The following is a 144,179-nucleotide window of genomic DNA, read 5'->3' on the forward strand; positions in this document are numbered from 1 at the left end:
AAGAGGCAACGCCTTTTCACCGAGACGAGAGATGAATCGACTTAAAGCGGCCAAGCAACCTGTAAGTTTCTGGACATCATGCACGCGTATAGGACGCTTCATCCGGAGTATAGTTCCAACCTTTTCCGGGTTGGCGTCGATTCCCCGTTCGGAAACGAGAAAACCGAGTAACTTTCCACCTGGAACTCCGAATGTGCATTTTGATGGATTGAGCTTGATATCATACCTCCTGAGGTTGGCAAAGGTTTCAGCAAGGTCAGTCAGCAGGTCGAAACCCTTTCGTGACTTGACCACAATATCATCCATGTATGCTTCCACGTTCCGACTGATTTGAGTGAGCAAACACTTCTGAATCATCCTCATGAACGTGGCTCCGACATTCTTGAGGCCGAATGGCATGGTGACATAACAGAAGCACCCGAATGGAGTGATGAAAGCCGTTTTGATCTCGTCGGGCCCGTACAAACGGATCTGATGGTACCCGGAATAGGCGTCTAGAAAAGACAAACGCTCACATCCCGAAGTCGAGTCGACTATCTGGTCGATGCGGGGGAGAGGAAAATGATCTTTCGGGCAGGCCCGATTGATATGCTTGAAGTCAATGCACATGCGAAGTGACTTGTCCTTCTTGGGGACCATGACAACATTGGCGAGCCACTCGGAGTGGTAAATTCTCGGATGAACTCTGCTGCTAAGAGCCGAGCCACCTCCTCACCAATGGCCTTCCTCTTCTGGACGGCGGACCGTCGAAGATGTTCTTTCACAGGTTTAACTTTTGGGTCGACTCGTAGGCGGTGCTCAGCCAGTCCCCTGGGAACTCCAGGCATGTCAGAAGGCTTCCATGCAAAGATGTCCCAGTTCTCACGAAGGAACTGGATGAGCGCTTCTTCCTATTTGGGGTCGAGCGTCATTGAGATGTGAGTCGGGGCAGCATTTGGATCGGTCGGGTGAATCTGAACTGGCTTCATTTCACGAGACGATTGAAAAGCTGATTCAGAAGCAGGCTTCTTGGCTCGCAGCAACTCACTCGGACCTGCAGTCTTCTGATAATCTTGTAACTCGACCATTGCCATCTGAGCATCAGCGATCTTTGAGCCTTTCTGAAAACATTCTTCTGCTTTCTTCCGATTGCCTGTAACAGTGATCACACCTTTGGGACCAGGCATCTTCAACTTGAGATACACATAACATGGTCGAGCCATGAAGCGTGCATAGGCTGGCCTGCCCAAAATACCATGATACACACTCTGGAAATCCACAACCTCAAATGTCAACTTTTCCTTGCGGTAATTCTTGGAGTCACCGAAAACCACATCGAGAGCAATTTGGCCGAGTGACTCGGCTTTCTTCCCGGGAATGACTCCGTGGAAACTCATGTTACTGGTACTGAGCCTGGACATCGGAATGCCCATCCTTTTCAAAGTTTCTGCATACAGTATGTTCAAACCACTGCCACCATCCATCAAGACTTTGGTCAGTCGAGTGCCTTCGACAACTGGGTCGACCACCAAAGCTTGCCTCCCAGGGGTGGCAATGTGCGTAGGATGATCAGACTGGTCGAATGTAATGGCAGTTTGAGACCACTTCAGATAACTGGGTGTTGCCGGAGCAACCATATTCACCTCTCGGTTAATAACTTTCAGTCAACTTTTGCTTTCAACATCAGCAAAAATCATCAGGGTGGAATTGACCAAGGGGTACCCATCGTCACTATCTTCTTTGTCCTCAACCTTGTCCGACTCCTTTTCCTTATCTTTGGACTGCTTGCCCTGAAATTGCTGGATTAGGAGTCGACACTGTCGAGTGGTATGCTTTGGGAAAATAAGTTTGCCTTCTTCGTCTTTCTTGGTATGAATATGACATGGCAGATCCAAAAAATCATTCCCATCTTGATCCTTAACTTTCTTGGGATTCCAAGGTCCCTTAGGTTTACCTTTAAATTTTCCCTGGGTTACGGCCAGGGCCTCCCCAGGAGCGGCTGCTCAGCCTTCCGCTTCTGTTTCCGACTGGAATTTCCTCCGGTTTCCTGGGTGACTGCCTTATGCTTGCCACTCCGGAGTCACTCCTCATCTTCACCATTAGCGTATTTGGTGGCGATCTCCATCATCCGATTCAGAGCATTTCTCCAGTTCGACCGAACTTCATATTCAATTCTATGTTCTTCACGCCTTCTTTAAAGGCACAAACTGCTTGATGATCCGGCACATTTTCAACGGTGTGATGCAATGTGATCCACCTCTGGATGTAATCCCTCAGAGTTTCACTCGGTTTCTGCACGCAAGACCGCAATTCTGTAAGACCTGCAGGTCGCTTGCATGTTCCTTCAAAGGTTGTGACAAACACTCGGTAAAGGTCTTCCCAAGTGTAAATGCTGCTGGGTGCTAACTGATTTAGCCATGCTCTCGGAGAGCCCTCTAACATGAGAGGCAAATGCTTCATAGCTACTTCATCGTTGCCACCGCCAATCATGATAGCCACTCGGTAGTCTTCGAGCCAAGTGTCAGGCTTAGACTCACCCGTGAACTTACTAACTCCAGTCGCCAACCTGAAGTTGGGAGGAATCACAGCGGCTCTGATGGCTCGACTGAAACATTCTGGCCCTGAAACGTGTGCTTTGCTACTGGTAGGCGCATCTCTGTCATGGCCTTCTCGGTGAGCTCTGTTCCTGTCGACCAAACCTTGAACGAGAATGGATCTCGCATCAAAGCCTGGCTCCCTGGGGTCGACTGGAATTCTCCGCCCGACACTATGAGGGCGCCTGTCATCTTGCTGTCGAGGCGCGTATGACCCACTCCTCGGGGGAGGGGTTGGCACTCGACGCCGATCATCACGATCGAACCGGTGATCATATTGCTCATTCCTTCTGTACTGATCATGCCGGTCTCCACGTCCCTCACGCCTTGGGGGCGATCTCGGGCTGTGAGCTGACTGGACTATATCCGCTGCAATGGATCGACTATGAATCCTATTCCGCGACTGAGAAACAGCGGAATTCTGGTTCCCTGCTGCCCGGAGCAACGCTCTGATTTGCAACAAGCCTCTGCCAGCCTCCGACTGGGAGGGTTGAATCGATTCTGCTATACGGGCCGCAGCTTCCAAATTTTGAACTGGAGTTCGGTATACCTGCGTAGGCGGGAAGAGTTGACGTCGACTGGACTTTGGAGCCCGTTGACGCGCTCGCTCGTCGAGTGCTCTTTGGAGATTCTCCAGTCGAGTGCGCTCGGCCAAGTTTGCCAAGCGCGCGTCCTCCAAGGCCCGGGCCTCGGGAGTTTCTCCAACGATAGGAGTGTGGAGGGCATCCATGTTCTGGCGACGAAGCTCCTCCCGCTGCAGAGACGTGAGAGGCTCGAGGAGATACTCTTCGTGGGGACGTGAAGGGTCACCCCCAGCTGCGCCTCCGTCACCGCAGGGGAAACCGGGGGGACTGCGCGACCCATCGATCGCCAGAACCTCCGCCGCCAGGTCGCTGCTGTCGCACTCGGATGCGGTCTCTACGGAGCCAGTCGACAGATCGAACAAGCCGTAGAGGGACTCGTCGGGCTCGATCGCCGCGACTTGCGGGATGGCCGATTGGCGGGCCACCGCATGTCTCACCCACCTCTGAAGGCTCGACCGACCGGAGTGCTTGCGCTGGCGAGAGACAGAGCGGGGAGGTGCCATAGGAGCCGATCGATACTGGGTTGACGGCTGCCGTAGGAGGACACCACAGACGCATGCGCGAAAGTGCGTCGCCCCGCGGACGGGGAGCGCGTCGATGTCGAGTGGGGCCTCCTGAAGCCAAGCGGAATCATCGGCGATGAACGTGAGCGCGTCGAGACGGATCTCGCGGCCCTCCGCCAAACCTCTGCCTGAAACCATGATCAAAGGGATCGGGAAAATCGAACTTCTCCAACTAGGCGCTAAGACTCCTAGCCCCACGGTGGGCGCCAACTGTTGTGGTTCTAACTCTGACAGTGATGTAGGGGGGTGTGTATGGAGAGGCTAGATCTTAGCTATGGAGAAGCTGTAAGCACAGGAGGATTACGAGTTCAGGCCCTTCTCTGTGGAAGTAACAGCCCTACGTCTCGGTGCCCGGAGGCGGTCGACTGGATTATGTGTGTATGAATAACAGGGGTGCGAACCCCTGATACTGAGGAGGGGGTGGCTTATATAGAGTTCGCCAGACCCCTCCCGCCCTCAGTAATGCAGGGGTTTAAAGTACATTAAGACTGGGAGTTACTGGTAACGCCCCTAATAAAGTTCTATGATGACCATAAAAGCTACTTAGTGACCGACCGTTTGCGTGCGGAGTGCCTTTAGGTCTCCTGGCAGTCGAGTGGTTGGCTTCGTGGTCGAGTGATAGCTCCATGGTCGAGTGTCTTGAATCCGCCGAGTGGGATACCTCCAAGTCAATTGAAAGGTGACTTCTTCTTGGGATGTCCTTGGGTAAGGCACTTAGGACAGGTCCATGCCCCTACCCTAGGTACATAGCTTCATCAGGTACACCTTCTATCACAGATCCGAAGGCAATATATTTGTTGCTAAGAATGGATCCTTTATAGAGAAGGAGTTTCTCTCGAAAGAAGTGAGTGGGAGGATAGTAGAACTTGATGAGGTAATTGTACCTTCTCTCGAATTGGAAAGTAGTTCATCACAAAAATCAATTCCAGTAATGCCTATACCAATTAGTGAGGAAGCTAATGATGATGATAATGAAATTTCAGATCAAGTTACTACTGAACCTCGTAGGTCAACCTGAAGGAAATATGCCCCAGAGGCAATAATAAAGTTATTGTTTATTTACTTATATCATGATAAATGTTTATTATTCATGCTAGAATTGTATTAACCGAAAACTTAGTACATGTGTGAATACATACACAAAACAGAGTGTCCCTAGTATGCCTCTACTAGACTAGCTTGTTTATCAAAGATGGTTATGTTTCCAAACCATAGACGTGTTGACATTTTTTGAATGGGATCACATCATTAGGAGAATGATGTGATGGACAAGACCTATCGGGGATATAGCCAGCAGTGTAACCCGCCGGACGTATGACTCGGCTGGAGCTTGGCGACCCGCCCGGACCTGGCGGTTTACGGGCAACCCGCCTGAACATTACGACTCACTGGTGACCTGGCAGACGGGTCAGATGGACGACAAGGCCCAAGGCCTAGTAGGCTGGCTCATATGATGGTGGTCCGGCTTAAGAGGAAAGGCATAAGGATTATTCTCCTACAAAGGAAGCAAGACTAGGACTCCACTTGTAATAGAGTAATCCTAATCCTATTAGGACTAGTCATGTAACCCACCCATTCAACATATATAAGGAGGGGCAGGGCACCCCAAGAGGGGGAAGTAATCTCTAAGGTTAGACACAATTAGGAGAGCCGGTTTATGCGGCGACTCACTCACGAGCATAATGATACCTAGCCATAAACAGCATGTAGGGTTATTACCGGATGATGTTTCCCGGGCCTGAAGCTGTCTAAACCCTTGTCTTGTGTGTTAATCTGCCTCGCGTTTCTCATCATGATCAACCCCTCTCAAGGCCTCACGACTAAGTTCTCACACTAGGACATCTGCCGTGACAAATCCACGACAGTTGGCGCCCACCGTGGGGCCTGTGCACGGTGATGATGAGTTCTTGGAGGGATCGAGAAGTTCACAATTTACGGATGAAGATCTGGCACGGAGCAACGATCTTGAGCAGAGCCGTGACCGGGTTAATTAAAATTCGCCAGGCAACTTTGATTCTGGCAGTGCAATATTTAAATTCAAGATGAGTTCGCCGACGGTTCGTCTGAGCGAGCGATCGAATCACAAGTCGCCGAGGATGGCGCTTTTCGCAGCAACCTATTTCGTCGGCACGTCAGCGTCAACAGAAACGATGAAGTCAAAAACGGTCCGGATTGGGCTGACAAGGGAAGAGAAGGTTAGACTACCCACAGCAGGGGTAACATAGGTAGTAACATCACACATATCTACATAAAATAGATGATGTGGTAAGCAATAAATGAAGAAAGAGAGGCATGTGGTAACATAGCTAGTTAATACTAGTATGAGTAACATCACACTTATCAAGGCAAGATGAGTCTATAGCCCAATAAATGAAGTGTTGCATGTTACCACACATATGTTACTCCCCACTATAGAGGTAGTAACATAGAGTAGTAACATGGGCAATGTCACTACTCTATGTTACTACCCATCGTGGCTAGTCTTAGCAACGTAACGTCAAGGAGAAAAGACAAAAATAATAAGGACGAGTCTAGCGAGCAGCCGTCGGCTCCTTAGCGCTTCATAGCGGCGAGTTATTAATGGAAATTGTTTGTCCCCTTGTCCTGATTAGGAAAGATTCCTCTGGTCCCAATTAGTTAAACAGAAAATATCCAACAAACATGCGTATTAAATGGTCCACATGCATCGGATGCACTTTTTTTACTGCATGGACGTGGATGGCTTTTTACCATTTAATTCATGATTTACAAATTTTAAAAAGCATAACTTTTAAACCGTGAATCAAAATTAAGATCCGTTTTCACCGTTGGAACCCTCATGCTGTGCTCTTCGAAACTAGATCCAGCATGGGTATGTTTCAATGAATTTGTTTGTGCAACTTAATCCCTCGTTTTGTGCAACTACTAGTAGTCGATGTGCAACTGGCTGACCATGGATGTGCAACTTTTCGCCTACCCCGTGGATGTGCAGTTTTCACTGATGTCTCCTCCACCCTCTCAAACTACCCCTTCTAGTGAGATGTGCAACTTCGTCTGTTGCTCAGGCCAATTGCCTAGTAATTGATGTGCAACTTTTTCCTTTCCCGTGGATGTGCTTTCACTATTTGTTCCATTTGCCAACTTCCTACTATTGGATGTACAACTTCGGATACTGCAACGGCCAACTATCTAGCAGTGATGTGCGACTTTTCATCGTACCCCCCATGCATGTGTAATTTTCCCTTCTAGCAACCGGTTCGAACCACCCTTGCTAGTAAGATTTGCAACTTTAGTGCCCTGTCTATATGCAACTTTTCACTATCCTCGTGAATGTGAAATTTTCACCATCCAACTATCCCCTGCCTGTGAGATGGCAACTTCGTAGGTTTACCTGGCCAACTGCCTAGAAGACTATGTGCAATTCCGTTTGTTGCCCCCCGCCAACCAAAACTGCATATCCACAAGTAGAGAGGGGAAGGAGTTGCACATCGACTAATAGATAGTTGGCTTGAATAACATACTAAGTTGCGCATATCGCTGGTAGGGAAGGTGGGGCAGGGTGTGCCAACAGTAGGCATCCATAAGTAGGTAGGAGGGTTGCACATCTACTACTAGACTAGTTGCACATCACAAAAGTCGGTTGTTAGTTGCTATGTTATAGCCTCATCAGTGTTTGGATCATGCAACTCTAAAATTGATTTTGAAAAAAGTTGCACCATACAGTACTAAGCTTGCACCATCAATACTAAAAGTTGCACAATATAGCCCCCAAAGTTGGCATCAAAAAAATTCGTCAAAACATAGTCATGTGGGATCTAGTTTCAAAGATCTCCTCGTGAGGATTCCGACGGTGAAAACAAATTTGAATTCCGACGCGCGGTTGGAAAGATATGCTTTTTTGAATTTTTGAAAACCCAAAATGAATGTAGGTGAATCTTTCTGTTTCCATACTAAAGAAGCAGTGTGAACGCATTTAATGTCACGATCACATGCACTAGCAGACAAAAGAAATTAAGCGCATGCATGCATGTGCTGTGAGCCAGGCCACTCGTTTTGTCTAAAAAGTGCGTGTGCACTTTAAAGAATTTGGGAAATAATCATTCCAAAGCTGGCCACGACCGGTGGCTGGGAATAATCCTACACCTACGAAAACACTACGTACGTTTACGAAAGGGAAAATTTTGTTTTTGCCACTCTAGTTTTTGCCCACTTTGCTTATGCCACTCTAGAATTTGACATTTCACTTTTACCACTCTTAGCTTTTGACAATATATCACTTTTTCCATTCAGTGGCAAAAGCAAAAAAATTAAAGTGACAATTGTGATACATTGTCAAAAGTTAAGAGTGGCAAAAGTGAAATGAAAAATTATCGGTTTTGCCACGAAATGGCATTTGTGATGTATTGTCAAAAGCAAAGAGTGGCAAAAATGAGATGTTAGATTCTAAAGTGGCATAACCAAAATTGGCAAAAGTTTGAATGGCAAAAACAAAGTTTTTCCTTTACGAAACCTTTCAACTAAACTAAACATGACCCCCCCCCACCCCCGATTTTCAGGGGGATGGGGCCCCTCACTCCCCTAAACACCAATACCGCTACTCCACGTTGGTTCTTACATAAGCTACTAGAAAATTTTACGTAAGTCTAGCATTGCCCCGTGGCTGGTCTGGACTCTGCCTCGGCCTCCAATGCTGAGACGCCGTCTCCGTCGGGTCTGAGCCGCCCCAACCGCCATCGCTTCGATCTAGTTCCTCCTTGGCCGTGTTTGAGCCGTTGTCGCGCCACCTCTGTCCTGAGTCGCCTGTTGGTTTTTGAACTGGCTAGATCAAAACCACCCAGGAACTGTGCACGTGTAGTGCAAAGCTAGCTAGACAAGCAGGCAGCTTGATTGATTCTCAAGCACCTCACACACGTACGTAGACGTATACGTGAACTTGTCCTGGCCGGCGGCCTCGGCGGAACGTCTCGACGTAACTTTAGCGAACGGAAAAACTGATCGATGGCCAAAGGCTCTTGTCGAGCCTTGTACACTTTATTGCTTTCCTGATTTTCGTTGTTTTGGTTGATCAGATTACACGGGGTGGTCATGTATATATACTACCAGGCTAGACCTAAACCAAACCGACTAGGACTAGATATCCTAATACTACTTGGACTACTAATCTCAGTCGGACACAAGGTGTGCTTATGTCTAACATTCACCCCCTAAGCACAACTTCCTTCTTACCACCTGGATCCCAAACGCGACTATTGCTACTCGTATGCTTCACTCTTGGCATTTCTTTTGCCGTCCCTCGTAGCATTTCAGGGACCGTCTTTGCTGTCGTCAGCTCGTCCGTAGCTTGAGGCCAGCGCTTCTCCTTGGTCGCGTCTTCAACCTTCATCTGTTTTTCGGTGCTTGGTAGACTGTCTTTCGGATCCTCGAAGGGACATCTATTGGACCCGAGCGAGACCAAACTTCGTTCTAACTTTGAATTCCAAGCTCTTGGCGCTTGCTTCAGCCTGTAAAGTGCCTTCTTGAGCTTGTAAACTTTCTCTTCTTCTCCTTTCTTCTCGTAGCCGAGGGGTTGTTTCACGTACACTTCTTCTATGAGGTCACCGTTGAGGAAAGCGGTTTTAACATCCATATGATGAACCTTCCAATCCTCTTGTGCTGTCAAAGCTAGGAGCACTTTCACCGTCTCGATTCGAGCAACCGGTGCAAACACCTCCTCATAGTCAACTCCTTGACGTTGTACGTAGCCCTTTGCGACGAGTCTTGCCTTGTGCTTTACAATGGCACCCTTCGTGTCCTTCTTCAACTTGTAAACCCACTTCAAACCTATGGCCTTTTGGTTCGGAGGTCGGGTTACCAAAGTCCACGTGCCATTGCTCTCGATCGCCTTCATTTCCTCATCCATGGCGTGCATCCAACTTAAACTTTTGCTCGCCTCTACGAAGTTCGCCGGCTCCTCAACTCCGAGTAAACACAAATCGGAGTACTCGAGTGTAACTGGCTTTGCGTACTTGTAGACTTTCTAGAGGGTCTTGTAGCGACGAGGCCCGGAAGAATCCGTTGTGGCTTGCGAAGGAGGCGACACAAATTGTGTCGGCGTCGATGCACTTGAGGAAGATGGTTGAGTCTCGGGCGTGGTAGATGTCAGGTCGTTGGCATCCGCGTCTTCGGCGTACTCGTCGTGATCGTGACCATCATCTTGATTGTCATCATCACTATGCGCCTCGTTGTCGATGTCGTTGCCGAGATCTCCACCCGTGTCTTGCGCGTCGTTGTCGCTATCACCTTGCGACCCATGCGTGTCGTCGTTGGTGTCGGCACCATGATGATCACTACCATTGTGGTCACCTTGGTTGTGCGTCTTGCCAACCACCTGGACATCCTCCCCTGCATCATCGTCAGTTGGAAATTCAACTGTGAATATGTTACCGTTTGGAGCATCGTCGGCTGCTGTGCTCCAATTCCACGTTTGGTTTTCTTCAAACACGACGTCACGTGAAATCCGTAGACGCTTGGTTCGTGGATCGTAGAAGCGGTATGCCTTGGTGCCGGAACTCCTCTCGTATCCGATGAACACCATCTTGGTGCTACGATCGGCAAGCTTTGAGAGATGCGGCTCCGCCGTCTTCACATGCGCCACGCACCCAAATGTCCGTAGATGAGACACATTCGGCTTCCGTCCGTAAATTGCTTCATACGGAGTCTTGCCGATCACCGCCTTCATTGGAGCCCGGTTGAGAAGATAGACCGCTGTCGAGACAGCTTCTCCCCAAAAAGACCCCGGCAAGTTCTTGCTCTTGAGTAAACTTCTCGCCATGTCAACAATGGTTCGATTGCGCCTTTCAACAACCCCGTTCTGCTGCGGCGTATAAGGTGCCGTGAGGAACCTCTTTATGCCAATCTTCTCGCAGTAGTCGTTGAACTCGTTCGACGTAAACTCTCCGTCGCGATCTGTCCGTAGAGCGCGAACCTTCAGCTTGTGTTCCATCTCCGTTGCAGCCTTCAGCTTCTTGAATGCTTCAAACGCCTCATCTTTAGATCGTATGAGAACGACCCACATATATCTCGAGTAGTCATATATCACAAGGAAGAAGTACTTCTTTCCTCCATGAGTTGCTGGGGTGATAGGGCCACATAGATCACCATGGAGCAGCTCGAGTGCATCACTTGCACGATAGGTAGACTGAGCAGGGAATGGCCTGCGGTGCTGTTTTCCAACCAAGCACCCATCACATACTCGATCAACATGGTCGATAAACGGCATCCCAGATACCATCTCCATCTTCGACATCTTCTTCAAGGCGTAGAAGTTAACATGTCCAAATCTAGCATGCCATAACCATGAATCATCATTACTCTTGGCGAGCCAACGCTCTGGTTGAGATTGATCAAGGTTGAGGATATAGAGCCTGTTCCGCGTGCGATTCACACGCGCTAGCACGTTTCGGAGGTTGTCGAAGATCGTCATCACTCCGTTCTCAATATCCACCTTGCATCCATTCTCGTCAAGTTTCCCGACAGAGATGATGTTGTTGCGAAGCCGTGGGATGTAGTACACTCCGGTGAGTATGCGATGTTCTCCTGTGAGACCCTCGAAGAGGACAGAACCTTGCCCGCAAATCTCTACATTTGAACCATCACCGAACTTGACCGAGCCTTGAACATCATATTCTAACTCGAGGAACTTCTCCTTGCACCCCGTCATGTGGTTACTGGCACATGTGTCTAGATACCACGACACGTTCTGATTTCCGGCTAACTTTGGTGTTACATTTTTCTCATGAAGTAGCACCTTCCGGTTCGGTTTCACAACCGATGTTTGGACGAGATCACAAACTTCGGCCATGAGAAGACCTGGACGTTCGTCTTCCTGCTTCGCCAAATTTGCCTTGATCTCCCGCTTGTTAGGCTCCGGACAATCCTTCGCAAAGTGACCCATCTCGTTGTAGTTATAGCACTTGACCTCGGACATATCCAAGTTCCGTGGCTTCCGCTCTTTAGATCGGTCCGCCTTACCACGACTTTGTGGCTTGCCTTTTCCTTTGCCTTTTCCGGTTTGTCCGCCGCGCTTCGCGTTGCTTGAGCCTTCACCACCGTCACGCCTTCCTTTGCTACTTGGGGCCTCCCAATCTGCGCGCGAGTACATGAGTTGGTCGCTATCTCCTCCTTTGCCTTTCCGACAGCCACGAGCATTCTCTTCCCATGTCCGCAAGCGTCCGATCGCCTCCGTTATGGTCATGTCGTCGATGTCGTAAAGCTGCTCGAGCATGCCGATGATGTACGTGAATTTATCAGTCACCGAACTGAAAAACTTCTCCACAATCTCGGTCTCCTCGAGCTTTGCACCAAGTGCGCGGATCTCTCCCACCAAAGTAGTCAGACGCATGGCATAGTCGTTCACCGATTCAGATTCCTCCATCTGCAACTTGTGAAATTGGCGCTTCAGCACTTGTGCCCGAGCCTTCGTGACGCGATCTTCTCCGATCCTCATCTCTTTGAGTGCGTTCCACGCCTCTCTTGCTGTCTCGAACTCCGCCAATGTCATCAGCACGGAATCTGGCACAGACTGGGCTATGGCGGCCATGGCACCTTCGTCGCACTCCTCGTCGACGTCGTCGTCCGTGATGGCCTCCCACACTCGAAGGGTTCGGAGAATGATCTTCATCTTCACTGCCCACACGCCGTAGTTAGCGTCGGTGAGCATCGGGTACTGGATGGGGATGTTGCGATGCGCCTGCACGTTGGCGCCGCCCGTTCCACCACCACTGGTTACTGACTTGCCGCCCTTCTTCACCTTGTCGCTGTTCTTGTTCGCCTTGGAACCGCCGTTGCCGGACTTGACCGACTCTGCGTCGCTGTCCGTCATCGTTGATCGTAGATCGTCGAGGCTCTAGATACCAATTATTGGTTTTTGAACTGGCTAGATCAAAACCACCCAGGAACTGTGCACGTGTAGTGCAAAGCTAGCTAGACAAGCAGGCAGCTTGATTGATTCTCAAGCACCTCACACACGTACGTAGACGTATACGTGAACTTGTCCTGGCCGGCGGCCTCGGCGGAACGTCTCGACGTAACTTTAGCGAACGGAAAAACTGATCGATGGCCAAAGGCTCTTGTCGAGCCTTGTACACTTTATTGCTTTCCTGATTTTCGTTGTTTTGGTTGATCAGATTACACGGGGTGGTCATGTATATATACTACCAGGCTAGACCTAAACCAAACCGACTAGGACTAGATATCCTAATACTACTTGGACTACTAATCTCAGTCGGACACAAGGTGTGCTTATGTCTAACATCGCCGCCGAGGCCTGCCGTTGCGTCTGCATCCGTGGCCTGCCGCAGTTGCCGTTGTCTGAGCTCCTGTGACGAACCGCCACCACTGTGGCCTAGAGACGCCCGACCGATTCTGCTGCCGCGCCATGGCCCGGTCTGTTCAACTGGTTACAACTTGGGGGATGCCACATCAGCCTCGAGGCTGCACTGGTTTCCGCCTCAGCTTCACCGGCCATGACCCGTCTCCGGGCTTTTTTTGTTGCATCTGCCTGCTTTAGAGTCGCTGCCGTCTGCTGCTGAGCCGCCGCTCACCTTCATCACCACGGCTGTAAGCCGCCACTTGGCCTCCGCGCGCTGAAGTCTCAAGTCGTCGCATCGGGCCGCCCCGCACGTCTCGCGCCTCTGCCTACGGCCGAGTCCCGCCGTCGCCCTCCTCTTCGAAGGCGCTTGATCGAGCCGCCATGGAATCGTCGCGATCTCGACCGCCTCGCGTGCGTCCTCACGCTCGCCTGTGGGCGCCTCCTCCGCGACGCTGTTTTCTCCCTCTCGCTCTCCGCCGGTTGACCACACGGCCTCCTTCTCCAGCCGCCGACCGCCCGCCTTGCCGCGGCCAAAGCCGCTGCTGTGAGCGGCCACCTACCTCGCTCCGCTGGGATGTTGCTTGCTCCGCTCCCCCGCTCCGCTGGGATGTTGCCTGCTCCGCTCCCCCGCTTGCCTATGGACTCTGACCCGCCACCGACCTGCTGCGCCTGCGTGCCCGTCTCCTGAGCCGCCCACTGGTGGTGACTGGGCCTGCTCCGCCTCCGCCTTGACCCGTCGCGGCTCCGTCTAGTTGACTCGCCATTCCAAATCGCTGATGCCGTGACTTGCCAAGTTGCCTGAATCCGGCCGCGGGACACCGAACTCCGCCACGGCGTGAGCTGCCTCGCCGGTCTGCCTCTGCCGCGGACCGTTTTCCTCCGCAACCGAGCAGCCGTTTTGCCTCCGCCAGAGTTTCAAATTGCCGCGACTCCGAGTCGCCTCCACCAGAGCTTCGAGTCGCCCGTCTCGCGCTGAACCGCCCCGCGCTAAAAGGGTGTTTGTTTCCAGACTTATTGGCTTACGAATTTAAAAAAGTCCCTATAAGTCCCATCTAAACTAAACATGAGGAACTTATAGGAACTTAAAATAAGCATTTGGGACTTATAAAATAAGATTCTTAAGAAAGGACGTATAGAGACTTATAGTTATAATATGATTTTATAGGGACTTATAAGTCCTAGGAACCAAACAGATAAGATAGAGACTTTTTAGCCGTCACCTCGAATCGCCCGCCGCTATGGCCTTGAGCCGCCCTCGCTCGCCTCGGCAACAAGCCGCCTCCACCGTGGCTGGGCTCCGCCGGCGCGCCCTACCGCAGCTCGTCTGCGCCCTCGCCCCTGCACACACGCAGCCGCACCGCCTCGCCCAAACTGATTGTGCTGCACCGGCTCCCTGGTCCTCTGCGCATCCGCGGACCCCGCGTCCAAGGCCTTAGAAACCCAAGGGAAAGAAGGGTGTGTGTCTGGGTGGGCTGCAAGGGAGAAGCTGGACGAGAGCAAGTTCAAGCAGCAGCTGCAGCCCTGGGCGCTCGGCGTCCCCCGCGAGCTTGCCTACCTCTGTTTAGCTACGTCTCCGCTATCTCTCGTTTCGCCAAGACACCAAGAATTCCTGCCAGGAGAAGATCCATCTGTCCTATTGTCACTGCTTCAGAAGCTGGCTAGCTTTGCAAGTATGTGGAGCTCCTGGATGATTTGATTTAAGGAGATCAACATGGAACTGACAATCAGAGCCCCATTTTTCCAATTGAGGAGAGGAATCTGCCACGAGCAGGCAAATCTAATGAAGGAAGCAATGGACCGGCCGACCGGTGATACTCAACAAGAATTTCTTCTCGGCCGGTTCACTATACTTAACAACTCATCTTTTGGTTGCCTTGTTATGACGACTGGCTCGACATCACATAAAAATACCAGGTGATATCCATCTAAGTCTTGCTTTTTTTATTTTTTTTGATCCAAAGGGGTTTCCCCCTCCCCATTTTATTAGAAAAACGGGGCACCGCACCCAGGTAGCAGTTAAGCGTTCTCGAGCCTAACCAGAGTAGCAGGCCAGATAACTACACTACTAAGAGCAGATAAAGTAAGGCAAAGCCACACATGGCAGCCATCAGCAGCTGGTCTATGAAGAAAAGAACTAGCCTATTACATGAATCGCCGGCCCTCTCACAGGGGTATCACCCTGAGTGAGCTCTCAGCATGAAGCCAACTAGTTCCTTGTTCACGCCAGCCTTGGTTCTTCCCTCCACGCAATGCGTAGCAGCTCTCCTCTTCGCCGGTCAAGCAACCGGAGACAACGTCGCAATAGCACTGATTGATCCCCCACGAATAGGATCTTCCATTGATGTAATAGTGCACAAGCTCTCCCCAAGATCACCCGAGTACTTATCCACGGCACGCTCTGAAAACAAAGATCGTTACGCATGGTCCAGATGCTCCAAATGGCAGCAACGCAAGCAATGTTAACAACAGTCTTTTTATTGTTAGCACTCCACAGATCAGACAACTCCCGCATACATCGTGGATAATCAAACTCAAAGGGATGTGCTATATCCGACCATACTTCTTTCGCAACCACACATTCAAACAACAAATGGTGTACTGACACATCTTCACAACAGAAAAGGCATGTCTTATCGCTCACAGGACGTCTTTTATCTAGATTATCTCTAGTTAGAATCTTGTTATGAAAAGCTAGCCAGAGGAACACTAGGTATCTGTGTGGGACTAAGATTTTCCAAAAGTTCTTCCACATAGGGGTAGAAACCCCGCCCCAATTAATCATGTTATAGTATGACTTTACAGAATAAACCCCAGACGCCTCTAGCAACAATACAGGCTGGTCTTCCTTGCTACTAGGCACACTAGTCACCAGTGTCTGGAGCAAATCCTGCCACCTGGCAAAGACTCTACCATCCACACATCTAGTGAAGGAAAGTTTAAGCTTCTCCCCATCCCAGACCTGCGCCACACTACATTCTTGTTGTTGACAAATGGTGAAAATCTCCCAGAATTGGGTTTTGAGAGAAGAATCTCCAATCCAAACATCATGCCAGAAACTGATCTTACGCCCATTTCCTAATTTCCATCTGTAGAAAGGTCTAATCCCAGCTAGCGCCCAAGTAACCCCTTTCCAGAAGGGGGATCCCACACCAGGTAGCCCAGAGTAGGTTAGGCTTGTCAGTTCTGTACTTATGATCAAGTAGTTTTTGCCAGTCTTTGTTGTCACTCAGAAATATCGTTTAGACCATGAGGCCAGCAAGGCCATGTTAAATTCTCTCAAGTTAACAACACCCAAACCTCCAAAAGCTTTCTTTTGGTAGATGAGACCCCAGTTGGCTAAGTGATATTTATGGTTCTCTCCCAAATTCCCCTAGAAAAAGTGTGCCATTTGAGATGTAATTGCCTTAATGGCCCATTTAGGAAATTTGATAACTGACATCAAGTACATGGGGATGCTGGCAATGCAGGTCTGCAGGAGAATTAGTTTAGCCTCATATCTGAGTAGTCTCCCCCGCCACCCACAGATTCTTTTAATAATTTTGTCAATAATGAGTTGGAGGTCCTCTCTCCTCAATCACATGTAATGTAAAGGTACCCCAAGATATTAAAGAGGAAAAGTCCTAGTTTTACAGCAAAAAATCTGTGATAAAACTTTTGCAGTTGCCTCATCTAAATTTATAGAAACCAGCTCACATATGTCATAATTAATCCGTAATCCAGATAGGTTTGCAAAACAGGTCAGCAACCATTTAAGGTTTTTGGCCTTGTTTGTATCAGAGTCCAAGAACAGGATTGTGTCATCGACGTACTGTAGACTGATCAAACTATTAGGTATGATGTGGGGAACAATCCCATGTAATGTAAAGGTACCCCAAGATAATTAAGAGGAAAAGTCCTAGTTTTACAGCAAAAAATCTGTGATAAAACTTTTGCAGTTGCCTCATCTAAATTTATAGAAACCAGCTCACATATGTCATAATTAATCCGTAATCCAGATAGGTTTGCAAAACAGGCCAGTAACCATTTAAGGTTTTTGGCCTTGTTTGTATCAGAGTCCAAGAACAGGATTGTGTCATCGACGTACTGTAGACTGATCAAACTATTAGGTATGATGTGGGGAACAATCCCAAAAATGATCTCCCCCCTAACTGCCTTAGCTAACATTCGAGAAAAAACATCATTACAAAGAACAATTACTTTGGTCTGTGATATTTTTTCGCATGACTATTATTCATTACAAAGGGGTCGCATAAGTGGCGCGCGACAACATCATTTTTTTCATTAGCGCTTGTTCGTGATGTGCTGCTAGACGGATACGTGAGCAAACCGCCGCCCCCGCTACATCAACACACGCGACTGACTCATTGTCCACGCCCGCGGCCGACTCGCCCGCGTCCTTGCCGTTTCCAATGCCTCGGCTGATTCTCCCATCTACACCGGCTTACAATGCCGCGGTCGACTCATCTATCTGTGCTCGTGGCCAACTCACCCGTGTCCGTGATGTCTCTGATGCTACGGTCGCCTTTATTGTCCGCCCCATGGTTTGGTCTATTCCAACATTTCTGGAGCAAATCATGTTATATTATCAGCCTCCGCTTGCACCGGATGGCTCAATGGACATGTGTACAAGTCGCCTCCACTGTGGTTTGTTTAAACTTCAAACAGTCAGCTGGGATGAACCATTGGCCGAGTTATTGACACGGCTCATACGGGATCATTTATAAACCCGCCGCAGTTGACTTCAACCTTCTGTGGATTCATACCGGGTTATCAACGCCACGGATATACATCTTATACTATGGTCAAAATGAAGAATCTCAAGCCAACTCTTCGAGTTGTCTTAAGACTAGGGGGCTACGATGACATGACTTAGAAAATTGTGCCAAATTCAAGAACCCCGGGTCATTGGAGGGAAAATAACCCGGTCCCGGAGGCTACTGCCATGTTGATGAAAATTTAAAGGCCGTCAGAAAGTTTCCAGCGTAAAAGGTGTCTGGCAATTAAAAAATTCTGGTTCAAGGGAAATCTGTCTCTCTCAAAGCTTTTGAGCTCTCAATATCCGGTTCAACATCTGGTTAAAAAAATCCATTTCTTGCAAGTTTGAGTTCTCAGGAAAAATTAAAGGTTGCCAAAGAGAACTTGCTGCCATGATGCGCGGTTCAAACATGGGTATCCCGCCTTAGGGGCTTATCATATTATTGATCACTTGGGGGCTTCCTACTCATTGAGCATAGCTATGACTACCCTCTTGATATAGCTTGTACGCCTTGATTACAAAATACTTGGGGGCTTCCTTCTCGTTGAGCATAGCTATGACTACCCTATTGATCCGCCTTGAACACCGTTGTTATAACCTACTTGGAGGCTTGACGCACGGATTAAAGGGACTAAAGAGAGTCTGTAGCACAGCACAACTCAAACATAGGTAACCGCCCTGCACACTTGGGGCCTCCCTGTTCACAAAACATAGCTTTGATAAGCCCTTCTTGGCTTGAAACGCCATGTGTATAACACCAAAGAATTTCAGTTGATCCTGCCTTGTACGTCTGCCACTCCGCCCAGGTAATCCTGGAATGACCCGCCGAACTCTTAACAGTCAATCATATTAAAGACCCTGAACTTGTCAAGGTTAAAACGGTGGTTGATCATGTGAGGTCCGGCTTATAAGGTTTGAAGGATTAGCTCGTGGCTGTGCAAGCCCATGAAAAGCACTTGGGTTTTAGGCCTGATCGCCTATGAAATCCTTTTTTTTTTTGATTTTTATTTGATTTGAAGATTCTTTTTTGAGGATTGCCTCTTGTGACATGTTGATACATGATTGGAAATTGTTGATGTCTATTATGCCTTATGGTTCATATTGTGAACCTCTCTGGGCTTTTATTTCACCCAACCTAGTTTTGGACTATACGTCACCAGGATATGCTTGGAGAGTTGTGCTGTAGGTTATGGGATAATGTCCCTTGCTGCATATGGCATTATGAGCTGGCAGTATGAACTGATTTCATAGGCCACGTAGCCTTGATTATATGGCTCATCATTGAGCATCTTTGGGTTTGATAACCCACCCTGATAGCAGACTATTGAGTCGGCATGATATTTTCCCTTGAGCAATCAAAATGATGATATTTCATGACTCTGGGTTGATACTGGCCCCAGATTATAATTATTAAGGCATCACAATGGTATTAATCTACAGGTATGTCTTTCCATAATGGTATGAATATTTTGGTTTGATAAACCGCCCTAGCTTTGGACGTTAAGTCGCTAGTATATTTTGGATTGCGCCATTGGAATTCATGCGCTTATAAATCATTGGATTATTACCCTCACTGGGCATGGCAATGTAAGCCAACAGTATAAATCAATCCTACATGTATGTTTTCCTGGTTATATGAATATGCGAGGTTTGATAACCCGCCCTAGCTTTTGACTTTAAGTCGCCAGTATGTTTAGGCTTGAATGGCCTTAATGCTAGTCTTTCCCATAATTGCATAAAGACTATATTATATTTGGGTTGTTACCCGCCCTGGCTTTTGACGTTAAGTCGCCAGGGCATATGTTGTTTAAACTCTGTGCAGGATTCGCAGAGCTATGAATTACACAAATGATTAAGTTCAAGCCCATCATGAAAAATTGAAATTGGTGTTTCAAAAGGGTTATCAATTATTGATTTTCACAAAGGCTATAAGCCGCCGGGTTACAAAAATCCCGGATTACAAGGATGCGCATTAAGTTTCCATCGGCCAAGAGCCACTGAGTATTTAAACTCCGGATTTACTTTTCAACCAAAAAGGAATTCAAATCTTTAATAGCCAAACTTGGCTGGATTGTCATGATCATATTGAATATGATTGAGGTAAATTTCATACCGGATTATATTATTCAAATCTTAAATAGCCAACATGGCTGGATTTTTATTATGGTTATTAATAACGAGTATTATGATTAAGGTTTTCAATGTTGCTTCATCACAATGACTATTATTTTATCAATGGATATGATTTATTCTACAATGGAAGGAATAGTCCCGAGTCGTTGCAGGCTTACGACCCGACACTTGGGGGCTACATTATTCAAGTTGAGATTATATCAAATATTCAAGTCACATGTCACTGCCAGCATGCACCATGGCACTTGGGGGCTAATGCAAGGTCATTTTTAACCTGCCTTATTGAAGACCCGACTCATCACATCGTAATGAGCCGTCCCTTGGGGGCTACCAATTGCTCCTATCAAAAATTCAAAGTACACAAGCCTTAATCCATTATATTGAAGGGTCCATTGCTCAGTTGGTAGAGCACAAGGCTATTAAACTTGTGGATGTGGGTTCAAGCCCCATGGTGGGGGTTACATCATATGATGTTATTTTCAATGAAGTTCCAGCTTAGTATTGTCTTGCTGAGCCGGCCAGCTTAGTATTGTCTTGCTGAGCCGGCCCTTGGGGGCTACACGTTATTGTTCAAGTCTACATGATCATATCTACAAAGTCCCTACTCATTATTGCATAATGACCCGGCCCTTGGGGCTACACTGGTTGAAGTTTTTATGAGCATAAGGAAATTATAAGTCCCAGGTTGCTGCAAGCATGAAAACTCGACACTTGGGGGCTACATATGTGTAATATTCAGTTTTGACTAGTGACTGAGATGAACAACTTGGATTTCTTCAAGGTTGCAACATTTATATTGAAGCAAGTCTTAAGCTGTTACTATGCTCCCTTCTTAAGACTTGGGGGCTACAAGTGATAATAAGAGAGGTACATTTTCAAGACATTTTCAAGCTTGGTGTTAGCAACAACTATGACCCGGTGCGGTGAATATTTACAAGCCGGCGGTTTTGGCAAATATAACTCGTCAACCTCTACATCCTCAAGCCGGCAGATCACGAGATGAATGTCTTGAGTCCAATATTTTTTAAGCTGGAGCTTTGGAAACCGACTCTAATGGATTATTTCTTATAATATTTCTCTACAAGATACCAATGTCAGCAAATTGATTATGAAGCTGGCCTATTGACCCGGATTTTTCAGAAGAAGTGCTTGGATTTTTTGCATTGGCAAATTTTGAACATATTTTCTAAAGGAGGTTTTCTATGAGATCATTGACACGTATCAAGAAGGAAATGACAAGGACTTAAGGATGATTAGGTGCCGGTTCAGAAAAACTTTTAACCCGGAGCACAACCTGTAAATTTATTCTTGTGTTTATTTTGCAGCATAAGTTTACCATGAATAAATCCAAACTAAACTGGGGGCTAATGTCGGGGATATACCCCGTGGTGTAACCCGCCGGATGTATGACCCGGCTGGAGCTTGGCGACCCGCCCGGACCTGGCGGTTTACGGGCAACCGCGTGAACATTATGACTCACTGTTGACCCGGCAGGCGGGTCAGACGGACGACAAGGCCCAAGGCCCAGTAGGCCGGTTCATATGATGGTGGGCTGGCTTCAGAGGAAAGGCATAAGGAACATTCTCCTACAAAGGAAGCAAGACTAGGACGCCACTTGTAATAGAGTAATCCTAATCCTATTAGGACTAGTCATGTAACCCGCCCCTTCAACATATATAAGGAGGGGCAGGGCACCCCAAGAGGGGGGAAGTAATCTCTAAGGTTAGACATGTTGGGGAACGTAGTAATTTCAAAAAAATTCCTACGCACACACAAGATCATGGTGATGCATAGCAACGAGAGGGGAGAGTGTTGTCTACGTACCCTCGTAGACTGTAAGCGGAAGTGTTATGACAACGCGGTTGATGTAGTCGTACGTCTACACGATCGACCAATCCTAGCACCAAAGGTACGACACCTCCGCGATCTGCACTCGTTCAGCTCGGTGACGTCCCACGAACTCACGATCCAGCAGAGTGTCAAGGGATAGCTTCGTCAGCACGACAGCGTGATAACGGTGATGATGAAGCTACCGTCGTAGGGCTTCACCTAAGCACTACGACGATATGACCGAGGTGGATTATGGTGGAGGGGGGCACCACACACAGCTAAGAGATCACTGATCAACTTGTGTGTCTATGGGGTGCCCCCTACCCCGTATATAAAGGAGTGGAGGAGGGGGAGGGCCGGCTCTCCCATGGCGCGCCCCATGGGGAGTCCTACTCCCACCGGGAGTAGGATTCCCCCCTTCCCTAGTTGGACTAGGAGTGGAAGGAAGGGGGAGGAAGGAGGAACGAAAGGGGGCCCGGCTGAAGGAAATATGCCCTAGAGGCAATAATAAAGTTATTATTTATTTCCTTAACCATAGACAAAGGAGTTGTCATTTGATTAACAAGGTCACATCATTAGTTGAATGACCTGATTGACATGACCCATTCCATTAGCTTAGCACCCGATCGTTTAGTATGTTGCTATTGCTTTCTCCATGACTTATACATGTTCCTATGACTATGAGATTATGCAACTCCCGTTTACCGTAGGAACACTTTGTGTGCTACCAAACGTCACAACGTAACTGGGTGATTATAAAGGTGCTCTACAGGTGTCTCCGAAAGTATTTGTTGGGTTGGCGTATCTCAAGATTAGGATTTGTCACTCCGAATGTCGGAGAGGTATCTCAGGGCCTTCTCGGTAATGCACATCACATAAGCCTTGCAAGCATTGCAACCAATAAGTTAGTTGCGAGATGATGTATTACGAAACGAGTAAAGAGACTTGCCGGTAACGAGATTGAACTAGGTATTGGACACCAACGATCGAATCTCGGGCTAGTAACATACCGATGACAAAGGGAACAACGTATGTTGTTATGCGGTCGGACCGATAAAGATCTTCGTAGAATGTGTAGGAACCAATATGGGCATCCAGGTCCCGCTATTGGTTATTGACCAGAGATTTGTCTCAGTCATGTCTACACTGTTTTCGAACCGTAGGGTGCGCACGCTTAAGGTTACGATGACATTTATTATGAGTTTATGTATTTTGATGTACCGAAGTTAGTTCGGAGTCCCGGATGGGATCACGGACATGACAAGGAGTCTCGGAATGGTCGAGACGTAAAGATTGATATATTGGACGACTATATTCGGACATCGGAATGGTTCCGAGTGGTTTCGGATAAACCCGGAGTGCCGGAGGGGTTACCGGAACCCCCCGGGGAAGTAATGGGCCTTATTGGGCCTGAGTGGAGAGAGAGGGCAGCAGCCCAGGAGGTGGCGCGCCCCCCTCATGGGGAGTCCAAATAGGACTAGGAGGGGGGGGGCACGGCCCCCCTTTCCCTCTCGCTCTCCCTCTCTTTCCTTCCCCCTCTCTCTTCCTAGTTGGACTAGGAAAGGGGAGTCCTACTCCCACTAGGAGGAGGACCCCCCCTCCCTTTGGCGCGCCCCATAGGGCCGGCTGGCCTCCCCCTTGCTCCTTTATATACGGGGGCACGGGGGCACCCCAAGACACACAAGTTGATCTTCGTGATCGTTCCTCAGCCGTGTGTGGTGCCCCCCCTCCACCATATTCCACCTCGGTCATATTGTCGCGGTGCTTAGGTGAAGCCCTGCGTCGGTAGTACATCAAGATCGTCACCACGCCGTCGTGCTGACGGAACTCGTCCCCGAAGTTTTGCTGGAGCGAAACCCGGGGAACGTCATCGAGCTGTACGTGTGTTAAGAACTCGGAGGCGCCGGAGTAACGGCGCTTGGATCGGTCGGATCAGGAAGACGTACGACTACCTCCTCTACGTTGCGTCAACGCTTCCACTTCGGTCTACAAGGGTACGTAGACAACACTCTCCCCTCTCGTTGCTATGCATCACCATGATCTTGCGTGTGCGTAGGAAAATTTTGAAATTACTACGTTCCCCAATACCGGCCCCCTCCCAATTAGGATTGGGCTTGGGGAGGGGGGCTCCCCCTCCTTTGCTGCCTTCTCCTCTCTCCCACTATGGCCCAATAAGGCCCATATACCTCCCGGGGGGTTCCAGTAACCTCTCAGTGCTCCGGTATATGCCCGAACACACTCGGAACCATTCCGACATCCAAATATAGTCGTCCAATATATCGATCTTTATGTCTCGACCATTTCGAGACTCGTCGTCATGTCCGTGATCATATCCGGGACTCCGAACTACCTTCGGTACATCAAAACACATAAACTCATAATACCGATCGTCACCGAACGTTAAGAGTGCGGACCATACGGGTTCGAGAACTATGTAGACATGACCGAGACACGTCTCCGATCAAAACGAATAGCGGAACCTAGATGCTCATTTGGCTCCTACATATTCTACGAAGATGTTTATCAGTTAAACCGCATAACAACATACGTTGTTCCATTTGTCATCGGTATGTTACTTGCCCGAGATTCCATCGCCGGTATCTCAATACCTAGTTCAATATCATTACCGGCAAGTCTCTTTAATCGTTCCGTAATGCATCATCCCGCAACTAACTCATTAGTTACATTGCTTGCAAGGCTTATAGTGATGTGCATTACCGAGAGGGCCCAGAGATACCTCTCCGACAATCGGAGTGACAAATCCTAATCTCGATCTACGCCAACTCAACAAACACCATCGAAGACACCTGTAGAGCACCTTTATAATCACCCAATTATGTTGTGACGTTTGGTATCACACAATGTGTTCCTCCGGTATTCGGGAGTTTCATAATCTCATAGTCATAGGAACATGTATAAGTCATGAAGAAAGCAATAGCAACATAATAAACGATCAAGTGCTAAGCTAACGGAATGGGTCAAGTCATTCACATCATTCTCTAATGATGTGATCCCATTAATCAAATGACAACTCATGTCTATGGCTAGGAAACTTAACCATCTTTCATAACGAGCTAGTCAAGTAGAGGCATACTAGTGACACTCTGTTTTTCTATGTATTCACACATGTACTAAGTTTATAATTTATACAATTCTAGCATGAATAATAAACATTTATCATGATATAAGGAAATATAAATAACAACTTTATTATTGCCTCTAGGGCATATTTCCTTCATGACATAATTAGGAGAGCCGGTTTATGCGGCGACTCCCTCATGAGCATAATGAGACCTAGCCATAAACAGCATGTAGGACTCTTACCGGATGATGTTTCTCGGGGCCCGAAGCTGTCTAAACCCTTGTCTTGTGTGTTAATCCGTCTCGCGTCTCTCATCCTGATCAACCCCCCTCAAGCTACCACATAGATGCTTGGCCTCACCACTAAGTCCTCACACTAGGACATCTGTCGTGACAACTCCACGACAAGACCCATCTGTTAGCTTAGCATAATGATCGTTTAGTTTTATTGCTACTGCTTTCTTCATGACTTATACATGTTCCTCTAACTATGAGATTATGTAACTCTCGAATACCGGAGGACACTTAGTGTGCTATCAAACGTCACAACGTAACTGGGTGATTATAAAGATGCTCTATAGGTGTCTCCGAAGGTGTTTGTTGAGTTGGCATAGATTGAGAATAGGATTTGTCACTCCGAGTATCGGAGATGTATCTCTGGGCCCTCTCGGTAATGCACATCACTATAAGCCTTGAAAGCAATGTGACTAATGAGTTAGTTGCGGGATGATGCATTATAGAATGAGTAAAGAGACTTGCAGGTAACGAGATTGAACTAGGTATGATGATACCGACGATCGAATCACGGGCAAGTAACATACCGATGACAAAGGGAACAACGTATGTTATGCGGTTTGACCGATAAACATCTTCGTAGAATATGTAGGAGCCAATATGAGCATCCAGGTTCCACTATTGGTTATTGACCGGAGATGTGTCTCGGTCATGTCTACATAGTTCTCGATCCCGTAGGGTCCGCACTCTTAACGTTCGATGACGATTTGTATTATGAGTTATGTGATTTGATGACTGAAGTTTGTTCGGAGTCCCGGATGAGATCACAGAGATGACGAGGAGTCTCGAAATGGTCGAGACATAAATAATGATATATTAGACGATGTTATTCGGACACTAGAAGAGTTCCGAGAGGTATCGGGTAAAACCGGAGTGCCGAGGGGGTTACCGGAACCCCCCGGGGAAGTAATGGGCCAACATGGGCCTTAGGGGAGAGAGAGGGCAGTCCACGAGGAGGTGGAGCCTGCCCCCCCCATGGGGAGTCCGAATAGGACTAGGGGATGGGGCGCGGCCCCCCTTTCCCTCCCTCTCTCCCTCTCCCTTCCTTTTCCCCCTTCCACCAAGTGGAATCCTACTAGGACTTGGAGTCATAGTAGGACTCCTCTCTCTTGGTGCGCCCTACAGGGGCCGGCCGGCCTCCCCCTCTCCTCCTTTATATACGGAGGCAGGGGGCACCCTAGAACACACAACAGACAATTGTCTTAGCCGTGTGCGGTGCCCCCCTCCACAGATACACAGCTCGGTCATATTGTCGTAGTGCTTAGGCGAAGCCCTGCGCCGGCAACTTCATCATCACCGTCGCCACGCCATCGTGCTGACGAAACTCTCCCTCATCCTCAACTGGACCAAGAGCTCGAGGGACGTCATCATGCTGAACGTGTGCTGAACACGGAGGTGCCGTACGTTCGGTACTTGAATCGGTTGGATCGTGAAGACATTCGACTACATCAACCGCGTTACTAAACGCTTCCGCTTTCGCTCTACGAGGGTACGTGGACACACTCTCCCCGCTCATTGCTATGCTTCTCCTAGATAGATTTTGCGTGATCGTAGGAAAATTTTCGAATTACTACGTTCCCCAACAGTGGCATACGAGCCAGGTTTATGCGTAGATGTTATATGCATGAGTAGAACACAAAGAGTTGTGGACGATAATAGCCATGCTGCTTACCACCAACGTCTTACTTTGATTCGGCGGTATTGTTGGATGTAGCTGCCCGGGCCGACATTACATGACCGCATTCATGAGATTGGTTCTACCGACGTGCTTCGCACAAAGGTGGCTAGCGGGTGTTTGTTTCTCCAACTTTAGTTGAATCGAGTTTGACTACGGCCGGTCCTTGTTGAAGGTTAAAACAACACACTTGACGAAAAATCATTGTGGTTTTGATGCGTAGGTAAGAACGGTTCTTGCTAGAAGCCCGTACCAGCCACGTAAAACATGCAACAACAAAGTAGAGGATGTCTAACTTGTTTTTGCAGCCATGTTGTGATGTGATATGGTCAAGACATGATGCGATATAATTTATTGTATGAGATGATCATGTTTTGTAAAAGTTATTGGCAACGTGCAGGAGCCTTATGATTGTCGCTTTATTGTATGAAATGCAATCGCCATGTAATTTCTTTACTTTATCACTATGCAGTAGCGATAGTCGTAGAAGCAATAGTTGGCGTGACGACAACGATGCTACGATGGAGATAAAGGTGTCAAGCCGGTGATAATGGAGATCATGACGGTACTTTGGAGATGGAGATCAAAGGCACAAGATGATGATGGCCATATCATGTCACATATTTTGATTACATGTGATGTTTGTCCTTTATGCATCTTATTTTTCTTAGTATGGTGGTCGCATTATAAGATGATCCCTCACTAAATTTCAAGGTATAAGTGTTCTCCCTGAGTATGCACCGTTGCTACAGTTCGTCGTGCCGAGACACCACGTGATGATCGGGTGTGATAAGCTCTACGTTCACATACAACGGGTGCAAGCCAGTTTTGCACACGCAGAATACTCGGGTTAAACTTGACGAGCCTAGCATATGCAGATATGGCCTCGGAACACTGAGACCGAAAGGTCGAACGTGAATCCTATAGTAGATATGATCAACATAGTGATGTTCACCATTGAAAACTACTCCATCTCACGTGATGATCGAATATGGTTTAGTTGATGTGGATCGCGTGATCATTTAGATGACTAGAGGGATGTCTATCCAGGTGGGAGTTCTCTAATAATATGATTAATTTAACTTTAATTTATCATGAACTTAGTACCTGATAGTTTTTGCATGTCTATGTTGTTGTAGATCAATGGCCCGTGCTACCGTTCCTTTGAATTTTAATGCGTTCCTAGAGAAAGCTTAGTTGAAACATGACAGTGGCAACTACACAGACTGGGTCCTTAACTTGATGATTATCCTCATTGCTGCGCAGAAGAATTACGTGCTGGAAGCACCGCTAGGTGCAAGACCCGCTGCAGGAGCTGCTTCTGACGTTATGAACGTCTAGCAGAGCAAAGCTGATGACTACTCGATAGTTAAGTGTGCCATGCTTTACGGCTTAGAATCGGGACTTCAAAGACGTTTTGAATGTCATGGAGCATATGAGATGTTCCATGAGTTTAAGTTAATATTTCAAGCAAATGCCCGAATTGCGAGATATGAAGTCTCCAATAAGTTCTATAGCTGCAAGATGGAGGAGAATAGTTCTGTCAGTGCACATATACTCAGAATGTCTAGGTACGACAACCACTTGACTCAACTGGGAGTTAATCTTCCTGATGATAGTGTCATTGACAGCGTTCTTCAATCACTGCCACCAAGCTATAAAAGATTCATGATGAACTATAATATGCAAGGGATGGATAAGACAATTCCTGAGCTCTCCGCGATGCTAATGGCTGCGGAGGTAGAAATCAAGAAGGAGCATCAAGTGTTGATGGTTAACAAGACCACTAGTTTCAAGAAAAAGGGCAAAGGGAAGAAGGGGAACTTCAAGAAGAACAGCAAGCAAGTTGCTACTCAAGTGAAGAAGCCCAAGTCTGGACCTAAGCCTGAGACTGAGTGCTTCTACTGCAAAGGGACTGCTCACTGGAAGCAGAACTGCCCCAAGTATTTGGCGGATAAGAAGGATGGCAAAGTGAAAGGTATACATGTTAATGATGTGTACCTTACTAATGCTCGTAGTAGCACCTGGGTATTTGATACTGGTTCTGTTGCTCATATTTGCAACTCAAAACAGGGGCTATAGATTAAGCGAAGATTGGCTAAGGACGAGGAGACGATGCACGTGGGAAATGGTTCCAAAGTTGATGTGATCGCCGTCGGCACGCTACCTCTACATCTACCTTCGGGATTAGTTTTGGACTCGAATAATTGTTATTTGGGGCCAGCGTTGAGCACGAACATTATATCTGGGTCATGTTTGATGTGAGACGGTTATTAATTTAAATCAAAGAATAATGGTTGTTCTAGTTACATGAGTAATATATTTTATGGTCATGCACCCTTGATGAGTGGTCTATTTTTACTGAATCTCGATCGTAGTGATACACATGTTCATAATATTGAAGCCAAAAGATGCAAAGTTAGTAACGATAGTGCAACTTATTTGTGGCACTGCCGTTTAGGTCATATTGGTGTAAAGCGCATGAAGAAACTCCATGCTGATGGGATTTTGGAATCACTTGATTATGAATCACTTGGTGCTTGTGTACCATGCCTCATGGGCAAGATGACTAAGACTCCGTTCTTCGGAACAATGGAGCGCACAACTGACTTATTGGAAATAATACATACTAATGTATGCGGTATGATGAGTGTTGAGGCTCGCAGTGGGTATCATTATTTTCTGACCTTCAAAGATGATTTGAGCAGATATGGGTATATCTACTTAATGAAACATAAGTCTGAAAGATTTGAAAAGTTCAAAGAATTTCAGAGTGAAGTGGAAAATCATCGTAACAAGAAAATAAAATTTCTACGATCTGATCATGGAGGTGAATATTTGAGTTATGAGTTTGGTCTTCATTTGAAAGAGTGTGGAAGAGTTTCGCAACTCACGCCACCTGGAACACCACGGCGTAATGGTGTGTCCGAACGTCGTAATCGTACTTTATTAGATATGGTGCGTTCTACGATGTCTCTTACCGATTTACCACTATCGTTTTGGGGTTATGCTTTAGAGATGGCTGCATTCACGTTAAATAGGGCAACATCTAAATCTGTTGAGACGACATCATATGAACTGTGGTTTGGCAAGAATCCTAAGCTATCGTTTCTCAAAGTTTGGGGCTGTGATGCTTATGTGAAAAAGCTTCAACCTGATAAGCTTGAACCCAAATCGGAGAAATGTGTCTTCATAGGATACCCAAAGGAGACTGTTGGGTACACCTTCTATCACAGATCTGAAGGCAAGATATTCGTTGCCAACAATGGATCCTTTCTACAGAAGGAGTTTCTCTCGAAAGAAGTGAGTTGGAGGAAAGTAGAACTTGATGAGGTAATTGTACCTTCTCCCGAATTGGAAAGTAGTTCATCATAGAAATCAGTACCAGTGATACCTACACCAATCAGTGAGGAAGCAAATGATGATGATCATGAAACTTTGGATCAAGTTACAGCTGAACCTCATGGGTCAACCAGAGTAGAGTCCGCACTAGAGTGGTATGGTAATCCTATTCTGGAGGTCATGTTACTAGACCATGATGAACCTACGAACTATGAGGAAGCGATGATAAGCCCAGATTCTATGAAATGGCTTGAGTCCACGAAATCTGAGATGAGATCCATGTATGAGAACCAAGTGTGGACTTTGGTTGACTTGTCCGATGATCGGCAAGCCATAGAGAATAAATGGATCTTCAAGAAGAAGACTGCTGCTGATGGTAATGTTACTGTCTACAATGCTCGACGTGTTGCGAAAGGTTTTTGACAAGTTCAAGGAGTTGACTACGATGAGACCTTCTCACCCGTAGTGATGCTTAAGTTTGTCTGAATCATGTTAGCAATTGCCGCATCTTATGATTATGAAATTTGGCAAATGGATGTCAAAACTGCATTCCTTAATGGATTTCTTAAAGAAGAGTTGTATATGATGCAACCAGAAGGTTTTGTCGACCCAAAAGGTGCTAACAAAGTGTGCAAGCTCCAGCGATCCATTTATGGACTGGTGCAAGCCTCTCGGAGTTGGAATATACGCTTTGATAGTGTGATTAAAGCATATGGTCTTATACAGACTTTTGGAGAAGCCTGTATTTACAAGAAAGTGAGTGGGAGCTCTGTAGCATTTCCAATATTATATGTAGGTGACATATTGTTGATTGGAAATGATACAGAATTTCTGGATAGCATAAAAGGATACTTGAATAAGAATCTTTCAATGAAAGACCTCGGTGAAGCTGTTTATATATTGGACATCATGAGTTATAGAGATAGATCAAGATGCTTAATTGGACTTTGCAAAAGCACATACCTTAATAAAGTTTTGAAGAAGTTCAAAGTGGACCAGTCAAAGAAAGGGTTCTTGCCTGTGTTACAAGGTGTGAAGTTGAGTCAGACTCAATGCCTGACCACCACAGAAGATAGAGAGAAAATGAAAGTCATTCCCTATGCCTCAGCCGTAGGTTCTATCATGTATGCAATGTTGTGTACCAGACCTGGCGTATGCCTTGTTATAAGTTTAGCAGGGAGGTACCAAAGTAATCCGGGAGTGGATCACTGGACAGCGGTCAAGAACATCCTGAAATACCTGAAAAGGACTAAGGATATGTATCTCGTTTATGGAGGTGACAAAGAGCTCGTCATAAATGTTTACATTGATGCAAGCTTTGACACTGATCCAGATGACTCTAAGTCACAAACCGGATACACATTTATATTGAATGGTGGAGCTGTCAGTTGGTGCGGTTCCAAGCAGAGCATCGTTGCAGGATCTACGTGTGCAGCGGAGTACATAGCTGCTTCAGAAGCAGCTAATGAAGGAGTCTGGATGAAGGAGTTCGTATCTGATCTAGGTGTAATACCTAGTGCATCGGGTCCAATGAAAATCTTTTGTGACAATACTGGAGCAATTGCCTTGGCGATTTAATCCAGATTTCACAAGAGAACCAAGCACATCAAGAGACGCTTCAATTCCATCCGCGATCTGGTCAAGGAAGGAGACATAGAAGTTTGCAAAATACATATACATATCTAAATGTTGCAGACCTGCTAACTAAGCCTCTTCCACGAGCAAAACATGATCAACACCAAGACTCCATGGGTGTTAGAATCATTACTGTGTAATCTAGATTATTGACTCTAGTGCAACTGGGAGACTGAAGTAAATATGCCCTAGAGGCAATAATAAATTTATTATTTATTTCCTTATATCATGATAAATGTTTATTATTCATCCTAGAATTGTATTAACCGGAAACTTAGTACATGTGTGAATACATAGACAAAACAGAGTGTCCCTAGTATGCCTCTACTAGACTAGTTTGTTTATCAAAGATGGTTATGTTTCCTAACCATAGACATGTTTTGTCATTTTATGAACGGGATCACCTCATTAGGAGAATGATGTTATGGACAAGACCAATCCGTTAGCTTAGCATAATGATCGTTTAGTTTTATTGCTACTGCTTTCTTCATGACTTATACATGTTCCTCTGACTATGAGATTATGCAACTCCCGAATACCGGAGGAACACTTAGTGTGCTATCAAGCGCACAACATAACTGGGTGATTGTAAAGATGCTCTATAGGTGTCTCCTATGGTGTTTGTTGAGTTCGCATAGATCGAGATTAGGATTTGTCACTCCGAGTATCAGAGAGGTATCTCTGGGCCCTCTCAGTAATGCACATCACTATAAGCCTCGCAAGCAATGTAACTAGTGAGTTGGTTGCGGGATGATGCATTACAGAACGAGTAAAGAGACTTGCCGGTAACGAGATTGAACTAGGTATGATGATACCGACGATCGAATCTCGGGCAAGTAACATACGGATGACAAAGGGAACAACGAATGTTGTTATGTGGTTTAACCGATAAAGATCTTTGTAGAATATGTAGGAGCCAATATGAGCATCCAGGTTCCGCTATTGGTTATTGACCGGAGATGTGTCTCGGTCATGTCTACATAGTTCTCGAACCCATAGGGTCCGCACGCTTAACGTTCGATGATGATTTGTATTATGGGTTATGTGATTTGATGACTGAAGTTTGTTCGAAGTCCCAGATGAGATCACGTATATTACGAGGAGTCTTGAAATGGTCGAGACATAAAGAATGATATATTGGACGATGTTATTCGGACATCGGAAGAGTTCCAAGATGTACCGGGTAAAAACGGAGTGCCAGAGGGGTTACCGAAACCCCCCGAGGAAGTAATGGGACAACATGGGCCTTAGGGGAGAGAGAGGGCAGGCCACAAGGAGGTGGCGCACGCCCCCCCTGGGTAGTCCGAATAGGACTAGGGGAGGGGGCGCGACCCCCCTTTCCCTCTCCCTGCCTTCTTCCCCTTTCCACCAAGTGGAATCCTATTAGGACTTGGAGTCCCAGTAGGACTCCTCTCTCTTGGCACGCCCTACAGGGGCCGGCCGGCCTCCCCCTCTCCTCCTTTATATACGGAGGCAGGGGCACCCTAGAACACACAACATACAATTGTCTTAGCCGTGTGCGGTGCCCCCCTCCACAGTTACACACCTCGGTCGTATCGTCGTAGTGCTTAGGCGAAGCCCTGCACTGGTAACTTCATCATCACCGTCGCCATGCCGTCTTGCTGATGAAACTCTCCCTCGTCCTCAACTACATCAAGAGCTCGAGGGACGTCATCATGCTGAACGTGTGCTGAACACGGAGGTGTCATAAGTTCGGTACTTGAATCAGTTGGATCGTGAAGACGTTCGACTACATCAACCGCGTTACTAAATGCTTCCGCTTTCGGTCTACGGGGGTACGTGGACACACTCTCCCCGCTTGTTGCTATGATTCTCCTAGATAGATCTTGTGTGATCCTAGGAAGTTTTTTGAATTACTATGTTCCCCAACACAACCAGAGTACGTTCCACACCAGAGTTGTATGGTAATCATGTTCTGGAAGTCTTGTTACTAGACCATGACGAACCTACGAACTATGAGGAAGCGATGACGAGCCCACACTCCGCGAAATGGCTTGAGGCCATGAAATCTGAGATGGGATCCATTTATGAGAACAAAGTATGGAATTCGGTTGACTTGCCCGATGATCGGCAAGCCATAGAAAATAAATGTATCTTCAAGAGGAAGACGGATGTTGATGGTAGTGTTACTATCTACAAAGCTTGAATTGTCGTAATAGGTTTTTGACAAGTTCAATGTGTTGAATACGGTGAGATTTTTGATACGTCCATTTTGCATCATGTTTTCCTACTGTTATTTACAATGTTTTTATCCATAATAATGCTTTTTGGAGTAATTCTAATGCGTTTTTTCTCATAATTTGCAAGGTGCACACCAAGTGGGACAATTTCGGCAGCTGGAAATCTGGACCTGAAAAAACTACGTCCGGCCACCTATTCCGCACAACTCCAAATGAGCTGAAACTTCACGGAGATTTTTTATGGATTATTTAAGAAATATTGGTGCCAATAACCACCAGAGGGGGGCTACCAGGTGGGCACAACCCACCTGGGCGTGCCAGGCCCCTCCCAGGCGCGCCCTGGTGGGTTGTGGCCTCCTCGGCCCACCTCCGGTGCCCATATTCTAGTATATAAGACATTTTGACCTAGAAAAAATAAGGGGAGGACTTTCGGGACGAAGCGCCGCCGCCTTGAGGCGGAACCTGGCCAGGAGCACTTTTGCCCTCCGGCGGAGCGAGTCCCCGGAGGAACTCCCCCCTCCCCTCCTGGAGGGGGAAATCATCGTCATCATCATGACCAACAACTCTCCCATATTGGGGAGGGCAATCTCTATCAACATCTTCAATAGCACCAACTCCTCTCAAACCCTAGTTCATCTCTTGTGTTAAATCTTGTTACCGGAACTATGGATTGGTGCTTGTGGGTGACTAGTAGTGTTGATTACATCTTGTAGTTGATCACTAGATGGTTTATTTGGTGGAAGATTATATGTTCAGATATATTATGCTATTTAATACCCTTCTGATCATGAGCATGTTTATCACTTGTGAGTAGTTACCTTTGTTCTTGAGGTCACGGGAGAAATCATGTTGCAAGTAATCATGTGATGAACTTGATATGTGTTCGATATTTTGATAGTATGTATGTTGTTATTCCCTTAGTGGTGTCATGTGAACGTCGACTACATGACACTTCACCATATTTGGGCCTAAGGGAATGCATTGTGGATTAGCAATTAGATGGTGGGTTTCAAGAGTGACAGAAGCTTAAACCCCAGTTTATGCGCTATTTTGTAAGGGACCGATTGGATCCCAAAGTTTAATGCTATGGTTAGAATTTATTCTTAATACTTTTCTTGTAGTTGCGGATGATTGCGGGAGGGTTAATCATAAGTAGGAGGTTTGTTCAAGTAAGAAAAACACCTAAGCACCGGTCCACCCACATATCAAATTATCAAAGTAGCGAACACAAATCAAACCAACATGATGAAAGTGACGAGATGGAATTCCCGTGTACCCTCAAGAAAACTTTGCTTATCATAAGAGATTGTTTTGGCCTTTCCTTTGCTTAAAAAGGATTGGGCTACCTTGGTGCACTTTTGTTACCGTTACCTTTACTTGCTCGTTACAAATTACCTTGCAACCAAACTACTCGCTACTTACAATTTCAGCACTTGCATACATCACCTTATTGAAAACTACTTGTCATTTCCTTCTGCTCCTCGTTGGGTTCGACACTCTTACTTTTTGAAAAGAGCTACAATTGACCCCCTATACTTGTGGGTTATCAAGGCTATTTTCTGGCGTCGTTGCCGGGGAGTGAAGCGCCTTTGGTAAGTGGGATTTGGTAAGGAAACATTTATATAGTGTGCTGAAATTTATTGTCACTTGCTACTATGGAAAACAATCCTTTGAGGGGTTTATTCGGGGTATCTTCACCTCGACCAGAACCACAATTAGTTACCCCTCAACCTACTGCACCTACTAAAAATATTGAATACGAAATTCCTTCGGGTATGATAGAACAACTGCTAGCTAATCCTGATGCAGGAGATGGAACCAAACATCCTGATATGCACTTGATATATGTAGAAAAAAATTTGTGGATTGTTCAAGCTTGCAGGTTTACCCGGAGATGAAGTTATGAAAAAGTTTTTCCCTTTATCTTTGAAGGGAAAAGCATTGGCATGGTATAGGCTATGCGATGATATTGGATCATGGAATTGGAATCGTTTGAAATTGGAGTTCCACCAAAAAAATTATCCTATGCATCTAGTTCATCATGATCGGAATTATATATATAATTTTTGGCCTCGTGAAGGAGAAAGTATCACTCTAGCTTGGGGGAGGCTTAATTCAATGTTATACTCATGCCCCAATCATGAGCTCTCAAGAGAAATTAGTATCCATAACTTTTATGCTTGGCTTTCTCGTAATGATCAAACCATGCTTGATACCTCTTGTGCTGGTTATTTTATGAAGAAGACTATTGAATTCCGGTGGGATCTTTTGGAAAGAATTAAACGAAACTCTAAATATTGGGAACTTGATGAAGGTAAAGAGTTAGGTATTAAACTTAAGTATGATTGTGTTAAATCTTTTATGGATATCGATGCTTTTCAAAAGTTTAGCACTAAATATGGACTTGACTCTGACATAGTAGCCTCCTTTTGTGAATCATTTGCTACTCATGTTAAATTCCCTAAAGAGAAGTGGTTTAAATATCACCCACCTATTACAGAAGAAATTAAAGAACCAGTACCAGCCAAGGAAGAAACTATACTTTATAATGTTGATCCAGTTGTTCCTACTGCTTATATTGAGAAACCCCTTTTTCCTGTTAGGATAAAGGAACATCCTAAAGTTTCAACTATGGTCAACAGAAGTTACGTTAGAACACCTAAACTAGATGAAAAAATTAGAGTGGAACCTAATGTTGCTATGGTTAGAGATCTCTTGGAAGAAGATATATATGGGCATGTTATTTACTTCTGTAGAGAAGCTGCAAGAATTGCTAAACCTGATAAAAGAGATAAACATAGACCTGTTGTTGGCATGCATGTTATCTCAGTTAAAATAGAAGATCATTGTTATCATGGTTTATGTGACATGGGTGCTAGTGTGAGTGCTATTCCTCACTCCTTATATCAAGAAATTATGAAGTACATAGCACCTGCTGAGATAGAAGACATAGATGTTACTATTAAACTTGCCAATAGAGATACCATATCACCAATTGAGATTGTTAGAGATGTTGAAGTCTTGTGTGGCACTAAAAAAAAGACACATTCGTGACATTTTGGGCCGAACGATATTTTTTCTATCATGCTTATGACACTTCTATAACGATAATTGTGACAAAACCCAGTATCATCATAGATGTGGTGAGCTCCTACTTCTACGACAAAAAAACATGACAGAAAATTGGATTTTCATTCTAGGCGGGCCGGAGACGCAGCTGCATGACATTCTTTGGGCCGTCTATGACAAAAAAAACCATGGTAGAAGCAAGGGCGATGAAAATATCGGGGAGTTCCCGGTTACGGTGGGTGGTCAGGGCCGAGCGATGCGCGTTTCTCTCGTACACGTACGCGCGTGGGTGCGAGGCATTGGGCTCTAACTGAACCCAAGCGAGGCGTTCGCCTATTGAACCCGAGCGATTGCACTGTAGGCTACGCGTTACTGAACCCGAGCGATCGCTCGATGGCTGTTAACTGAACCCGATCGAGCGATTTCTTTGCTACTGCTGCTAACTGAAGCCGATCGAACACTGCTGCCTCCTTCCCTTGATGAATAGTGAGTGTTGTTGGGGGGGTTTGGATGAACAGTTCCCGATGGGGGGTTGGATGAACAGGACCCCGTGGTAGTAGAGGCCGTTGTGGCTGGATGAACAGTACCCCGATCGATCGAGCCAGTGGAGGGCTGGATGAACAGGACCCCGTGGAGGGCTGGATGAACAGGACCCCGTTGAGGGCTGGTTGAACAGTAGCCGGTGGAGGGATGGATGAGCAGTAGCCCATGGAGGGGTGGTTGAACAGGACCCCATGGAGAGGGTCTGTTGAATAGTAGCCGGTGGAGGAGCGCGCGGTGGATGCTGGATGCACAGGAGCCCGTTGATGAACAGTCGCAGGTGGAGGCTGGAGGAGGTCGACGATGGATGAACAGTAGCCCGTGGAGGCTGGAGGAGCTCGACGGTGGAGATGAACAATATCCTGTGGAGTCCCGTTTTCCGGAACGCCACACCCCTCTTGATGAACAGGACCCCCATTTCGATCGTAGCGCTCCAACACAAGTCTGTTTCCTCCGTTTCGCGGTACGCCACACCCATCTCGATCAACAGGACCCCGTTTCGACCAAGAGAAGTCTGTTTCCTCCGTTTTGCGGTACACCAGACCCCTCCCGATGAACATGATCCCGTTTTGACCATGGCCGGTCGAACACAAGGCCATTTCCTCTGTTCTGCGGTACACCAGGCCTGGTTTCCATCGGTTCTTCCGTCCAAGCCGGTTAGCTCCCGATGTACAGCACATGTTCCGTTGCCTCCCAATGAACACGACGCATTCCGTTTCCTTCCCATGAACACGACGACAATGCAGTTTCTCCGTTGCGACCCAGCCATGTACACGAGCCCTGGCCGTACGTATGCGCGAGTAGGCATTCAAGACCCTGTCCATATGTACGTACATGGCCGTATTTACTTTCTTGCACCCTGGCCGTTGTACATACGTGTACATGCTACGTGCGCGCCTCTACTATGACACGTGTCCTTCCTTACTCGGCCATGGTTCATCGCCGCACTCTGTGGACAAACCGATCGTATGTACGTACATGTTCGCGACCAGAATGACCAAGCTACGTACGCTTCGACCAGATGGGTCCCGACTGTCAGGCACTTCCTTGCGTGCGAAGATGTAGCTAGTGGGTCCCAACAGTCAGGGGGCGAATCATTTTTTTTGCCCATAATATGGACACACTTCCTTGCGTGTGAAGATGTAGGTGGTGGGTCCCAGCAATCAGGGGTAAACGTTTTTTCATAAAATACGTGGCCCATCCGGTGGGTCCCCGCTGTCAAGTGGAGGAATCATTATTTTCCGCGTAATAAGGAGGCACTTCCTTGCTGCAGTCGTGGACCCAGCTGTCAGCCTCTCCACGTACAATACTCTTCTGATGGAAGTCGTTCCTTGACCATGCTGACCACGCCGTGCCGAGATCACCAGGGCGGTGGACGACAACGAGGCCTAGGAAGGGGACGACGCAGAGCCGGGGAAGACGGGGTAGTGGATGCCCACGCGGAGAGGAGTACGAGGGTTCACTGGTTCGGCTGCGGTGTGAGGATACCATTGCCGCAGGGCCTGGTTAGCAGTGGGAGTAGTAGGGGGCGGTGAGGCCTCAACGGCAGCACAGCCGGCCACTGGAGCCAGGAGCAGGCAGTCTCGCCGGCGCTGGTTTGGTCGGTTGGTGCAAGAAGAGCAGTGATTGAAGAAGTAGTAGGACCGTTCGATTCAAATCCAACGGTCACTGCTGCTAGAATCGTTTGTTGTCTAAGTTGACAAGCCATGCGTACGCGTCAACTTAGTAGGCCCATAGGTTAGCCTCCCAACCGGTGCACCCCAGATGTCAGTGGGAGGAATCATTTTTTTCGTGTAATAAGGAGGCAGTTGATTGCGTGCGGCCAGGCCAGCAGAGGGAGTAGGGTGGGCCGATGAAGCCTGCGCGGCTTCACAACGGGCCACAAGATGAGGGAGGAGGCACTCCCGCTGGCGCTAGTTTAGGCGGCTGGAGCAGGAAGATCAGAGATTGAAGAAGCACATCGGCCATTGGATGGACATCCAACAGTCACTGCTGCTAGAATCATGTGTTGACTGACAAAGCCTTGCGTAAAAAAGCCAGCCTCGAAATATGTGGCGTGTACAGCCCATTTGCTATTATTTTTATAATTTTTACTCATTTTCTAATTCATATGGAATTTATTGCAGCCCATTTTCCAGTTTTAGAATTGCTGCCAATTTTCTGGTCAGTACCAGGGTTAAAGATTGAACTAAATATGTGTGAAATTTTGAAAATTCACAAATTTTTGCTGGGGAATGTCGGTGTCAAAACCGGCAGATCTCGGGTAGGGGGTCCCAACTGTGCGTCAAGGCTGGATGGTAACATGAGACAAGGGACACGATGTTTTTACCCAGGTTCGGGCCCTCTCGATGGAGGTAATACACTACTCCTGCTTGATTAATATTGATGATATGGGTAGTACAAGAGTAGATCTACCATGAGATCAAGGAGGCTAAACCCTAGAAGCTAGCTTATGGTATGATTGTTGTATATGAGGTTGTCCTACGGACTAGAACCCTCCGGTTTATATAGACACCGGATAGGGTTAGGGTTACACAGAGTCGGTTACAATGGTAGGAGATCTTGAATATCCGCATCGCCAAGCTTGCCTTCCACGCCATGGAAAGTCCCATCCGGACACGGGACGAAGTCTTCAATCTTGTATCTTCATAGTCCTGGAGTCCGGCTGAAGGCATAGTCCGGCTATCCGAACACCCCCTAATCCAGGACTCCCTTAGTAGCCCCCGAACCAGGCTTCAATGACGACGAGTCCGGCGTGCAGTTTGTCTTCGGCATTGCAAGGCGGGTTCTTCTCCACATTCTGTGTACCTGTAGGAATAATGTTCGATTTTTTGATGTAGCGCTCCTTGGCTTCCACGCCCAATAACGGCCGTCTTCCACGTGTCAAACGAATGCGAAAAGCCGGGGCATTTTTACATCCAGACCCCTAGCCGTATGAACGAGCCACCTATTTAACAAGATGGGGATTCAGATCCAAACCACACCTTCCCCCTTCTGCGAGAAATCATCAGAGCGCCTCCAGCAAAGGTCCATTCCAACATGGCCAGCCGCCGCAGCTCCTCCCCTTGCCCTTCCAGTCCTATCCCTGGAGACTGGGAGAGTTGCTCCATCTCGCATAGCGAGTTAGTTTCGCTTCAGACCAAGGGATTTCTCCCCCAAGCTTACATGGTCTCGGTCCGAGACGGACTCGCCACCTATGATGGCGGAAAACAGGCGGAGAGCACACCTAGTCCCTCTAAAGGAGAGCGGGTGTGCCTCGTCCCTTAACTGCTAAGGGGACTGGGATTTCCAATTCATCCATTTCTCCACGGGCTTCTGGAGTTCTACGGCCTCCAGCTGCACAATCTTACGCCCGCTTCCATACTGCATATCGCGGGTTTCGTCGCCCTTTGCGAGCTATTTTGGGTGTTGAGGCTCATTTCGCGCTGTGGAAGAGGTTATTCTGTCTGGTGCCCCGTTCTCAAGAGGGGTCCATATATCAAGTGGGCGGAGCCGAAGTGTGGCACATCGCAGGGACCGGATACCCATCCGGAACCCCAAAGAAGGCGTCCGAGGACTGGCCTTCAGAATGGTTTTATATAGACGACGTCCCGCTACCGGATCCTGTCCGGGTTGGTCTCCCCGAGTTCAATAAGGCTCCATTAAAGAAACGCTTGAGCTGGCGTCCGCGGAGCTCTCAGAGAGAAAGCGACAGAGACGTCCTTTACTTGATGGGCCGGATAAGACTGTTGGCTCATTCCGGACTAACCATGATTAGAGTCATGGCCGTATGCATTATGCGGGGGGTGCAGCCGCTTCAATATAGAGGCCACCCATGTGGGATTTTAACGGGGAGGATGACGCCACCCATTACGGTCGAAAGGGGCCTGCCTCAGCGGCCGCCTTGGCAAAGATCTTATCCTCTTTGTACAAGGGAGAAGAGGAGGAATTCCTTCGTGTCAACCCGCAGGGCGGATTTGCAATGTACAACCCTCCGAATTGGTTAAGCGAACAATTGTGCTTTCCCGTTTGTTTTATATTCCCATGATTAAATATGTAGTCTAACGACTTCAACGCAGGAACTGTGCCAGGAGGTAAAAGATATAAGCAGCCGTCCTCCACAGCCCGAGGACCCAGAACGTTCTCTCGATCCAGACTCCGAAGAGGATCCGGACATATCGGTGGAGCTTATTGACGGAGTGTTTCATCACCTGAGCAAGGATAATACCTTGGTGGCCATTACGGATGATTACCCAGGGTTAATCCCGACCTCCCAGGTGACAAACACCGAAGCCTCGTTCCCTTGAGAAGGGTTCCATTCTCACGTATTTCGATTGTCCTAACGGCAACCGTGTTTTGCAGGGGAGATTTCCGAGGCGGGAGGCCGATCCTGCGGCTGCTAGCGAACGAGGGGCCGCAGGGCCCCATGGGGTAAAAAGGAATGTGGTCCGGACTGAGATGCCGGCGCAAAGGCATAGCGCGCCCTCTTTTTCCCTGGTTTTACTCCTTCAAGGTATATTAACGTTCGTGCTATCTTCAGGACGAAGAGACCTCGCCGGACTACATCCAGAGAGGTTGCCAATCGCGCCTCCACCAGCCAGGCTCCAACGCCCGGCCCGGAAGCGGAGACAAGCACAAGGTGCGCACCGGACGCTCCTCCAACAGAGGATGTGGACAGGCTGTCTACCACCAATTCCGAGGTGGAGAGTGCCATGAACCACAGGCGTCGCCGGACAGTCCTTCGCGACGCTTGTTTCTCCCAAGAGGCATTAGAGGCCTTCAATTCGGGAGATGCGTACCTTCTTGTTGCTCAAGATGGTTTGGCCAGAGCCACGGAGCAGTATGTAAAAGACATACGGGTAAGAAATTTTTGGTAAATATAGACATACCAGTAGCCCCCAAGACTTGAAGTAGTGAGAAGAACTGATTTAAGGATCATTTTTATGTAGTTTATTACAGAGAAGAATACCGTACTTTCACGGGAGCTGGGAGAGTGCAAAGCCCAACTGGAGGCCGCACTAGCCACAGCAGGGGTGCCAAAAGAGACCCCCTCAGGTAAAAATACACTTTTAAAAGATTAGTATTTTGCGACGTGTATGCCAATCTTACAAATCATATTGCAGATGGCACCGGACTAGATCCGGAGAAGGAACAACTCTTGCGCTAGGTAAAGGCCGGTGAGATTATGCTGACAAGGGTGAGGCGAGAGAAGAATGATCTTCAGGATGCCAACACCAAGCTGGATGTTGAACTGAAAGATGTTTGTGGCCAGCTATCGGATTCTACTAAGGAGAATCAACGACTTCGACACGACATTTTTACTAAGTGCTTAAACAAACTCTTGAAAAAGGAGTTCGGCGAGGAAGGCGACTAACAGAGTTATGCCTGTAGGTATGCTAACAGGTCGTCCTGCAGAGGAGATGCCCAGTTCAACGGGTGACCTTCTGCCCGAGCTCTCGCAACTGCACGAGCGAGATCGGCAGGCGATGTAGGGTGTAGCCCAATCCTTATGGCCATCCCTTCTCAGGCTCAAAGGCCTTGGGGAGCTTGCGGAGAAGCTGAAGGGAGCGCGGAGGCGCTTCCGATTGTGGAAGATTTCGGCCTGCCGCCAAGGCGCAAGGGAGGCCTGGGCCATGGTGAAGACGCGGTACACCAAGGCTGACCCAAATCACATGGCCGAGGTCGGACCTGTGGGGCCTGACGGGAAGGAGATCCCTGTAAGCTTAGTATACGGCCAAGTAGAATTGGCTACAAAGTATTCCCAACAGGACTGTAAATTAGACAGCCTGTTAGAAGGTATAGAAGAGGAATACCAACAGTAAGAATGACTATGTAATTTTTAATTGACATGTAGAATGCCTTCTAGCCGGATTGTAGATCGTTTGTCGTTGCCGACCTTTTCGCTTCGACCTCGGGACCTGACGGTCCGGAGTGTGTCCGAATACCATATCGGTTTAAGTATGAACCGGGGTATGCATGGAGACCAGGTGTAGGGGTCATTAGTGCTTTATCAGACAAGTGCCCAACTAGTTATGTTATATTACATGGTTAGTAAGAAACATCTTCCAGAGAGAATAGTTCCGTTAGGGGTTCCTTTCTCTGGGAGGCATGCCCTAAAGTGCATGTCCGGACTGCAAATGCAGGAAAATCATCTGGGGGCATGTATATAAATAAGTAAAAAAAGGTCATCTTTTAGTTCACCGACCGAATATTCCCTTAAGAATGCTAGCTTTCGGCTTCACCCAGTCTGAGGTACACATCCGGCTAATCCGACAGTAACAATCGTAGAGGTGCTCCCTTTACCGCCTATCCAAACAATTGGGAACGTAGGGGTTAGCACAGGAGCCAGGCAACCCAGCTTGGCTAAAACTTAAGTATTACCAACGTAGGGGTACATGCGGAAGTTTGACGCATGTGTTGGGCATGAAACCCATATAAATAAGCTTCTATTAAAGAAGCCCCCAGGTTTAAGGAGCGCAGGTAGTGCATCACTTGATGAGCCTTTAAGGGCTATAAGAAAAAAGAGTGGAAGGAGAGAAATGAAGACAAAAAAATATAAAAAATGGACGGAGGGAGGAGACAAACACAAGGTCCGGCGCTAGGCATAGAATCTTCGGAGACGTGCGGTGTTACATGGGTTCGGCTCGAGTTGGTTATCCGACGCATCTCGTAGGCGGTACGCTCCACCAGTCAGGACTTGGTCGATTATGAAGGGACCTTCCCACTTGGGCTTGAGTTTGTCCTTTTTCTTATCCGGCAGGCGTAGAACTAGTTTGCCAACGTTGTAATTTTTGGCCCATACTTCTCTGCTTTGATATCTTCGAGCCTGCTGTTGATAAAATGCGGAATGGGCTTTTGCCACATCACGCGACTCCTCTAAGGCGTCCAAGTTGTCCTGCCGATCAAGCTCGACTTCTCTTTCTTCGTACATGCGCACTCGAGGCGAGTCATGAATTATGTCGCAGGGCAGAACTGCCTCTGCGCCGTACACCATAAAGACTGGTGTGTATCCGGTGGTGCGATTCGGCGTGGTACGCAACCCCCAGAGTATGGAGTCGAGGTCCTCCACAAAGTGTGTATTAGACTCCTTGAGGGACTGCACTAGTCTGGGTTTAATGCCGCTCATGATAAGACCATTTGCACGTTCGACCTGGCTGTTGGTTTGTGGGTGATAGACGGAAGCATAGTCGAGCTTGATGCCCATGTTTTTGCACCAAAGCTTTACCTCGTCGGAGGTCAAGTTTGTGCCGATATCAGTGATGATGCTGTGGGGGACGCCGTAATGGTGTACAACCCCGGATATGAAGTCTATCACGGGTCTGGATTCGGCCGTCTTAATAGGCTTGGCTTCTATCCATTTGGTGAATTTATCCACCATGACCAGTAAGTATTTTTTCTTGTGGGTTCCACCTTTAAGGGGTCCCACCATGTCAAGCCCCCAGACCGCGAAAGGCCAAGTGATGGGGATAGTTCGGAGGGCGGTGGGTGGCATGTGGATTTGGTTTGCAAAGAGTTGGCAGCCGACTCATCGTTGGACCAAGTCCTGAGCGTCTGCTCAAGCCGTCGGCCAGTAAAAGCCTGTACGGAAAGCCTTGCTTACCAGGGACCGGGCTACAGCGTGATGGCCACCGAGTCCGGCATGAATTTCAGCCAGCAGATTCCACCCTTCCTCTTCAGAGATACATGTTTGAAGGACTCCGGTAGTGCTTTTCTTATAAAGCTCTCCCTCATGGACTTTATATGCTTTAGATCGCCGCACTATGCAGCGTGCCTAATTTTGGTCCTCTGGGAGTTCCTGCCTAATAAGGTATGCTAGGAACGGTTCTGTCCACGGGGCGATGACCGCCATTATTACGTGGGCTAAAGGTGTAATTTCGGTGGCAGAGCCACCAATTATGTCAGTTTGTTCGGCGTCGGGTGGTGCGGTTGTGTCCGGGCTCTTATTTATGGGTTCCCCCTCCCATGCTACGGATGGTTTAAACAATCTTTCTAAAAAGATGTTGGGGGGGACTGCATCGTGTTTTGCCCCAATACACGCCAGGACATCCACTGCTTGATTGTTTTCTCGGGCTATATGATGAAACTCCAACCCTTCGAACCGAGATGACATTTTTAGGACGGCATTGCGGTAAGCTGCCATTTTTCGATCCTTGGCGTCGAAGTCTCTGTTTATTTGGGATATCACAAGGTTTGAGTCCCCACATACCTCTAGGCGTTGAATGCCCATGGATACTGCCATCCGGAGACCATGTAGGAGGGCCTCATATTTGGCTGCATTGTTGGAATCTGTGTACATGATTTGGAGCACATATTGAACTGTGTCTCCTGTGGGGGACGTTAAGACGACGCCAGCCCCTAGTCCGGCCAACATTTTGGAGCCATCAAAATGCATGATCTAGTTTGAATATGTGCCGTACTCTTTAGGGAGCTCGGCCTCCGTCCATTCTGCGACGAAGTCGGCCAGGACTTGCGATTTAATAGCTCGCTGTGGCTTGTAAGTTATGTCAAATGGGAGGAGCTTGATGGCCCATTTTGCTATTCGGCCCGTTGCATCGCGGTTATTGATAATATCATTGAGTGGCACTTCCGAGGCTACTGTTATGGAACACTCTTGGAAGTAGTGTCGTAGCTTCCGGGATGCCATGAATACCGCGTATGCAATCTTTTGATAGTGCGGGTACCGTGATTTGCATGGAGTGAGGACAGTGGACACGTAGAAGACCGGCCTTTGAAGGGCGAGTTTGTGTCCGTCCGTTTCCCGATCGACGACGAGCACTGCGCCGACAACTTGGTGAGTTGCTGCGATGTACAATAGCATTGGTTCGCCGGTGTTTGGGGCGGCCAAGACTGGGTTTGTTGCCAATATGGCCTTTATTTCGTCAAGTCCGGCCGTGGCAACATCCGTCCACTCGAAGTGTTCGGTGCGCTGAAGGAGGCAATAAAGGGGCAGTGCCTTTTCTCCCAAGCGGGAGATAAAGCGGCTTAGAGCCGCCACACATCCGGTTAATTTTTGTATTTGTTTGAGGTCCTTTGGGATGTCCAGTTGCGACAAAGCTCGGATCTTGGCCGGATTTTCTTCAATTCCTCTACCGAATACAATGAAGCCCAGAAGCTTTCCGGCTGGAACGCCGAAGACGCATTTTTCCGGATTGAGCTTGATGTCGTATTTTCGGAGGTTGTCAAATGTTTGCCTCAAGTCATCTACTAGAGTTTCGACGTGCCTTGTTTTGACGACCACATCATCCACTTATGCCTCTACTGTCTTGCCGATCTGGTTTGCCAGACATGTCTGAATCATGCGCTGATATGTTGCGCCGGCATTTGTCAGCCCGAAGGGCATTGTGTTGAAGCAGAATGGGCCGTATGGTGTGATGAATGCTGTTGCGGCTTGGTCTGATTCTGCCATCTTGATTTGATGGTAACCGGAGTATGTGTCAAGGAAACACAATGAATCGTGTCCTGCGGTGGCATCGATAATTTGATCGATACGAGGGAGGGGGAAGGGATCCTTTGGGCAAGCCTTGTTAAGGTCTTTAAAATCGACACACAGGCGCCAGGATTTGTCCTTCTTTGGTACCATCACCAGGTTTGCTAGCCAGTCCGGATGTTTTATGTCTCTGATGAATCCGGCCTCCAATAGCTTGGCTAGCTCCTCTCCCATAGCCTGTCTCTTGGGTTCGGAAAAGCGCCGAAGAGCTTGTTTGACAGGTTTGAATCCTTTTAGGATATTTAAGCTGTGTTCGGCCAGCCTGCGTGGGATTCCCGGCATGTCTGAAGGGTGCCAGGCGAAGATGTCCCAATTTTCTCGTAGAAATTCTCGTAGTGCGGCGTCTGTATTGGGGTTTAATCGTGCCTCGATGGAAGATGTTTTATTGGGGTCCGTTGGATGGACCTGGAATTTGACTATTTCGTTTGCTGGCTTAAAGGATGTAGACTTGGATCTTTTATCGAGTATCACATCATCCCTGTTAACCGTGGAGCGCAGCGCAGTCAGTTCCTCAACTGCTAAGGCTTAGGATAGTGCCTCTAGGGCTAGTGCGACTGTCTTATTTTCGGCGCGTAGTGCTGTGTCCGGATCACTAGCAAGAGTGATAATCCCGCTCGGCCTGGGCATCTTGAGCTTCATGTACCCGTAATGGGGTATTGCTTGGAAGATCGTAAATGCTTCCCGCCCTAGTAGGGCGTGATATCCACTGCTGAACGGGGCCACTTGAAAGGTGACCTCCTCGGATCTATAATTATCCGGCGTGCCAAACACCACATCTAGTGTGATTTTTCCTGTACAGTGCGCTTCTCGACTGGGGATTATTCCTCTAAAGGTTGTGCTGCTTCGCTCAACGCGGCTCCAGTCTAATCCCTTTTTTTTGAAGGGTTTCCTCATAAACGAGGTTCAATCCACTGCCTCCATCCATGAGTACCTTGGTGAGGTGAAAGTCGTCCACTATTGGACTGAGGACCAATGCAGCTGGTGCTCGGGCTGTTCGGAATTTAGGTTCATCGCTTGCGTTGAAGGTAATAGCCATGTCGCTCCATGGGTTTATTGTTGCTACTTGGTAGACTTCGGCAAGGCCGCGGAGTGTTCTTTTTCGCATGTTATTCGATGCGAAGGTCTCGAAGACTGTGCGAATGGTACTGGCGTCCCCGGGGTGGTTTTCTGTGGCCTCCCAATTTAAGAGGTCCTCGCAAATTTTGGCCACCTGCCGGAGTATCCAACGTGCTCTAAGGCTGTGAGTTGGTGTGGCTATTGGGGAACGTAGCAGAAATTCAAATTTTTTCCTACGTATCATCAAGATCTATCTATGGAGAGACCAGCAACGAGGGGAAGGAGAGTGCATCTACATACCCTTGTAGATCGCTAAGCGGAAGCGTTCAAGTGAACGGGGTTGATGGAGTCGTACTCGTCGTGATTCAGATCACCGATGATCCTAGTGCCGAACGGACGGCACCTCCGCGTTCAACACACGTACAGCCCGGTGACGTCTCCCATGCCTTGATCCAGCAAGGAGAGAGGGAGAGGTTGAGTAAGACTCCATCCAGCAGCAGCACAACGGTGTGGTGGTGATGGAGGAGCGTGGCAATCATGCAGGGCTTCGCCAAGCACCGCAGAAGAGGAGAAGAACTTGGGAGAGAGGGAGGGGCTGCACCAAAGGCAAAAGGTGTGTTTCAAGAGGCCCTCTACCCCCACTATATATAGGGATCCCAAGGGGGGGGGTGCGCCAGCCCTAGGAGATCCAATCTCCTAGGGGGCGGCGGCCAGGGGAGGTTTCCCTCCCCCCAAGGCACCTAGGAGGTGCCTTCCCCTTCTGGGACTCTTCCTCTAGGGTTTCCCCAGGCGCATGGGCCTCTTGGGGCTGGTCTCCTTGGCCCATGTAGGCCAAGGCTCACCCCCTACAGCCCATGTGGCCCCCGGGGCAGGTGGCCCCACCCGGTGGGCCCCCGGGACCCTTCCGGTGGTCCCGGTACAATACCGATGACCCCGAAACTTGTCCCGATGGCCGAAATAGGACTTCCTATATATAAATCTTTACCTCCGGACCATTCCGGAACTCCTCGTGACGTCCGGGATCTCATCCGGGACTTCGAACAACATTCGGTAACCACATACAAACTTCCTTTATAACCCTAGCGTCATCGAACCTTAAGTGTGTAGACCCTACGGGTTCGGGAACCATGCAGACATGACCGAGACGTTCTCCGGTCAATAACCAACATGATCCCATATACAATTCCGCAACGGGTTCCACGATGATCTCATCGGATGTACCACGACGTCAAGGACTTAATCAATCCCGTATACAATTCCCTTTGTCTCACGGTATTGTACTTGCCCGAGATTCCATCGTCGGTATATCGATACCTTGTTCAATCTCGTTACCGGCAAGTCTCTTTACTCGTTCCGTAACACATCATCCCGTGATCAACCCCTTGGTCACATTGTGCACATTATGATGATGTCCTACCGAGTGGACCCAGAGATATATCTCCGTTTACACGGAGTGACAAATCCCAGTCTCGATTCGTGCCAACCCAACAGACACTTTCGGAGATACCTGTAGTGCACCTTTATAGCCACCCAGTTACGTTGTGACGTTTGGTACACCCAAAGCATTCCTACGGTATCCGGGAGTTGCACAATCTCATGGTCTAAGGAAAAGATACTTGGCATTAGAAAGGCTTTAGCATACGAACTACACGATCTAGTGCTATGCTTAGGATTGGGTCTTGTCCATCACATCATTATTCTAATGATGTGAACCCGTTATCAATGACATCCAATGTCCATGGTTAGGAAACCGTAACCATCTATTGATTAACGAGCTAGTCAACTAGAGGCTTACTAGGGACATGGTGTTGTCTATGTATCCACAAATGTATCTGAGTTTCCTATCAATACAATTATAGCATGGATAATAAACGATTATCATGAACAAGGAAATATAATAATAATCAATTTATTATTGCCTCTAGGGCATATTTCCAACAATCTCCCACTTGCACTAGAGTCAATAATCTAGTTCACATCGACATGTGATTAACACTCACAGGTCACATAGCCATGTGACTAACACCCAAGAGTTTACTAGAGTCAGTAGTCTAGTTCACATCACTATGTGATTAACACTCAATGAGTTCTAGGTTTGATCATGTTGCTTGTGAGAGAGGTTTTAGTCAACGGGTCTGAACCTTTCAGATCCGTGTGTGCTTTACAAATCTCTATGTCATCTCCTAGATGTAGCTACCATGTTGTATTTGGAGCTATTCCAAATAACTGTTCTACTTGGAGCTATTCGGATAGGTGTTAAGCTTGCATCGACGTAACCCTTTACGACGAACTCTTTTACCACCTCCATAATCGAGAAAAATTCCTTAGTCCACTAGTTACTAAGGATAACTTTGACCGCTGTCCTGTGATCCATTCTTGGATCACTCTTGTACCCCTTGACTGACTCATGGCAAGGCACACTTCAGGTGCGGTACACAGCATAGCATACTGTAGACCCTATGTATTAAGCATAGGGGACGACCTTCGTTCTTTCTCTCTATTCTGCCGTGGTCGAGCTTCAAGTCTTAACTTCATACCTAATAACTCAGTCAAGAACTCCTTCTATGACTGATCCATCTTGAACACCTTCAAGATCATAAGGTATGTGCTCATTTTTGAAAGTACCATTAAGCGTTTTGATCTATCCTTATAGATCTTGATGCTTAATGTTCAAGTAGCTTAATCCAGGCTTTCCATTGAAAAACACTTTCCAAATAACCTTATATGCTTTCTAGAAATTCTACGTCATTTCTGATCCTTAATATGTCAACAACATATACTCATCAGAAATTCTATAGTGCTCCCACTCAGTTCTTTGGAAATACAAGTTTCTCATAAACTTTGTATAAACCCAAAATCTTTGATCATCTTATCAAAGCATACATTCCAACTCCGAGATGCTTACTCCAATCCTCAGAAGGATTGCTGGTGCTTTGCATACTTATTAGCATCTTTCAGGATTGACAAAACCTTCCGGTTGTATCACATACAACCTTTCCTCAAGAAAATCGTCGAGGAAACAATGTTTTGACATCCTATCTGCAAGATTTCATAAATAATGCAGTAATCGCTAATATAATTCGAACAGACTCTCAGCATCACTACGAGTGAGAAAGTCTCACCGTAGTCAACTCCTTGAACTTGTCGGGAAACACTTTAACGACAAGTCGAGATTTCTCAATGGTGACACTTACCATCATTGTCTGTCTTCCTTTTAAAATCCATATATACCTAACAGCCTTACAACCATCAAGTAGTTCTTCCAAAGTCTACACTTTGTTTTCATATATGGATCCTCTCTCGGATTTTATGGCCTCGAGCCATTTATCGGAATCCGGGCCCACCATTGCTTCTCCATAGCTTGTAGGTTCATTGTTGTCTAACAACATAACTTCCAAGACAAGATTACGTACCACTCTGAAGTAGCACACATCCTTGTCATCCTACGAGGTTTGGGAGTGACTTGATCTGAAGTTTCATGATCACTATCATAAGCTTCCACTTCAAATGGTGTACGTGTCACAGGAACAACTTCCTGCGCCCTGCCACACACTAGTTGAAGAGACGGTTCAATAACCTCATCAAGTCTCCACCATCCTCCCACTCAATTATTTCGAGAGAAACTTTTCCTCGAGAAAGGACCTGATTCTAGAAACAATCCTTTATTGCTTTCAGATCTGAGACAGGAGGTATACCCAACTGTTTTGGGCGTCCTATGAAGATACATTTATCCGCTTTGGGTTCGAGCTTATCAACCTGAAGCTTTTCCACATAAGCGTCACAGCCCCAAACTTTTAAGAAATGACAGCTTAGGTTTCTCTAAACCATAGTTCATACGGTGTCATCTCATCGGAATTACGTGGTGCCCTATTTAAAAAATTAATGTGGTTGTCTCTAATGCCTAACCCATAAAATATCGTGGTAATTTGATAAGAGGCATCATGTTATGCATCATATCCAATAGGGTGCAGTTATGATGTTCGGACACACCATCACACTATGGTGTTCCAGGCTGTATCAGCTGTGAAACAATTTCCACAATGTCTTAATTATGTGCCAAACTCGTAATTCAGATATTCATCTCTATGATCATATCATAGATCTTTTATCCTCTTGTCATGATGATCTTTCAACTTCACCCCAAAATTACTTGAACCTTTCAATAATTCAGACTCGTGATTCATCAAGTAAATATACTCAACATCTACTCAAATCATCTGTGAAGTAAGAACATAACGATATCCACTACATGCCTCAGCATTCATTGGACTGCACACATCAAAGTGTCACTACAAGAAATATGTCAACTTATGACCTTCTGTCAGTGACCCTGGAAGAATTGGTCATAGATTTATGACCATTTGAGACCAATTGGTCGAAAGATGTTCGAGGGGCTCCAAACCCTAAACCATTGCGACCATTTTGGTTAGAAAGGTCATAATTTCCTTACACGAAATGGTCATAAAGCAAACAGCGCTAGTCCGCTGCCTTATTTCTAGTTGTTAACGACCAATATAGATGGTCATAGCCTTGTAAATTGTGGTGGGTTGCGATGACTGGGCGCCACCTCATCAGTTTTGCCTATGTGTCATGTCCATGTGGCAGTTTTTGCCCTAGGTTGTGAAGCAACCTATATTTCTGTCATTTCCAAAATTCCCGAAAAAATCTCATAAATTCTTTGGGTCATATCTTCGTCAAATATGTAAAAACCTTCCTTGCCTAGTTCAAAAATAATTCAAAAATATTCATTTTCCTATTCTGTTCAAAGTAACAGTTTGTGAAGGAAGTACAACTTTGGCATCTCCAAATAGCATCCATTTTCTATAGTGCTTTCCTGTGCCCAAATAACCATCCTCCACCAAATGCCAGCTCAATCCGTTCATTATTATGAGCCGATCTTCAACATTCGTATTTATGTCTAGTGTGGTGGTTTGCAAAGCAAGTACCACCTAGGCTCCTCCTTTTGAGCTGAAATTTTGTGAAGACGGTCTTCTTAGTAACTGATCATCCTCAGCCAAAACTCACGCCCATTATCCATGTACATTTCCCATATCGCTAATCAAACACTTGGCTGCTTATTCATGTTTGAGCATCGATCGGTCTCCTCGTGAGAATCTTATGTTGTGATTTTCTTCCTAGCACCTACCTGGGAAGTGCCCAACCCACTAGACATGCCTAGGCCGCCCAGAACACATGGCAACGCCACGGTCACGCGGTGACCACGCGGCGGGCATGCGAGCTTACGCGCTCTAGAGTTGGGGCCCTCGGCCACCGTCCAAACCTCGATGTCTCTCCATCAAGCCATGTATTTCTGATTAAATAGATACTTATTTACCTAGAAATGATTTTTGAAAAAAATAAAGAGCAAACTATGACGCAGCTGCAGTTCGAATTTGACCCGCTTCCAGCTGAATCGGCGGAAATTTGTCTTTTTCACGAGAGGTGGATCAAAAATTTTTACACCCAACCATTTTGTCAATTGTGCATTAAATATGTCCTAGTATTTTATAAAAATGATTTGGTCCAATTTTGCAACAATTATTTGGTAGTTCCTTCACAAAAAAACCTCCTTTCGGGCACTCGAAAAATGGAAAATGGTTTTTTCGTCCAACGAAAATGAAAACTTCCTTAGGCAACATTGTTTGCCATTCCAATATGCACCCTTGTGCACAATATGATATCATTTGAACAAACTATGCCATGAATGTGGCCATAAGATTGATCATTTGGCTTGAAAAGCCAATGATCTCCACACATGATAGCTCGTTTCTGAGAACACTTTTTTAAAATAATTTCCGTATTACAAGTTTATTATTTTTCCTGGAAACTTTGTCATATATAATGACACAATGCGAAGGTTTTCAATTTTTTCAATTTTTTTGAATTTTTTGTGCCCGTTTCAAATTGCGGTCAAAACGGCGGGAATGACCGTTCCTAGCTAGTGGTTGAATCCTGGAATTTTTTTTGTGTTTCTCTGATTAAATAGATACTTATGTACCTAGAAATGATTTTTGGAAAAAATAAATAGCAAACTATGAGGCAGCTGCAGTTCAAATTTGACCTGCTTCCACCTGAATCGGCGGAAATTTGTCTTTTTCACGAGAGGTGGATCAAATTTTTTTACACCCAACCATTTTGTCAATTATGCATTAAATATGTCCTAGTATTTTATAAAAATGATTTGGTCCAATTTTGCAACAATTATTTGGTAGTTCCTTCACAAAAAAACCTCCATTCGGGCACTCGAAAAATGGAAAATGGTTTTTTCGTCCAACGAAAATGAAAACTTCCTTAGGCAACATTGTTTGCCATTCCAATATGCACCCTTGTGCACAATATGAGATCATTTGAACAAATTATGCCATGAATGTGGCCATAAGATTGATCATTTGGCTTGAAAGCCATTGATCTCGACACATGATAGCTCGTTTCTGAGAACACTTTTTAAAAATAATTGTCGTATTACAAGTTTATTATTTTTCCTAGAAACTTGGTCACATATAATGACACAACACGAAGGTTTCCCAATTTTTTGATTTTTTTTTGAATTTTTTATGCCCGTTTGAAATTGCGGTCAAAACGGCGGGCTTGACCGTTCCTAGCTAGTGGTTGAATCTTGGAATTTTTATGGTGTTTCTATAATTAAATAGGTACTTATGTACCTAGAAATGATTTTTGGAAAAAATAAATAGCAAACTATGAGGCAGACACAGTTCAAATTTGACCCGTTTCCAACTAAATCGGCGGCAATTTGTCTTTTTCATCAGAGGTGGATCAAAACTTTTTTCAACCAACCATTTGTTCAATTGTGCATTATATATGTCCTAGTATTTTATAAAATTGATTTGGTCCAATTTTGCAACAAATATATTATAGGTCCTTCACAAAAAAACTTATTTTGGCCACTCGAAGAATGGAAAATTAATTTTTCATGCAAAGGAAATAAAAACTCCCTTTGTCAATATTGTTTGCAAATCCATCATGTAAACTTGTGCAAAATATGATATCATTTGAACAAATTTTGATAGGACTTTCACAAAAATACTCATTTTGAGCTCTGAAAAATGGAATGAAAATTTTTATCTTGAATCGATCATGACCAATTTATATGGTCATAAGGTCATCAAATTGTTTGCTGCGCTCTGATTGGACCATGGGCATATCACGCGGATCACGCATCAACCACCGTCGGATGCTTTCAGATCCAACGGCCCAAACCCACCCGAGCAGAAACCCTAGGTTTGTCCTCATGGACATTTTCCACCCACCCCCGCCTCCATTCTTTCTCTCATTCCTCCCTCCCCCGCCTCCATTCTTTCGCTCCAGATCGACGACGACGGCCCCCCGTCGCTGCCCCCTCCTTCCCCATCCCGCCGCGGCGAGGAGATCCATTCCCGCCGCCGCCGTCGGCCCCGCCCCCTTCTCCCCGATTCAGACCACATCCCCCCACCATAGCTCTCCGCCGGGCCTCCCCCCACTCCTCGCAGATCCAGAGCTGCGAGATCCGTCTCTCTCCGACATCGAGGTTGACTGGGAGGGGCGCAATCAAGGACCAGCGGGCTACACGCTGGCGAAGAGCAAAGCAGAGCACCGCCTCGCCTCTTCCACCACCGTCCCTTCCCCGCGGCTCCGCACGTCGTCCCTTCCCCGCCCGCCCGCCTCGCCTACTGCGCCGACCTCGACCTCGTCGCGGGGAGGCCTCCGCCTACTCCCGCGCCGCCGCCGCCTCCACTAGCGCTTGGGTCTTCGACGTCGACGAGACGCTGCTCTACAACCTCCCCTACTACGCGCAACACGGATACGGGTGGGCGACCCACGCTTATCACATTCCGAGATCGCGGGTCTGCTATTAACACGCGCGGTTAATTTGCTGTTCGATTACAGGCTGGAGATGTTCGACCACCAGGAGTTCGACCGGTGGGTGGAGACGGGGGAAGCGCCGGCGATCCCCTCCAGCCTCTGACTTTACAGGGAGGTACGCGACCTCGGCTTCAAGACCTTCCTACTCACCGGCCGCAGCGAAAGAGCTGCCGTGGACCTACTATGTACGTACGCCTCCTCTCCTAACCCCCACACTGCGTTCAGGTTTAGTCAGGAAGTGTCAAGACCATTTAGGTTCGGGTTCAGTTAGGGGCTGTCGGACATTAAATTCTCAACATCCGCATCATGAGTAACACAATAGCGAGACCACTTTGTCAGTTTGGCTGCAGCTTGTTAGTCTCAGCAGGTTTCAGTCGACATCTAGCCGATTTGATATCTGGGTTTCTGTTGTACCTCAACTTGGACCATTAAACTGGAGCTATACTACCCTATCTCTGCTATGTTCCATCCACTGTATCTGTTTAACCAACCTGATCCTCCAAACATAAAAGCTCAAGTGTTTACTGATTTAATTTAATTTAGTACACAGGCAGTATAACTGTTAGTCGAAACCATGAATTACCCTACTGTTAGTCTAGTTACCTTGACCATAAATGCTAGTTAGAGCAGCAGCTAGCCAGCATTAGGAACACTGAATCTTATGTTCACTTGCTTCCTAATCCAACACATCAAATCTCTGAAAGGCTCTTATGTTTTCTGCATTACAAAAGATTGCCAGGCTGACTTCACAAATACTGCCTTTGGCTGACATGTGATGTGGTTTCCTGCCATGCATGAGCAGCTACAACCGATGGATGTAGGACGCCCAGCCATGGACGAGCAGCAGCAGCCGGATGGATGTGGTTTCCCTTGCCATGGTTGGTTGGTTTTGCGCTTCGCAGGCGGACGCGTCCATGGACAAGGTGTACGCGCAGCTCTCACTGCTCCCCGAGAACAAGGTGCGTGCGTGCCGGCATGCCCGTGCTCTGAGTCTTGATGCTGACAATGGCGGCTCTGTTCAATTTATTTCACTTTCTATGGTGGCGTTTTGCTGAGCCTCGGTCTGATCTGCTGCAGGAGGTGGTCCGGCGGATGCGCGAGTCCACTGAGGACGGGAGCGGCGGCGAGGACGGCGAGACCGTCAAGCAGCGCTTCGCGAGGATGTCGCACATGTTCTGCAAGATGCTCACCGCCTCCAACACCAGCACCCACGGCGGTTTCACTGTGCCGCGCCGTGCCGCCGAAGACTGCTTCCCCCCTTTGGTGCGCTCATTGGCCTGCCAGGCCCCTCTCTCCATTGATTCTGCCATTGGTTCCTGCTATGTTTTCAGTCCACTGGCTTGCTGAAACTCTCTAGTTTGGTTCTGGGAACACAGGATTACAGCCAGCAGCGGCCGTCTCAGGAGCTGGTCGCCAATGATTTTGGTTCTGTGTAGCAGAATGTGTATAAATTTTTGCTCTAGTCTGAATCTATTGAAGTCTGAAACTGTTACTCCCTCCGTTCCAAATTACTCGTCATGGTTTTAGTTCAAATTTGAACCAAAACAACAACGAGTAATTTGGAACGGAGGGAGTAGATGTTAATCTACTTGTCTTACTGAAATTGCTCTAGTCTGAATCTGTTGAAGTCTGAAACTTTTAGGTGTTAAAACAGTTCACTGAAATTGTTGTAGTCTGAAAAATAGTTAAACTGAATCTGCTGAAGTCTGAAACTGCTAGGTGTTGGGAATTGTCTGCAACTGTTGTAATCTTCTTTTTAGAATAGTATTCCAGCACCTCATATCGTACACAATTATAGCCTAAAGTGATTATGCTTGACCTTCATCAGACACTACCTCATAACAGTGCCTCAAAGTTCTGTGCCCCATCTCCCCTCTTTCTAAATTACTGAAATAAAAACATTGTAAATACTAGTAGTTCCAAATGCAGTTAAAATATAAGAAACATTGTGCATAAATATGTCCTGTGCCCCATCTCCCCTGTCGTGCTAATCTCACAGTTAGTATACTTTGAAGGTTACTGGATTGATATTTTGTTTGACAACTACTGCAACTGAAGTTTCAGAAATTTCTTGCAGTACCATCTACTGAATGTCTTGGTGTTATTCTGAACTGTTTGCATTTGCTGTATCTCATTACCAGTGTTCATTCTTCATTGGTCCATGTCCAGGTCCGCCGCCACGGCCGCCACGCTACAGCCAGGCCACCCAACACACATCGAACTATTTCAGTTGATTGAGTTGTTCTGAACTATTTCAGTGCTGTGAAGGTGATTGAGTTGGTGTTCTATACCAGTTCCTTATTTAATTTGATGGTTCTTGATACGTGAACTGTTTCATAGGGCATAGTTATCCATGTTGCATTGTAATTTCTTATTTGAGTAGATGCTTCCTGATTATCCATGTTGCATGTGAATGGGTTGAGTAGATAGAATTGGAGTGAGCAGATCACTATAGGACTAAGGTAAAATCAAAAAGTATGTGTAGGAAAATATCATCATTCTTGCTCACTTTGCAAAAATGACGAGTACTAGAAATTGTCCCCTTTCACTAATATTTGCTGTTTGGTGATGGTTATACGTCTTTTGCTTGATCTATTATGATTCATGCACACAGGTTGGCTAGAAATAGCCCTGGTTATAGATATTTTTATTATTTTATACATTAATGTATGCTGTTATTATTTGTATGTGTGATTCTTTCAGCCTGTTTTACTGTTTCCTCCTCGATTAATCTATTCATGTAATGTTATGTTCTTGTAGGAAGGCAAGTTGTCGCACCTGGAGAACTTGCCCATCAGAGGAAGCAATGAAGACATTGTTAGGACAGTACCAGATGTGCTCCTACGTGTTGAACAATGTTATGTAGTAGTGAGATAAGGCAAACTATGTAGACATTGTTAGGACAGTACCAGATGTACCAAATCTACGTGTTGAACAATTCCTGTGTAATGAAATTTTGTATTCCCTGTGTACATGTTGCTTTAATGCCAGATTGTGAAAATTACTCAATTGCCATGATAGTGCTGGGCCTGAATAGGCCATGACCCAGAAATAAATGTGGCATAAACGTGGTCTGGGGTGAAAAGGCCATGGCCCAAACAATATTTTTCTGGAAGGACAAAAACTAATAAGAAATGCATTATAAGAGGCCATGGCCCAGAAATAAAAAGGCTAAAATGTGGGCTTGGCCCATGTAGTCAACCAAATTAATAGGGAAAAAATATACAGTAAAAAGGCTGAATTAATGGGCTAGGCCCATGTAGAAAATCGAATTGGACCGGGCTGAATCTTGTGCCACATCAGCTTGCCACGCTGGATGCCTACGTGGCCTGGGGGAGGTTGCTAGTGACCAAAACGCCACAATAGGAATATTTTGGTCGTAAACGTCTTTGACCATTCCAGAAGAAAGGTCGCTATAGTCAGTTTACGACCGCCAGCTTTTGACCTTCTGTTTTTGGTCACAAAAAGGTCGTAAATGGAAATTTGTGACCTTTCAGTGACCAATAGTGGTGGTCACAAGTTGACATATTTCTTGTAGTGTGTATTACTTCCAACAAGTTGCTTTCTAGTTCCATTTTACTGAAAACGAGGCTTTCAGACATCTTGCCCATGTGGTATGATTTGCATGTCTCAAGTGATTCAAAAATCAAGTGAGTTCAAACGGTCCACTTGCATGGAGTTTCTTCATGCATATACACCAATAGACATAGTTCGCATGTCTCAAACTTTTCAAAAACGAGTGAGCCCAAAGATCCATCAACATGGAGCTTCTTCATGCGTTTTATACCGATATGACTTACATGGCAGTGCCACAAGTAGGTGGTACTATCATTACTACCTTTTGGCATGAACATGTGTATCACTACGATCAAGATTCAATAAACCATTCATTTTAGGTGTAAGACCATTGAAGGTATTATTCAAATAAACAGGGTAACCATTATTCTCCTTAAATGAATAAACGTATTGCGATAGACATAATCCAATCATGTCTATGCTCAACACAAAAACCAATCTTGATGGTAGAAGGAGCGTACGATATTTGATCATATCCACATTGGAAATACTTCCAACACATATCATCAGCTCACCTTTAGCTAGTCTCCGTTCATTCCGTAGCTTTTATTTTGAGTTAATAACACTTAGCAACCGAACCGGTATCTAATACCCTGGTGCTACTAGGAGTACTAGTAAAGTACACATCAACACAATTTATATCCAATATACTTCTATCAACCTTGCCAGCCTTCTCATCTACCAAGTATCTAGGGTAATCCTGTTCTAGTGGCTGTTCCCCTTATTACAGAAGCACTTAGTCTCGGGTTTGGGTTAAACCTTGGGTTTCTTCACTAGAGCAGCAGCTGAATTGCCGTTTCATGAAGTACCCCTTCTTGCCCTTGCCCTTCTTTAAACTAGCAGTTTCTCCAACCATCAACAATTGATGCTCCTTCTTGATTTCTACTTTTGTGTCAAACATCGCGAATATCTCAAGGATCATCATATATGTCCCTGATATATCATAGTTCATCATGAAGCTCTAGCAGCTTGGTGGAAATGACTTTGGAGAAACATCACTATCTCATCTGGAAGATCAAATCCCACTTGATTTAAGTGATTGTTGCACTCAGACAATTTGAGCACAAGCTCAACGATTGAGGTTTTCTCCCTTAGTTTGCAGGTTAAGAAAATCGTCGGAGGTCTCATACCTCTTGACGTGGGCACGAGCCTGAAATTCCAATTTCAGCCCTCGAAACATCTCATATGTTTCGCGACGTTTCAAAACACGTCTTTGGTGCCTCAACTCTAAACCATTTAATATTACCGAACTATCATGTAGTCATCAAAACGTGTATGTCAGATGTTCGCAACATCCACAGACCACGTTCGAGGTTCAGCACACTGAGCGGTGCATTAAGGACATAAGCCTTTTACTGTCTGCATAATTGCTACTATCAACTTTCACCTAATTTTTCTCTAGGAACATATCTAAACAGTAGAACTATAACGTGAGCTACGACATAATTTGTAAAATCCTTTTGACTATGTTCAGGATAATTAAGTTCATCTTATGAACTCCCACTCAGATAGACATCCCTCTAGTCATCTAAGTGATTACATGATCCGAGTCAACTAGGCCGTGTCCGATCATCACGTGAGACGGACTAGTCATCATCGGTGAACATCTTCATGTTGATCGTATCTACTATACGACTCATGCTCGACCTTTCGGTCTCTGTGTTCCGAGGCCATGTCTGCACATGCTAGGCTCGTCAAGTTAACCCTAAGTGTTTCGTGTGTGTAAATCTATCTTACACCTGTTGTATGTGAACGTAAGAAGCCATCACACCCGATCATCACGTGGTGCTTAGAAGCGACGAACTTTAGCAACGGTGCACAGTTAGGGGAGAACACTTCTTGAAATTGTTGTAAGGGATCATCTTATTTACTACCGTCGTTCTAAGCAAATAAGATGTATAAACATGATAAACATCACATGCAATCAAAAAGTGACATGATATGGCCAATATCATTTTTGCTCCTTTTGATCTCCATCTTCGGGGCTCCATGATCATCATCGTCACCGGCATGACACCATGATCTCCATCGTCATGATCTTCATCATCGTGTCTTCATGAAGTTGTCACGCCAACTTATTACTTCTACTACTATGGCTAACGGTTAGCAATAAAGTAAAGTAATTACATGGCATTGTTCAATGACACGCAGGTCATACAATAAATAAAGACAACTCCTATGGCTCCTCCCGGTTGTCATACTCATCGACATGCAAGTCGTGAATCCTATTACAAGAACATGATCAATCTCATACATCACATATCATTCATCACATTCTTTTGGCCATGTCACATCACATAGCATACCCTGCAAAAACAAGTTAGACGTCCTCTAATTGTTGTTTGCATGTTTTACGTGGCTGCTATGGGTTTCTAGCAAGAACGTTTCTTACCTACGCAAAACCACAACGTGATATGCCAATTGCTATTTACCCTTCATAAGGACCCTTTTCATCGAATCCGTTCCGACTAAAGTGGGAGAGACTGGCACCCGCTAGCCACCTTATGCATCAAGTGCATGTCAGTCGGTGGAACCTGTCTCACGTAAGAGTACGTGTAAGGTCGGTCCGGGCCGCTTCATCCCACAATACCGCCGAAACAAGATTGAGTAGTAGCGGTAAGCATATTGAACAAAATCAACGCCCACAACTACTTTGTGTTCTACTCGTGCAGAAATTCAAAATTTTTCCTACGTATCATCAAGATCTATCTATGGAGAGGCCAGCAACGAGGGGAAGGCGACTGCATCTACATACCCTTGTAGATCGCTAAGAGGAAGCGTTCAAGTGAAAGGGGTTGATGGAGTCGTACTCGTCGTGATTCAGATCACTGATGATCCTAGTGCCGAACGGACGGCACCTCCGCGTTCAACACACGTACAGCCCGGTGACGTCTCCCATGCCTTGATCCAGCAAGGAGAGAGGGAGAGGTTGAGGAAGACTCCATCCAGCAGCAGCACAACGGCGTGGTGGTGATGGAGGAGCGTGGCAATCATGTAGAGCTTCGCCAAGCACTGCAGAAGAGGAGAAGAACTTGGGAGAGAGGGAGGGGCTGCACCAAAGGCAAAAGGTGTGTTTCAAGAGGCCCTCTACCCCCACTATATATAGGGATCCCAAGGGGGGGTGCGCCAGCCCTAGGAGATCCAATCTCCTAGGGGGCGGCGGCCAGGGGAGGTTTCCCTCCCCCCCAAGGCACCTAGGAGGTGCCTTCCCCTTCTGGGACTCTTCCTCTAGGGTTTCCCCAGGCGCATGGGCCTCTTGGGGCTGGTGCCCTTGGCCCATGTAGGCCAAGGCGCACCCCCTACAGCCCATGTGGCCCCCAGGGCAGGTGGCCCCACCCGGTGGGCCCCCGGGACCCTTCCGGTGGTCCCGGTACAATACCGATGACCCCGAAACTTGTCCTGATGGCCGAAATAGGACTTCCTATATATAAATCTTTACCTCCGGACCATTCCGGAACTCCTCGTGACGTCCGGGATCTCATCCGGGACTTCGAACAACATTCATTAACCACATACAAACTTCCTTTATAACCCTAGCATCATCGAACCTTAAGTGTGTAGACCCTACGGGTTCGAGAACCATGCAGACATGACCGAGACGTTCTCCGGTCAATAACCAACAGCGGGATCTGGATACCCATGTTGGCTCCCACATGTTCCACGATGATCTCATCGGATGAACCACGATGTCAAGGACTTAATCAATCCCGTATACAATTCCCTTTGTCTCACAGTATTGTACTTGCCCGAGATTCGATCGTTGGTATATCGATACCTTGTTCAATCTCGTTACCGGCAAGTCTCTTTACTCGTTCCGTAACACATCATCCCGTGATCAACCCCTTGGTCACATTGTGCACATTATGATGATGTCCTACCGAGTGGGCCCAGAGATACCTCTCCGTTTACACGGAGTGACAAATCCCAGTCTCGATTCGTGCCAACCCAACAGACACTTTCGGAGATACCTGTAGTGCACCTTTATAGCCACCCAGTTACGTTGTGACGTTTGGTACACCCAAAGCATTCCTACGATATCCGGGAGTTGCACAATCTCATGGTCTAAGGAAAAGATACTTGACATTAGAAAGGCTTTAGCATACGAACTACACGATCTAGTGCTATGCTTAGGATTGGGTCTTGTCCATCACATCATTATCCTAATGATGTGATCCCGTTATCAATGACATCCAATGTCCATGGTTAGGAAACCGTAACCATCTACTGATTAACGAGCTAGTCAACTAGAGGCTTACTAGGGACATGGTGTTGTCTATGTATCCACACATGTATCTGAGTTTCCTATCAATACAATTATAGCATGGATAATAAACGATTATCATGAACAAGGAAATATAATAATAATCAATTTATTATTGCCTCTAGGGCATATTTCCAACAGTGGCGTCCCCTGTGCTATGAATTTTATAGGGTCCATCAAGCCATGTTTCCAGTACCGTTCCATGCCCTGTAGAGGGTTTTGGTTTTTTGGTGTTTAACCCGGGTGCCTTACGATGATGCACCCTCTTAGTTCGGACGGGATTGCTATTCAGAGCCGGATTATCCCAAAATTTTACTTCGCTTTTCCAAGCGCTTTCCATCACGACGACTTATGGCGTTAAGGATTCCCTTGTCCATGCAGTTACTGCAGAAGATTGATATTGCGTCTCCCTCGCGGCAATCCTTTATCCTGTTCAAAACCAGGAGGAATCTGGCCCAGTAATGATGTACTGTTTCTTTGGCCTGTTGCTGGATTTTGGAAAGATCGCTTATGTTCGGGTGGGCGGGTGGCGTTGAATCTGAAGCCTCGCCCAATCTAAGATTCAGAGGCCGAAGAGCTTCAGAACTCTGTGGTTCGGATTCTTGGATGTTGTCCAATGAATCTAGCCCATTGCCTGATTCTAAGCTCAGGTCTCGAGTTGCATCCTTTCCTCCGCGGGTATCCGGCTTGGAGGGGTCGGGAATTCGGACGTAACTAGTCCTTAAAATAGATGAAGGGTCGCCGCACTGTGCCTCTACTACAGCGACGTGGTGAGTGGCCTGGGGAGAGTTAATTTCTCTTAGATCGGGTTTAAGCCCAACCTGGTCATAATCCGTAGCGACACCCAGGGCGGCGATGCAATCCAAGAGCTCGTTTACGGAAGAGAGCTCCATTGGATATAGCTGCTCGACAAGTTCCGAGCTGACGTGAAGGTTGCTTTTGATGACCTGAGAGGTCACCGTCGGCGCAACGGCCGAACAAGCAGTCATGAGAAAACCACCTAGCCGGAGGGTTTGGCCGATAGCCAAGGCTCCCTTAGCGACGACGCCGTCTTTAAAGACGGGAGGGGGCATCCTTCCTGATAGCGACGACACAGAGGAACTCTCAATGAAAGCACCAATGTCGGTGTCAAAACCAGCGGATCTCGGGTAGGGGGTCCCGAACTATGCGTCAAGGCTGGATGGTAACAGGAGACAAGGGACACGATGTTTTTACCCAGGTTCGGGCCCTCTCGATGGAGGTAATACCCTACTCCTGCTTGATTAATATTGATGATATGGGTAGTACAAGAGTAGATCTACCATGAGATCAAGGAGGCTAAACCGTAGAAGCTAGCCTATGGTATGATTGTTGTATATGAGGTTGTCCTACGGACTAGAACCCTCCAGTTTATATAGACACCAGATAGTGTTAGGGTTACACAGAGTTGGTTACAATGGTAGGAGATCTTGAATATCCGCATCGCCAAGCTTGCCTTCCACGCGACGAAGTCTTCAATCTTGTATCTTCATAGTCCTGGAGTCCGGCTGAAGGCATAGTCCGGCTATCCGAACACCCCCTAATCTAGGACTCCCCCAGGGAACAAAATATTCTTAATCCAAAAATTAGTAGCCATACTAAAACAAATTGAAAAATAAATTAGTACTATGTCATGTTAAATCCAATGAAATACAAAATATCAGTGAAGAACAAAAACAAAAAAAGAAACTAATTTCCCATTTGCTATAATTTTTTTGGAATTTTCAACCCCTTTGATATTAATTTTAACAGACACTAACCATACTCTTTGGCCAGGCCGGATTGCATCCCTCCTCGTCTTGAAAGATTTGCAGCCCAGTAAGTCGCAGAAAACAAATAGGCCTAGCTTGGGTATTCTTCAAAAAGAAATAGTGGGCTACCTATTTTCCCAAAGAAAAAATAGTTGGGCTAGTCATGTTGTTAGACGGGCCACAGAGACCGCACAACCCAGTTTATGGCCTGGTCCTCCGAATTACTACTCAAAAAAAGTTGTGCAATTCTATCGTTAATTGACTATATGTTGAAAATGATGTGGGTCCCAGATATCAGCAAGGTTGATTAGAGTAAAAACGAGGGGTGCATCTGAGTAGTAAAAGAGGCGCTTGCTTGTGTTCGAAGTGGACCTGGTGGGTCCATACTGTCATACTCAAAACTACAGTTCTCTCCCAATTCACTATGTTGACAGGGACAGACGGCAGTGCCGCGGCAAGTGCACCAAGGCAGAGGATAAAGTGTTGTCGCCAATGTGCTGGGCTGGGTTGGAAATTCTTATTGAAGAATAAAAATGGTCGGAACTATTTACGACGTTGACTACGATTTGCATGGGTCCGCTGGTTGCAGGAAGAAAATGGTGGGAGAAAGAAGACTGGTCGCTATCTTTGCCGAAGAATAATATCGACTGAATGAAATGAGACTATCATAGGAAATAATATCCTCCTGTTAAATTGTGAATTTAAAGAACTGGTGCATGAGCATTTAGCTTTATTTATTTATTTATTTACTTACTTATTTATGTTTAGGGGACCATGAGCATGTACCTGGGCCGGATTCATGTGAGAGCCTCCCTTCTAGTTAATTATGGGCTCCTCTATTGGGCCTTCATCAGTGGGCTTCATGCTATCAACAAGTGGAAAATGTGTTCCGTACCAAAAATAGTATGCTCTACGTACAGTACGGGGCACTAAAGTATCGGACCGTGCAACGAATTCCAAAACATTGTGTTTGTCATTCTAACAACACATTTATTCAACGAACAGACGAAATATACTACTTATTGTACATTGAAAACTGCAGTAGCAGCAACCAGGGCTGGGAGTGCAACAGAAGCAGTAAGCAGGCCAGAAGAGTAAAGACACAACTCTCTCTTCCAAACCAAACATTAGCCATCATTACAAAAGGGCTACCAAAAAAGAACAAGTGTATGCATCAAACTAAATAAAGATCCTACTACACCAAGTGTATGCATCTAACTAACTGGCTCAGTTAGACGTTACTATTTATTAAGCTGTGGAGATTGGTTGACGGCTTGAACCAGATGGGTGCCTGACGGGGGAAACTCCAGCCAGCAGGTCAAAGTCTGATACTTGCGACCATCTCTCCTACTTTGGGCTGCAGAGCGTGGCGGCACATATCAGGGTATGGTGCATGCAGACACGCATGGTACGCGGTGTACACACAGTTTTGCCTAATGAACGAAACCATGCTGCCATCATGATCCTTGCCATCGGTTATCTCCTGGTTAATCGGATAATTCAATCCGAGAAAAAGAGAGCGTCTACCAAGGCTACTTACCAGCCTCCAGTCAAAAATTCCTATAGGCCCAGAGAAGCTGGGATCCTGCTCGAAGACCTTGCAGGGACTGTGATTGTATTCCGCGAAACAACATGTCTGGTACGTGCGAACGATCATCAATCGTTCGCCGTCGTCTGATCAAGCCAGGAAGCACCAGCAACTGCCATGCCGCTTTTATTTGAAAGGTTCTGGGATTAGGAAGGGTAGGGACACCAGGCGGCCTACAACATCATATCAAGTTGGAGTCATATAAAAAAGGGCTCTTAATGTAGTCAATCTTAAGAACAGCATGTTATGAGCATGAATATTTTTCAGTAAATGTTGATAGTAATATAAGCAAGCCATCATGATATCATAGGAAAGTAACACACTGCTGTAACAGCCGTTTGTAGCGATGACTGGAGTAGGCCAGCAATACGTCCAGCCATAGAAGGAGTCAACAGCGTAAATGAAGCCCTTGTGTTCCATGGAATCAAAGAACCATGGAGGATGTATGATCCTGCGATGGACATGCAGATTTATCCACTTACCGCAGTGACCTGTCAGATAGGCGAGACCGCGGTTGAAGAACGAAATTAGCCTGAAGTCTTTATAATTCGTAGATCTTGTGGGCACTTTGCAGATTACAACCTTGAGCAAATCAAACTTTGTATCATGTTGGCTACTGTAAGATTCTGAGTATTCTGGGCCACGGTGCCAAAGCAGTGCGGTGTTAATCGAAGGAAGGGGGATCAATCGCTGGGTGTAGACCTCCATGAGCATCCAGCTGTCGCGACCGTCGACGAGCACCATCCAAGACGTGTTCATGCCGACCCGGTACATACCGTTAATGTAGTTGAGGGTGACCGGGATCGTATCGCAGTCAAGGGGGTTGATGCTCGCCACCCTACGATCGTTATGCTGCATGACATGTCGTTTCTGAAGATCTGGCGACATCAGCAAGCAAGGAGCTGGCTTAAAAATCTCCGGCCTGAGGGCTTTGAGTAAACGGTACAGCCCCAACGAGCACGCGGCGAGCGGCATGGTACTGAGATTGTCCACACGCGAAACAATGAGCTTGATTACCTCTGTGGGGAGCGAATTCCAGCTACTCTTTTGGCGGACGCTGCTCGGTTCTGCCATTGTTAGTTCTTGGGTTTCAGACGAGGGGGGAGGCACCTTAGCGGGGATGGAAGATTGGACGAGATTAAGTGCGGACAAAGATGGAGAAGCGAATATGTGCCGCGGGAAGTGGACAGGTGATGATGACTACAACACGCCGCTTGACTTACGAGACACATACCAGCAGCGTAGGGTCATATCGATGCCAGACAACTTGCTTGAGTGATCACCGTACTGGTACTCCCTATAGTACCTACTACTATGCGCTAACTTGCTTGAGTAGAGTAGTAGTGGAGTAGGACTCTGCTTTACTACTAGCACCGGACGAGTAGTATATTCTAATCTAAAATAGTTACAAGCTTCAATGCCTAAGCGTGGAACGACTACGAACCACCATCGGTGCTAACTCCAATCCCGAGCAAACGTTCGCTGGGAGACATGGCAGTTGCCAATGCCCACGACGTAGTTACAGTACGTGTGTAAGGGAGGTGGTTTTGTCAAATACTATGGCTTAAAAACAGGCCACCGTCGGATGGAAATCTGACGGTTACATGGGATTCGCCAGGATTGAGCTCGTGGTGAACAATTGCCAGATATCATTACTAAAAAAAAGGTTAAAGCACCCGGGGCTATAACTTGCACCGGCTGACCAGTAACAATGATACTAACATAGTTGTAAAATGGTCGAAGACTGTGTCTACGTGGTGTTTGGAATTATATGCAAAAAAATTAGCAAGATGCCCGTGCATTGCACGGAACATCAAGATGCATTTTTTTAGAAAACACCTGTTTTGATTGACCAATGCAGGAGTAATCCCATGTGTAAAAACTAATGATATCTCGAGAATTTTATCGGAAAATGGTATCTTGATGGTTTCATCAAAAAAATGATATCTTGACAAAGATGATAGATATGGTGAGGAGGAGTGGGGCGTGGTGGTGACTGGTGGTCGGACTGGGCGGAGGCATGGGGATGGACGGCGCCGGCAACGGCCACCATGCTAGATTGTTCCAGAGACTTCCTTTTTTAATTGCTATGCAATGAGGTTGTGGGAGATAAGGATGAACGAGGCAAGGCCTTATCTGTAAATGTGGAGAGAGGTGTGGGTATCTTTTGTAAAATTGTCATAGTTTGCTTTCTATCTGTCAGATATAGATCGCACAGTCTATATTATAAGATGGCAGGCACACCATCATCACCAACTCAGTTTTTTATCTACACCTACTCCTATAAAAGACTTGGTTGGTGATGATGGTGTGTCTGCCATCTGCCATTTCTGACCATTAGATCTGCATCTAATGGTTGTGATGTAAGTTGTGGCCTTTTGCAACAATTCCCACTTCTCTGCTCTAGTTTACACAAAACCCCTTAGTATCTTGAAACCAACCACATTCCTCCCTTACTTCATCAAAATAGCCCAAAGAATATATTTGGAGTGAAACATAAGATATTTTTAGTGATATGTATATCAAAACTAAACTATTTTCTTTCAAATTTGTGAATATGCATTATTCTACTTTGGATCCGTTGCAACGGACGGGCTCATTGTTAGAAAGGTTTATCTCTTGCATCGTCCGCGCCGAACACCTGGTGTACTAGTCCGGGCCGGATGCTAGCAGCGCGATGACCTGAGTTCGAATTCTGTCCTAAACTTTAGCTTTTTATATTATTTTTAATATATACTTCTTTTGCTACTGTACTAGCAGTGGAACCCATCGAGTACTTACAATACAAGATTAAGGATGGATTTGTTTCTTTTTAACTCTCTGTAGCCAGCCTACAAGTCATGTACATTGTACTGACAGTGGAACCACAAAGTACTTAGAATACAAGATTAAGGATGCAATTAACTTTTGTTAGAGGGAGAATCATACACGCAATTAACTAAAATGGATTGGACGTGACTCTATTATTCTCCAATGGCAACCGGTAAATTTCCTCCCGCGGGCCAGAGTAGGTTTCTCGGTTTGCATGCGGGTTTAACGGAGGCGTTTGATGGAGGCGAGGAGGCGTCTTCAGCCGGGCGTGCAGCGGACGGCGCATTACTATTCGATTTGTTATAAAAAACAAACAAGAGTAGTAGATATAGAGATAAGAGTAGAGATAGAGACTAGGGAGGAGCACCATCTACTTCTTCATGTGTTACTCTTGCGCTCCATTCGGCGGCCGCAACGTCCCCTACAGCCACTCCCTCCTGCACTCCATTCGGCGGGCGCTCTTGAAATTTGGGGAGCGCACTCTCACGACTGCTGGCTGCGACGACTTGATCGACGATGACTTCTTCCCCGACCTCAGTAACCTCTTCCTCAACGACATGGGCGACAACATCAACGCCAACGGTGCTGCTCCCGTTGCACAGTATGTGTTTCTGTCCTTCTTGTTTGAAATCGTGGTATAATTCATGTTTCTAGTCTGTGTCCTAGAATCTATCTGTTCATCTACTATGCTAGTCCACATGATTAGTTTAATCTCTGTTATAGCCGTCATGATTTATTTTGTGCTTATTCGGACTAAATCTCGTAGTAACTTGCTCATATATTCAACTGGCGCAATGTTCCCTACAACCACTCCCGTTTCATGGACGGCCTGGTCAATGCCTCCAAGGAGCCCTTCGTCTACTGCTATGAGTGCCTGATGCCATTTTGGGGCTCGCCGGCGGACATCATGCATCACCTCACGCAGGCGTGCGACGATCATTACTGGCCCTTGGCGGAGAACATAAAGTACGAGACATGCTACCCGTTCACCGTGCCGTAGTCGCTGGAGGATCACCGCCGCCTGCTAGTCTCGGACAAGGACGGCAACGTCTTCCTCTTGATCGTGGGCACTGGCGAGGCTTGCGCAGGCCGCCGCCCCATCTCTGTAGTGTGCGTCAAGGGTGACGCTGTTGACGCTGACACTGACACGAGGCTGATGTACGGGTGCGTGCTCACTATTACTACCCCTCAGAGGTACGTGGGCGGCGACACTGGCTACATGAGGCTGACTAGGACTGTGCCGAGCTGGGACCCTCCTCCCGATGAGCACATGGAAGACGCATGGTATGATTCCCCCCCCCAACGTGGTGCACGGGGACTCCAAGGAGGTTCACCTGGACATATGCATTACCAAGTTAAATGTTGATCATTAGTCTTCGCTCAATGTAATCCGCTGTCTAAGCATGTGGAGACTTCCATGCATGATCTTGCTCTATGGGAGTATCGCGCATGAATGAAAGTGTATCCATTTATGGTTTAGTCTAGAATCTTCCATGTATGAATTTTTACTACAGTACTGGTGAAAGACTTACGATGAACCATTTCTTACATCTCCTCTGCCCCCTTCCAAGTCATCCTAATTTAATTCCTCCGTCTAGGTGTATAAGGGCATGGTTAATACTTAATAGTATAGCCAACTATTGACTATAAGAAAGTGCCATGTCATCTGTAGCCAACATGTATAACAATCGATACTCAAAAACTAATTCTTAAAGATCATTTCTTGCAAAGCACAATAAGTGTTATTTCTTCACAAGTTTTGGATGCAGGTTGAACAGTTGAACACTTTTGTTTGCAAAAGATATTTTTTTATCTATTTCACCCGGATGTTTGTGAGCTCTAGAGATGAAATAATATCCAAAGAAACCTATCGATACCCGTTACACATGAGATGACCCCCACATCCTATGTTAAAATAAACAACTCCCCATTCAGTGTATTTCACTCTTCCGTGCAACGCACGGGCACCTTACTATAGATTAGTACTACCAATAATTGAACTAACATTATATATAGTACGATAAATGCTAATGCATCTCACCTAAAATTATATCATTGAAAACTATGTTCAAATATGAATCCAACGATATAGTTTTCGTTGACATGCACTAACATTTTGTCAGTTAAATCTTCAGTCAAATTCAATGGGGGACTAATAAACCATGACCGATGTAGTACTAGTGTATAGGGCGGCACTGCACGGGAGTCTCACCCCGCTCGTGGCGCTGCAGTAAAGTCGTCATATCACAAAACCCAACCACTCCCAGTAATAAGTGGCCTGGTAAAATAAACGGACTAGCAACCATCACACCCCTCTATCTTTTTTGCATTTCATCTCTCTGCATTTACTTTCTCCGGTTCATCTCGCACACTCGATCCCTGGCTACTACTCCTAGTATCTCTAGCTAATACTCCTAGGGCTAGTACTTTTGGCGGCTTAAAACATAAGACGTCTCTTCCCCAGCTTTTCCCATAAGACTAGTCACAGTGGACAGTAACATTAAGGCACCTCACTCATTTATTTGGGCTTCTAAACTACTACTAGTACCTCCGTCTTGGTTTATTCGTCACAATTGTAATTTGTGCTAAATTTTGACCAAAGATTTAACTGATAAAATGTTAGTGCATGTGACATGCACAAATATTTCATTAGTTAAATTTATGATCACAATTTGACACAGATTACAATGGGGACCAATAAACCAGGACGGAGGTAGTAGTTATGGGATTAATAATCTAGAAGCCTGATACGTCCATTTTGCATCATGCTTTGATATTGATATTTATCGCATTATGGGCTGTTATTACACTTTATGTCACAATACTTATGCCTTTTCTCTCTTATTTTACAAGGTTTACATGAAGAAGGAGAATGCCGACAGCTGGAATTCTGGGCTGGAAAAGGAGCAAATATTAGAGACCTATTCTGCGCAACTCCAAAAGTCCTAAAACTGCACGGAAGTTACTTTTGGAAAATATAAAAAATACTGGATGAAGAAAGTACCAGAGGGGGCCCACACCCTGGCCACGAGGGTGGGAGGCGCGCCCCCTGCCTCGTGGGCCCCCTGTTGGCCCTCCGGTGCCCATCTTCCGCCATATGAAGTCTTTCGTCCGAGAAAAAAATCATAAGCAAGCTTTCGGGACGAGACTCCACCGCCACGAGGCGGAACCTGGGCGGAACCAATCTAGGGCTCCGGCAGAGCTGTTCTGCTGGGGAAACTTCCCTCCGGGAGGGGGAAATCATCGCCATCATCATCACCAATGCTCCTCTCATCGGGAGAGGGCAATCTCCATCAACATCTTCACTAGCACCATCTCCTCTCAAAACCCTAGTTCATCTCTTGTATCCAGTTCTTGTCTCCAAGTCCGGAATTGGTACTAGTAGGTTGCTAGTAGTGTTGATTACTCCTTGTAGTTGATGCTAGTTGGTTTACTTGGTGGAAGATTATATGTTCAGATCCTATATGCATATTAATACCCCTCTGATTATGAACATGAATATGTTTTGGGAGTAGTTACGTTTGTTCCTGAGGACATGGGAGAAGTCTTGCTATTAGTAGTCATGTGAATTCGCTATTTGTTCGATATTTTGATGAGATGTATGTTGTCTATCCTCTAATGGTGTTATGTGAACGTCGAATACATAACACTTCACCATTATTTGGGCCTAGAGGAAGGCATTGGGAAGTAATAAGTAGATGATGGGTTGCTAGAGTGACAGAAGCTTAAACCCTAGTTTATGCGTTGCTTCGTAAGGGGCTGATTTGGATCCACAAGTTTCACGCTATGGTTAGGTTTACCTTAAGACTTTTGTTGTAATTGCGGATGCTTGCAATAGAGGTTAATCATAAGTGGGATGCTTGTTCAAGTAAGAACAGCACCCAAGCACCGGTCCACCCACATATCAAATTATCAAAGTACCGAACGCGAATCATATGAACGTGATGAAAACTAGCTTGACGATATTCCCATGTGTCCTCGGAAGCGCTTTTCTCTATATAAGATTTTGTCCAGGCTTGTCCTTTGCTACAAAAGGGATTGGGCCACCTTGCTGCACTTTATTTACTTTTGTTACTTGTTGCTCGTTACAAATTATCCTATCACAAAACTATCTGTTACCACTTATTTCAGTACTTGCAGAGAATACCTTGCTGAAAACCGCTTATCATTTCCTTCTACTCCTCGTTGGGTTCGACACTCTTACTTATCGAAAGGACTACGATCAATCCCCTATACTTGTGGGTCATCAAGACTCTTTTCTGGCGCCGTTGCCGGGGAGTGAAGCGCCTTTGGTGAGTGGAACTTGGTAAGGAAAAATTTATATAGTGTGCTGAAATTTACTATCACTTGTTACTATGGAAAGTAATCCTTTGAGGGGCTTGTTCGGGGTATCTTCACCCTGTCCAGAAGAGAAAAGAGTTGCTCCTCAACCTAATGAACCTGCTGAAAATGTTTGCTTCGAAATTCCTTCGGGTATGATAGAGAAACTGTTAGCTAATCCTTTTGCAGGAGATGGAACAAAGCATCCTGATTTACAGTTAATCTATGTGGATGAAGTTTGTGGATTATTTAAGCTTGCAGGTATACCCGGTGATGTTATTAAGAAGAAGGTTTTCCATTTATCTTTGGAGGGAGACGCATTGACATGGTATAGGCTATGTGATGATACTGGATCTTGGGATTATAAGCGATTGAAATTGGAATTTCACCAGAAGTTTTATCCTATGCATCTTGTTCATCGTGATCACAATTATATATATAATTTTTGGCCTCGCGAAGGAGAAAGCATCACTCAAGATTGGGGGAGGCTTAAATCAATGTTATATTCATGCCCCAATCACGAGCTCTCAAGAGAAATAATTATTCAAAAAGTTTATTCTCGGCTTTCTGAAAATAATCGCACCATGCTCGATACTTCTTGTTCTGGCTCTTATATCATGAAGACTATTGAATTCAGATGGGATTTATTGGAAAGAATTAAACTCAACTCTTAAGATTGGGATCTCGACGAAGGTAAGGAGTCAGGTATAACACCTAAGTTTGATTGTGTTAAATCTTTTATGGATACCGATGTTTTCCTTAAGTTTAGCACTAAATATGGACTTGACTCTGAGATAGTAGCTTGTTTTTGTGAATCATTTGCTACTCATGTTGATCTCCCTAAAGAGAAATGGTTTAAATATCATCCTCCCATAGAAGTAAAAGTCGTGGAACCTATTAAAGTTGAAGAAAAGACTATCACTTATAACGATCCTATTGTTCCTACTACTTATGTTGAGAAACCACCTTTCCCTGTTAGAATAAAGGATCATGCTAAAGCTTCAACTGTGGTTCGTAAAAGCAATATTAGAAGTTATACACCGCCTGAGCAAGTTAAAGTTGAAACTAATATTGCTATTGTTAAAGATCTCTTGGCTGATAATATTGATGGGCATGTTATTTACTTCTGCAATGAAACTGCTAGAATTGCTAAACCTTGCGCTAAAGATAAACATAGACCTGTTGTAGGCATGCCGGTTATTTCTGTTAAAATAGGAGATCATTGTTATCATGGCTTATGTGACATGGGTGCTAGTGCTAGTGCTATACCTATTGGCTTATACAACGAAATTAAGCATGATATTGCACCTACTGAGTTAGAAGATATTGATGTCACGATTAAACTTGCCAATAGAGATACTATTTCACCAATGGGGATTGTTAGAGATGTTGAAGTCTTGTGTGGGAAAACTAAATATCCTGCTGATTTTCTTGTTCTTGGCTCCACACAAGATAGCTTTTGTCCCATTATATTTGGTAGACCCTTCTTGAACACTGTTAATGCTCAAATAGACTGCAATAGGAATGTTGTTACTATCGGTCTGGATGATATGTCTCATGAGTTTAATTTCTCTAAATTTAGTAAACAACATCGTGAAGAGGAATTGCCTAGTAAGGATGAAATTATTGGTCTTGCTTCTATTGCTGTGCCTCCTAATGATCGTTTAGAACAATATTTGCTTGACCATGAAAACGATATGTTTATGAATGAAAGAAGGGAAATAGATGAAGTATTCTTTAAACAAGAACCTATTCTGAAACACAACTTGCTTGTTGAAATCCTAGGGGATCCTCCTCCACCCAAGGGCGATCCCGTGTTTGAGCTCAAACCATTACCTGATACTCTTAAATATGCTTATCTTGATGAAAAGAAGATATATCCTGTTATTATTAGTGCTAACCTTTCAGAGCATGAAGAAGAGAGATTATTGAAAACTCTGAAGAAGCACCATGCTGCTATTGGATATACTCTTGATGATCTTAAGGGCATTAGTCCCACTCTATGCCAACATAAAATAAATTTGGAGAAAGATGCCAAACCAGTTCGTGATCACCAATGAAGGCTGAATCCTAAGATGAAGGAAGTGGTAAGAAAGGAAATACTAAAGCTTCTCGAGGCAGGTATTATTTATCCCGTTGCTGATAGTGAATGGGTAAGTCCTGCCCATTGTGTCCCTAAGAAGGGAGGTATTACTGTTGTTCCTAATGATAAAGATGAATTGATCCCGCAAAGAATTATTACAGGTTATAGGATGGTAATTGATTTCCGCAAATTAAATAAGGCTACTAAAAAGGATCATTACCCCTTACCTTTATTGATGAAATGCTAGAAAGATTATCCAAACATACACACTTTTGCTTTCTAGATGGTTATTCTGGTTTCTCTCAAATACCTGTGTCAGCTGATGATCAATCTAAGACCACTTTTACTTGCCCTTTTGGTACTTTTGCTTATAGACGTATGCCTTTTGGTTTATGTAATGCACCTGCTACCTTTCAAAGGTGCATGATGGCTATATTCTCCGGCTTTTGTGAAAAGATATGTGAGGTTTTCATGGATGATTTCTCCGTTTATGGATCCCCTTTTGATGATTGCTTGAGCAACCTTCATCGAGTTTTGCAGAGATGTGAAGACACTAACCTTGTCTTGAACTGGGAAAAGTTCCACTTTATGGTTAATGAAGGCATTGTCTTGGGGCATAAAATTTCTAAAAGAGGTATTGAAGTTGATAAAGCTAGAGTTGATGCTATTGAGAAGATGCCATGTCCCAAGGACATCAAAGGTATAAGAAGTTTCCTTGGTCATGCCGGTTTTTATAGGAGGTTCATTAAGGACTTCTCAAAATTTTCTCGGCCTCTGACTAATTTATTACAAAAAGATATACCCTTTGTCGTTGATGATGATTGTGTGGAAGCATTTGAAATACTTAAGAAGGCTTTGATTTCTGCACCTATCATTCAGCCACCTGATTGGAATTTACCCTCTGAAATTATGTGTGATGCTAGCGATTATGCTGTAGGTGCTGTTTTAGGGCAAAGAGTTGATAAGAAATTAAATGTTATTCAATATTCTAGTAAAACTCTAGATATTGCCTAGAGAAATTATTCCACTACTCAAAAAGAATTTTTAGCAGTTGTATTTGCATGTGATAAGTTCAGATCTTACATTGTTGATTCTAGAGTAACTATTCACACTTATCATGCTGCTATTAAATATCTTATGGAAAAGAAAGATGCTAAACCTAGACTGATTAGATGGGTTCTCCTACTACAAGAATTTGATTTGCATATTATTGATAGAAAGGGAGCTGAGAACCCCATTGCAGACAACTTATCTAGGTTAGAGAACGTTCTTGATGACCCACTACCTATTGATGATAGCTTTCCTGATGAACAACTAAATGTCATAAATGCTTCTCATACTGCTCCATCGTATGCTGCTTATGCTAATTACATTGTTGCTAAATTTATACCACCTAGTTTCACATACCAGCAAAAGAAGATGTTTTTCTATGATTTAAGACATTACTTCTGGGATGACTCACACCTGTATAAAGAAGGAGTAGATGGTGTTATTAGACGTTGTGTACCTGAGCATGAACAGGAATAGATCCTACGCAAGTGTCACTCTGAGGCTTATGGAGGACATCACGCTGGAGATAGAACTGCACATAAGGTATTGCAATCCGATTTTTATTGGCCTAATCTCTTCAAGGATGCTCGTAAGTTTGTCTTATCTTGTGATAAATGTCAAAGAATTGGTAATATTAGTAGACATCAAGAAATGCCTATGAATTATTCACTTGTTATTGAACCATTTTGTAACGCCCTCGATGCGGCTATATCTCCTACGTGTCGAAGCACGACTTAGAGGCATAACCGCATTGAAAGCAATGTCGCAAGTGAGGTAATCTTCACACAACCCATGTAATAAATAAGGGAAAGAGATACATAGTTGGCTTACAGTCGCCACTTCACACAATACATAAATAAACATCCATCATTCAGATTACACTCAAGGTCCGACTACGGAACCAAAATAAAAGAAGACTACCCCAAATGCTACACAAATCCCCGAATCATCCCAACTGGGCTCCACTACTGATCATCAGGAAAAGACACATAGTAACGACCACGTTCCTCGTCGAACTCCCACGTGAGCTCGGTTGCATCATCTGCACTGGCATCGTTGGCACCTGGAACTGTTGTGGTAGAATCTGTGGGTCACGGGGACTCAGCAATCTCACACCCGCGAGATCAAGACTATTTAAGCTTAAAGGTAGGATGGGGTTGTGAGGTGGAGCTGCAGCAAGCGACTAGCATATATGGTGGCTAACAACGCAAAGGAGAGCGAGAAGAGAAGCAAGGCACGATCGTGAAGCTAGTAGCGATCAGGAAGTGATCCTGAAACTACTTACGTCAATCATAAGTCCAACACCGTGTTCACTTCCCGGACTCCGCCGAGAAGAGACCATCATGGTTACACACGCGGTTGATGTGTTTTAATTAAGATCAACTTCGGGTTTTCTACAACCGGACATTAACAAATTCCCATCTGCCTCATAACCGCGGGCACGGCTTTCGAAAGATAATACCCTGCAGGGGTGTCCCAACTTAGCCCATTATAAGCTCTCATGGTCAACGAAGGATATTCCTTCTACCGGGAAGACCCAATCAGTCTCGGAATCCCGGACTAAAAGACATTTCGACAGTAGTAAAACAAGTCCAGCAAAGCCGCCCGATTGTGCCGACAAATCCTGATAGGAGCTGCACATGTCTCGGTCTCAGGGCACATCCGGATGAGCAGTCCGTACAACTAAAAACCAAGCCTCAAGTTTCCCCAAGGTGGTGCTGCAAAGGGCTCTAGTTTGGACCAGCAATCGAAGGAGAACTGGCCCAGGGGGGTTAAAATAAAGATGACCCTCGGGCTCGCGAAAACCCGAGGGAAAAAGGCTTAGGTGGCAAATGGTAAAACCAAAGTTGGGCCTTGCTGGAGGAGTCTTATTCAAAGCGAACTGTCAAGGGGGTCCCATAAATCACCCAACCGTGTAAGGAACGCAAAATCAAGGAACATAACACCGGTATGACGGAAACTAGGGTGGCAAGAGTGGAACAAAACACCAGGCATAAGGCCGAGCCTTCCACCCTTTACCAAGTATATAGATGCATTAATTTAAATAAGAGATATTGTGATATCCCAAAATAATCATGTTCCAACATGGAACAAACTTCATCTTCACCTGCAACTAGCAACGCTATAAGAAGGGCTGAGCAAAGCGGTAACATAGCCAATCAACGGTTTGCTAGGAAAGGATGGTTAGAGGTTGACATGGCAACATGGGTGGCATGATATAGCAAGTGGTAGGTATCGCAGCATAGGCATAGCAAAAGAGCGAGCATCTATCAAGCGAAGATAGAAGTGATTTCGAGGGTATGGTCATCTTACCTGCAAGGTTCTCAGAGTTGTCGAAAGCTTGATCCTCGTAAGCGTTCTCAACAGGTTCCTCGTTCACGTACTAGTCTCCCGGCTCAACCCAAGGCAAGAACAGAAGCAAAGGGGACAATCATCAATCACGATGCAATGCGCAAACAACATGATGCAAAACATGGCATGATATGCGAGATGTGGTATGCAATGCATATGCGTGTTCCGGAAGGAAAAAGATGAACCAGGCATAATCTTGGCAAACCAAGTATGCCACTAGAAAGGTGAGATGATTTCGGTTGAAATCGATATAAAGATCACCGGAATTGGATGCACGGTTTGCAAATGACAAGCAAAACAAGAATGACAAGAATCTGCCATTAACAGCATGATGCTACTTAGCAAGCAACAAGAAATTAAGCTACTGCACCCAAACATGTCAATAAAGAATATGGCAGTGAACTACTCAAGATGCTTGACAAAATATGAACACTGAGCTACGGCTAAATCACACAATATCAGGTTCAAACAAGCATGGCAAAAGTGCAAAATATAACAGCTTCACAGACTTAGTGAAAATACTAACATGCCAGAATTTAACATCAGGAAGCCATGTTTATAGCATGCAAACAACATGCTACAGTAACAGGAAATAGCAAAATATAGCATGGCATGAATCTACTCAAAGCACTTAACAAAAGTCCCTTACTGACCATAAGCCAGAAAGGAAAAGAAAATATAATAACTCCCATGTCAATTAAGCAAGTTTCGTTACAGTTTTCAGACTTTGCAGAAAACTGAACATGTCAAAAACAGATAACAAGTAGGCATGTTTACGAGCTCGATGCACTCACTACAGAGAATTGCATGATAAACTAAGCATACATCCGTCAAGAAGACATAGCATAGAAGACATACATGGCAAGAATAACATCATAGCATGCAAGGATCAACTACAGCAAGCTTGGCAAAATCGAATAACAAGTAGACAATCTGCCAGGAAACATTTTATAGCAAAAGTAGAGCTCGATTGACTCAAGCTATTGCACTCCATAGTTACAAACAAAGGCATGGATGGATAGAGCACATCCATATGTTCAAAAATCCCTTACTGATCATGCTCAAAATATGCATGGATCTCTCTGAAACAACATGAACATATGGCATAAAAATAACAGCAGGGAATAACTTAGTGAAATTACCAAGTCCCTGAAATCAGCAACATCAAGATCCCTAGTTTGCATGCTTGTGCTAGTCACCACAGAGATCACAAAAATACATGGCATACACCCCTGTAAAGATGGCATGGCATATTACAAAATTCATGTAGGACTCAAGTTCATAGGGTGCACACATCAATCATGGCAAAAATGACAAAAGTACATGTTTTGCTGAGAAACTGAAACTAACATCACATAGCTCTCTTCCGACAGCATTTTGGGCATCAAGATGAGCTCAAATAAAAATGATGCAATGAGATGAAATGATGTACTCATAGAGACGAACAATTTGACATACTATACGCACGAAACGGAGCTACAGATGCAGAGATATGATGCGATGAAGATGCAACAATTATGCTGTGAGAAAAGGACTTAGAAGAATTTGGAGGGGGGGGAGAAGGTCAACCAGATCTGGATCGGGCTCGGCTCGCGGATTGAGGCGGCGGCGCTCGCCGGAGAAGGAGCGGGGCGGCGAGGGAGACGACCGGAGGAGGACGACGGCGGCCGGAGCGGCGAGATCTGGCGGGGACGCGGCGGGGCGACGGCGGCGACGTCCGGCGGGGTCGGGCGCGGGGCACGGGAGGCGACCGGGGCGGCGGCCGGCCGGGACGGCGAGCGGCGAGGTCGCCGGCCGGCGCGGGACGAAGGTGGCGGCAGGTCCTCGGGCGGTGGGGCGAGGTCCGGGCACCTACGGGGCGGCCACTACAAGAAATATGTCAACTTATGACCTTCTGTCAGTGACCCTGGAAGAATTGGTCATAAATTTATGACCATTTTAGACCAATTGGTCAAAAGCTGTTCGGGGGGCTCCAAACCCTAACCCACAACGACCATTCTGGTCAGAAAGGTCGTAATTTCATTAGAGGAGATGGTCATAAAGCAGACAGCCCTGGTTCATGCTTCAATTCTAACAAATTACGACCAATATGAATGGTCATTACACTTGAGTTTTAATGCAGTTGTATGATTAGGCGGCCACCTCAGCAGTCTCGCCTATGTGGAGTGCTTAGTTGTCATTTTCTCTTACATGTGTATATTCAACAAGAGCTCGTTTACAGGAGGGACCCACTTGACAGGCCCTAAATTTGTTAGTAAAAAAGATGCGCGAGGCGGGACTCGAACCCACGACCTCGCGCTGTTTAACTTGTTCGCTACCACTGGGCTAGAGAGGGATTGTTGTCCATCTAGCGGAATGGCTCTGTATATTATATTATAGCGCCAAATCTAAGTCATTGACAAATGGGACCTATTCCGACCAGGTGGCGGCGGGCTGCGGGCAGAGCCAACACTTAGCCAAAAAATTCTAGGTCTTCCAACCAGGTGGTGGCGGGCTGTGGGTAGGGGCGTGGCCGGCGGATGAGGGCGGGGCCGGCGGCCGAAGCGACCAGCAGTGGTGGGGGCGACCAGCGGTGGTGGGGGCGGGGGCAGGAACGGCCTCGCCGCAAGTGACCTCGCCCACGGCCTCGCCGCTCGCCTTGTCCCCTGCTGCCGAAGCGACCAGCAAGGGCGTGGGCCACCTGCGGTGGTGGGGGCGGGCGCAGGAACGACGCCCACGCAAGGAGAGGCTCGCCGAGCATGGGGGACTCGCCGCCGCCGCAAGCACACCTCCCGGTATGCACCCCTCTCCTCTTCCCCCTCTCCTCTTCCCCCCTCTCCTCTCTCACTATCTGCACCTCGTCGCCGAGCATAGATGAAATTTGTTGATGAATTTTGTCATATGTTCTTCAACATAGATGAATTTTGTTGATGCTCTGTTAGGAATTAGGAGATAGCTTGCTTGTTTGGTAGATATTGCATAGATGAATTTTCTTGATGTACTGTTGGGCCTTGCTTGTTTGTTAAGAATTGTTCAGGCCTTGTTCGGTTAAGATTTGGGGGGAATTTTAGCTACATGGGATTTAATCCCTGCCAATATCTGTTAACCCCTCTCATTTATCAAGGCCAGAAACAAGGCCTTGGTCTTCAACTGTAATTGTAATTGTAATTGATAGAAACAGCATAGTATTTGTTAGGAGCTAGCTAGCTAGTTTGGTTTATTTTGAATTAGCCTTCTCTGCAACATAAATTCATGCCAATTTCAGTGCTGGTTTAATTTATAGTTTGGTTTGTTTCAGTGTTGTGGTTAGGCAATTAGCATATAAAATTTTCTGGAATTTTAGCTTCCATTATTACTTCCATCCATTTTCATTAATTAATGTTGATGCACTGAAATTGATTTGCTAAGTTGCAACGATTTGTTGTCTTTGGCAGATGGACAGAAGCTGGATTAGAAAAGGAGTTAGAAAGTTTTCGAAAGAACATTTGAAAGGAGTTGATGATTTCATGGCATTTGTTCAGGCAAATTTTGCCAACAATGCTCACATTCTTTGCCCATGTTGTGAATGCCTCAACCGTCAAAGAATGGCTCAAGGAATAGTGGAAGATCATCTGCTTCTTAATGGGATGTCCAGCACATATGATAGATGGATATATCATGGAGAACCTTTAGACAGACAACCTCAACATTTTGAAGCTGATACAGAGGCCCCACATATGATGGGTGGTTGTGATGCTGGCATTGATTTCATGGAAAAGGTTTTGCGAGATAATGCTGTTTTGGAGGAAGAGGATGGGCATGAAGATGATAGGATTCCTGACCTATTGAAGGATTTGTACGATGCTGAAGATCGTGCTGATGGACAGAAATCGTTGTTTGCTGAGGTGTTAGAGGAGGCGAAGCGCGCAACTCATGAAGGGGGTAAATTTTCAAGATTTACCTTCACCATGAAGTTACTCCACATCAAGTCTTTCTACCGGATTAGCAATGCCGCATTCAACGCAATACTCCGTCTTTTGAGCTTGCAATTCCCTGATAGTTGTGTTCCCAGATCTTATGATGAAGCATTGAGCATAATCTGCAGGCTGGGGTTAGGTTATGTGTCAATACCTGTGTGCCCAAATAACTGTGTCTTGTTTCGGAAGGATTTAGCAAAGCATGACAACTGTCCAAAATGCAATGCATCTAGGTGGAAAGATGCTGATGGGAAGAAGTCAATACCGGAGAAGGTACTGAGGCACTTTCCCTTGATACCAAGGCTACAGCGGATGTTCATCTCAAAGAAATCATCGCGTGAGGTACAGTGGCACAAGCTGAAGCGGCAACCTGTGGACAATGAGCTGAGCCATCCAGCGGATGGAGAGGCATGGAAAGAGTTTGACCGTATACATTTAGATTTTGCTGGAGATCCAAGGAACATAAAACTTGCCATTGCCACAGATGGGTTTAATCCGTTTGGGAACATGAGCACGTCTTATAGCATTTTGCCAGTTTTTGTGGTGCCGTACAACCTGCCACCATGGGCATGCATGGATCAGTCCAACTTCATGATGTCATTGCTTATCCTGGGTCCAGATTCTCCAGGAAAGGATTTTGATGTCTTTATGGAGCCCCTCGTAAAAGAACTGCCCCAGCTCTGGACTGGTGTATCTACATACGATGCCTTGAGTCCGGAAGAAAAGTTCAATCTGCGTGCTGTGATCATATGGTCCATCCATGATTTCCCGTCTCTGCACACTCTGTCTGGGAGGATCACAGCGGGTTATCAGGCTTGTGTCCATTGTGACAAAGACCCTTGCTCAAAGAGAATAAGGAGCAAGATCTGCTATATTGGGCACCGCCACTTTCTTCTCCAAAACCATCGCTGGCGAAGAAGCAAAGATTTTCATGGTGAGAATGAAACCCGTGACAAGCCAGCTGAATTCACTAAAGAAGAGCTGGAGCAGCAACTTGAAAAGGTGAAAGATGTGAGACCAGGAAAGCTGGCGAAGAAAAGAAAGCGTGAGGAAGGTCAATGTTGGGACCGGAGGTCTTGTTTGTGGGACCTGCCATACTGGGCTGATCTGAAATTAAGGCATAATCTCGATGTAATGCACATTGAGAAAAACATATGCAAGAATCTGCTAGGGATGTTTCTGAACATTGAAGGGAAGACAAAGGACACGGTTAGTTCTAGGCTTGATTTGGAGGACATGGGCATAAGAGAAGATTTGCATCTACAACACAATGAAGATGAAGATTCATTTGAAATTCCACGAGCATGGTATACAATGAATAAAGAACAAAAGCTTGCATTCTGTGAATTCCTAAGAGTGGTGAAATTTCCAGATGGTTATGCTGCTAACCTAGCAAAGTGTGTTACTTCTGATGAATTCAAGCTTTCAGTACTGAAAACCCATGATTGTCACATCCTCCTCCAAAGGATTTTACCGGCGGGCCTCCGAGGAATCTTGCACAAGGATATATATGAAGCGGTTGCTGAGCTGGGAAATTTCTTTAGAGAACTGTGCTGCAAAACCCTCAAGTTAACTGTCCTGGAAAGACTTGAAAAAGAAATCCCAATTATTCTTTGCAAGCTCGAGAAGATTTTCCCTCCAGCTTTCTTCACCGTGATGGCCCATTTGGCGGTGCACTTACCCAAAGAGGCAATGCTTAGAGTCCCTGTGCAATACGGTTGGATGTACCCAATCGAAAGAAGGCTGCTTACTTGTAAGCGTTATGTGTGAAACACGGCAAGACCTAAAGGTTCTATTGCTGAAGCATATGTCGTTGATGAGTGCTTGACTTTTTGCTCTAGATACTTTGGTGATGTGGAAACAAGGTGGAACCGGCCGGGCAGAAATAGAGAGCGGTCTGATTCGCAAAGTGGTGATGTCTCTGTTTTCAACCATGGTATGAACTTTCTTGGAGCCTCACAATACTTGGAGGCTGGTGATGAGTATGACAAGATGGTTTTGTTTGTGCTCAGCAATTGCGCCGAGGTTCTACCATATATCGAGTACGTTATATGTTGTGCACTCATTATATATATATTTTGCTTGGGTTGGCACTAGCCTAATGTTTTAATTCACATATTTTATTGGCATTGGAGGAAATGCAAGGAAGAGTTAAATCAGGAAGAAAGCAATATCAATGTTGATAAAAGGGTTGCCAAGGTGTTTGCTAAGTGGTTTAAGAATCATGTGAGATCTTTAGCCACATGTTTTATGTTTTCTATGTTATTCACCCATTGTTAAATACCATTGTTTGCTAAATGGTTTATTTGTGCAGATTGGAAAGTTGCATGAGGAGAAGAAGGTCGGTGATGATCTATTTGCTTTGGCATGCTTACTGGATAAGCGAGTGAGAGTGTATTCAGCATGCATTGCTGACGCTGTCCGGTACCACACCGTTGACCGCGAGGAAAAAAGGAAGACACAGAATAGTGGAATCGTCACTGAGGGGTCACATGATGGTGAGATCATCGACTTCTATGGTCAGTTGAGAAGCATCGTAGAGTTGCAGTACAACTCTAGTGGAGGCATCCATCGCTCGGTTGTCTTATTTCGCTATGACTGGTTTGAGCTTGGTAGCAAGAAGAAGAGAGACTCTTTTGTCAAATATGATGGCCACTTCAAAAGCATCAACACTGCAAGGTGCTGGTACAAGAGTGATCCCTTTATTCTAACAACACAAGCAACAATGGTGTTTTATCTGCCAGACACTCTTTTGCACGGAAAATGGCGAGTTGTGCAAAACTTTCAGCACAGACACTTGTGGAGTGTGACTGAAACTGAAATGGAAAAGGGCCCCGGTGATGGTGGACTAACATACCAAGATGATGACTCTACGGAAGTTCCGTTGCAAGCTGATGATGACTCTACGGAAGTTCCGGTGCAAAGCAGAGTGCGAAGGGACCGGGAACGTGTGATCGTTGGTGCTACAACAGTTGAAGGCATCAAGAAAAGAAGAAAGGTGGTAGAGGATGGACATGAAAGCGAGGATGATCATACTATGCTGCAATATTGTAGTGATGATGAGGAAAACAGGAGTGGGCATAGAGTTCCTTGTTTTCGTATCGACGACGATGAGTAGCGAAGGAAAATTTGGTCTCCTTGGTGAGCTAATGCTATTTTGTCTCCTTGGTAGTAGTTGTTGATGTGATCCTGATGTAGTTTTTGTACTAAAAATCTCTCCAGGTACCAAAATGCATGAGACTGTGTAGTGATGGAAGATGATGGTTGAAGATACAACGCAAAATGATGTAGTTTTGGTGATCATGAAGTTTTGGTGATGGAAGATACAATGCAAAATGAGGTGATCATGTAGATGTTGTTTTGGTGAACTGAAGATGCAAAATGTTGTTTGTTGGTGAACTGAAGATGTTGTTTTTAGAGCCGTTTTTCTTAGTTTTAGTGATCATGTAGTTTTGGTTGTGATGTAAAAGATTGCAAAATGATGTTGTTTTTGGACTGAAGATGTTTTTTGAACTGAAGATGTTGTTTTTGGTGAACTGAAGATGTTTTTGGTGAACTGAAGATGTCTTCAATTTTTGGGCGCGCTCCATCAGACAGCCGTCTGATCCCACGCGCGGCTCCATTTCATTGTGAGCAAAAAAATATGCGCGAGCGGGGACTCGAACCCACGACCATGCGCTCGTTTCACTGTGTTTCTACCACTGGGCTAGTAAGGGGCTACTGGTCTTCCACTCTATGCCATCTCTTTTCAAATCATCAAACCAGTCAAGTATCAAACACATACCTCACTGACAACTGGGCCACTCGACCAACTCGCTGACAAGTGGGCCATTTTGCTACTCTACCCACTCGACCCTTTTCCCCCTGAGCTACCAAAAAATATTGGGCGAGCGGGGGCTCGAACCCACGACCTGTCGCTTATTCCACTGTGTTTCGACCACTGGGCTAGTTAGAGGTTGTTGGTTTTGTACTCTATGCCAACCCTTTTCAATATATCAAAACAGAACTCACTGCCAAGTGGACCCACTCTTTTCCCCACTCCTCCTGTCCACTTGACCCGCTCCTCCTCTCCATTATCCACTCGACCCACTCTTCCTCTCCGCCGCCAGCATCCCCTTCTCCTCCATCGACGGTGACGACCTCCCTGGCGACCCACTCCTCCATCAACGACGACGGTGACAGCCTCCTAAGGTATGAATCCACCGAGTCCTTCCTGTTCCTCTTCCTATTGATTAGATTAGGGTTCCCCGGCGCATGCTGATTAGGGTTCCATTGTATGATAGAGTAGTAGATCAAGAGGAGGCACCGTCCACGACACCGACAAGGCCAACAAGCTCAAGCTGTCGCCGTCCAGGTCCGTTCTGTTCCCCCCATATTCTCTGATTTGCTTTGTTTCCCCCATATTCTTTGTCGACAAGGCCAACAAGGCCAACATGTATTGTGCCTGCGTGTGCGTCCCTACTAGAATTGTGGTTCTTGCCGTCGCCTAGATTGGATTTGATTAGATAGGGATTGGATTAGATTACGGTTTGATTTGGTTAGGGTTTGATTGGGACTGCATTAGATTAGGTTAGGGTTGGATTAGATTAGGGTTTGATTAGTGGGAAATGATTCAGTTAAGGATTATGCAGTCAAGTATGCTTTGTGCCTTTTGATAAGAGTGGGAAGTATGTTGTCAAGGATTATTCAGTTAAGGATTATTCAGTTAAGGATTCAGTTAAGGATTCAGTTAATGTATGAGACACTTGGTATGAGCTGTAGAATGTTCTGTGCCATTTGATATGCAGCAAGTATGGGCATTATGAAGTAGTGAAACACTAGTGTGTTCTAATTTGTTTTTCTTTTTGTAATGTTTTACCCGAGTGGCTAAGCACTGCTATGTAGGTGTACAAATACAATGTGATCATGCTAAGCACTGCTATGTTGGTGCTTATGTTCTGATGTGTACGAATACAATTCTATCTAGGTGTTTGCACTGCTAAGATTTTCTTGGTCTCTTGTTTTTTCTGTTTTGATGTTATATTCATAGAAGTTTGCATCATGTAATGTGATCATGCTAGCTCAAATGATCATAATCTATTGATGATGCATGAAGTATTTCCTGCTATAATTTTCTTCAGTCACACTGTTGTTTTGCTGTGCTTGATAAACCCGAGACTTCTTTCTATTGTAATATTGAAATTGTTGTTTTGCTGTACACTATTGGTCCATTTATAATAGATATGGTTCTGGTCAATTTATAGTAGAGATGGTTCTGGTCAATTTATATTGCTGTGTTCTGGTCAATTTATAGTAGATTTTAGTGTTGTTGCTGTTGGTGGTCACCTGATGATGTTGTTGGTGGTGGTCACCTGATGATGTTGTTGTTGCTTGTTTTAGTGTTAGTTTACTATGCTATTAATGTTGATGTGCTTGTTTAATTTACAATGCTGCTTTTCAGAGAAGTGAGATGGCTGGCTTGGAAGGTTTCGAGTTCTTCGTGTTTGTAATTGAGAAATCTTGCAGTAGGCAGGTATATTTATCATCACTCATTTCTTTATCATCACTCTGCTGTCTAGTGCTTGATTGCCACAATTAACCACTGCTTGACCCTCGCTATAGAGGCTGCCTGACAAGTTTGCGAAGATGCTCGCCGGCCGTGAGCCCCATAAAGTGAAGCTGCGGGAGGCCGGCAGCAGGCTTCACAGGCTGTGGGAAGTGTTGGTGGTGTTTGATGGTGAAGGCCACATGTACCTAGGGCCCGGCTAAGAGCATTTCGCCCGCGCCTATGAGCTACAGTTCGGAAGCTTCCTTGTCTTCCGCTACGACGGCGACGCCATGTTCACCGTGAAGATGTTCGACAACACCATGTGCCGCATGTACTACCAGCACGACGACGATGCCAGTAAGCTCTCTGCCTCTCTTCTTCCTGTCCTTTTGGCTTCCTCTACCTGCACGACGACAACAACATGTTCACACTTTGTTGCATTTGGCCAGGCAATGGGAGCAGCAGCGGGGATGACGAGGAGCAGAGCGGGGATGACGACGAGGAGCAGAGCGGGGATGATGAGGAGCAGCCTATTCTGGCTGACGACGAACATGCTATGGTGGTGGCTGACGACGACCCTGCTATGGTGGTGGCGAATGACGACCTTGCTATGGTGGTGGCGGATGACGACCTCGTGATGGTGGCGGCGGATGACTACCTTGCTATGGTGGTGGCGGATGACGACCTCGCGATGGTGGTGGCAGACGACGGCCTCGCGATGGTGGCGGCGCCTGCAATCCCACAGCTTGGTGATAGGACCATGCCAATTGTGGTAGAGGAGTACATCCGCGTTGGGATTCTCCACTCTGAGCGCATCAGGTTGATGAAGGAGAAGAAGGAGGAGTGAAGATGTTAAGAAGGTGTTCAGCATGTTAGGTTTAAGCATGTTAGTGTAATATGAACATGTCAATGTTAAGTATGTCAGGTTTAATTTTGTGCATGCTCATGGATGATGTATGGCAGTGTCATCTAAACAAGTCATGTTTTTAACAATGAATATTCAGTTTGGTAATTGTGCATGCTCATGGATGCACAATGGATGAAAGATAAAATTATGGGTTTTTGTGCATGCTCATGTATGAAACAATATAAGTTTCATTTTTTGAATGCTAAAAACATGACTCAAACCCTAGCCACGGACGACCGCCGTGACTAAATCCGCCGGTTTTTGAAAACACCATAAAAATTCAAAAACCGTTTTTCATTTTTTGAATGCAAAAGACATGCATTTCCGACGGTCGCCAAAAAGCATGCATTTCCGACCCTCGTAGCTACTCCCGGCAATTCACACCACCTTCGGTCGATTCAGCTAAAATTTGAACTGCGGGTCCTCCATAGCTTGCCCGCTATTTTCACTAAAAATGCTTTTTAGCTTCACATGTAGGCATTCCATCACAGAATCGACAACAGATTTGCACGGCTCAAACCCTAGCCACGGACGGTTGCTGCGACGAAATCGGCCGGTTTTTGAAAACACCGTAATAAATTCAAAAAAAATCAAAAAAATGGGAGACCTCCGCGTCACATCATCAAATGTGGCCTACCAACTAGCAAAAATACTACACTTGAAATACGGATGTTTTCTTGAAAAGTGTTCTAAAAAACGACCTACCATGAACGAAGATTCATGGCTTTCAAGCCAAACTAGCAATGATATGGCCGCATCCGTTGAATAGTTTCTGATAATATGCCCAAATTGGGCGCATGCCTCCGTCTTGTGATGGCAAACAATGTTGCCAAAGATAGGTTCCAACTTGTTTAACAAAAAAAACCGTTTTTCATTTTTTGAATGCAAAAGACATGTGTTTTTCGTGAAGCGGCTACAAGGAGGGGCACCCCAAACGGCGCCATTCCATGTCTATCTCAAAGTAGACCCTATTTTATGGATGGTCGCCAAAAAGAATGCATTTCCAACCCTCGTAGCTACTCCCGGCAATTCGGACCACCTTCGGCCGATTCAGCTGGAATTTGAACTGCGGGTCCTCCATAGCTTGCCCGTTATTTTCACTGAAAATTCTTTTTAGCTTCACAGGTAGGCATTCCATCACAGAATCGACAACAGATTTGCACGGCTCAAACCCTAGCCACGGACGGTCGCCGCGACGAAATCGGCCAGTTTTTGAAAACATCGTAATAAATTCAAAAAAAATCAAAAAATGGGAGACCTCCGCGTCACATCATCAAATGTGGCCTACCAACTAGCAAAAATACTAAACTTGAAATACGGATGTTTTCTTGAAAAAGTGTTCTCAAAAACGACCTACCATGAACGAAGATTCATGGCTTTCAAGCCAAACTAGCAATGATATGGCCGCATCCGTTGAATAGTTTCTGATAATATGCCCAAATTGGGCGCATGCCTCCGTCTTGTGATGGCAAACAATGTTGCCAAAGCTAGGTTCCAACTTGTTTAACAAAAAAACCGTTTTTCATTTTTTGAATGCAAAAGACATGCGTTTTTCGTGAAGCGGCTACAAGGAGGGGCACCCCAAAGGGCGACATTCCATGTCTATCTCAAAGTAGACCCTATTTTACGGACGGTCGCCAAAAAGAATGCATTTCCGACCCTCGTAGCTACTCCCGGCAATTCGGACCACCTTCGGCCGATTCAGTTGGAATTTGAACAGCGGGTCCTCCATAGCTTGCCCGTTATTTTCACTAAAAATGCTTTTTAGCTTCACAGGTAGGCATTCCATCACAGAATCGACAACAGATTTGCACGGACCCTAGCCACGAACGGTCGCCGCGACGAAATCGGCCAGTTTTTGAAAACACCGTAATAAATTCAAAAAAAATCAAAAAAATGGGAGACCTCCGCGTCACATCATCAAATGTGGCCTACCAACTAGCAAAAATGCTAAACTTGAAATACGGATATTTTCTTGAAAAAGTGATCTCAAAAACGACCTACCATGAACGAAGATTCATGGCTTTCAAGCCAAACTAGCAATGATATGGCTGCATCCGTTGAATAGTTTCTGATAATATGCCCAAATTGGGTGCATGCCTCCGTCTTGTGATGGCAAACAATGTTGCCAAAGCTAGGTTCCAACTTGTTTAACAAAAAAACCGTTTTTCATTTTTTGAATGCAAAAGACATGCGTTTTTTGTGAAGCGGCTACAAGGAGGGGCACCCCAAACGGCGCCATTCTATGTCTATCTCAAAGTAGACCCTATTTTACGGACGGTCGCCAAAAAGCATGCATTTCCGACCCTCGTAGCTACTCCCGGCAATTCGGACCACCTTCGACCGACTCAGCTGGAATTTGAACTGCGGGTCCTCCATAGCTTGCCCGTTATTTTCACTAAAAATGCTTTTTAGCTTCACAGGTAGGCATTCCATCACAGAATCCACAAAAGATTTGCACAGCTCAAACCCTAGCCACGGACGGTCGCCGCGACGAAATCGGGCAGTTTTTGAAAACACCGTAATAAATTCAAAAAAAACCAAAAAAATGGGAGACCTCCGCGTCACATCATCAAATGTGGCCTACCAACTAGCAAAAATACTAAACTTGAAATACGGATGTTTTCTTGAGCTACTCGGTATGATTTTAACCATGATTTCTACAAAATTTCCAAAAAGCCCTATTTTTTCTGCCTCCAAACCTCTAAAAACCGGTGAAAATTGCCCTCCCACCCCACCAAATTTTCTCTCCTAGCACCAAAATTTCCCTCCCACCCCACCAAAATTTCCCTCCACTCCCTCTCCCACTACCAGGCGGGTCCCACCACTCCCTCTCCCACTAACACGCGGGATCCCCTCCCCTCCCCTCCCAAAATCTCCCCTCGCCTCCCAAAATTTCCCCATTCCCCTCCCCTCTCCCCGACGAACCCTAGCTTCTCCCTCCATTCCCCAACTCCCTGCCCCGACGAATCCCCACCCTCTGCTCCGCGCCGCCCCTCCTCTGCTCCGCCCCGCACCTCCCTGCTCCGCACCGCCCCGCTCCCACTCCCTCCCCTCCTCTGTGCCACCCTGCCACGCCGCGGACTACATCGACGACGGCGGCGGCCACATCGACTACATCAACGACGACGGCGGCTACATCGACGACGGCGCGATCGACGACGACCACCGCTGCATCGTCAACATCATCTCCCCCTAGGTACTTCTCCCCTTGGTCCATCTCCCCTCCTCTAGTGGATCCGCCTCCCCTCTGGTGGATCCATCTCCCCTCTAGTAGATCCCCCTCATGGGTTAGGATCTCCTGGTGGTTCGGTAGGTCCTCTAGTTCGGTAGGTTCTCTGGTGGTTCTTGGGGTTAGGGTTCATGTTTATTGTTGCGTGGGGATGATCTCCCTCTAGTTCATGGGGTTAGGGTTCATGGGGTCAGGGTTAGGGTTCATGGGGTTAGGGTTAGGACCTCCTGGTGGTTCGTTTGGTCCGCTTCATGGTTTAGGGTTCATGATTTTAGGGGATGGGGATGGTGGGGAAGTGGATGATTTTAGGGGATGAGGAAGTGGATGATGTCTGGTTGATGGTGCTTGTATCAGTACTTGCTTGTGTATGGTTCAATTACTCAGCTAGCTTAGATGGTGAATTAGGTTTCCAAGAGCACTTCGAAAAGAAGCTACTTGCTTGCCCTTCGATTTCCTTCCTTGTTTGCTTGTTACTGTCAGTAGCACTATGCTTGTTTCTATCAGTAGCACTTTCCATGCTTGCTTGCTTGTATTATGCACTTTGCTTGCTTGCAACTTGGGTTAGTATGAACATGTACTTGATTGCTTGTAGCACTTTGCTATCAGTAGCACTACTGGGGTTTGTAGCAGTGTTCTTCTTTCATGATATGTGCATGAAGCTTGTGTTCTTCTTTCCAGTGAACACGGGAATGCTTAGTACTTATTGTGGTATTGGAATTCCTGGTGTGTTAAGGCAGTATGACTAGTTTTAATATATACTAGATTGGAGCTAGATAATTTTGATTGCTGTAATATACAAGGTTGATTCTAATTGTCAAAATGTCTTAACTTGTGTCATCTAGTCTGTAGCCATTTTTGGTGTGTAGAGACAGCATAATCAATAGTTGAGTATAGTTTTTTATCTGCTTTTGTACTGCTGCAAGTATAGTTGTTTCATGCTTTACCAGTGGCAAGATCTAGTTGTTTTTAAGGTCCTCATGATATACTCGTCTAGCTTGCTGTCAGAATGTCTAAGCATGTGTACATGACACCAATTCACTAGTTCATGTTGCTTGCTTGCTACCGTACATGTTGCTTGCTGGCATAATGCTTAATTAGGGTTTCCATCACCATTACTTGCTTGTATCACTAGCACTTGGAGAAGAATCTACTTACTTGCTTATTAATTAGGGTTTGTATCAATAGTACTTGCTTCCTTCTCTTCATTTTCCTTCATTGCTTGCTTGTTTCTATCAGTAGCACTTTGCTTGCTTGTTTCTATCAGTAGCACTTTGCTTGCTTGCTTGCTTGTATTAGTAGCACTTATGCACTTTGCTTACTTGCTACTAGCACTACTAGAAAAAGGGCTACTAATGGCGCACCTAATTTGGCCATTAATGGCGCATTAGAGGTGCGCCATTACTAGCATGCCATTAGTAATATTTACTAATAGCGCACCACTGGTGCGCCATTAGTATCTGGTATACTAATGGCGCACCACCAGTGCGCCATTAGTGTAGGGCACGGTGCGCCATTAGTATGCCTCCCAGGGGCCATGTATAGCCAGGTGCTTTGGCATACTAATGGCGCACCACAGCGTGATGCGCCATTAGTTACCTCGGCATACTAATGGCGCACCGCTTAAGGATGCGCCATTAGTATCCTCTGGAATACTAATGGCGCACTGTTATGTGATGCGCCATTAGTATGAATATTAGATTTTTTTTAATTTTTTAATTTTCTATTTTTTTGCACAGGTTACAAAATGTATAATTGGACAAAATATAGACAGCACACATCAACAACAGATTCATCGAATACAATAGAAGATTAGTCTCCGAATACAATTCATCATATTAGTCTCCGAATTGAAAAGACCGAACAAATATAGAACATTATATTACAAGTCTCGAGATCGCGAGTAGCGAGTTTGTCTTCACATTACAAGTCGATATCGATCATCTAAACTACCATCACATAGAAGAGAGCTGCGGTCATCACGATGAGCATCATCACGATGAAACTCGTCTTCATCCGGTTCCTCCAACGCTCCCTCCCCTCTCGCGCTAGATAGCGGGCGTATCTAGATTTGGCCTCGGCCCTAGTGGTGTACCCTTTGTAACTGTTATCGCTGAATCGGTGAACCTGTCTCCGACACTCCTCCCAGTCGTCGTAAACTCCGGGAACCTTACCCTTGTACACGACATACGACGGCATCGCTATGCACTAGCCAAACGAAACGCTAGTACCAATTCACAGACAATATATAAGTATGCAACAGAACGATCGGAAGAGAAAAGCAAGACATTAATAGCATCGATTACATCTAAGTTGAACGACTCTCGAAACCAAAGAGACATACTACAAGTTCATTAAAGTTTAATTACAACATGAGCCAATCGATGTTTCAGAACTAGACACGGCATCACTGCTTTCGACTCGACTCAAGGGACCGGAGCGTGGATGAAGCCGCCGTCTATCGTGGGAGTCATGAAATTACGGGCGTTGTCAGCCTGCATTTGTAGCATTCCGTCTATCTCACTGTTGGACGGTTGATTTCTGAGGTAGAACTGCCCCGAGGTACGAAGGACATCTTGATGGATGATTTCCGCAAACTCCGACTGGATGCGAAAGAATTCTTGTCTGATGTCCGCGTCCTGGATTGCCGACACGCTCGCGGCCCAATCTTTGAGTTTACTCGATAGCAGAAGTTGATGATGGTCGCGTACGATCGCCCGCATGTGATGGATGGCGTAGTAGGCACCCTTCTGACCGCCAGGCGGCTGCTTGACGCAGCAGAACATCGTATTGTGGGAGAACACGTGCTTGCCGTACTTACGAATAGGCCTGCTGAAGGTGCCTCCAGATTGGGCGTAGCCGGGGAGAACATCATCAAGAACCTTCTTGACATTTGTGTAGTCTACGTTCGACTGACGGTCCGGGTCGAAATACGTGGCCATGGAATATTTGAGGCTTAGGAGGATGAGCGTGCAATGTGTGTCACTGCAGAAAACACGGAATGTTAAAAGAAAAACGATCGAAATCTAAGAATTCGTATGTTACGGGATGGTTGAGGGGAGGACTTACTCGGGAAAGTAAGGCACGAGGAAGTTATCCTTATCTGGGTTTGCCAGAGTGACGCCTTCAAGGTAAGAACTCGCGACTTGCCGGTCCCCAGTGCTGCCCAAGATCTTGGCACGCATGTAGAAGGGGTCGACTATCACGATGTCTGGGGTCTTGTCGCGAATGATCCGCATCTCCATACTCAGCGAAAATGGTCGAACGAAGGTGTAGTGCAGCGGATGAAGGTTCAACATAGCATGGATGTCATCAAACCGCAGGACGATCGTACCCCGGATGGAGTTATCCACAAAGCCCTTGCCCTCTGGCACCTTGGCCACGAAAACCGGGTATGCCACATCCTTCTCTCTGAGACGCCGCTTCTCCAAAGCAAGAACACTGTCATGCAGACTCCGCATAGAACCGGCTGCAACATCGAGCATATTTATCGGTAGCATCGGCCTACCCGCCACATGCACCCTCCTCATTAAATCCTCAGGTGAAGGTGGCCCGTCCTGAGCACAGATCGTACTCGGTGCCGGCTGGCCCGCACCCTTGTTTTTCTTTCTTTTGTGTGACTTCTTCTTCTCCTGTAACGGGACCGAGTTCTGCTCACAGACCGCCTTATTGAGTGTGTTGGGGCTGAGAATATTTCGCACCTCGCCTATCTGAGGCTCGGTGAAGTCGGCAGCTAGAGGCGTCTCCTGAGAGCTGAACGGCAGACGACGCCTGTTGCAACTTGGCTTCTCCGCGGTACCAGCTAGATCGTGCACGTCTTTTGTTGGGTTGGGTTCTTGAGAAGGAGGTCCCATGAAGTCGCCACCGTACCCATGATCGGCAAAGTACTGATTGACGTTGCCGAATGTATCGTCGTCGTCGTCGTTCTGATCCTGTGCCATATGCATGTTTGGACCCAGTGGCATAGGGATGTCCGGCACCGTTGCGGCGGTCTTGCCATGGGGCCGACTTGGCACTGGCACGACTGGCGGTGTTGTCTTTGGGGTGGTGTCCCCCGCCCCCAAACGAATCTGGCTCTTCGTCCAAAGCAGGGGCCAGCCGATCAGGCAGGCGCTGAGGGTCATTACGTCATCATCGTTGGCCCCGACGGGTCGAATCAGAGGTTGCAACTCGTCGCAGCCTGGCAGCACCCGAACCACTTGAACCCTAAACAAGTTGGGTGGCATTTGGGTACCGTGGAACAAGGGGTTGCCCGGTTGAACGATTTTGCCCTTGGCGACATCGACCAACTCGTTGTTCATTAAGTGCAGGAGAGTGCACGGAACATCGGCGGTGCCCTGCGAAAACATGTAGGGCGTCAGGGATGCCCCGTCAAAGGCAAGGAGATGAAGTCCTCGGCCGAGAGAGGCTTAGTTAGTTACCGTGATGATGGCGTCGAGCTCGGCTAATGTCGAGGCACCGCCAACGGCGGGCGTGCAGTTGACGGAGGGGCCGCTTGCTGCAGAGGTGCCAGCCGGCGTACACACGGGTGCATTAAGCTCCCGTACCGGCGTCGGTGATACCAATGCCGCCTCCGCCGGAGACACCAATGGCCCCGGCATCGCGTTCTGCGAGTTGCTGGCCGTGAAGCTAGGAATCGGGGGCGGCCCCTGTTGGCCGTCCTCAATCCACGCACTCAACCCCGAGATCAAGGTAGGCACAATGGCGGTGATCGTCGCTCCGAGTTGTTGTTGCACTTGCTCATGGACAATCTCCAGAATCCGCGCCACCTGTGCCTTTAGTTCTTGAACCTCGCGCGCCTGGCTTTCCGAGCTGGTCTTTTTCTCCTTTCGCCCACCAGTGTTATAGTATGACCCCCATTTTGTTGACAAGCCTTTGCCGACCACACGACCAGCTGACGTCGGCTTACTGAGCTTATCCTTGTTCTTCATTACATTCAACGCCCTATTTAGAGTGGTGTCCCAAGGGTTGCTCTTAGTCGACCCCGCGCTACTGCTTTCAGTCGCCTGCGGAAGGAATGTGAACCATTTAGAAATTTGGCTTCATTAATTAGAATGCAACCATATGGAGCTAATTACGCGGGGGTGTATTCCTTACCAGAACAAGCTCAAGCGCCCTGGTCTTCGGATCCGTGGTAAGCTCCTTTGTTTTCGGGTCCTTCTTGTACCGGGCCCTGACATAGTTCCAGGTCTGCTTGTCACCGTATTTATCGAAGAGGGGCGGTAGGCCTTGCTCGGCACGGTCCGCCTCCTCCTTGTCCCATATAGGCTCCGCCACTCTATAACCGCCGGGACCGAGTGTGTGTTCCCCTAAGTTCAGCTCCCGCATTTCTTTCCCCCACTGACTTGATTGGGAGTGTGCGGTGCTCAAGCAATTGATCTTGAAGTCGTTGTAGTCATCTTCGGTGATCGAAGGATTTTTCTCCTTGATCTTCTCATAACTCTCACCTTTCTCGATCATTCTCTTCACACTGCTTTTCCAAGTAGACAGGGCCTTGCTCATCTTCGTGAGGGCAGCATTGTTCACTTTATTCCCTTTGAGGCTTGTGTTTTCAAATTCAGCGAGGAAATTGTATCGTTCGTGCAGCTTCGTGAAGAGGAGGTTGCGCAAATTCCCTCGGTCAGGATGCCTCAGGTTCTGGGTGTTGATCGAGATAGTGCTCCGGAGAATGCACCCGAGCTGAAGCGAGTACCCCTTGACTATTCGTTCGGGCGTCGTTGGATTCCCGTCGGAGTCCACTTCAGTAACTTCCTCCTTGAGGGTGCGGAGCACGGTCGAGCGCCGGTCCTTCCGTTGCCTCTTCTGGCTGCCATCTGTGCGTGCGCCACCATCATCAGTGGTGGCATCCTCGGCGGCACCATCAGTGGTGGCATCAGTGGGGTCATCCTCGGCGGCACCATCAGTGGTCTCAGGATCGCTGGGGAAGGCGGTGTCCTCATACAAGTGTGGTTGTTCCTCCATCTCCTGGGACAGCTCCCAGAATGCCTTGCCGCCCGAACCCCCGGCCTCATCGTTGTGGGCCATGTTTCTCTCTAAATAGAAACAAAGTTTGGTCAAAAGGTTGGTTATTGTCAAGGAACAAGATCATGGTCTCATCATTTAGGGTTTGTCGACACCGAGGCATCCTAAAATCTAAGCTTTTATCATTGAGGGTTTTTCGACGCCGAGGCACCCTAAAAGCCTTAGCTTTCATCATTTCGGTTTTTATCGACACCGAGGCACCCTAAAAGCCATGCATTAGTCACAAGTACGCCGGGGCACTTGATCCTACTTAATTAACTACTAAGATACCCCGGCCCATGCATTAGTCACAAGTACCCCATATGTCCTATTTTTAGCAAAGTCATGCTAAAATTCACGGAAAATTTCAGCATGACCTTTGCTGAAAATAGGACATATGGAGTACCCGAATTTGCCGGAACGGAAGTTAATCGACATTCCGGCAAACTCAAGGGCCTCTCGGGGTACCTGCAAAATCATTATCCCAGGTGGACAAGGCAATGTACCTGCAAAACTATCTGAAACGTTCATGCACACTTGTCCAATCCTTCTAGAGCAGTAAGAGCATTATGAATATATAAGTAACATTTATAGGGTCTCACTACTTCACAACAATTTAATTATTGTCAATTGTTAATCACAAACCAAAACACCAACTATCATATGAGTTAAGAATCATATTAGTGTCCAATTACCACTTGACTAAATCATCACTATGATATAAAAGATGCAGGTGAACAGTTACAACTATCAAATCACAAACAGGTAGATGAAGGAGTAAGTGAATCGCCATTGAACCCCGCCACTCCAGTATAAACCACAACTAGCCAATTCAAACCCTGGTTCTCACAAAATGGAAAAAAAGCCCTAATTTTTCTAACTACTACCCTGTTCAGCTTTGAGACACAAACAATTAAGATCCTATGTAGTAAGAGACCAGCTAAACTAGCATGCCACTACTACTCACTGGATTGGAAATTCAGTCACAACTGCTACATTTTCAGCTTCGATACACCAACTGTTAACATCCTACCAGGTCTCATTTAGTAATCGTAACATGCTAGCAAGAATACCAGCAGCCGAACAAGTATAAATGTTTGGAATTATTGCAATATATTCCACCGAAATGTCGATCCACTGTCATTATGCCTCTTATAATTCAGAGCAAATCACAATAAGCACTATGTGCTGAAGTAGCATTTCACTACTATACTACTATCCGAGCAAGAATACGAGCAGCAACATTCAGGTTTAAACACCACACCACCAATCAGGACCCTACAAGGTGGCATTTGTTCATCCTACCGAGAAGAGCAGCATTCAGAAAGGTAAACGGACCATCACTTTAAACACCACACCACAGGAGCTCCCCTGGGTCAAGTGGCCAGGTTACTACTACAATTTTTTAGCAACTGTTAATGTTTATAGGTGATTACCCCACAACAGACAAAGCTGTGATCCTTGACTCCTATTTGACTACAGGCAAGCACTGAACTGCTGTCATCAGAAAAATACATGGTGCTGTAGTAATAACAAATAGTAGTAGACCATATGTGCAGATATAAGCAATGCTGAACAATGCTCCCAGGTAAAAGCCATTCATGCTTCTGTTTAAAAGTTAACAGATGATTAAGCACACAAACAGACGAGATTGTGATCCTTTACTCCTATCTAAATACAGACAAGCACCAAACACACAAACAAGTCATCATCAGAAAATAAATGATGGTGTAACAATAACAAGAAATGGATCACAGCTGTTGTAGAGTTAGGATTTATATGTGCAGATGTAAGCAATGCCGAACAATACTTGCAGATAAGGGCCATTCTTGCTTTTAAAGTTTGCAGGTGGTTAGCTGCAAACTGACAAGTGTATCATCCTTCACACCTATCTAACTAGTAACTAGAGACAAGCGCCGAACATGCATATCATCATCAGAAAACAAATGATGCTGCGGCAATAACAACAAATAGACCACGGGTGTCCTAATGCTATGGATTATATGTGCAGATGTAAGCAATGACCAAGACTAAGATAGATCATTACTAGTGGGTGCGTCTAATTATCAGGGGATTATCTCATAATATAAGCAAAGCACATCCATATCAAAATAAAACAATGATGTAGAGATTACATTACAACTACAGCAAACAATGATGTATTCAGAAAGGTAAACGGACAATCATCACTACGTGCTAAACTAAATCAGAAAAGATCAAACCCTAAATCAGAAACTGGGGGAATGGGCAGCTCACCTCGAGTACTCAAATCGGGCTAAAGGCTGGCCGCCGGGCAGGGCTGGCTTGCTGGCTTGCTGCCAGCCAAGTGCCGGAGTCGGCGGAGAGCGGAGTGGGCGGCGGGCGCCGGCTTGCAGGGGCGCCAGAGGGGCCCGGTGGCGCCGGGTGGGCGGGGCGGGACGGAGAGGCAGGCGGCGACGGGCGACGGCGTCCGGCGAGCCAGCGAGATCGGGAACGCAGCCGCCAAGGTCGGGGACGACGAGCAGGGGCACAGGGGCAAGGGGCGGCGTCGGGGCCTCAGGCGGCGGTGGTTGGAGACGTAGGGCGTCGAGGCGCAGGGGCGCAGGGGCAAGGGGCGGCGTCGAGGCGTCGGGGCAAGGGGCGGCGTCGAGGCGGCGGGGCGGCGTCGCGGCGTCGGGGCGGCGTCGAGGCGGCGGGGCAGCAGCGTCGGGAAAGGAGAGGGGAAGGGGATCGAGGGCGAGGGCGAGGGAGAGAGAGGGGAGAGAGAGGGGAGGGAATATGGATGGGGGGGCACAATACTAATGGCGCACCACCCGTCGGTGCGCCATAAGTACATCCATACTAACGGCGCACCTCACCCTGGTGCCCCATTAGTATTTTTTTTATTTCTGCTCGAGCCAACAGGTTATCTCCCACCTGACCTTATCCACATCAAGTCCCCTCTACTAGCTCGACTGGTCAGCAGCCAGTTCTCACATCAGGAGGTCCTAGGTTCGATTCCCAGGCTCCACAATTTTTTTTATGCATTTAAAATGCTGTTTGATATTTATTTGTGTTTAAATATGTTCAAACTTGTTTAAATCATAACAATAATTTTTTTATAAGACAGTAATAATTTTTTAAAAAATATCATCAAATAGTAATGCCAGTGGAGCGGGGGAGGGTGCGGGGGCTCGGCGGCGGCGGTTGAGTAGGGGAGGGGTGCGGGTGGTCGGCGGCGGCGGTTGAGTAGGGGAGGGGTGCGGGGGGTCGGCGGCGGTGGTTGAGTAGGGGAATCGAGGGTGCGGGGGGTCGGCGGCGGCGGTCGGTGGACCGGTGGGTGCTCGGCGGCGAGGGGGACCGGATCTGGCGAGGTGGGATAGCGATCGAGATGGAGGGGGATCGAGATCGAGTGTCCATGAAATTTAAAAATATTCATGATAGTTCAAAAAGTGCCCATGAAATACAATCGAGAAATGAAGGCTACAATTTAAATACAATCGATCTTATCTAGCTATCTGTTAACAATCTTCTTGCCCTTCTTTTTCGCAAATGGAGTTCTTCTGTGGAACGGACGTCCTTTAGGTAGGGTGGTCCTGCTTCTTCTTGTGGTGTATGCTGCTACTTCATCATCGTCGTCATGTTCGATCCTCGGGTCGCCGTACTTGTCGAAGTCTTGCTCATTGGTTCCGATGATCTTCCTTTTGCCTCTTGAGGGTGTCCTGGATTAGGGGGTGTTCGGATAGCCGGACTACATCTCCCGCCGGACTCCAGGACTATGAAGATACAAGACCAAAGACTCCGTCCCGTGTCCGGAAGGTTCTTTCCTTGGCGTAGAAGGCAAGCTAGGTGTGCAGATATTCAAGATCTCCTCCCCATGTAACCGACTCTGTGTAACCCTAACCCTATCCGGTGTCTATATAAACCGGAGGGTTGTAGTCCGTAGGACTAGGATACAACATACATACAACAACCATCGTCATACACGATCATACCATAGGCTAGCTTCTAGGGTTTAGCCTCCTTGATCTCGTGGTAGATCTACTCTTGTACTACCCTCATCATCAATATTAATCTAGCAGGAGTAGGGTTTTACCTCCATCGAGAGGGCCCGAACCTGGGTAAAACAAAGTGTCCCCTGTCTCCTGTTACCATCCAACCTTGATGCACAGTTCGGGACCCCCTACCCGAGATCTGCCGGTTTTGACACCGACATTGGTGCTTTCATTGAGAGTTCCTCTGTGTCGTCGCCTTTAGGTTCGATGGCTCCTTTGATCATCAACAGCGATAAGGTCCAGGGTGAGACTTTTCTCCCCGGACAGATCTTCGTCTTCGGCGGCTTCGCTCTGCGAGCCAATTCACTTGGCCATCTGGAGCAGATCGAAAGCTATGCCCCTGGCCATCAAGTCAGGTTTGGAAGCATAAACTACACGGCGGATATCCGCGGAGACTTGATCTTCGACGGATTTGAGCCACAGCCAAGCGTGCCGCACTATCGAGAAGAGCATGATATAGCTCTGCTCCCGAACAGTGTCCTGGAGGCCGCACACGCTCCGGCCCCGACCATCGATTCGGAGTCCGCTGCGTTTGTCGAGGAAGAACGGTTGGACGTCACCTCAGGGGCTGCGATGTTAAAGGCGGTTGAGCCGAACGCCGACCCCGCACTCCGCGCTGCCAATTACTCTGAGGAGCCGGATTCTTCTCCAGACTCCGGGCCCTTTACGCCCCTACCGATCGAATCCGATTGGACGCCTGTAATGGAGTTCACCGCCGCGGATATCTTTCAGTGTTCACCCTTTGGTGACATCTTGAACTCTCTCAAGTCTCTCTCTTTATCAGGAGAGCCCAAGCCGGATTATGGTCTGCGAGGTTGGGATTCGGACGATGAAGAAAATCAAAGCCCACCCACCACCCACTTAATAACCACTGTCGACGATTTAACCGACATGGTTGACTACGACTCCGAAGATTTCGACAACTTGGACGACGAAGGAGGAGACGAACAACAACCAGCACCTGTAGGGCGCTGGACCGCCACCTCGTCATATGACATATACATGGTGGACGCTCCAAAAGATGGAGATGGCGATGGAACAACGGAGGACGGCTCATCAAAAAAGCATCCCAAGCTCCGCCGTCAGCGGCACCGCTCCAAATCCTGCCAAAGCAAGAACGGTGATTCCGGCACGGGAGACAATGCTACCCCGGACACCGCCGAAGAACACCAGCCCCAGCAAGACTCGGCACGGGAAGACGGTGAAGCCAGCCCTCACAAGAATGCGGCAGAAAGAGAGGTTGAGGACGATAACTACATGCCTCCCTCCGAAGACGAGGCAAGCCTCGATGACGACGAATTCGTCATACCACCAGACCCCGCCGAACAAGAGCGTTTTCAACGCAGGCTTATTGCCACGGCCAACAGCCTAAAGAAAAAGCAGCAACAGCTTAGAACTGATCAGAATTTGCTAGCGGACAGATGGACAGATGTCCTTGCGGCCGAGGAGTACGAACTCGGGCGCCACTCCAAAACTTACCCCAAACGCAGGCTGCTTCCCCAATCAGAGGACGAAGCAAATGACATGACAGATTGGCCACCTCGCGGCCGTGACAGAGAGGCCCGCCGAACCTTCAGGCCAACCGTACTACGGGGCTGTTCGGCCAGGGCACAAGAAAACGAGCCAGACCTGCGACAAGTATTGGAGGACAAAGCAAGGCAGACAAGATCGATATATGGATCGCGCAGACGCCCAACACGCAACAATTCTCAGTCCGGACACAACAGGTCCGGCCGGGCCGAACACAACATGCACAGCTCTGCCGAGCTACGACGCGACATAGCCCAATACAGGGGCGCCGCACACCCGTTATTCTTCACAGACGAAGTAATGGATCATCAAATCCCAGAGGGTTTTAAACCCGTCAATATCGAGTCGTACGATGGTACGACAGACCCAGCAGTTTGGATCGAGGATTATCTCCTCCATATCCACATGGCACGCGGCGACGACCTGCACGCCATCAAATACCTCCCACTCAAGCTCAAGGGACCAGCTCGGCATTGGCTCAGCAGCCTGCCAGTAAATTCAATCAGTTCTTGGGAGGACCTGGAGGCCGCATTCCTTGACAATTTTCAAGGCACTTATGTGCGACCACCGGACGCTGATGATCTAAGCCACATAATCCAGCAGCCAGACGAATCGGCCAGGCAATTTTGGACACGGTTCCTCACAAAGAAAAATCAGATAGTCGACTGTCCGGACGCAGAAGCCCTAGCGGCCTTCAAGCATAATATCCGCGACGAATGGCTTGCCCGGCACCTGGGACAGGAAAAGCCGAAGTCAATGGCAGCCCTAACGACGCTCATGACCCGCTTTTGCATGGGAGAAGACAGCTGGCTAGCTCGTAGTAACAACTTATCGAAGAAGTCCGGAAATTCGGACACCAAGGACAAAAGTGGCAGGTCAAGTCAAAACAATCAAAAACCCCGCGTAAGCTGTGACAGTAATGAGGATACGGCAGTAAATGCCGGATTCAGAGGCCATAAATCCGGTCAGCGGAAACAGCCATCTAAAAAGAATAACCAGGGCCCATCCAGTTTGGACCGAATACTCGATCGCCTGTGCCAAATTCACGGCACCCCCGAAGTGCCAGCTAACCACACTAACAGAGACTGTTGGGTGTTCAGGCAGGCAGGCAAGTCAATAGCCGAACATAAAAACAAGGGGCTAGACAGCGATGACGAGCGGGAGCCCGGGCCGCCGAACAACAAAGGACAGGAGGGGTTTCCCCCACAAGTACAGATGGTGAACATGATATATGCAATCCACATTCCCAAGAGGGAAAGGAAGCGTGTGCTACGGGACGTATATGCGATGGAGCCAGTCGCCCCAAAGTTCAACCCTTGGTCTTCCTGCCCGATCACTTTCGATCGAAGGGACCATCCCACTAGCATCCGTCATGGCGGCTTTGCTGCATTGGTCCTCGATCCAATCGTTGATGGATTTCATCTTACAAGAGTCCTAATGGACGGCGGCAGCAGCCTGAACCTGCTTTATCAGGATACAGTGCGGAAAATGGGCATAGATCCATCAAGGATCAAGCCCACAAGGACGACCTTTAAAGGCGTTATCCCAGGTGTAGAGGCCAGTTGCACAGGCTCAATAACACTTGATGTGGTCTTCGGATCTCCGGATAATTTCCAAAGCGAAGAGTTAATCTTCGATATAGTCCCGTTCCGCAGTGGTTATCACGCCCTGCTCGGACGAACTGCATTCGCTAAATTCAATGTGGTTCCGCACTACGCGTACCTCAAGCTCAAGATGCCAGGCCCTCGAGGAGTAATCACGGTCAGCGGAAACACCGAACGCTCCATAACTACGGAGCAGCACACGGCGGCCCTCGCATCAGAAGTACAAAGTAGCCTTTCAAGGCAGTTCTCCAGTCCGGCCGTTAAAACGCCGGACAATGTGAAGCGTGCCCGGAGTAACCTCCAACAAGACCATTTGGCAAGATCGGAGCAGGCGTAGCAATGCAGCCCCAACCCCATCCATTGCATCATCGCGGAATTAGTACCTCGAGTACACAGCTATGCCCTTAAAATTCCACGGGCATGGGGGAAGGGGCACTTTAGCGGCATGCCTACAATACGGCGTCAAACGTACTAGGGGCTGCCGGACTTTTTCTTTTATTTCTTACTTTCAGGACTCCATATTCCGGATAACCTGTTCGGCCTCGCTGCCGCACAAGACGATACAAGGCCAGGGAGCGCAGACAAAACTATGCCGCACTACCAATTCTCAGGTGGTCTCTATTTTGAGCGATATATATGTTTACAAATATCAGCGGCCTGCGCCTAGTCAGGACATGTTATATAGTCCAGTATCTCCTGCTTATCGCACTCTTTGTACCGTCAAGCTTTAAATTGCTTCTTTATAAACAATGCATAGATTTGCGTCTATTTTTCTGCATTACATTTTTGAATATATATATGTTTATCTTATAACATGATCGCACCCGTAGACCATGGTACGGCAAACCACGCCAGGGGCTTTATTTCCCTTCTATCTGGACGTGAGAAGTCCGCACACCTTCCCAAGTGCGGCACCCCGAACTTATAGCACTATATGCATCGGCTCCGAGTCATGATTTTGATCATATGTTGGGTTTGCCCGGCTCCTGTGTTCGGCCACCTTACGTTCCGTTTTCGGCTAAGGCAGCTCCAGGAAACCGCTGCGATTGCACCCCGGTTCGGCCGGGCGAGTGCCTCAGTGGAGAAAGCTAAAACAGACTGTCATGACAGTGCGTGAGACCGGTCGCTGTTCGAGAGGTTTTTTCGAGTCCTTAAAGGCTTATCCCGCTTCGGGCGGAGAGCTGGCTAAACACCAGCTAAAAGGCGTGGATAGCGCCCCGAATTTGGCCTTCCGAACTAGGGGCTTCGCCGAAATTTAAAATTATAAAGTTCTATGGCTAAGTGAGAGTGTTCAAGCATTATAGTCCGGTATCCTGGTTCGTTGTGCTGAAGGCCTCCCTCGATGGACCCAATTATGGGAAAAAGAGCCCTCAGGTTTATCCCGAACACCCCAGCACTAGTTGCATGGGGGCTGAAGTCGACGACTCGCCATCTCTCAATTAGTGATAAACGGCCGCACAGAAAATAATATTTTAAATTCAAAGCATTGCTTAAAGCGCATATGAACAAGTTTTCAGCGCACAGGATACAAATGACCGAGTTTACTCAAATATTACATCTCTACTACATTCATCCGCGACAAGTTGAGCTCCAGCAAGAACTTCTTTATAGTAGTTCTCAGGCTTGCGATGCTCCTTCCCCACCGGTGGCCCGTCCTTCACCAGCTTCTCGCCGTTCAGCTTGCCCCAGTGCACTCTCACACGGGCAAGGGCCCTCCGGGCACCCTCGATGCAGGCAGAGTGCTTGATGACTTCAAGTCGTGGACAAGCTTCCACCAGCCGCCGCACAAGCCCGAAGTAGCTCCTAGGTAGGGCCTCCCCAGGCCACAGCCGAACTATAAGACCACTTATGGCCTGTTCGGCCGCCTTGTGTAGCTCGACCAGCTGCTTCAGCTGGTCACACAAGGGCATAGGGTGTCCGGCCTCAGAGTACTGAGACCAGAACACACTCTCTGCCGAGCTGCTGTCTCCGGCTCGATAGAAAGCGGCGGCATCGGACACGCTGCGGGGAAGGTCGACAAAAGCCCCTGGAGAACTCCGGATCCGGGTAAGAAACAGGTATTTTGTTTTTTATATTCTTACTTTGCATTGAGAATGCCTTACCCGCTGCTATATTCTTCAACTCCTCCAATTCTTGGAGGGCCTTCTGGGCTTCGGCCTTAGCATTCTTGGCGGCCTCAACGGCAGAGGTGAGCTCGGTGGCTTGCGTTTTCACGTCAAGCTCCAGAGCCTCATGTTTCTTCATGAGATCCTGCAGCTTCTGCTGCACCTCGCCGCATTCGACCCCAAGCCTTTCACGCTCGGTGCGCTCCTCGGCCGTTTTCTTTTCGGCCTCGGTAAGCGCCTGCCTCAGGGTGGCCACCTCCGTTGCGGCCCCTGCATTAGGCAGCATATTCCTGTTATTTTTTCGCAATCAAGCCTCTCCATGGGCACATTTTTATTCAGAGGGTTTTCTTACCTTCATTCTCTTCGAGCTGCCCTTTGGCAAGTCCGAGCTCTTGCTCGGACCGCTCAAGGTCCTTCTTCAGGACGTCCACCCATGCAGTCAATGCGGTGGTGGACAGCAGCGAAGCCTGCACACGCATATTTGACCTTTTTTATTAGTCTCCTGCGATAATTATTAGATCCTCTATCCGGCTTTTCTTTCCGAACACCGAACAGAGCATCAGGGGCTACTGTCTATGCGGTAATAAATTTAACATATTATTTACTTACTTGAAAGCCTGTTAGAAGGCTGGCGCAAGCTTCGTTCAGCTCGCTCTTGGCGGACAGAACCCTTCGGATCACCGTACTCATAACAGTACGGTGCTCCTCGTCGATGGTGGCGCCTTCAAGTGTCTCCATCAAATAGTCCGGCGCCTCTGGTTGGGCAGAGGTCGCCGGGCCTGACGGCTCACTCCTCTTGGAAGGAGATTGCCCGCCGCACGCTGGGTCTGTTGAGACCGGCGCGGTGTCCGGCACAGAGCCGGACTTGGTGCCCTGGAGGGACTTATCCCCTCCACTCCTGGAGTCCGGGAGGTCGCCGTGCGGCTCCTCCAGGACCATCTCCTCCTGCCCTGGAGTTCGGCGGGACGCCACTTCGGCATCATCCGTCCGGCGGGGGGAGATAGCGGGCGGAACTGAGTTCACGTCCGAAGAGTCCAGGGAACCACTCGACGAATCGTTGAGTGCGGTTCGGGGCGGCCTGCACAATTACATTTAAACATAAGGGAAAGCTGCGCTAATATCATGAGTTACTCTGGTATCCGAATACTTACGACGTCGCCGGACGCTTGGTCCTTTCCGGCCGGTCCTCCTCGTCCTCGTTGGGGTCAGGGGAGTAGTCCGGCGGAGGGGTTTTCCTCTTTTTGGACCCCTTGGCCGCCCCCGCTGGGGCGGCCTTCCTCTTCTTTCCTTCCCCCAATGGAGGGGGAGAGATTTCTTCTTCCTCCTCCTCGCTTTCACGAGGGGAGGATGTCGCAGAATCGCCAGGTGACGAGCCTGATAGCACCATGTTGCGGGCACTCTTTCGGGTCCCGGTGGTCTTCTTCTTCTTCTCGACCTTCTTATCCGGCACCATGTAAGGTGCCGGAGCCAGCAGCTTCGTTAAAAGAGCTGGGGCTGGGTCTTCGGGCAGAGGAGCCGGACAGTTGATGGGTCCGGCTATCTCTCGCCACGCCTGTCAAAGGTGAAGGGAGTTTGGATCCCCCATGGAGTCAATCTATGGAAAAAGAGCTTAACAAGCCTGTCAAAGGTAGAGATAGCTTACCTCGCTGGCGTGACGCTGCGAGCTGAATCCGCGATCCTCGGAAGCGGACGAGGGGGACTCGGCGCCTTTGGTCAGCACCTTCCAGACGTCTTCATACGTCGTGTCGAAGAGCCTACTAAGGGTTTGGTGCCGCGCCGAGTCAAATTCCCACAAAGTAAAATCCCGTTGTTGGCACGGGAGGATCCAGCGGACGAGCATAACCTGGATTACGTTCGCAAGCCTGATCGGCTTGTTCACCAGGGACCGGACGCATTTCTGCAGTCCGGCCACTTCTTCCTCGTTGCCCCACGACAGGCCCGTCTCTTTCCAGGACATAAGCCGCGTGGGGGGTCCGGATCTGAACTCGGGGGCTGCGATCCATTTCGGATTGCGTGGCTTGGTGATGTAAAACCACCCGGCTTGCCACCCCTTTAAGGTCTCCACAAAGGAGCCCTCGAACCAGAGGACATTGGCCATCTTGTCGGCCATGGCGCCTCCGCACTCTGCCAGGGTGCCGGACACCACCTTGGGCTTGACGTTAAAGGTCTTGAGCCAGAGGCCGAAGTGGGGGCGGACGCGGAGAAAGGCCTCACACACGACGATAAACGCCGAGATGTTGAGGATAAAGTTCGGGGCCAGATCGTGGAAATCCAGCCCGTAATAGAACATGAGACCCCGGACAAATGGGTGGAGTGGAAAACCTAGTCCGCGAAGAAAGTGGGAAAGAAAAACTACCCTCTCATGGGGCTGTGGGGTGGGGAGAATCTGACCACCCTCAGGAAGCCGATGAGCAATGTCCTTGGACAAGTATCCGGCTTTCCTTAAAATTTTTACTTGCTCCTCCGTGACGGAGGAGGCCATCCACTTGCCTCCCGCTCCAGACATCGTAGGGGAAGGTTGAGGTGAGAACGGAGAGCTTGGGCGCTGGAGCTTGAGTGCGCAAGAGATGGATTGGCAGAGGAGGAAGAAGGCGTAAAGTGAAAGGGCGGATCTTTATCCCCTTATATGGTTGAATGCGGTTATGCGTCCCCACTTGCCTAATAAAACTCGCCTGCCTCCCAAACACTGTGATAAATAGCACGGCTGGGTTACCCACGTCCGTATTAATGAGAATCCCGCTGAAAGGGGTGCACGATCTCTGCTTCGATAAGACGTGCCAAGGAAACCGCCTCGTTAAAAGTGCGGCGATGTAACAGTAAAATACTCCATACAGAAGGCTTGGCTGCGATGTTATGATACGTCGCAGGATACGTCAGCAGATTAGATTTGTGTTAACATTATTCTCTATATGGCAATACCTGGAAACTTATTTTGCAGAGCTGGACACTATTTTTGGTGTTACTCGTCTTCTTGAAGAAACTTGGAGGAGGAACCCGCCCTGCAATGCCGAAGACAATTCTCGTGCTGGACTCGTCATTGAAGCAAGGTTCAGGGGCTACTGAGGGAGTCCTAGATTAGGGGGTGTTCGGATAGCCGGACTACATCTCCCGCCGGACTCCAGGACTATGAAGATACAAGACCGAAGACTCCGTCCCGTGTCCGGAAGGTTCTTTCCTTGGCGTAGAAGGCAAGCTAGGTGTGCGGATATTCAAGATCTCCTCCCCATGTAACCGACTCTGTGTAACCCTAACCCTATCCGGTGTCTATATAAACCGGAGGGTTGTAGTCCATAGGACTAGGATACAACATACATACAACAACCATCGTCATACACGATCATACCATAGGCTAGCTTCTAGGGTTTAGCCTCCTTGATCTCGTGGTAGATCTACTCTTGTACTACCCTCATCATCAATATTAATCTAGCAGGAGTAGGGTTTTACCTCCATCGAGAGGGCCCGAACCTGGGTAAAACAAAGTGTCCCCTGTCTCCTGTTACCATCCAACCTTGACACACAGTTCGGGACCCCCTACCCGAGATCCACCGGTTTTGACACCGACACCTCTCCTCACGACAACACGACTGGTCTTTGATGGGTCGGTAATGAAGAAGCATTGGTCCACTTGGGAGGCCAGTACCCATGGCTCATTTTTCGCGGTGACGTTTGCGCCCGCGGTCTTGGATTTGGCTTCGGGTATAACCATGGTGGTGAAATACCGGTCTTCTTTTAGGACGCTCTTGGCCCATCTGACACGGAACATCGGGACCTTCTCTCCAGCGTAGCTCAGCTCCCAGATTTCCTCGATCCTTCCGTAGTATCTGTCCTTGTCGTTACCGGTGTAGGATTCCATCGTTACCTCGGAGTTCTGATAACCATCGCTCTTCATGTCCTTGGCCTCGGTGTAGAATGTGTAGCCGTTGATATCGTACGCCTCATAGGTCATCAGGTTGTGCTCGGCGCCCTGTGACAAGGGGAATATGAGTTGTTCTTCCGCGGAAGAATCCTCATGTAAAGGGTACGACAGAAGCTTCTGCTTGAACCAACGCGTGAAACATGAGTTGTGCTCTTTGAGTATATCTCCGTCCGTCCTCTGTTGGCCTCGGTCATTGTACGTCTTCTTAATAAAGGTTTTGTGCTCTACCACCCAAGGATCGACCACGTCTATGTGTTGTAGCGCGACTAGGTTTGGTCTTTCAAAGTCGGCGAGTCGACCCTCAAAGTCGACATGCATTTCGCGGCGACCCTCACAGTGACCCCATCCAGCGAGCCTGCCGAGGTGCCTGTTGACAGGCAGACCAATGGGGTTCTCGATGCCTAGATAATTCGTGCAGTACGAGATGCACTCTTCAGTCAGAAAGCCCCTGGCTGTGCTTCCCTCTGGACGTGACATGTTGCGAACGTATCCTTTGATGACACCATTCATCCTTTCGAACGGCATCATGCTGTGCAGGAACGTCGGCCCGAGTTGGATGATATCCTCCACTATATGGACCAGCAGATGCACCATAACGTCGAAGAATGCAGGCGGGAAGTACATCTCAAGCTCGCATAGTATCACCACGATCTCTTCCTGTAGCCTTCTGAGTTGCCTCACGCCAATCGACTTCCGAGAGATGACGTCGAAGAAGTTGCATAGGCCAAATAGCGTTTCACGGACGTGCGCGTCCATGATCCCACGGATTGCAACTGGAAGTATCTGCGTCATCAGCACGTGACAGTCGTGAGACTTCATCCCGCTGAACTTCTACTTCGCTGGGTCTAGGTATCTGCTTATCTTCCCCGCGTAACCGTAAGGAAGTTTTACTCCTAGGAGGCAGGTGAAAAACTGCTCGATCTCCTCCTGACTTAGAGTGAAGCACGCGGGAGGGTAGTCATTTCCGGTCTTCTTGGCCTTTTTGCCTTTGCTACGACTTTCTGTGTCCTGCTTCGCCTCATCATCATCATCATCATCATCATCATCATCATATATAGCGTGAAGCTCCTGCCTGATGCCCATTGATTTCAAGTCTGCCCTTGCTTTCGGCCCATCTTTGGTCCTCTCTGGCATGTTGAGCAGGGTACCAAGCAGACTCTCGCACACGTTCTTCGTGATATGCATGACATCAAGGCTGTGAGGCACACGGTGGATCTTCCAGTACGGCAAGTCCCAGAAAACAGACCTCGTTTTCCATACCTTCAGCAGTGGCTCTGGCGCCTTTCGCTTCTTTCCCGGCTCTGGCGCCTTTTGCTTCTTTCCCGGCAGTGGGCAGTCTTTCCAATTTTTCAACAACTTGTCTATTTCCTCGCCGCTCCTCGTACACGGGTGTTTTCGGGGTTCGGTTTCACCATCGAACAGATCCTTGCATTTCCTCCACGGGTCATCGTCGCGAAGCCACCTTCGATGTCGCATGAACACGATTTTCGAAGACCCGGGATCTCTATCTAGCTGGCAATACGTTGTGTCATCCATGCACCGTACGTATCCAGAAAATCCGTGGACTACCTGCCCCGCGAGATATCCGTAACCGAGATAGTCGTGCACCGTCGTGAGCAGTGCGGCTCTCGTAGGGAAATATTCTTTCTCTGCGGTGTCCCACGTATTGGCTGGTGTTTTCCACAGCGTGTCTAGCTCCTCCTTCAGCAGCCCCAGATACAGATTGATGTCGTTCCCTGGTCGTTTCGGCCCTTCAATTAGCATACTCATGTGAATGTACTTCCTCTTCATGCACAACCAGGGGGGAAGGTTGTACATCCACACAAACACAGGCCAGGTGCTATGTGTGCTTCTGTGGCTGCCAAACGGATTGACTCCATCGGTGCTCGCGCCCTGCACGATGTTCCTTGGATCCTTCCCAAATTCTGGGTATTCAAAATTCAACGCTTGCCACTGGCTCGCATCCTTAGGGTGACTCAGCATCTTGTCTTTTTTATCTGTCTCCGGATCATTTGCGTCATCTTCTCGCTTCTTCTCCTCCCTATCCGCATGCCAACGCAGGAGCTTTGCTACCTTAGGATCCGTGAAATACCGCTGCGGACGAGGAGTGATCGGAAAGTACCACACCACTTTTCGAGGAGCTTTCTTCCTCTTCTTGTATCGAGTGACGCCGCACACCGGACATATGGTAGACTCCACGTGCTCGTCCCGATAAATGATGCAATTGTTCATGCAGACATGGTATTTCACGTGCGGTAAATCCAGAGGACACACGATTTTCTTCGCCTCCTCCAAACTGGTCGGGCACTTGTTCCCCTTTGGAAGACGTTCATGCCAGAATGACATGTTCTCATCGAAGCATGCGTCTGTCATTTGGTGTTTTACCTTCATCTCCAGAGCCATGAGCGTTACTTTCAGGCGGGTATCCTCGGGCGTGCATCCTTCATACAATGGAGTAACCGCGTCTAACTCAAGTTGATCCACCTTGGCTTGCTCTCGGGCGGCAGCTCTTGCGTTATCCGTCTGCTTGAGAAGCAGCTCTTGAATATAAGGGTCCTGCACCCGGCCCATCGATGGTCCACCGTCGTCTGCTCCGCCGGCATCATTATCTTCATGATCATGCCCGTCGTCTGCTCCGGCATCTTCCTCATCATCATGTGCTGCATCTTCTACATGATGACTGTGTACAGCATCACCATCGTGATCATCTCCTGGGGATTCTTCGTCTTCTCGCCCGCCCGAGCCGCGGTGGTTGTCTTGCTGCCCTTCCTCATTTCTTGCCCGGCCCCCATGGACGACTTCGTAGTCATCTTCATCACCTTGCCACCGATAGCCATCCATGAAACCACGCAAGAGCAAGTGGTCTCGCACCTGCCCGGAATCCGGGTCCGCAATAAGGCCCTCCAGCTTGCATCTTCGACACGGACATCTTATCTCCGTCTCGTTCTTTTGAAGCATCTCGGCCTTCGCGGACCTCAAAAACCTATTCACGATGCCTTCGGTCATCGTGCGGACCATGGTTGCCTGCGGGGTAGAGCAAAACAATATTTTAGAACCAAGAAAAAATTTGGCATGACTTTCCCTAAAAATAGGACCAAAAAGAATGCTTAATGCCAAAATTATCGCCGAAACAGAAATGAATCAACATTCCGGCAAAATATTGGCAACTATCGCATTTCAAATACCGGTACACCTCCAACCACAAACACATATGCAACACCACAAACATATGCAACACCACGAACATACATAGATCTAGCTAGGCCATAAAAAGTGCATGTGCACATTATTGTAGGGAGAACAACATAAATATAGCTTCCCCCCTTACTTACCTATCAAAACAAGGTAATTTAACCACTTAATTTGAATGAATCTATGGTGGAAATGAGGTGAAAAAGAGAAGGCACCCGAGACAAGGAGGAGGTGGAGAGAATGAAGTGGGGGAGAAAGTGAGTGTGGGTAGGAGAGGCTGCCCAAAATATCTTGTTGCTGCCCACTTACTAAGGGCGCACCAAGAATAAATGCACCATTAGTAATCCAGGTTACTAATGGCGCATCTACATCCCATGCGCCATTAGTAGTTTTGCAAAAAAAAAAAAAGAAAAAATATCATACTAATGGCGCACTGCTTCACAGTGCGCCATTACTAGTTTGAACTAGTAATGGCGCACGGTGGAGCAGTGCGCCATTAGTAGTTTTGCAACAAAAGGAATAAAAAATATAATTAAAAAAACAACATTAGTGGCGCACTGTGGAACAAGTGCGCCATTACTAGTTGCAACTAGTAACGGCGCACTGCGCCCTGATGCGCCATTAGTATGTTTGGACAGGCGCGCTAGTTCAAAAAAAATTGGTACTAATGGCGCACCCTTGACTAGGTGCGCCATTAGTAGTTTCAACACTAATGGCGTATCAAAAGCTGGTGCGCCATTAGTATATACTAATGGCGCACCTCTTGTCTGGTGCGCCATTAGTGTCAATCCCATCTATAGCCCTTTTTCTAGTAGTGTAGTGTACATGCATGCTTGTTTAGTGCACCTACATGTTTGCTTAATTAATAACACTAGATCACTGTATTGTTGATCCATCAGGTTTGTTTCACATGTATTACATGTATGTGCATGATGGTCCAAATGTTTTCCTTTATTGATACAAGTGCATCATTTTACTTTATCCCTGTTGTATCTGATTGTTGTTTATTCTATTTTGCAAGCACCACCTCAAGATCATCCATGGCAAGGAGGACAAGGTCAAGCATGAGGCTAACCGTTGGTATGCAACTTGCTCCTTGTGGTCAGTTTCATAAAACTCGTGTCTTAATATGCTAAGTGAAATGTATTGCCGCAATCTGAATAAGCTGGCTTAATTGTGCCTGTGTGCTGTCAGTCTTCCTTACCTGAATAACTAGGATTAAATGATAATAAAATTTCATAAGATATGTTTGGCTGCCTGTCTATGCATTCCAAACATTCACCTAATAGTTACGTTTCCTTTATCATGCAAAGAAGAGCCTCTCACCGAGTATGAGAAGGTTAGGGCTAGAAATATCATGAGGAACAATCGGAGGTTCGAGTCCCTTGGCATCGGTGCAATAGCTTCGATGATTAGGAAAACAAATGGTGTACAAGAAGGTAGAATTATGAGGTTCAAGAGGGTAGTGGAGTTATCAATGATGACCCAGAGTACAATCCTAAGGAGGATGAAGTTATTGATGGAGAGGAAGTGGATGATGTTGTAGTCAACAAGATTGTTAAGGTGCAAACTCTGTCTTGCTTGGAGGGTTGGGGTTCTGTTATTCTATGTTATTCCTTGTGCTCACATATTTCTCTTGTGATCTAATGCTTTTTTTCGCGCTGTTTATACGAGGCACTGAAGGAATCTAGGAAGAAGAGGCCTGGTGTTAAGAAGACAGTCAGCAAGAAGCACAAGAGCTCAGAAACATCTCCTGCAATGCCTCCAGGAAGGGTGATGGCTCCAGCTCCAGGACAAAAAAAGAGGATCCTGGAACCTGATGAACCTGCCCTTGATAGAGTCACAAGGCAGAAAGCAAGTATGGCGACTGCGACGGTCCATCAGGAAAGTATGCTGCGCATGGACTCTCAGACCTTGGTGCGAACGGGTGATGAGTTGCCGCCCATGGATGAAGGAACCACTCTCAGCATGGATGGAAATGGCACTGTCTGCCTAGATGAAGCAGGAACCATCTGCATTGATGAAGCAGGCACTGTCGACACAGACCTCAGCCCTGTTGCACCTTCTATTGACAGGAACGCTGTCATCAATGAAGAAGAACAGCAGCTTGTGCTTCAATCAGGCAACTTGACCTTTGAAATGCTATCTTTTACTAGTGCATTTACCAAATGGAATGATCATGTATGCTTTTGTCGATTCCTGCATTTGTTGATTTCTATTCTAATTTATGAGTTCAGTTTCATTTTCAGATGCAATGACTCCCAAGACTAGACTTAGAAAGGGCAAAGGGCTAGAGAGGATCACCAAGTCGCTTGGTAGCAAGGTGTCTATCCAAATTGCCGAAGGGATGATTCGTCCAGAGAAGCCTCTGCAGGCAGCAAAGCTTGCTTCTGAGTGTGGACTCGTTGCAAAAAGCCATCTTCCGGTTCTTCCTCACTTCAAGCTATACAAAACAAATGCTAGTCTATTGGAGAACTACATTGGGAAAGTTGCTGTAAGCCACTTGTTTCATAGTTAATGTGCTATCTATTTTCTGCTACACCTATGCATGATCACAAATATTGTTCCTACCTTGTTTGCTATCTTGGTAGGCAAATTTTGAGATGAACACGGACTCGGAGACCATCAAGACCTCGTGCAAAGATATTCTGCAGAAATATTCAAAGAACAGACGCCATCAGATCAAGAAGAAGTATTTTGATACCGTAGCCGCAAATAAAGTCAGCATTAAGTCTCCGGTGCCTGATCTAACGGATGGTGAATGGCAAGCTCTGGTGGAGATGTGGTCTACCCCAAGACACAAGGTTTGTCTCTGCTTTGTTTGATGCTTTATGTTCTGCACATGATATGCTAGTGCTAGATCATGCTGACAGTATGCTTTTTTGTAGCAAACCTGTTTGTCGAACAAGATGAATCGAGAAAAAGTCGTGTACAATCAAAGAACTGGTTCCAGGCACTACACAGCACACATTTTTGCCACTGTGAGAACTCTTCTCTAGAGACCTTACCGTTTGATCCTCATTGCACAACATTTCTGATTCTTGCTGAATAACATTTTGATTTTTGTTGAAAAACATTTCAAAAAGAAGAGCGTAAGGGTGAGGAGCTGTCTGCGATTGACTTGTTTAAGGCCACCCACAACAGCAAGAAGCACGGGTTTTCGGAGCCAGTCAAGACTGCTATAGTAAGTCACTCCATGCTTTGCCCTGTTTGATTCACACCAAAGTTTGATGCTTTGATGATTTGATGTTGTTTGACTCGGAGCCAGTCAAGAACACATGCTATGTTCCATGCTTTGATGTTGTTTGGTAGTTCATATTGTTCCAATTGTAGGCTTGAGATGGAAATTTGATTAGAACTTGCTGTAGCTATTTGATGCCTTTTTTAGGATTGATGACATTTGATCTGAATGTTAGTTTGATGATCAGCTCACTCGGGAAGCCATCTTATATAGAACCACCATTCTAGGCTTAATGAAGTGATCATATTGTTCCAATTGCATGTCTCCAGGTCACTAGTCATCATCTTGTATAGATTTTGTGTGCTGGTTTGGTTACTTCAAATAATCCATTTGTGTGTTGGTTTGGTTACTTCAAATAATCCATTTGTGTGCTGGTTTGGTTTATCTTTCTTGGTTTGGTTTGCAAAATGTGAAATAGATCTCCCACTAATGCCTATCATTTTCCTCCATATGCTAGCTTGAGATGGAAAAAATGAAGGAAGCGCCGGTACCAGAAGCTGAAGAGCGAAAGTCTGTTGTTGAAATTGTCGAACAAGTCCTCAAGACCGAAGTCAAGCAAAGCACATTCCTCAGGAATGTTGGCCTTGAGCAGAAGTCATCTAGGAACGGCAAAGTTGCTGCTCATGTTCGTGACCTTGAGCAGAAGCTTGAGAGGTCCGAGCTTCAAGCTGAACTGGTGCAAGAAAAATTGGCGGCAATCAAGATGAAGGCGGAAGAATCTGAAGCTGCACGCGACAAGGAACTTGAGCTGCTGCACAAGAAGTCTCAAGAACAGGAAGAGAAGTTAGCCCACTTGATGGCTCTCTTTGGAGCTAAGGTAGTTTGATGGCTGTGCTGTGAACCTCTTTGTCTTTGAGCTAAGGTAGTTGTTGCATTTTGAACCTGTGAACCTGGGAGCTGAGCTGAGAGCTGTTGCATTTTGTTGCATTTTGCTGTTTAAACCTGTGAACCTGTGAACCTGTGAACCTGGGAGCTGAGAGCACATGGATCTTGTGAAGTTATGTGATCACTTGTGATCTTGTGAAGTTATGTGATCTTGTGAACCTGGATCACTTGTGGATCATTTTGTTTATTTTCTGTGAAGTTATGTGGATCACTTGTGCACCTGGGCTTGTGGATCACTTGTGCACCTGGGCCTTTCTGTTTATAGCTATGCAAAATGAGAACCTGGGCTCTAAAAAGGCCAAGGACCAAACAAGAATTAGACCAAAAAGACTGTCAAAAAAAGTTGGTAAAAGGCTGCATCCAAGAAAAGAAAAAGGCCAAGGCCCAAATTAGAACTAGACTAAAAAGGTTGTGGCCCAAAATAATAGTGGAATATAAAAAAATCATCAGAAAAAGGCTCCATTCCCAGAAAATAAAAGGCCAAATTATTGGGACAGGCCCATGCAGATAAGCAAAAAAAAGAGAAAAAAAATTAAATGGGCTGAATTATTGGGCTTGGCCCATCAAGACGGCTGAAATGGACCGGGCTGATTCTATTTTACGACCTTTTCATTTGGTCGTAAGTCTGCCACGTCAGCGTGACACGGTGGATCTGACGTGGCGTGGTCGGATTGCTAGTGACCAAACCAGTTGGTCGTTAAATCTACGACCTTTTTTGTTGGTCGTAAACGTTTGCGACCATTCCAGAAGAAAGGTCGCTATAGTCAGTTTACGACGGCCAGCTTTTGACCTTCTGTTTTTGGTCACAAAAAGGTCATAAATGGAAATTTGTGACCTTTCAGTGACCAATAGTGGTGGTCACAAGTTGACATATTTCTTGTAGTGGGCGGCGGTGGCGACCTGGGCCGGGGAGGGCCCCGCGCGGGCCTGGGCGGACCACGGCGGCGACGGATGGCGGCGTGCCACGTGGCGCGCTCCTATTGGCGCGGGCGCGGCGGCGGAGCTGTCCGGCGGCGCGCGGACATGTCCGGCGGCCGAGAGAGGAGCGGGGCTAGGGTTAGGGTAGGTTTGGACCCGAAAATGGAGGAGGGGGGCACATATTTATATGTAGGAGGAGCTAGGAGGCTCCAAATGGAGAGCGGTTTGCGGGCACATGATCGTGATCGAACGGCGATGGACATGGGAGTGTCTTAGATAGGTTATTTGGCTGTTTTGGAGGGGTTTTGGGCTGCAACCCAAAAGAGGCCTTCACGGTTACCCGGTTAACCGTTGGAGTACCAAACGACCTCCGAATGACCCGAAACTTGACAGGCGGTCTACCGGTGCTATACCAAGGCCGCTTCACAAACCTCGGTCCATTCCGAGAAAGTTTAATACCCGCTCACGGAAAAAGGTAAAAGGGGACGCCGGGGGTCATAGGAGCGCCGGATTGCAAAACGGACAATGGGGAAAATGCTCGGATTCATGAGATGAACAAGTATGTGAATGCGATGCACATGATGACATGATATGAAATGCAAGACAAGGACAAAATGCAAAAGAAGGAAAACCCAACCACAGAGGGAATGTCATATAACATAGCCAGAAATGGCAAGAGTTGGAGTTACAAATATGGCAAGTTACATCCGGGGTGTTACACATTTGATGTTTGGGGCTTTGATTATATGGGACCGTTTCCTGCCTCTAATGGATATACACATATTTTAGTTGTTGTTGATTATGTTACTAAGTGGGTAGAAGCCATTCCAACTAGTAGTGTTGATAAAAACACTTCTATTAAAATGCTAAAGGAAGTTATTTTCCCAAGGTTTGGAGTCCCTAGATATTTAATGACTGATCGTGGTTCACATTTTATTCATGGCGCTTTCCGTAAGATGGTTGCTAAATATGACGTTAATCATATAATTGCATCTCCATATATTCCACAGTCTAGTGGTCAAGTAGAATTGAGTAATAGGGAGCTCAAATTAATTTTGCAAAAGACTGTCAATAGATCTAGAAAGAATTGGTCTAAGAAACTTGATGATGCATTATGGGCTTACAGAACTGCATATAAGAATCCTATGGGTATGTATTTTGGTTCGTAAAAATTCATTATATAATCTCCCGAAGGTTTTGACTCCTGTATCACGCAATTATCCTCTGTTTTCGTTTTGAGCCGTTTCCCTGACAGATCTGGATCATCATGACGTCTCCAAGCGCCCCCAAGGACAACTTCTTCGAGAAGGTCATCAACCCCTACCTCGCGGAGGTGCTGCAACACCCTCAATCCGTTGAGATGCGTGATGGGTTGCTGCACATCCGCGATGTTGAGGGACCACGGAGGACTGGAAGCGTGGAGACAAAGCTCGAGGCAATGGAGCAACAGGTTTTCAAGTGCCAGGAGATGGTGGAGCATGGACTTGATTCCAATCACATGATGATCATGGAGTTCACCAACAACCACAAGCTGGATGCCAAGAACATTGGGGAGACCATCTTCAAGCTTCACGAGAAAATCGAGCACCTCAAGGCCCAGACCTATGACCTGCAAAACCAAAACTGTGAGTATGAATATAGATTCAAGAGAATGAGTTTGGCTGCAGATTTGAGGATTCCGGAGATTCGATCATCCTTCTATGATGGGGAGCATATGCCTTGGAAGATGGTCGACAAGCCTACATCATCAACTACTCCATGGTCACTACTTCTGAGGAAGGAGATATAATCACATGTGTATGGGCACTCCCCTTGGCAACTGCCAAGCTTAGGGAAGATGCCCTGGTATCGTATCATCGTCACACTCCTATCTTTATGATTTTTCTTATTTCGATCCTTTTGGTAATATCTTGATCAAGTAGACTAATGTTTTTAGCATGATCTAGTCATGAGCTTTGCTTTGTGATCTCTCTATGTAATCGAGTCCGTGAGCTATATAATAAAAATTAGTGTTGAGTCAAGGGCTTGATTTTCTTACTATGGTCTTGAGTGAATAATAAGAAAAAGAAAGAGTAAAAAGAAACAAAGAGATCATATTGATTTTATGGATAATAATGACTTCACATAGAAAGAGTATGATGATTAAAAGTTGTCGAAAGTTGACAAACATAGTTTTGGTCATCGTTGCAATTAATAGGAAGTAATGAAGAAAGAGAGGTTCACATATAAATATACTATCTTGGACATCTTTTATGATTGTGAGCACTCATTAAAATATGACATGCTAAAGAGTTGATGTTGGACAAGGAAGACAACGTAATGTGTTATGTTTTCTTATATCTGAGATAAAGTATATTGTCATGGATCATCCAACATGTTGAGCTTGCCTTTCCCCCTCATGCTAGCCAATTCCTTGCACTAAGTAGAGATACTACTTGTGCTTCCAAATTCCCTTAAACCCAGTTTTGCCATGAGAGTCCACCATACCTACATATGGATTGAGTAAGATCCTTCAAGTAAGTTGTCATTGGTGCAAGCAATCAAAAATGCTCTCTAAATATGTATGATTTATTAGTGAGGGAGAAAATAAGCTTTATACGATCTTGTGATGTAGAAGTAATAAAAGCGACGGACTGCATAATAAAGATCTATATCACAAGTGGAAATATAAAGTGACATTCTTTCGCATTAAGACGTTGTGCATCCAACCCTTAAGCGCATGACAATTTCTGCTTCCCTCTGCGAAGGGCCTATCTTTTACTTTTATTTTCTACCCTATGCAAGAGTCATGGTGATCTTCACCTTTCCTTTTTACATTTTATCCTATGGCAAGCACAGTATGTTGGTACGATCCTGATGTATATATCTAATTGGATGTGAGTTAGCATGAATTATTATTGTTGACATTTACCCTTGAGGTAAGAAGTTGGGAGGCAAAACCATAAGCCCCTATCTTTCTCTATGTCCGATTAAAACTCCGTAACCACAAGTATTGCGTGAGTGTTAGCAATTGTGAAAGACTAAATGATAGTTGAGTATGTGGATTTGCTGAAAAGCTCTGACAAAGACTCTTTCTGCTGTTATGATAAATTGCAATTGCTTCAATGACTGATATTATACTTTGTTAGTTCTCAATGAAGTTTCTGATTCATACTTGACATTGTGAATAGGTTACTACTTGAGCATAAGAAATCATATGACAATATCTTTATATGTTTCTGTTATAAGAATGATCATGATGCCCTCATGTCCGTATTTTATTTTTATCGACACCTCTATCTCTAAACATGTGGACATATTTATTGACTTCGGCTTTCGGTTGAGGACAAGCGAGGTCTAAGCTTGGGAGAGTTGATACGTCCATTTTGCATCATGCCTTGATATTGATATTTATCGCATTATGGGTTGTTATTACACTTTATTTCACAATACTTATGCCTTTTCTCTCTTATTTTACAAGGTTTACATGAAGAGGGAGAATGCCGGCAGCTGGAATTCTGGGATGGAAAAGGAGCAAATATTAGAGACCTATTCTGCGCAACTCCAAAAGTCCTAAAACTCCACGAAAGATACTTTTGGAAAATATAAAAAATACTGGATGAAGAAAGTACCAGAGGGGGCCCACACCCTGGCCACGAGGGTGGGGGCGCGCTCTACCCCCCTGAACGCGTCCCTGCCTCGTGGGCCCCCTGTTGGCCCTCCGGTTCCCATCTTCCGCCATATGAAGTCTTTCGTCCGAGAAAAAATCATAAGCAAGCTTTCGGGACGAGACTCCGCCGCCACGAGGCGGGACCAATCTAGGGCTCCGGCAGAGCTGTTCTGCCGGGGAAACTTCCCTCCGGGAGGGGGAAATCATCGCCATCATCATCACCAATGCTCCCCTCATCGGGAGAGGGCAATCTCCATCAACATATTCACCAGCACCATCTCCTCTGAAAACCCTAGTTCATTTCTTGTATCCAATTCTTGTCTCCATGTCCGGGATTGGTACTAGTAGGTTGCTAGTAGTGTTGATTACTCCTTGTAGTTGATGCTAGTTGGTTTACTTGGTGGAAGATTATATGTTCAGATCCTATATGCATATTAATACCCATCTGATTATGAACATGAATATGTTTTGTGAGTAGTTACGTTTGTTCCTGAGGACATGGGAGAAGTCTTGCTATTAGTAGTCATGTGAATTCGGTATTTGTTCGATATTTTGATGAGATGTATGTTGTCTATCCTCTAGTGGTGTTATGTGAACATCGACTACATAACACTTCACCATTATTTGGGCCTAGAGGAAGGCATTGGGAAGTAATAAGTAGATGATGGGTTGCTAGAGTGATAGAAGCTTAAACCCTAGTTTATGCGTTGCTTCGTAATGGGCTGATTTGGATCCACATGTTTCATGCTATGGTTAGGTTTACCTTAATACTTTTGTTGTAGTTGAGGATGCTTGCAATAGAGGTTAATCATAAGTGGGATGCTTGTTCAAGTAAGAACAACACCCAAGCACCGGTCCAACCACATATCAAATTATCAAAGTACCGAACGCGAATCATATGAACGTGCTGAAAACTAGCTTGTCGATATTCGCATGTGTCCTCGGGAGCGATTTTCTCTATATAAGAGTTTGTCCAGGCTTGTCCTTTGCTACAAAAGGGATTGGGACACCTTGCTGCACTTTATTTACTTTTGTTGCTTGTTGCTCGTTACAAATTATCCTATCAGAAAACTATTTGTTACCACTTATTTCAGTACTTGCAGAGAATACCTTGCTGAAAACCGCTTATCATTTCCTTCTGCTCCTAGTTGGGTTCGACACTCTTACTTATCGAAAGGACTACGATCGATCCCCTATACTTGTGGGTCATCAAAGCCTAAAAGAACTGGCCCCTGGTACTCCTACTAGTAGTAGTACTCAAGTTGGAATTCCAATTGCACGACACAACTTTTTAGGCAAAAAATTCGATACGGGGTGTAGGAAGCGGTTTGGGAATTTGCATGCCTTTCCGACCAGTGAGGTACTCCGTACAAAGTATGAAAGAGAAATAACCACAGAGAAGGAAGCTAATGTTGGGATCTACGGTAGGGTGCGTCGACTACAAATTAAAAATTTTCTACGCGCTGAACAACCAAGAACATGCTACGAGAGATGGATCACAGATCATTACCACTAGACGCGCAGTGTCGTGCAGCGAAAGAAGAGTTGGGCAGCGCGTCCGCGTGGATCATCTCCTCCTCGTCCAATCTTCCTCGAGCAACCGGTCGTTGGTTCGCACGTACAGGTTCGCCGGAGCGGCGCAGGTGCACCGCCTCTAACAGTATCCGCGCGTGCAGGAGGAACACCGTGCGGGGGACTGCTAGGTCCGATCACACAGTTGATGGCGAGTGGAGGTGGCTATTCGCAACACATGCAATCCCTACTCACAACACCAAAGCGATCAACCGCATGAGTGTGCCACACCTCCACTTTATATAGGAGCCCATCGCGGGCTCAACTCTTGGGCCTCGCACGAACCCTAAAGCCCACAAGTCTACTCGTCCACAATCCGACTACAACTCGGATCATATCCGACCAGTGTCCTCGGATCCGACATCGTAGGTTCCTTCCCTTAAGCGCGCGACCCCTTAGGTTCAATCCGGCTTGGTTGCAGTTTGAATCACCTCCGAACTGCACGATTGGTAGCGGCCTGTAGCAAGGCATGCTGAACACCAAGCAGACTATGAAGCTGGTTAGGCGAAGCTGTACATCACACTTGCATTCCTTTTGCCACACGATATATGTTGCCGGGCTCAAGGCGATATTGTCATCCTTGTGCTAGCCCGACCTCTTTCTCGTTCCAGTGATGCCGACCATAATCCGAATTATCTCATAATCCTTGTCGCATGGCCATGCTTCTCCTGGTCGGATCACACGAGGGGCCTAGAGTATATCTCTCCTGATCGGAGGGGCAAATCCCATTTTGCTCGACCATGTCTCGCGACATGGGTCTGGACAAGCCTGAAACCTACCTTTGTAAATACCCAGTTACGAAGTAGCATTTGGTCAGCCAAAAGCAGGTCTGTCACCATCCCGAGTACATGTGCCAGCTCAGGTCTGAGGACAAGAACATATGTTGTACTAGAGACCCACAGATGACATATCGCTGCGTCTCATAGTTGGGTCTGTCTGACTCGGACCTTATCTCGACTCGGATCCGACTATGTCGAATCCGACCAGATCCTTCCAAGTCCATATTATCTGGTTACCATCCAATGCTCCATGGCTAGTGAGACCAAGCCATCGACCGTGTCATATGCTAGTCTAGCCGGTTGCGCGTCCACACAGCCCTTCCGACTAGGGACCTTTTAGGACAGCCATCATACAATGCATAGTCCCACAAACAAGTCACGTACTTGCTGATACACATCATTGATAATGTCCAAGGACTATCTTTATTCATAAACACATAGGAAATATAATCATACATGATTGCCTCTAGGGCATATCTCGAACATGGATGTGAGCTGCTAAGCCTGTGGTCGCTGTAACCTGGCAGAGGATTTTCGTCTGCTGGAGATGTATCTTGACAGTAGAACCAAGTCTGGTTCTAGTATTTGGGATGACTCGGAGGCTTGGCGTAGGGAAAGCTGGCTTATTTCCTCTTCTGAATTAAAACCCCACCGAGTTCCAAGCTAGGCTCGTCAGTAAACTCTGTCTGACAGTTTAGATAGTAAAATTCTCTGAATAACTCAACTGTGGGATCTTCTTGAAGATAAGCTTCACAGAAACTTGGAAGTTGCAAATGTTGGACACGGAATTGGGTCCGATATCTTGAGGGTGAAGTTGGAAAAAATGAAGCACGTCGCGGAAATTTTTTGAGCCGGGTGGGCTCAACCCCCGCATCATATGGTCAGTAAAAACAATCACTTCTCCATCCTTGGGTTCAGGAGGATATTCTTGGATTGGGACCCTCCATTGGATGTCCTCTTTCTTGGCTAGGGAGCCAGTTGCAACGAAGTTGTTCAGGTCTTGTTCGGTGACCCGGGATGGGACCCAATTGCAGGCAGTGTATGACTTAGCCATTTTTTGAAGATCTGAAAGGAAGATTATGCCGGTTTAAGATTATGCGGTTAAGCTGGCTATTGGTTTAAAGGCAAGTAATGAAGAACATATAAAAGTGTTAAACTGGAGGATGGCATTGAAGTTATAAAGCTGAGTTGTCGGTGGCTGAAGAGGGGACTAATGGTACCTGGCGGGTTACGGTTTCTGAGCTAAGCCGCCCACACAGTTATTGATCTACAGATCTGAGAATGGAAAAGTTGCTAAGTGTTGGAAGAATAGATTCCACAGATTCGGGCTATGATTTTGGATCTACGGCACTTCAAATAATGGAAAATATCTAAACCTAAATGGCAGCAGTTGAGCCGTTCATGTATCCAGATTGGGTTTTTTTCATGCAGATGACATGTTTTAATATAAAAATGAGTACTACAACTACCGCCACACAGGAGAAGTACCAAGTTTGAGTCAAAATCACAAGCTACGGTGAAGAACGAAGAAGGGCGGAGATGAACTCCGACGAACTGGTGGAAACCCTAATGGGATCTACGGGGAAAGGAAAGGGGAAAACTCACCGATGTTGCTGAACGACGCAGGCGTGCGGACGGACTCTGGTCAGTTCAGATTGATGCAGTGGCCGTTGTCGAAGCAGTGGCAAAGGTCAACGGCGGCGGCAGAGCTCGCACTACAAAAAAATACACTTCCATGATGATACGTGTTGGTCACAGTAGGTCACGTTTTTTGTCATGCATGTACATCCATGACAATTTTATGACAGAATCAAGATAGTCATACATGTGCTGTCGTAGAAGTGTTCCATGACATTACCAATATTATCATCATGGAAGTGTCCACTTCCATGAAAATAAATTGCGCTTCATAGAAGTGCTTTAGTCAAGGGTGACCGACATGTGGCATCCACCGTAACGACTCACCGTTAAGCTATCGGGTCCGGTTTTGGATCCGATAACCCGTTAACAGCCCCAACCAATGGGGATTTTCCACGTTAAAATTCTCATTGGCTGACGGAACAACGTGTCAGCTCCGCATTGGCATAGATGTCACTCATCCAATGGGAGAGATGTGCCTATGATACGTTCACACGTGGACCGGCCCAAAAGTGGCCCAAACAGATTAAATGGGCCGGCCCAACTAAAGGCCCACAAGATTTAGCGGACCATAAAGGGCTGGCCCAGCTAAAGACCCACAAGATTTTGCAGCTCATAATGGGCCGGCCCAGCTAAAGGCCCACAAGATTTTGCATACCATAATGGGCTGGCCCAGCTAAAGGCCCGCAAGATTTTGCAGACCATAATGGGCCGGCCCAGCTAAAGGCCTATACGGCTAGTGTCAAATCGTCCCATCAACGACCCATCCTAAACTTGTCATCATCGTGGCCCATGGTCACGTCTGGCCTGTTTACAGTCCGCTAAGTATTTGGGCCGAACAGCCCGGTGTGTTTCCGGCCTGTTAAAGGTCATACTTCATTTGGGCTCATCTATAGGCCATTGAAACTTTCGGCTGATAAACGACCGTGAAGGATATGGGTCATATTCAACCATGTCTGACATTCGGCCTGTTAGAGGCCCACTATAGATTTGGGCCACTTTCAGCCTATTGTGACTTTCAGCCTGTTAACGTCGGACGAAATCCATGGGCCATATGTGGCCCAACGCCACATCAGGCCTACTAACGGCCCATATAAAAATGACACTAATCAAGCCCGACCAAACTTCCGGCCTGTTAAAGGCCCATGTAGTAGGTCGACGCATTTACGACCCGTCTGAATTTTGGCCTGTGGATGATCCGCATTGTAAATGGGCCACCATTTCGGCCTGCGAAGACCAGTGGGTTATTTGGCGCAATCAGGGCCCAATCTTACTTTCGGCCTATTAAAGGCCCATGTTTTTATGGGATCGAGATATTTACACCTATAAACGGACTATTATTACCGAGGGACCAAATTATGTTTAGGCCTGTTAAAGGCCCACTATGGGCACATGCCTATGCTAATTTAGGCCCAGATATGTTTAGTGGGCTACAAGCAATTTTCGGCCTAGAATCGTTTTTAGCCCAATTGGAATGGGCCCGACGAATGTTGGCATGTTCGGCTCCTGCGAAGCTTTCTGCCGAATACATTACTAAGATAAACCTACACTATACAAAAATAGCACTTTATCACAACAAAATAAATTCCAACCATACAACAAAAGGCCTATTGGCATAAAGTTTACAGTCCTTGCAGATAAAAGCACCATCAAATGTATAGAAGCACAGATCATTTGACCTCAGTGCTAATGTTTCAGGATGTAGAATCTGATGGAGCAGCACGATCTTCCCCTTTTTCCGCCATTGCTCTTGAACAACGATGAAAATGTCTGATAGTCTGGTTTCAAAACCATTCATATCTTCACGACATTTGTCAACCACTATTCTTGTTTCTGACACAACGTCCATTAGGGATTGGATTTGTGTCTGGAGCACAGATATATCATTCTGTCTAGCCGAAGGATTTTGTTCAGTAGGCGATTTGGACAAGGTTACCTTGACAACCAACCCAAAATTATGCAAGAAGGTGCTTTTTGAACTGTTAGTGGAGAGATATTGACGCACTGCAGCAAGAGGTGACATTGTGCCTGTGGTAGCCTCGTCACCTTCAGGTGGTTGCGGTTGTTCAATCATTTGTTCCATAGCTTGCTGAAAGTTTGAACTTGTAGATTAGTGTACCAAATAAGTTAATGATGAGACAAAAACAAACAAAGTAGGTTTCACGTTTATACATAACTTATTTTGGTGAACTACTATAATACATTAGCATGTATTGTAGTGCCAACTACATAAAAAATCACTTTCGGAACATATGTCCATGTAGCATGCCTATTGTATTTTCTATTTCCTCACATTCGTCGACATCTAAGGATAAAGAGACATGGTTTAAAGTAGGATGAACATAGTATGACATCATCCATATCATGGGCAAACAAATATAAAACAAATAGACTATTGTATCATTGTGTGCGCACGTGAACATCACAACTAGATTACAGATCCACACCAAAACAATATCCGTCATCTCTTTCAAACCATGTAAGGTGAAATGATACGTTAAGAAAATGTTAATAAAAGTGAACAGAGTAACTGACATTGGCTGCAAACCAAGCAGTTAAATGAACACATCACAGTACCAATCAGTTCAAAGGAAGGAGGAGTAAGGACTTACAACAGCGGCCTGAACTGGTGTGCTCATGCCCTTCATCTTGCTGGTGTGGCAATCCTTGAATATTTGCACTACATTCGGTTCAGGTCCTTTTTGGTCCGCATGGGTTTTCCTCTGTATTTGGAACAAGTCAATATAGATACGATAATATGGCATAGAAAAAAGAAGGAACTAGCAGCTATCTACAAGAGCCTCACAGTGTGCAATATAGCTATGAGATACTGTTGTCTGTTGAAATTTCACTTTAGAACGGTTGGTCTTGTTCTTCAAACAGTTAGCCTAGAAGAAGATACACTTGTAAGGCCCATACATAAATACAAGTTCAATATGTGGTCTGATCAAATACATATACCCTACCTGATACTTTGGATCAGACCAGTGTTTAACAAGGGTTGTCCAGTCTTCATCTGTAATATATTCCACTGGAGATGTTTGGGCGATTTCATTGTTAGCCTTGCCTTCAAAGTGAGATTTTCTAAGGTGGTACCGATACTGTCGCAGAGCAGACTGAAAAACATGAGTGCCTCCTTGTTTAGTTGCATCATCTTTCGGATCCAACTTGAACCTCATCTGTTGAAAAAAGAATGTGAGTCTTATTAGGATGAAGCTAGAAAGTATGGCACAGATCAAGACATATTACAAATTGCGATGAATAACATTACTTACGGATAAATGGTCAAGGAAGGTGTTAAACTGGGTATTGTCTTTCTCATTCCTGTACTGGATCCACATTGGGAGGATACGTGCATCACACCTAACGGCAATGGCTGCCTTTGATACTAACTTGGCTGACTCTGTAGCATCACGTGGCCTTTTTAAACCTGCCTCAAAATGGATCTCCATTCTTCCTCCTTTAGATTTTGTTAATCTGTCAAGCATTATCCCTGATGTTTGTTTTCGCTTGCATCGTGGTGCTAGTTCAACAGCGAATATGGAAAGTGTTAGTGCACATCAAACTGTGAGAGTACATATAAAGGAGCATGCAACTGCAACTTGACTCGGTTAGGTACCGTCTTGGTGTTGATGCTCATGAGGTTCAGCTGATCTTGCCAAGTCCTATTGTGTCAGCAGTGCTTCGGAAGTAGTGTTAGGTGTGAAGGCAGCTTGGGAACTGGTCAGTTCCAGAGCAAACGAACGAGTAACTAGTTGAGATGCTGGTACAATTGAAGCGGATGCTGCAGCTGGTGGAGCAGGTGATACTATGTTTCTAGATTTAGCCGATGGACTTGGACCTTCTACTGCACAATAAGTACCAGCAGAATCTCGAGGGCACATCCTTTTCCGTTTCACCCAACGAGTAACACCATTCCCTACTATATTATTTTACTTGCTCTAATTTTACTTTGCCATGTCAAGCCGTACCCACAACACAAAAGAATAAAATTGCTCTTCAGAACTCATTGATGCATGATAGAGACAGGCAATACTTTGATGTAAGACAATAGTATGAGGATGGAATACATAAGAAAAATAGGACAACGTGACATATTCACAGCTACGATGTGTAAACTAAGCAGGTGGATTTTCAAGAAAATATAAGTAATGCAAGCTAGACACCATATGAAAGATGCAACCAATATCTCCCTAGTTAAAAGTGTCTTGTCATAAGTGTCATTTCGAAAATTAGAAGCAGTACAACATAGAAATCAATGCAAGGTGCAACCACTATCAAACTGCCATGTTAAAAGCGTCCAATCATGAGTGACTAATGCGGGATACACAACAACAGTACTTTAACGTAAGAAAATGGTATGATTGATAGATCCAGTGTATTCTAGACACAGAAAGGCATGTCATATGCACATGTATAACATATAAACTCAGCAGGTGCAATTTAATCAAAATAGAAGAAATACATGCTAGACAACATATGCAACATGAAACCAATTATCACACTGTCAACTTAGAGAAAGCACCTGCGAAGGTGGATTACGGGAGATGAACTCATCATGTAGACTTGGGACTTCAACTTCATTAGCAGTAGCAGTGGAAAATCTAGAGAGTCTCTGTTTGCACCGGTCTGGAGGACCACCAACATCCCCTAACTTACTCTTTTCCTTCCTATTTTCTGATATTGCCTTATGAAGTCAAAACCAAAAGAAGATGAATAAAATTAGCTCTGCATAACTGGTTAATGCATGATACAGACGAACACTACTTTGATGTAAGGCAAGCGCAAGATAGGAGGATGGAATATATACAAAAAAAGATATTTGCATATTCAGACGTACGAATCTTGTTATAAGCAATACAAGCTAGACATCATACGCAGCATGCAACCACATATAATAGTGCCAAGTGAGAGCAAGCACCTGTGATGGTGGAGTAGGGGAGATGTGCTCATCATCTACATAGCTACGTTGACTGTCTAGCCTTGCGTTGTCTTGCGAATCTTGTTGGGGGGATGGCGGAGTAGAATCTGTAGAGACCCTCCGTTTCAGTTGCTCGGAAGGACCACCATCATCCAATGCCTTACCAATTTCCTTCCGCTTTATTGATTTTGCATTGTGAGGCCAAACCGACAATACAAAGGAATAAAATTCGCTCTTCAGAACTCATTCATGCATGATACTGACGAACACTACTCTGATGAAAGGAAAAATCATGATACGAGGATGGAATATGTACGAAAAAATGGACTGCTTGACATATTCACACCTATGATGTGGTAAGTAAGCATAAGGCACTTCAACAAATTGGAAGCACTGCAAGCTAGACACCATATGGAAGGTGCAATCAATATTACTCTGCCAAGTCAAAACTGTCTCGTCATAGGTGGCGTTCATCAAACTAGAAGCACTACATGCTAGAAATCATATTCAAGACGCAAACCAATATCACACTGCCAACTTAAAGGTGTCCCATCATACGTGACTAATGCAGGATACACAAGAAGAGCACTTTCATGTAAGAACATGGTGCAATAGACATATATAGTATAGACATATATAGTATGTACCAAAAATAGGAAAGCATGTCATATTCACATGTATCATGCGTAAGCTAAGCAGATGCAGTTTACACTAATTAGGAGCAATACAAGCTAGACAGCATATGCAACATGCAACCAGATATCACACTGCCAAGTTAGAGCAAGCACCTTGGATGGTGGAGTAGGGTAGCGGAGACTTGGAACTTGTAATGCACTAGCAGTACAAGGAGAATCCGTACAGATGCTCTGTTTAGGTTGCTGCAGAGGACCACCATCATCGCGTTCCTTACTCTTTTCCTTCCTCTTTTTTGATTTTGTCTTGTCAAGTCAAACCCACAAGGAAAGGAATAAAATTTTCTCTTCAGAACTCATTGGTGCATGATACTAACGAACACTACTTTCATGTAAGACAACCGCATGATAGGAGGATGGAATATGTATGAAAAACATGACGACGTGACATATTGGCATGTATGATGTACAAAGTGTAAATTAAGCACAAGGTGTTTGAAGTAGTTAGAAGCAATGCAAGCTAGAAACCATATGAAAGATGAAACCAATATCACTCTACCAAATTAAAAGGGTGGCCTAACAAATGTATTTGACCAAATTAAAAGCAGTACATAGCAACAGGCTAGAAATAATTCTGTGGTGAATGACATGCATGTTAAGGGTCTTCTCCAGTTGCCAATACCCTGCCATGACAAGGATTTCCCAATAGTGCAATATGCTGATGACACCTTGATTCTTTTGCCTGCTGATGAACATCAGTTGCTGTCTCTGAAAAACATGTTTCTTCTGTTTTCTCAATCCACTGGTCTACAAGTTAACTATCATAAGTCCTCAATGCTGCCCATTAATGTTGATTCTGAGGAAATGGCAAGGCTTGCTGGGTTGTTTGGCAGTGTTGTGGGAACTCTGCCTTTTGCTTATCTAGGCCTTCCTGTTGGGATTTTGATACCTAAAATAATGTATTTAATGCCTTTGGTTGATTTTATGGAAGGGAAACTTTCTATCAGTTCTAGTTTCCTTGCGCAGGGTGGAAGATTGCAGTATCTAAACTCAGCTTTGTCTTCTATGCCAATCTTCTTCCTCTGCAATTTGGATATACCAATTGGAATAATCAAATAGCTTGAGAGAATTCAAAGGCAATGACCATGAAGAAAATCTTTAGGAACGTGGGATATAGTGTGCAAGCCAAAGAACAAGGGAGGTTTGGGGGTCCTAAACCTTAGAATTCAGAATGAAGCATTGTTGTTGAAGTTTGTTAGCAAATTTTACAATAAGATTGATATTCCCTGGGTCAGCCTGTTCTGGGACACTTATTACCATGACAGAGTACCTCATGCTACTTTGTTGTGTGGCTCCTTCTGGTGGAGAGACTTATGCAAGTTAATGGATAAGTTCAGAATGATTTCAAAAGTTCAGGTCTTGGCTGGAGACATTGCTCTGTTTTGGGGTGATGACTGGAATCTTACCCCTTCTGCTGCTCCTTTGGACCAGGTGTTTCGAAGGTTATTCTCTCTTGTTAAGGATCCTCTCCTTTCTGTCAAGGAGCTTTTTGCAACCCAGGATATCACTACTCTGTTTCGCCTACCTCTCTCAGAGAGGGCCCATTCTGAGTTGTTGTCTTTACAACAGCTAATGTCTGGTTTCTCTTCAAACACTAGTATGCCTGATGTTTGGATGTGGAGAGAAGATGGCAAGCCTTATACAGCTAAAAAATACTACTCTTTCCTACTTAAGCATATCAACCCCAATCCTTTGCTGTCATGGGTCTGGTCTAGCTGTTGTACTATGAGAATCAAATTCTTTGCATGGATGCTCATCATGGATTGACTAAATACCCAGGATATGTTGGAGAGAAGGCAATGGAATGTCTCTGATTGCAATCATTGTGTGTTGTGCCCCACTCAGACTAAAGAGGACATAGATCACCTCTTCTTCTCATGTAATTTCAGCTGTAGGGTCTGGAATTATCTTCAAGTGTGTTAGCCGCATGGTGATAATATGACTACCATTGCACATGCTGCAAGAAGGGATTTTCAGAAGCCATTCTTTGCTGAAGTGGTCTTCCTTGCCTGTTGGAATATCTGGACTGTGAGGAATGATAGAGTCTTCAGGAACATAAATCCTTCCTTTAGAAGGTGGAGGGCATGCTTCATTCATGACATCTCTCTTCTAGCTCATAGGATTAGAGCTAAGTACAAGGATGATCTTCTTAGATGCATTGCTTTTTTACCACCTTGAGGTGAGCTATGTATCTCCTTAGCTTTTAGTTCTTTTTCTTCTGATGTACATACTTTGTATCTTTGTACAGTGAATAAAATTGCAAGAACTGTGGGGTGATTTACCCTACAGTACCAGGTCAAAAAAAGGCTAGAAATAATATGCAATATGCAACGAATAAAGGTGTCTCATCGTAACTGATTGATGTAGGATACAGAAGAGAGGTAGTTTCATGTAAGAACATCGTTAACACATAGATGTAGTGTGTAGAAAAATAGGAAGGCATGTCATATTCACAGGTATAATGTGTAAACTAAGCCGATGCAATTTACCCCAATTAGAAGCATTACAAGGTAGACTCCGTATGCAACATGCAACCACATATCACACTGCGAAGTTAGAGCAAGCACCTATGATGGTGGTGTAGGGGAAGTGCGGTCTTCAAGTAGAGAGATACGTTCAATATCTTCATTTAGGCTTGCTGTTTCTTGAGAATCATGTGGAGAGGATGAAACTGCCCTCTTTATAAGAGTAGCGCGTCTCATACTAACCCACGGGCATGACTGTCTCATCATAAGCGATAGATGCAGGATACACAAGAACAGTAGTTTGATGTAAGAACATGGTGTGATAGGCAAATGTAGTATGTACCAAAAACAGGAAGGCGTGTCATATTCACATGTATAATGTGTAAGCTAAGGAGATGCAATTTAACAAATTAGGAGCAATACAAGCTAGGCACCATATGCAACATGCAACCAGATATCACACTGCCATGTTAGAGCAAGCACCTAGGTTTGTGGAGTAGGGGAGATGAGATTTGGAACTTGCATTGTAGTAGGAGTAGCAGGAGAATCTGGAGAGATCATCTGTTTCGGTTGCTCCAGAGGACCACCATCATTCCGTGCCTTCATCCTTTTTAATTTTACCTTATGAAGTAAACAACAAGAAAAAGGAATGAAATTCGCACTTCCAAATTCGTTGATGCATGATACTGACGAGCACAACTTTTACATATGGCAACCACATTGTAGGAGGATGGAATATGTACGAAAAACGCTAAGCAGAAGGCATTTCAACAAATTGAAAGCAATGCAATCTAGACACCATATGAAAGATCCAACCAAAATCACTCTACCAAGTTAGATGTGTCTCATTATAAGTGGCACTTCAACAAATTAGAGGCAATACATGTTTGAAATGATATGCAAGATGCAATCAATATTACACTGTCAACTTGAAGGTATCTCGTCTGACGTGATTGATGAGGGATACACAACAAAAGTAGTTTGATGTAAGAACATGGTTAATAGAAAGCCGTAATAAGTACCAAAAATAGGAAGGCATGTCATATTCAGAGGTATAATGTGTTAACTAAGCAGATGCTTACCCTAATTAGAATCATTACAAGGAAGACACCATATGCAACATGGACCACATATCACACTGCCAAGTAAGAGCAAGCACCTGCGATGGTGGTGTGGGGGGATTGCGGTCATCAACTAGAGAGCTACGTTGACTATCTTCATTTAGCCTTGCTGTTTCTTGAGAAACATGTGGGGAGGATGACACTGCACTCTTTAAACGAGTAGCGCGTCACATAGTAACCCACTCGGGTGACTATATCATCACAAGGGATTGATGAGGGATACAAAAGAGCATTAGTTTGATGTACGAACATGGTTAATAGACATATGTAGTATGTATCAAAAACAGGAAGGCATGTCATTATCAAAGGTATAATGTGTAAAGTAAGTTGATGCAATATAACCAAATTGTAAGCAATACAAGCTAGACACCATATGCAACATGCAACCAGATATCACACTGCCAAGTTAGAGCATGCACCTTGGATGGTGGAGTAGGGGAGCGGAGACTTGAAACTTGTATTGCACTAGTAGTACAAGGAGAATCCGTACAGATGCTCCATTTACGTTGCTGCAGAGGACCACCATCATCGCCTTCCTTACTCTTTTCCTTCCTCTTTTTTGATTTTGCCTTGTCAAGTCAAACCACAAGAAAAAGGAATAAAATTTGCTCTTGAGAACTCATTGATGCATGATACTGACGAACACTACTTTCATGTAAGACAGTCGCATGATAGGAGGATAGAATATGTATGAAAACAGGACGACATGACTTATTGACATGTATGATATATAAAGTGTAAACCAAGCACAAGGTGTTTGAACTAGTTAGAAGCAATGCAAGCTAGAAACCATATGAAAGACGAAACCAATATCACTCTGCCAAATTAAAAGGGTGGCCTAACAAATGTATTTGACCAAATTAGAAGCAATACATATCAATAGGCTAGAAATAATATGCAATATGCAACGAATAAAGGTGTCTCATCATAAGGGATTGATGCAGGATACAAAAGAGAGGTAGTTTCATGTAAGAACATGGTTAACACATATATGTAGTGTGTACCAAAAATAGGAAGGCATATGTCATATTCACAGGTATAATGTGTAAACTCAGCCGATGCAATTTACCCTAATTAGAAGCATTACAAGCTAGACACCGTATGCAACATGCAACCACATATCACACTGCGAAGTTAGAGCAAGCACCTGCGATGGTGGTGTAGGGGAAGTGCGGTCTTCAAGTACATAGCTACGTTCAATATCTTCATTTAGGCTTGCTGTTTCTTGAGAATCATGTGGGGAGTATGAAACTGCACTCTTTATAAGAGTAGCGCATCTCATTCTAACCCACGGGCGTGTGTGTCTCATCATAAGCGATAGATGCAGGATACACAAGAACAATAGTTTGATGTAAGAACATGGTGTGGTAGCACTACTAGGGAAAACCTTATACACAGAATCTTAGCAGCAGCGCAGCATAAAAAGAGGCGCTGCTGCTAAGTAGTAGCAGCGAGGCTTGGGAAACCTCGCTACAGGTGCAGACTTAGCAGTAGCGCGTGACGCTTAAACCGCGCTACTACAAAAATCCACCGACAGTACACAACCACATAAGTTTACTAGTAGCGCGGCGTCAGTATGCGCGCTGCTGCTAATGTCATAGTAGTAGCGCTCTTTTTTTCCACCTTGCTGCTGCTAATTTTGAAATTATGCACAGGGTTGGCCCGTTTAGAAGTAGCGCGTGACAGGAAAGCGCGCTGTTGCTATGTTCTTAGCAGCAACGCGCTTTCTCTCCCGCGCTACTGCTAAGACGCAGCAACCACCTACCACCTTTTTCACCTTCCCCTCCCCATCTCCTCTCCTCCCTTTCCCCTACCTCCCACATCCTCCCTCTCTCCCTCTTCTTCTTCCTCAATACTTCTCCCCCCATTACTCTCCCTCTTCTACCTACCTTTCTCTCTCTTCATTACTCCTAGCTATAACTACACCACCTCCATTAATTCATCTCCTTTCTCTTTTTCCTCCCCCCTCCACTAGTTGAAGTTGTCTCCTCCCACATTAGCTAGCTAGGTAGATCTAGCATTTAGTTAAGTGACCTATTTGCCCCCTAACTAGATCTTTCTTTGGCAAGAAGAGCTTTGTGCACTTTTGACCTCCCTACATCATCATCTCCACCGTGTGCTCGATCTCAAGATAGAGGTGTGATTAATATTTCATGCTTGCAAAATGGAAATATGTTTATGCATGTGTGTGTGATATTTGTATGGAAATTGTGTGTGTGGCATGAGTTGACGCCAAATTGTGCATTTGAGTTGCCTATGTTTTGCCGAAATGTCGATTTATTTCCGTTTCGGCGAATTTCGGGAAAACTCTAGATCGATATATGTCCTATTTTTAAGGAAGGTCATGCCGAATTTTTGTATGACTTTGATGAATGCATGTATTTTTATAATCAATTTGTTTATTATTACCGTGCAGAGTTGACGATGGTCAGTGGAACAATGGTGGACAGGTGGTTGCGGTCGGCGATGCAGGACATGAAGGAAAATAACCTGATAGAGGTTTTATGTCCGTGTTGAAAATGCAAAGGAGTAGTTTGGCTTGACCCCCATGTCGATGGTCGTGTCGAAGCGCACCTGCTCATGACTGGTTTCATGGATGGCTATACTCGGTGGATAATTGAAGATGAGGATGACGATGTTGAGGATGCCGACGGGGCAGGCAATGATGACACAGGGCAAGACGAAGAGATGATCGATAATGGCGGTGAGGAAGAGGCTGGACATGGCGGCGGAGAAGGGGCCGGACATGGCGGCAGAGAGAACGACATGGACTCCACGCAGCAGAGTTCGTCGGTACTAAGTTCAATCGTGTGGGACCCTTATGTTCAAGCATTGCTTCGCAAGGAGACGAGTACTGAGAGGGCTGCTTCTAGAGAGGAGGCTAAGCTGGAGCAACTGGTGGTAGACTCGAACACTCCATTGTATGATGGTTGCAATCCTGAGGTGACCCGCTTGAGTTTCACGCTCCAACTCTTGAAGACGAAGGAAAAACAAATGGACCGACACTAGCCTCGATGAGCATCTCAAGTACCTAAAGGATGTTCTTCCCGAGGGTAATCTATGTCCTAGTAGTGTTGATGAGGCCAAGAAGATCATGTGCCCTCTTGATCTGCCACACGTTAGATACCATGCATGCATCAACGATTGCATAATTTATCGGATGGAGCACGCGGAAAAAACAAGTTGTTCGGTGTGCAATGCTTCTCGATACAAGAAGGCCGGGAAGAAATGTCCCCAGAAAGTGGTATGGTACTTACCGATCACTCCCCGTCTCCAGAGGTATTTTGTAGATCCCAAGGAAGCAAAGCTAATGCACTGGCACGCGGAGAGGAAGAAGCCCGACGACGGAGATGATCCGAAGCTGAGACACGTCAAGGATGGAAGCCAGTGGAGAGCGTTGAACAGCTTCTATCGGTATTTTCAATGTGATGCAAGGAACATCGTGCTCGGCATGTGTACCGATGGCATGAATCCGTTTGGCAACCAGAGCACCAACCATAGCACATGGCCCGTGTTTGTATGGATGTACAACCTCCCCCCTGGTTGTGCATGAAATCGAAGTACATTCACATGAGCATGCTTATTCAAGGGCTGAAACAACCAGGAAATAATATTAATTTGTATCTGGGGCTACTTCAGGAGTTAGACACGTTATGGAGAACACCGGCCAAGACATGGGACGCCAGCAAAGGCGAGTATTTCAACATGGGAGCCGCGCTGATCACGATAGTGCAAGACTATCTCGGTTACGGATATGTGGCAGGCCAGGTGTGCCATGGATATTGCGGATGCACGCGGTGCATGGATGATACGACGTCTCAGCAGCTAACGTCAAGGAAAGATGGCGGGTCTGGGAAAATCGTGTACATGGGGCATCGAATATGGCTCAAACAGGACGACCTGTGGAGAAACAGTGGAGATCTATTCAATGGTCACACTGAGCATCGAGGACCTCCACGTAAGCGGAGCGGTGCCGAAATCGATGAGCTGTTGAAAAACTAGAAGGAGTGCCCCGCGCCGGGAAAGACGATGAGAAAGGCGCCGGAGCCACTGCTGAAGGTATGGAAGACGAAGTCTGTGTTCTGGGACTTGGAGTACTGGCACAAACTCGATACACCTCATTGCCTTGATCAAATGCATATATGTAAGAATGTCCTTGAGAGCTCACTCGCAACACTGATGAACATGCCGGATAAGACCAAGGATGGGCCGAAGGCAAGAAAAAGACTTGCAAGATTTGAAAATCAGGGAAGATCTGCACATGCCGCCCCGTAAAATGTCAGACGAGACAGAGACGGAGACAGAGGCACGGGAGAAGAAGGGCAAGAAAATAAAGAATGAGGATTATTGCCCCCCTTCTTGCTTCACCTTAAGTCAGGCTGAGATCAATCAATTCTTTAAGTGCCTTACTGGAGTCAAAGTTAGTTCCGGTTACTGTTGCAAGATAAGTAGATATCTAGACACGGACAAGAAGAGGTTCAGCGGGATGAAGTCTCATGACTGTCATGTGATAATGACGCAGATATTACCTGTTGCCCTTAGAGGGATAATGGACAAATGTAGGAACAATACAAGCTAGGCACCATATGCAACATGCAACCAGATATCACACTGCCATGTTAGAGCAAGCACCTGGGGTTGTGGAGTAGGGGAGATGAGATTTGGAACTTGCACTGCAGTAGGAGTAGCAGGAGAATCGGCAGAGATCATCTGTTTCGGTTGCTCCATGGGACCACCAGCATTCCGTGCCTTCATCCTTTTAGATTTTACCTTGTCAAGTAAACACACAAGAAAAAGGAATGAAATTCGCACTTCCAAATTCGTTGATGCATGATACTGATGAACACAACTTTTACATATGGCAACCACATTGTAGGAGGATGGAATATGTATGGAAAACGCTAAGCAGAAGGCATTTCAACAAATTGGAAGCAATGCAATCTAGACACCGTATGAAAGATCCGACCAAAATCACTCTACCAAGTTAGATGTGTCTCATTATAAGTGGCACTTCAACAAATTAGAAGCAATACATGTTTTAAATGATATGCAAGATGCAATCAATATTACACTATCAACTTGAAGGTATCTCGTCCGACGTGATTGATGAGGGATACACAACAAAAGTAGTTTGATGTAAGAACATGGTTAATAGAAACACGTAATATGTAACAAAAACAGGAAGGCATGTCATATTCATAGGTATAATGTGTTAACTAAGCAGATGCAATTACCCTAATTAGAATCATTACAAGGAAGACACCATATGCAACATGGAACCACATATCACACTGCCAAGTAAGAGCAAGCACCTGCGATGGTGGGGGATTGCGGTCATCAACTAGAGAGCTACGTTGACTATCTTCATTTAGCCTTGCTGTTTCTTGAGAATCTGTCACGACCGGTTTTCTGGGTATTAATTTCCAGAAAATGGCCGTTGTGCTCACCAGCCCCAGGATTACTGTTAGCTAATAAGGCACCAACTTGATACAGAAATTCCAAGCAAAATACAAGAATATGTAGTAAAAGACCATTCTGGTCTGTGAGTACAACAAATATTTCTAGTGGTCGATGGCGGAAGCGGTTTGTGGATTATCAGTGTCTATGGAACTCCATTTCTCGCAGGAACATCTGACCAGGTTAACTCCTATCTTCGCGAGGCTGCTATCATTGTTGCTTAGTTTTCGGGGCTGTCATCTTAACGCTCCTCTCCATGCAAGAAATCTGGCCAAGACAATAGCCAGGGACAAGCCAGTGAGTACTTTGAATGTACTCGCAAACATTATGAACACGGGAATAATATAATTGATAATCATGCGCTGAAATATTCTATGATCACGTCATCAGTCATAAAATAAAATCTCTGAAGCATGCAAGCAGGTTATTTATATGCAACATAAAATGCAATAATGGGGTAGAAATAACATGCACCGATCGGGTGTCTGAAGCGACGCCTCGAAAGGTCCATGATATGAAGCATGCCTCAGTCGGGCGTTTAAGCGACACCACATAAAGGGCTTATATGGTAAATAAATAACAAGCATGCCACGGTCGGGCGTCTGTGCGACGCCACATAAAGGGCTTATAAAGTAAATAAATAACAAACATGCCATAGTCGGGCGTCTGTGCGACGCCACATAAAGGGCTTATAAAGTAAATAAATGACAGACATGCCACAGTCGGGCGTCTGTGCGACGCCACATAAAGGGCTTATAAAGTAAATAAATAACAAGCATGCCACAGTCGGGCGTCTGAGCGACACCACATAAAGGGCTTATAAGAAAAATAATCACAATGAATATCCAGGAGGTAGAACCGTCCCAGAGATACCCAATACTTCAAATAATATAAAAGGGTTAGTCCATAATAAAAATAATCGTAATCATCATAATCAATACAAGTCACAAATCATGATCCAAGTTCTGGTTTAGTAATTTCTCTTCCGAAGACCGACATTAAGACCGACACTTGACCCGACCCAGACTGTAGTCCTTAACCATGGACACGGCTATTCTAATAGGTTTAATATCTCTACAGAGGGTGT

The 144,179-nt window shown here is 46.2% G+C and overlaps 1 pseudogene; it reads right to left on the minus strand.

Moving 5' to 3' along the window:
• Positions 1–13,193: 13,193 nt before the first annotated feature.
• Positions 13,194–111,152, minus strand: LOC123114635 (uncharacterized; annotated as a pseudogene).
• Between the last annotated feature and the right edge of the window lie 33,027 nt (positions 111,153–144,179).

This window comes from Triticum aestivum, chromosome 5B (genome assembly GCF_018294505.1).
Source record: "Triticum aestivum cultivar Chinese Spring chromosome 5B, IWGSC CS RefSeq v2.1, whole genome shotgun sequence".
Taxonomy (NCBI): Eukaryota; Viridiplantae; Streptophyta; class Magnoliopsida; order Poales; family Poaceae; genus Triticum; species Triticum aestivum.